Source organism: Hyperoodon ampullatus, assembly GCF_949752795.1.
Source record: "Hyperoodon ampullatus genome assembly, chromosome: X".
Lineage (NCBI taxonomy): Eukaryota > Metazoa > Chordata > Mammalia > Artiodactyla > Ziphiidae > Hyperoodon > Hyperoodon ampullatus.
Window position 1 is genome coordinate 94811352 of NC_136913.1, and position 144179 is coordinate 94955530.

General features: G+C 41.4%; 2 protein-coding genes across 4 annotated transcripts; one reads left to right on the forward strand and one right to left on the reverse strand.

The window, feature by feature from the left end:
* Positions 1 to 31495: 31495 nt before the first annotated feature.
* Positions 31496 to 111724, reverse strand: GUCY2F (guanylate cyclase 2F, retinal; the record flags this gene model as incomplete). Its single annotated transcript, XM_079728097.1, has 19 exons — positions 31496 to 31583; positions 31677 to 31765; positions 36969 to 37063; positions 40263 to 40361; positions 43657 to 43831; positions 47034 to 47226; positions 48026 to 48189; positions 50449 to 50597; positions 54358 to 54507; positions 59685 to 59841; positions 62124 to 62300; positions 73600 to 73689; positions 78973 to 79104; positions 83593 to 83689; positions 88002 to 88086; positions 89473 to 89827; positions 100756 to 101057; positions 110726 to 111476; positions 111659 to 111724. 19 exons carry the CDS (start codon positions 111722 to 111724, stop codon positions 31496 to 31498), a joined length of 3414 nt encoding a protein of 1137 aa, XP_079584223.1.
* Positions 111725 to 139084: 27360 nt separating this feature from the next.
* Positions 139085 to 143344, forward strand: NXT2 (nuclear transport factor 2 like export factor 2). 3 transcript variants are annotated; one of them, XM_079726947.1, is made up of 5 exons: positions 139085 to 139163; positions 139286 to 139370; positions 140342 to 140428; positions 142027 to 142171; positions 143065 to 143344. In XM_079726947.1, exons 2-5 carry the CDS (start codon positions 139356 to 139358, stop codon positions 143244 to 143246), a joined length of 429 nt encoding a protein of 142 aa, XP_079583073.1. In that variant the 5' UTR covers positions 139085 to 139163; positions 139286 to 139355; the 3' UTR covers positions 143247 to 143344. The 3 variants fall into 3 exon arrangements, with proteins under 3 accessions (XP_079583073.1, XP_079583074.1, XP_079583075.1); XM_079726948.1 differs by lacking the exon at positions 139085 to 139163 and having other exon boundaries at positions 139233 to 139370; XM_079726949.1 differs by lacking the exons at positions 139085 to 139163; positions 139286 to 139370 and adding an exon at positions 139541 to 139618.
* Positions 143345 to 144179: the final 835 nt, after the last annotated feature.

A 144179-nucleotide genomic window follows, 5' to 3' on the forward strand; every position in this document is an offset into this window, starting at 1 on the left:
TGCCTGTCTGTCTCTCTGTGTCTCTGTCTCTCTCTGTGTCTCTGTCTCTGTCTCTGTCTCTGTCTCTCTCTCTCTCTCTCTCTCTCTCTCTCGTGTTGGGGGAAATGCTCTTTAAAAAAAATATAGCTAGAACAAGAAGGGAGTAAGTGGGAGTGCTGGAAGCTTGGGAGAGAGCCAGAAAATGTAAGTTTGGGCTGATGAGGTCAAAACTACCAACTCTGGGAAGGGCTGGCTCAGAGCTTGTTTGCTTGCTCTCTGTACTCAGTGTGAGGGCTTAGGACAGGGAGCATCTATCAAACCCAAGGAGGCATAGAACCACAAATGCCTTTATATTCGTCTCTTCAGGATGAAGTTGAAAATTTGTTGAGCAGGAAACAGCTTGGTGCATAGAAAAGTAATTTGGGACTCCTCTTACAGAAGAAGAAAAGACCTGGGTAAGCTATGGGCTCCTGCTGGCCTGAACTGCAAGTATCTTTGGGCTTTTAGCACTGTGAAAGGGGGGAGCTCCTGGCAGGGGAGTGAGGGAAAGGAGTGGAGATCATATGTTGTTAATTAGAAAAGAAGGAATGAGAAGAATGCCACGCTTTAGCTTAAGCTCTCCTTGTAGGTTGATGACAAGCCACATATAAAGTTCAAGATGGGTATTTTTGAACTCATCCTTCTGCCCCACTGGAGCAGCTCCAGCTGTATGGTAAAGAAACAGATGTGGCAAAAGAACAGGATGTTTCAGGCTTTGGGTTTCGAAGGGCCAAATAGAAGTGGAGATCTGGTCCTTTGGTCTTCTGAACACTGAAGATTGAAGGGTTTGTGGCTCTCTGGGGCTGTAATTCTCAGCCTGAGTAAGGGCCCTGTTTTTTCAGGTGTGACTATAGGACAGGGAAAAAAAAAAAAGAGAGAAATCAGGTGGAGAAGGCCCTGTGAAGAGACAATATGGGCTTTCTCAGGTACAAAGGCAGAGATAAGTGGCCATTCCTGGGTCTGCCAAGAATCCTTGGGTAGCTCACTGAAATTGTCACTCAAGATTCCCAAATGGGACAATCTGCAAGTCTCCAAACAGAGAGAAGGTATTTCCCTGTATTGAAGGCTGCTAGATTCCTAGATCTCCTCTGGATAGAAGGAAGAGGGAAGACGCTTGACTGGGTATGCCTTTGCCTGGGGAGAATATAAGGAATTTTAATGACTTCCTGTGTAAAGTCTTCAGGGGCCTTGTGTAGCCAGTATAAACAGGAGGCATTTCAGTTGATTGGATTTATGTTTCTGAAATCAGGAAACAGGCCAACATGGGCCTCCGTTTAACTCCGTTCCATGGGATTTTAAGTTGGAATGCAAGGAGATGCCGCCTCAGATTTCATCCTATAATCAGTGGCTACTCTGTCTACTTGGTTTTTATCTCAGCTACTTAAAAATATGTATGTGTGTGGGTGTGTGGGTACGTATGTGTATATGTATATGTATTTACAAACTACCTATCAATCTATATAGTTGCCTCCATTCTCAGAGAGGTTGGGGACTGTAAGAGGGTCTGGCTTCCATGGTTGGAATGACTGAGTCACAAAAGGATCTCCTTCAAGCCTGATATAATATTTCTGTAAGGTGCAGGCATTGGACCAAATGGTCTTGAACATCCATTTCAGAAGATCCCTTGTGTAAGAAGCACAAAGGGCATTCAGGAGATTCTGTACTCCATTTGCTGGCCACATCTCTAGAGTTTAGGCCACTTTATCTCACACTCATTTCTACCTTGTCTTGTGCAAAGAATTTGACACTTAAAGTTAGCTCTGGATTCCATGTCAGGCTTTGCCACCAGCTAGCTGTATAAACTAAACAATTCACTAAATAATGAATTGATTGATTGAATGCTTACTTACTATGTCAGCCCTATGCTAAGTGCCTTACATAGATGATCACATTTCATCCTCACAATAACCCTAGAAGGTAGAAACTATTATTATCCTCAGTTGAGGAGGATATTTTTCCTCTGTAGAGAAAACTGAAGTTTAGCGATTAACTCAAGGTCAATAGCTATACAGCGGAACGTCCAAATTGGAACCCAGAACTATCTCCAAAGCCCATGTTCCTGAATACTATGGTAGACTTCTTCCACCCCCACACACACTGTACTCTTTGTGTCCTGGGTCCTTGTAAAGTAGGAGTAATACCTTGATTAATACCTTGTCTGCCTTTTTACAAGGATGTTTCAAGGATAAAATGAGAGGTTAGCTATTCCATTCCATGAACATTTATTGAGTGTTATGGGTGAGGCGTTGTTCTAGGGTTTGGGTATTCAAAAAGTAAATAAGATGGGGTTCCTTCACTCCAGGAGATTATTATCTGATATGAAACTGCCTTGAAAAACATAAAGCATTATACAAGTGCCAGTTTCCTATGGTATAGTTTTATTGCATGTACAAGGAAGGGAAACTAATAGACATAGGTACAGAACAAGCTAGGGTAAAAATTCCACATGGCTTTCAGCTGCTCCCTACAAAACTTGGCAACTAGCTGTTGCCAATCCCCATTGAGAACGAAAGGAGAGGAAGCAGGCAATAATTTGAAATATGACCATAATGTAATTTGACTGCTGCTTTTTCACAAGCATATTAGGACGTGCACATCCAAAAGAGTGGTGTTCCCTTCAGACTAGCACCTTGGGAGGCTAAATCCCTGTACATTTAGTGCAATGATGTTGCCATTGCTCAAAACGTTCTTTGGAACTCCTCTTTAGTAATTGAGTTCAGAGCCTGCGGCACATTCTTTTGAATATCCTCAGTGGTGATAAATCTTCGTCCTTTGAGGGTGGATTTGATTTTAGCGAACAGCCAAAAGTCACACAGAGCCAAGTCTAGAGAATAAGGTGGGTGATCAAGCTCAGTGATAGAGTTTTTAATTAAAAAACAACCCACTCCTTCTCTTCGCCATTCCGTTCCCCAACTTACTTCACTCTACCTGCCCCTCTCTCCTGCCCTTCCTTCCAAGTATAACTGTGAACCATTAAGACCATTTTTCTTGCGTGGTTCATAACCTAGTGTAAACCGAGATTAAATGACTTCTGCCAAGGTCACAAGTTTAGGTAAGAAGTGAGCTAGGACTAAACCCTATGTCTCCTGCAAATCATAGCATGAAAAACTTCAGCTAACAGAGAAATTTGATGATGACAAAGGGGTCTAATTAACGGAAATGGATGAGCACAGGACCATAGGCTCTCCATTGCTAAAGGTCTTTCCAAATCCCTCACAGAGAACATAAATATAATGCTGCTGGATGGCAGCAGGAATGCCCTGTGATTTGGTGCTTCTCTTCATGCAAATCCAACTGGGGATAAGCCAACATCTCTGAAAACTGACTTTCCAAATAAGGTATAATTAAAAGGAGGTAAGAACTCTCTACTTCCTTATCCACTCTGGAAACAAAACAACAACAAGAAGACTAGAAAATCCAGGGCTGTCCCCAAGTAAGGTTGTAAGGCAGGAAAATATGCATCCTTGGCAACCACTTTTCCAAATCTGTACCCTTCCCCCATCACTTTCTCCCTATTTCTCTATCCTCCAGTTAGGGAGAAATATGTCTGATTAGTGCATTCACGCAAAGGGGTTACATAGATCATCTGTGTTTTAGAAAATGACATTGGAGCTGCGACTATCCCAAAGGGAGGGAGACCAGACTAAGCAGAGGCTCTTGATGCATCAATGAGGGGATACTTTTAGGCAAGGCAAGGGTATGCCAAATCACCCCAGTGAAACAATATCCACTACTCTTGTGCATGAAGTTATCCCTGGAGTGAGCTTTCTCATAGGCTGCTTTCCCTCAAGTGCTGGCCACTGCCTAAAGAGCTGGACTTTGAATCACAGAATTTCAGAGCTGCCAAAGCCCTTAGAGAGGAGGCTCTTCCCTCATTTTGAAAATTGGGGCCCAAGGTAGATGGGAACAAAGAAACAGGGGGAAGAGTAGCCTGCTCCCAGATCACACAAGGAATTCATGGCTCCGCTGGGGCTAGAGCCCAGGTCTCTAGCTTCCCACCACACCAGAGGTCTCTTCAGTAAACGCCTGACCTTTCCCGGGCCTCCTCTGGCCAGCAGTTGTTGGCAGAAATACCCAGCTTCTCATTCAGTGTACCCTGAAGGCTTTTTGAAGTAGATCATGGTTCCCATGCTAGCTTCCCCTTGCTATTGATACAAGAAGCTTTTGTGTTTCTCAGGGGAGGAGGGAGTGAGAGAAACATCAGAATCCTGTGCCCTTTCCAGAGGTGCAACAAGCTTCTCTCTTTTGAGGACAAGCAATCCCCTTGGGAACCCAGGTGACTTGCTTTTGAGCCCAGGCAGTCAGCAGCCCTTCCTCAGCACCTTGAGTTTGTATTTGCTGTTGAATCCCCAAGCTGAACTATTGGAGAAAGTATTCCACCAATTATGTTTCCATGGGGCCCAGAGCACATGGTCTTGATTAGAATGAGCAAGAGCACAGCAGATTTCCCCCTGTGATGGTCTGAAAGCAACTTGAAATCCAGCCAATGTTGTTTGAGCAGCCAATGCCTGGCTTCCAGCTGCTGCTTGGTGAATTTTCCAAGCTCAAGGAGATGATACCTGGAGGGGTAGCTGGAGGTGCAGAAGGCCAAGCTAGGGAGGAAGAGAACCACAGGAGGACTGCAGTTAGAAGAGTTCTAGGTTATGGCTCCCCCCACCCCACCCCTCTGTCCCAACTCCAAACCCCAATACACCCAGGCGGAGCTGATCGCCAACCCATCGCAGTATGGGGCTCGATGGTGAGTCTCACTGGATACTAGGTCAATTCCCACATCCTATACAAAGTCTTCCCAAGCTCTTCTAGCTCACCCGGAAGCTTCCATGCCCTCTAGGCTCTTTCAGCAAGAAGGAGGTTGCTGGCAATTCTCTCTCCACCACTATATCCAGTTTTTCAGTCTCCAGTGAGTATGTTAGCCTCTTCCTCCTCAGCTCTGTTGTGAGATTCCTGAGCTCAGAACCTGTCTCCTCCTTCTTTGCACAACCCATAGTGCCTCCCTCACTGAAGGCGCCACAGGTGATTGACCGCAGAGGAGAGTCTGGACAGGGCACAGAAGCACGAACAGCCCTCTCAGCTTTTGCTGACCTTTTCCATCCAGGTTGCCACTCTGATCTGCACAGCTATGCTGGCCACGAAGAACTGGAGGAGAGGCCAGCCTCTGCAGGAGCCACCAGACAGAAGGCAGGTGGAGGACAGGTGAGTGCTTTAGTGGGATGTGGCGGTGAGGCCAAGCAAGTTGGGCACAGGGCATGGAGAACATTAAGAAGAGGAACCTAATAGCCCTATTTTTATCTAGGGATGACCTTGCCTGGAGGAACATCTGTGGGAGAGGAGAAGATTCTAATTTCCTTAATCCTGATGTTTGCTATTCCAGATATGAGCCCTATAGCTCTTATTTGGGTACATCCGGGAGGCCAAGCTTTGCTTCCATGGCTGTTTATGTGTGTGTGTATGGGAGGGGTGCTAGGGAGAGGAGGTTAGAAAAGCCCAGAACCTTGTGGATGTGTGGATGTGTATGCATGTGTCTATATATTTGCACTTTCTTTTATTTTTCACACTGTGTCCCAGCTTGGATGCTGCTAGACAAACTAATGCTTCTGTCACCCCTCCTCTGAAACGTCACTGACAGGTCCCAATCCACACAACTTCCACCATCAGTAAGATGGCATGAGAATAATAGTTGACTGCCACATGCTAAGTGGAAACACGTGGCCTATCATTCAAACAAGAATCCATATTTCCTCTGAGATGCAGAGCATTAATAGAAAGGGAGCCCCAAGCTACGTGCAGAGAGCTGAAAATAACCCCTCTACAGACAAGCTGGAGAAAGAAGCTGCTTTCTCGATTGGTTTTCTTTAGTTGTGCCAGGAATCTCTGAAGTACCCAGGAAACAAAGAAGTGCTCTGACTCTTGAGGACTCCTGTAGGACTACTCAGAAATAGCGAGCGCAAAGACGGTTCTGAACATTTCTTGGGCAAGTGTCGCACATCTCAGTGGGATCCCTTTGCTATAGTTCTTGTTCGCCTGGCCTGTCATTCCCTCAGACTGAGGCTCTGAGCTGTCCGAACTGCACCCAGATTCTCTATTAAGCAGAGAGGGTGACCACATCTTGGAAGATTTCCTCCTTTGTATACCGCATAGTGCCTCACCCAGGACAGCCGACTCATTACTACGTACATCATCACCCACAAACCGAGAAGTAAGTAGCACAAGGAATAGAAGTCAACCAAAAGGGAGCACTTACAAACAATAATTAAGGGAATTTGTCAAGAAATTTAAAAAATAAGGGTGCTGTGGCATCTGTCTGGGGTGGTTTAAATGTGACTCTGTTTCTCAAAGTCCCTTCTTATGCTATGACCTTGTCACCTCAATGCCCGCCTTCTTAAAGACCCAGAGGAAAACCAACTTTAATCCAAGAGGAGCAATGCCCTACACCTCATTGCCCGCTTTCCTTCAGGCCATTTTGCTTCCTTGCTTATTTCAGACACCTTTCAGCCCTGATGGCTTTGTTGACAGCGCTTGTAAATGGTGGAAGGCAACATAAAGAGCTATTTCAAGTGTGTGCTGGGGGGTACACTGGCTTCAGGAATCCCTAGAGTTCGAGCCTATCTAAGCGGGTGGGTTGAGGGTGATTGGGATGGGGGACACCTTTAGGTGGGTCTCTATAACTCTTCAGGAATCTTTTGTCTTTGGAAAGAAATAGACACACACTTATAGAGACATGAGCACGTGCACGCACGCACACGTGCACACACACACACACAGCATTCTCAAACAGGCTGACTATTACAGGGAAGCTAAACAGAACTATGCCCTTATCATGGAGGGCAAGAGTTCAAGGAAGCCAAGTTTAAATTTTTCTAAATAAAAGTTTTTAAATGATAGTACTAATTACAGGATTTTGGAACTGAAAGAGATCTAGAAGAAAAAAAAATCACATCTGTTCCAGCACCCCTGCCCTCAGGTCTTCAGAGAATGTGCTTATTTCATCTCTATCCATTGAAGATGTACCTGCTACTTCCTTTCAGTGACACCAGAAACAACACAGTTCCTCATAATGTAGGCCTTAAACTCTCCCCTGCTGTACTGAGTGTAATGGATACTGGGTTGCTGGTGTTTGGTGTTTCTCCAGCAAACTTAATGAGGTATCAGAGCTCCACAAAGCTGCTGCCAGAGGAAGACTATGGCTGGCTCCAAGGTGGAGCCAGGTAGCAGTTTGGGCCGATAGGAAAAACAGTGGGACTTAAGAAATCCAGTGGTCCATGCCTGGGTTGGGGTGCTAAGTTGCATGAGGGAAATTATCTAAGCACTTCTGTACATCCACCTGGACTCTATTACTTCACATCTGCTATGCTTTCTTGGAATTGTCTGAAAGTCCTTTTGGGTATGTTTAGATAGCAGGAGAAGGCACACTAGGGCAGGGAGGGCCTCCTGGTTCTTAAGTTCCCACCATAATTCCAGAGCTCTGAATTTACCAGGCACACACATTCTGGTTGTCTAGCTATGTGCAGATATAATCTCAACATGGCTCATTGTCATGGCCCAGAAACACTCCGAGGCAAGGTTTGCCTCCTTTAATTTCATTTCATTTCTCCTTCCCCCCTTCCTACCTCCCTCTCTCATTCTTTCATCCTTTCTTTATATTTCATTTCAGTACCTCTTTTAGGATCAGAAACTAAAGGCAGTTCTTGGAAGTCTGCACTGCATTCAGCATGGCTGCGTGGAAGCCAGTGTGCTCGCTTGGCTGCAGTGACTCCTGCATGGCACAGAGCTGACTGGCCTGAGGACTGGCCACCTGACTTGTCAGGTCAGGGAAGCCCTGCCGTCCTTGCGCTCTGCCCTCCATTGCTCTGGCTCAGCTCGAGGCAGAGCGCAGTGGCTGGCCTTGTGTACTTTGGCAAGGCAGCACTGTTGTAATAGGCCAGAATGAGGTTTTCCTCAAGCCACTCTACAGTCCCCTGGGAGACTGTGGATGGCCCAACCTAGCTGAGAATCCACTTCCTCTTCAGACTTCATGGAGAAGTTGTAAAATCTTCAATGACTTCCATAGACATTGGAAGGAATACAGCTGCTGTCAGGCTCGGAATACTCACTAAGGGAGGCTTTCCAAAAAGGGAAGTTTTCCTAGGTTAATGAAAGGCAGTTAACTCAGCATCCTAGGGGAGAAGCTAAGCTGGGTGGAGGCAATTAGCCAGAATGGGTAATAGGCATTCCCCATTTCTACTGACAACAGCATGAAAGGAAATGCTCTTAAACTGTAGCATGTGGGCTTTAGGGGAACTTTAAAGCAACAGCCTGGATTGCTGGCAGGCAATGGCCCAGGCTTAGAGGAAGACATGGACAGCTGCTCCAGCGTAGATCTTTGGCAGTTCAGGGGCTAGATGTGCATACCTGACGTGGCATGTAGAGACCACTCTCCAGTGTAACATTTGGGGCCTCTGATCAAGAGGACAACCTGAATGGGTTGGCCCATGGTACCCAGCCAGATGAGACTTCTTTTTGTCTAAGGACATAAAACAGGAAAATTCCTTTCTTCTAAGGAAGATTTAAGGGAAAATACACTAAATGATCTGCAAAATGGCTTTTAGCTCAAGGGGTTGCTGAATATCAGCTTCTGCTCAACCAGGATGTGATTAACATGTGAGCCTAATCTAAGATATTGTGAATGTTCTCTCCCAGCATTGCTCTGTCTTTCTGGATGGGGGAGCAGCTTCAGCAAGAGCTGAAGATAAGGTTTCTTCTTACCTGAAACAAGAAGCTTAGAGGGCTAGGCATCCTCAGGTTGTTTTAATCTTCACAAACCCCCTGCACTGCCTCCCCAACCTGTGTTACTCCCATCCGTGTTGTCATTCGTCTATTCCCCCATGTGTGACAGGCCAAACCATTTCCCCTGTCATCTCTTTCTTTACCTACTCTTTTGAGTATGCATATATTTCTAACTATATATGACTGATATATACATTAGTCAGGATAAGATCAGCTATGCGACAATAACAAATAGACTCTTACATCTCAGTGACTTGGCACAACTAAAGTTTATTTCACATGGACATAAAATCTGATGAGAGTCATCAGGGGCTCTCCTCCAACTTGGGCAACGTGGGGATCCAAGCTCTTTCCATCTCAACATGGAGCTCCAAGCTCTTTGCGGCAGGGGAAGAGAGGGCTGAAGGTTCCTGTGAAATAGTTTAAGGGCCAGCCTAGGGAGTAGTTTACATCACTTCTTCCACATACCACTGACCAAAACACAGTCCCATCTAACTGCAAGGAAGGGTGGGAGATGTAACCTTCCTGTGAGCCCAGAAAGAGGAAAATTAAACAGAACTTGGTGAACACATAAGATTGTCTCCACCCGTGTTTATGTCTGTGGTTTTGTGCCTCCTTTTTCATCGTGGTGTTTGACCCCTAGGGAAGTACCTTACCTCCTAACCCACACACATAGAAGGATGGATGTAACTAGCTAGCTGTGGACATGAACCTTACCTCAAAGCTAACGTAATAGGTAGAGCATGGCATCACCAAGGCCACAGTAACATATGAAACTAATCTGTGCCTCTTTCTCTAATGGTAAAGTGCAGATGTAATGCTTATCTTACAGTGCTGTCAGGATTAAAAATACCATATGCCGTATTTGAAAGTTGCTAAGAGAATAGATCTTAAAAGTTCTCATCACAAGAAAAAGAAAATTCTGTAACTGCGTATGGTGATGGATGGTAACTAGACTTACTGTGGTGATCATTTCAGAATACATACAAATACTGAATCATTATGGTTATGTTGTATACCTGAAACTGACATAATATATATCAATTAAACCTCAATGTAAAATTAATTAATTTTTAAAACACCATATGCCAGACATAGGTAGGAAATAGATACCCTTTCAATCTTCACTTTGCCCTAGTGAAGATTCGTGATCCCCGAAGTGGTTCCAGAAGCGTTCAGTCTGGCTTCCCCAGGATACAGTGAGGCCTAGAGCATCTTACAGTGAGCTCTTCTCTGATACGTAGGCTGAAGATGGCTCCCTGCCTGTCACTGTCAGCCTGGGTGTATATATTTCACCTCTCTGAAGAGACTGGCCTGTTTTCTGATAGGCATGCCTAGCTAGGGAGACTAGCCAGCTCTGCCCAGCAGGGCAGTAAGGGTTTCATTAAATAGCAATAGAGAGCTCCACAGAGCTGCTTTAAGGAATTGCAAGAACTACCATTTATTGAGTGCTACTTTATATGTATATCCTCATCTAATCTGTATAAACATCCTCCCAACTTTACAATTATGGGAAACTGAAGCTCAGAGGGGTTAAGAAAATTGCCCAGAGATCATGCAACTAATAAGTGACAGAGCTGGGGTGAAAATTCAGGTGTGTCAGTGCCCCTTGGTGGGAGTATACAGTGAGGGGGAAAATAATGCTTGGAAGAGTGGACCCTTCTGCTTCAACCACATTTTTTCCTTCCTCTTTCCTCTGTTTGAACTCCCCCTTTCTCTACTTCTTTTGGTCTTGATAGCGCAGCTCCAGCAATATCTAATGGAGGACAGCAATTAGGTTTACAAGCAGCCTCCGGATCATAGAGTCATCCACTCTAAAAGGGTTTCTGGACCAAAGGCAATCTTGTCTATCACAAATGGACAAATTGGCCTATTAGAGAAAAAGCATATAGCCAGAGAGCCATGGACAATTAGTGAAGTGACCTTGGGTTCTCAGCTAATAGACCCCAGCATGAAGCACTCTTTGGTGATATAATGCACAGCAGTAGGGGAAACGCAGCCCTTAGCCGACCTTGCTGAACTGGTAATGGGGCAGGAGAAGAGTAAGAACAGGGTGAGGAAGCCTCCACCACCAATCCAGCAAGGACCAGATAATAAACTTGCTGGTAAAAGAGGGATGAGCTACCAGGAAAGACTCCATCAACCCCAAATGAAGCAGCAGCCATGGAATAAACAGAGACCAGCTTGGGTAAGGGGTGGGGTAGTGTGGGGAGGATGACAGAGTTACATGGGCCTATAGACATGTCTAGTCCAACTCCCTCATTATCCCCGTGAGGAAATCAAGGCTCAGGGAGAGGAGGGAACTTGCCAGAAATCATACAGCTGACTAGTATTAGAACCAGGACTGGAATTTGAGTGTCTGGACTCTAAGTAGAAGGCTCTTTCACCCTATCAATACATAATGCAGTCATCCAGTATTTGGAAAAGCGGGGGCCTCCTAAGTGTGTGTACATTTGGAGGGGTGGGTAAAAGACCATGCTGTGGGAAGTCTGCTTGTGCTACCTTGCTGTATCCAGGAACTATACCAGTTTGTTACTGGAAAACCCTCGATTTGTCTACCCATAGGACATTCCTGCTTTTAGCACACCCTCATGCCCCAGAAGGACAGTGAATAGAACCTTCCATCTTCCTGCCTTTTTCGGTCCAGAACTTTCCTACCCTTCCTCATACCTGTCTATTCTTCTGGAAAACTAACCAGTGTCACTCCAGACCAGTAAGTCGGTGCCTCCATAAGGCCGAGATTGTTGGCTCTCATATAGACCAGAACTGTCCAAAAGCCAATGTATGGACCAGTTCTAGTCTATAACTGTGTTTCTACTGGTCTGTGTTGAAATTAGATGAATCAGGACAATGCAGGGGGTTCTTTTATGAATTAAATTTATCTAAATTTATTCTGTCCTTCCTACCTTTTTGGAGTTAAAGTGTCATTGATTAATGAAGTGGTGGAAAATTTTGCTTATAGAGGTTTTTCTTTTTTAACAAAATAAAAGCTGACCACCCTATGCCATTTCCAAATTAAATGATTTGTACTCTTCTATGAAATTCTAAATTCTGGGGAGCACTGGTGTAAGCTACCCATCCTGTTTCCAGTAATATATCTAGCCCCTCACTCGCCTTATTTTCTCTGCTTTCTGCTTATTTTCTCGACTTTGCTTCCTGCCCTGAAAGGGCAGATGCCAGGAACACAGCCAGTGTCAGGTATTAGTGACTCTAATGCTAATCACTGCTCTATCAAATGCTTAACGAGATGCCTCGGGGAAGGCACACACACCAGGCCTGTTTGTTAATGGAACTGAAGGTAGCCACAGTATTATTAATAAATTAATTGCCTCGTGATGTGAACCTCACACACCCTTAGGCTCATCTTCCTAGCAACTGGCAAGATTAAACGAAATAATATGTTCCACCGGGGACACCCCAAAGGGGAATTTGATGATAGCAAAGGGTGTGGTTAGAAAGTGTCTCAGGGTTTTTACGACCATTATCATCCTCCCACCTCAATGTTCTAGTCTGAATAAAAGTAATTTCTTCTCATGATAGAGCTGGGAAGGAAGACAAATACAAAGCTCCTAGAGGAATGGAAACCTGAAAGCTGCAAGGCAAGAGAAGGACCCTTTCTGATGACTCAAAGCCCTCTGATCTCTGATAGGCCAGTGGTAGCCACAGGAGGGGATGGATGACATGCCTGTGGTCTGATGAGACCATGTGCCTTCGTGTGCCTTGGTGTTCCCAGGTCTAGGGTAAAATTAGGGAGATTATATTATGTTTGGCCCCTTCTAGCTCTGCCGTTCTGTGGATCTATATATTATCAGCTGCAAACTGCAGTGATCTTTAGACCTTCTGATTAGACTAGGACCTACCTGAACAAGGCAACATATTTCTTAAAACAGTGAGTTTTCTAACCTCCTGAGCTTTACACACCCTAAGCCCAACCCTACCGGGCTGCTTGGAGGCTATCCACATTGGAGAAAGAGGCGTCACTTCCCATTGTGCAGCACTATTTTTTTTTTTTTTTTTTTTTTTTTTTTGCGGTACGCGGGCCTCTCGCTGTTGTGGCCTCTCCCGCTGTGGAGCACAGGCTCCGGATGCGCAGGCTCAGCGGCCATGGCTCACGGGCCCAGCCGCTCCGTGGCATGTGGGATCTTCCCGGACCGGGGCACGAACCCGTGCCCCCCTGCATCGGCAGGCGGACTCCCAACCACTGCGCCACCAGGGGAGCCCCTGTGCAGCACTTTTTTTTTTTTTTTTTTTTTTTTTGGCGGTACACGGGCCTCTCACCGTTGCGGCCTGTCCCGCTGCAGAGCACAGGCTCCGGACGCGCAGGCTCAGCGGCCATGGCTCACGGGCCCAGCCGCTCCACGGCATGTGGGATCCTCCCGGACCGGGGCACAAACCCGCGTCCCCTGCATCGGCAGGCAGACTCCCAACCACTGCGCCACCAGGGAAGCCCTGTGCAGCACTTTTAATGTAAGATAGAACAGCTGAGATTCCTAACTTCCTCAGGTCCTTGGTAAAATGAAGTGGGGAGTGAACGAGTGAACACTTACAAGCAGGCTAAAAATCTGACTCTACTGAACACAGTTCTGAGAAGCAGACATCAGGGTGTGCAACTCTTGGCTTCCACTAGTTCTTTCTCCCATTGCTGGGTTTTCTGTAGTCCTTATCACAGGTTAAGTACCTGACCTCCACCCTTTCCTTGCTTCTTCACTGGTGACCCAAAGAGGACAACAGCTTATGACATCTGTGAGGCTGTGAGGAGGTGGCAGGGAAAAGTGCTTAACAGTGAAAGACTGGAGGGTGCTCTGAATGAAGGACTAAATGTAAAGATCTTAGATATTCCAAAAATCTCTGACGCACACATCTTCATCCCTTCCACAGTAAACTGGCTTAGTTAAGCCCTAACCATGAACCCATCGTGTATGTATGTCACTTTTCTTGGTTGCATCTGAGGCTCTTCTACTAAGAGCTTTCCATTGACTAAGTTGACTAAGGCTTTTTGTTTCTGGGAGAGGGGCCAGAGCAGAGCAAGCAGCAGTGTAAGAGGCACCCATTTAAAAAATCAATATTTCATCAATATTTCACCTTCACCAAGAAGACATCTTATCTCTCAGGCTGGCATGGATGTTTGGCTTCAACCACAACCCAGAGTTTGCCGGGTAAGCTAAGAATTCTCAGCCTAGGTTCTAGGCTGCTTCAGTACAGCTTCCTGAGGTATAGGTGTCCCACGTATGTCTCAGCAAGCACCTCATTAATGGACAGCCAACTAGTTATCCAACACATGCATTGCCACCCACCAGCAGGGGTCTCAAAGAGCCATGCCATGCTACCCAGGACTTTTTCACCTTCCCTAATTATCCTGTGGTCTGTAGCATCTGGCATTACCAGAATTCAAAATTGAATTTCCCTGGAAATTTTAATGATCTGCTTGAATTGCCTGAACACAGAGTACATAGAAAATTGTCTGGAACTAAACGTACCAAGCCACTTATGGCATTTACCCCTGGGGTGGAAATTGGGGGATTACAGGGGACCTTTCCCATTCTAGTTTATACACGTTGGTATTGGTTGAAATTTTGTCAACAAGTATGTTTGTCTTTTGTAATTTAAAATATTTAAAGTAACTTAATCTGTGAATGTAATTTTGGTGCCAATTTAAACTGGTTGAAGAAGGAGGGCAGGCACCTGCGAGGGAGAGGTGCCAAGAGTACTTAGATCCCTGAGCCAGGGATGGGTGTGGCCAGCTGGAAGCAAAGCAATGAGGGCCCCTCCCAGGCTGGGCAGGGGCTATGAGTTGCAGTTGAGGGGCACTAATGGACTTGTTTCATCATCACCACCCTACTCCCACCACCCCCGGAAACAAAAGACCAAAGGGATGAGTGGCTGAGGCAGAGCTGGAATGCGGTGGGTTGTGAGCAGGGAAAATAAAGAAGTCTATTTCCTGTCCTCTTTCCCCTATCTCAGAACCTACCCTTAAGTTATCTTAGACTCAGAGGCCTTAGGGACCAGAAAACTCTTTATATGTGCCTTTTTCTCTTTTATTCACAAGGCAACCTCAGCTTTTACCCACTCTGTCCACTCCACCGCCTTCAAAATCTCTTGCAGCATGAAGTAGTAAGTCTCATTTGGGGTATTAGTTAATGGCTGTGCAGTCGATTCATTTGAAACTTTGGGGGAAAGCAGATTTGTTTTCGTTCTTCATCAAAGTAACCATGCCAGCCTGCGATCCCTAAAGGCATGCCCAGGTGATGGATGGAAACTGAATAAGAATCTTTGTACGTACAGACCATAGCACCTTTCACATAAATTTAATTCAGAGACTTCATCAACAGCTTGTTGTTTAGCTGTATTGGATTTGGGCTTGGAGCCGGTGAATACCTGCCAGGACACCAAGGTATCTGGTGACTTCTGATGACTTGTTCAGTGTATGTCCATGGCAAGCCAGAGGAGGGCAGAACAGGACGCCAGGAAAGAAGTCAACTTCTTACTTCCTTGCGCCTGGTTGTCCTAGGCCATTTGAAAGACTGATGATTGACCAAATCCTGAAGGATTAAGGGGCCTCCAGCCTGGCACATGAGGTGGCTGAACCAAATAGGTCATTGCTCTGAGTCCCTGTTTCAAATGTGCAGCTCATTCCCAGGACCAGTGCAAGTTTTGGCAAAGAGAATCAGTTTGGATTCTGGCTTCAGTTAGACTGGCCTTTTGGCCTTTAGGCACACTCTGCCAAGGAGTAAGGCTGGCCAGGCCCACTGACTAGTAGCTTATTTGCTTTTTGTCCCCTGGAACTTACCTTAGTTTAGGAATATAAGAAGACAACATGACAATTGCCAGAGGTTAAAAAAGTGAAAATGGCTTCTTGCAGAAGACCTGACCTCAACAGTCTGAAGGGAAACATACACAAGTCTAGTACCCTCTGCTTTTCCAAGGACTACCATCTATATCATTTCTTTTGAATCTCACAACATCCCCATGAACTAGGTAAAGAAGAATCAAATAGTCCCACTCCACCAGAGAGGAAACATGATTTGTCCCAGACCACAAGTTAATGACAGAGCTTGGACTATATCTGAGGGCTTCTGACTCCCAGAGTTTTGTTCATTGGACTATGCCATATTATCTTTTGTCATATTTTTCTTTTTTCCCCCAATGTTTATTGAACCCCTACCACCTTCTAGGCACTATTGAAAGAACTTGGGATAGGGCAGTGAACAAAACAGTCTTTGTTCTCATGGAGCTTACATTCTAGTGGTGGGAGAGAATAAACAACTAAAAATAAAAGTATAATTTTTCAAGTGGTGTCGGATGCTATAAAAAAAAGATGAAGAAGAAAAGTATGATGGGTGCTATTTTTGATGAGGTAATCATAGAAAGTGTTCTCCATTAAGGTCACATTTGAGTAGAGACCTGAAAAAAAGGAGAGAGCAAAGTATGTGGAGGTAAAGTCTTCCAGGTATGTGCAAAGACCGAGGCAAGAGTATACACGGTGTGTTTAAGAAACAGCCCTGTGTGTTTCATATCTTATAGTGACATTCACATGCATCCTATTGTATTTGAAAGCAGACAATTCCACCTTATTCTATTGCTCATGCTCTCTCAGAACGTGGGTGAGTTTAGGGGTAATGTGACACAGGGGTCTTGACCGAGTTGCTCAGTCAAAGCAGAGCTGAGCTCTCTAAACACAGAGTAGGGCTCTAACTCTAAGATCTCAGTGGCATCATCAGTCAAGGACTGAAACTGACTGGACTAACAGGTATATCAATTAAATTCAGGTTTAATATTAAGATTATGTACTTTGAAGTTCAGTGTTAGTTTGGGTTCAATCACTTCAGAAAATATACAGCATTGGTTCCAGTTTGAATCAATTCACTGTTTGTTAAGAAAAGAAAAACAATAACAACAAACTTTGGTTCAGGTCACAGTTCAGTGAGAATATTTGGCTTCAGTTGGTGAAGTACAGCTTAGCAAATGAGTGTGGCTAGTCCTGGCATTTGGTTCCTGGTTTGGTTTCATCCAAATTCCAGTATTCAGTATCCATCAGAGGCCCCTTCTGTAAGCAAAGGTAGACCGTCTTGAAGCATTGATGGTTTTAGTGATATAAAACTTTTTAAAATTTTTGATTCAGTAGATTGTTTTTCTTCTGACTAATGCTTTAAAACAAAACCTCTCTAACAGGCTGAAATTTCAGTTAAGAGCAACGTGATTTAATGGTTTGTGTTTGCTTATTTTGTTTCGCATTCTGAAGGAACTCATTTCTACCTACCCAGCCAGGCAAAACACAGGGAGCACACACTCTACCTCTGGTTACTGAATATGCTTGCCCCCCACCCCTATGTGTTCTCCAGTAGCTGCCTCATCCATCAAGTATCTGTCGAACCACGCCTCAAAGCTAGGAAACTGTTCCCTCAAGTGGGAAATAAATTCCTAGAATTCAGAATTCCAAAAGTCCACTGCCTTGCAAAGTCTGCCATGAAACGGTTATTTTGGTCTCCTTGGATAATTTTGCCTCATTTGAGTACAGTAGAGTGTGAATCTGGTTTTGATTCCACTTGCCACTTACCACCTTTGTGGCCTTGGGCATTTGCTTACCCCCTCTGAGCCTGTTTCTTCATTTGAAAATTGGAGTTAATTGCACCTGCCTCCCAGGACTGTTGTGAGGATCACGTATGTACAGTTTCTGCCACATAGTAGGTACACAGTGATAGTGCTTTTGATTATGATGAGACTTTCTGCTAAAAGGAATAGATTAGCAATTTTCTGATCTGAAAACGACAGCTTATCTGGCTCTTCAGAAAGCTAATGATGCCTGGAGTTAATAGCCACAGTTGATGTTTTACTCCAAAGATGATGAGCTAAAGCAGAAATATGCATTGGAAATTCCACAGTTACTTGATTGCTCATAAACTGACAATCCAGATCACTTCAGCACCCCTACCACAAACAAAAATCCACTTTGGAGATCATTTATCTGGTTTGGCTGCTTCTGCAGACCTGATGAACAGAGTATTTTCCCAGATCTCTTTGCCATATGTGACATCCTTGCATTGATTCCTTGGCTCAGAGATGGGATTGGAAAAGAAGCAGAAAAGAAACTCCAACTATTGCCCATTTGCCGGTACCTCTTTGACACTATGATAAAAGAAAAAAATGACTGGAGAAACTTCCAAGCACATTCTCAGGGTCACCAGGCTGTATGAATATCCAGCTGATCTCACAGGATGCAGATTAACCAATGAGTCACTTTAACGAGTAACACCTTGGACAGAATCTAGACAAATGCCTATTCCAAATTGTTCTATTGCAGTCAGGTAAGCAAATGGTATATTAGACCTCTGGGTAATAGTCTGTTTACTGGTTAATATTCAATATATTGAATCATGCTTCTGGAAGTTAAGTTTATATTTATAAGGGACAAGAAGGACAGGTCAGGGCTTCCCTGGTGGCGCAGTGGTTGAGAGTCCGCCTGCCGATGCAGGGGACACGGGTTCGTGCCCCAGTCGGGGAAGATCCCACATGCCGCGGAGTGGCTGGGCCCGTGAGCCATGGCCGCTGAGCCTGCACGTCCGGAGCCTGTGCTCCACAACGGGAGAGGCCACAACAGTGAGAGGCCTGCGTACCGCAAAAAAAAAAAAAAAAAAAAAAAAAAAGGACAGGTCCAGAACTGCAGTTCCATTGAAGTTACTGTCGCCATTGCCTACAACTGACTTTGAATACATTCAATTCTGTCTTTCCCAGGATAGGTAATACCACTCTGGTGAGTGTCATAATTAAGTGAATTAGAACTCACTGGCACAAATACAAGGTAGAATTTTAAAATCAGGTAACCTAATATCATGAAGGCATTATTTTAACAAGTTAGTCTGAAAAACTGTTATGTGGGAGATCTGGCAGCTCTTAGCAGATTCTTGTTCTAGTTGTAACCTTTCACAGTCAGAAGATTTGGGTTAGTGGATTTGGAAACTAATTGGTTGACATGTGATCCTAAACTGATCCATAGATTGGCAAATTCAAGCCTCTCTCCCATGGGGGAGGAGAACACTGAATAAATACATTATTCACATAAGTATGATTTACTTCCTTGTAAGGTCTAAAGACTAAGTCCATTTAGAAAGTATAAGTCAGGAAATTCTTAAGAGTGTAGACTAAATAATCAAAAGTTGAGGCCTTTCCTTTCTACTGATGTGATATAACTAACCAACTGAGCTCGTCCAAAAAATAGTTTGTGTAGCTTTTTCAATCGGTGCCAAAGACGAAGGGAGAAAATGCAAGATCATGGAGCAGGCTAGAAATGATAGTGCCATATGAAGACCTAATTAATCACTAATGATTCGTCTGCTTCATAATGGAAAGGGGTCAGAATATATTGAAGTGAAGTGCAGAAGTTATTGAGGACACTTGGTGCCTTTTCAATAGTGGATATTTTGCCGACAGCTAGTGTTTGAATTTAACGGTAACTATGCACCTGAAACAAGGAGAAAGGAAGTACTAGTCCCAGCTCTGCCACTAACCAGCTGTGCAAACTAAGAGGGTACTTTCTTCTCTGGGAATAGTTTACCAGTCTGTGAAATAAGAAGTTGAACTAAATGATCTTTGAGGTCCCTTCCACCTTTGAAGTTATATGAATCTATTTATTGGCACCATAAAGAAAAACAACGCATAAAAACTGAATATTGGCGGGTCTGTAGGCGAGATATTTGGGTAGATGATTAAGGATAGATATCATTTTCATCACCGTTAAGCTTGACCTGCTTTTTCATTCATACATGCCAGAGCCTTTGCTAGGTGCTTTAGACATCGTGCCAATACTGGTATGAAATCAGAATGCATATCCCATCTGGTATCACCATCCCATGACTTACATGAAATAGCAAGGTTAGAGTGACTACTAAAGTGATTTACATTGTTAATCTGGGAAGAATCTTGAAGAAATCTATACATAGTCTATACTTCTTTACCTTTCTAAAATGTACAGAACCTGGCATTTCTTTAACTCTGTAGCCAGTGTTTTAGAGCCATAAATGAGAGGATGAAGAGGTTTTCTCCACACCTTTAAGGTGCTTTCAACTCAATTTTCTTTCTCTTAGCCAGAATCTTTGCCAATAGGGAAGAATGACTGGTGCAATCAGTTACCAAAATATTTACATTTGGCTTTAGAATTTGGGGTTGGAGTTTTGTTTGAAGAGGTGTTCCTAATGCTTGGGGATTTCATACCACAAGTCAAATATTGAAGCTGCACTACCAAGGGAAGACATAGGAAACATGGGGAAGTTTAGCCAACTCCTCCTTGCTCCTTCTACATGCTGAAGATGACATCTCTTAGAATGATGTATACAACCAGTCCAAGAGGAACCCCAGCCTTTCCACGAGGCTTGCTACATTTTCTCACCTCATCCACAAGAAGGTCTTGTGATAATCAACTATTGTTTCCAAAGGTCTTTGTTTCCAACTCTTGTGGGAAAATCTATTCTATAAGTTGGAGTGAAAAACAAGAGAAATTGGGTTAATAACAAAAGAGAGTTAAAGTGAGTTATTCTGATGATCCATCTGTCCATAATGAAGAGCTGACTAAATTTCCATGTCATGGTGTGATGGAGTGAAAAATTATTCATGTGTAGATGTTAACAATCTTCTGCCTCTCCCAGTGCATCAAGGAGAAGTTGAGTTTTATTTTCTCGGATTCTCACCATTCCAACCTCTCCCTCTTATGTTTAGCAAAATTGACCTTTGGCCTTTTGCTATACACAATCAAGAAGAGAGAGCAAGGATATATAAGAGGCAGGGGGAAAGGATTTAGGCTTCATTCTAAACCAATATACATAATAAAGTGCTTGGACAGAGGAAAATACTGAGGAAAGAGAATTGCTCTGCCTAGAGGTCCAGGGAAAGTTGGGAGTGGGGTGGATAAATTGAAGATAGAGACACTGGAGACCTGTGGAATATGATGCAAAAAAAAAAAAGAAAGGGGTATTTAACGAGTTGCTCTGAATCTCCTTCATGGTTTTTGATTAGCACAAGAATTTGAATTGTTTTGAAATTACTTTTGGTTGCTAGACTATGTCTTTGAATAAGACCTACTCTGATACTGGACAACGAGGGTCCTTACTCTATCAAAGCTTCATTAATTTCACAAAATCATCTTTCTGTGAGGTTGAATGCCTTGCCCCTGTCGATATGCAATGACACTTCATAGCAGATCTCACAAATTGGCTTTTCCCAGTAGTTAACTACCAAAGCCCTGCCAGAGGCCTTGGCCCTAGTGAGATGCAGTCTGGTGGCAATAGCACTATCCCTCATCCCTGACATTTGGTTAGATATTGTAACTTTCTCCAGTGCTTTGACATCAATTTTCTCTTCTTCCATCCTCACGGCATCCCTACTGGGTAGGTAGGACCAGGATGCATATCTCTATTGTCCTTTGCCAGCAAGTAATTGGCAAAGACCACAAATCCTTAGGCCCCTAATCTCAATCCTCCTTGAGAGATCCCTCAGAGAATTCAACAATGAATTGTCTGTGATCCAAAGGATCACTTGATACAGGAGACACTTGAGAACAGATAAGGATCGTGTCAACTGTCCATTCTTCTAGGTTCTCTGTTCTGGGTCTCCATATTGAAGCAGATCAACAGAAAGCAACTTACCTTAACCATAATACCTTAGTGTTCCAACAGAAAATGGCTCTTACTGGCTTAAGATTTGACAGTTTACACACATCCCCTTTTTTCGAAGGGGAAGAAAAGACATTTCCATTTGAAGATTATACCTGTATCTTTTGTAAAACCACATTGTCCATTATAATAAACACTACCTATTGTACAAGGAATTACATGATAAATTCCTCTTAGAATTCAGTGGCAGGAAAGAAAACCTGGGCAGATGAACTCACAGGCTTTTTTTTTTTTTTTTCTCGACAGAGAACCATGTGACTCAATTTTGTTGTTTTCTTCCATTTTTACCTTAACTGCCAAGAAACTCAGAGTAAAACTTAGTGGTCAAAGACAGTGATTTATCATAGGGCTGTCTGAACTTTCTAGTTCTATTTCCTGTAACTTTTTCTTCTGTTTTTAATTTGAATTGATCTGTTTTTATATGCTCTTAAAATTTGAAAACCACCTTAGTCTATTTTAAGTAGGCATGTTAGGGAATCATAGACCAAGAGACTCTCAAAGTAGGAAGAGATCTTCAAAGATCATTTATTGCAACCCCCCTACAATCCTAGAAATATCATCTACTCTCTCCCCACCACATGGTCATTCAGCCTCTATCTGAATACCCCTAATAACAGAGAACTCACTATCTTTGAGACTCAAACATTCATTTTTGGACTGCTCTGATTTCTAGGAAATTCTTCCTTATATTGACCTTATGTTTCAAGCTTCCATCATTTGATTCAGATTCTGTCTCCTGAGACCACCTAAAACAAAGTTAAATCCTGCTCTTCATTGTAGCCTTTCACATATATCAAAACAGCTATCATGCCCCCCCCCTTAGTTTTTAGTCTCCACTTTTCTTGGCTAAGTATTATAATTTCTAAAATTGGCTCCTCTCAATGCCTTAAGAGAAAACCATAGTAAACAATAATTGGATTATTTTCAATGCATGAATGGAGACCATTTTTGCTATCAAAAGACAGTGGCTATCAAGATAAAAAACGGTTAAGCAACAATGGCATAATAGAAATGTGACTTAATTTACCTCTTGGAAATTTTATGAAGGGAATATAAAAACAGTACTGCTTTTCAAATGAAAATCAAGATATTTAACCTCAACTTAATAAACACAACAAATACAAAATACATTTTTGTATAATGGCTAACTAAATATATATATATATATATATATATATATATATATATATATATAATTTATACAGAGATACAGATAGAGAAGGGTGGTGAGAGATAGAGAGATGGATGGAAACACCGGAAAAACATTAAATAAAAAAGGAAAAGAGATGAAAATGCACAAAGGAAAGATATACAGAGAGGCATAGAAACATTCATTTATTCATTCACCAAATATTTATTGAGTGCCTTTTATATATGTCAGGCACTGTGCAGAGTACAAAGATGAATTGAACATGGTTCCTGCCATCAAGAAGCTTGTAACATTTATTTTTTTTCTCTCTAGAATGAAGTATAGTAGAGACAACAAGACAAATATACAAATAGCTAGAAAACAAGTTAATATTATATAACCATTAAAGAAGTATAGGTACAATTATTACAGGACTTCAGAAATAGGGACATATCACTAGTGGGAAAAAGGAAGGCTTTTTGGAGAAAGTGATATTTGACTAGACTTTGAAGGATTGGCCTCCTATGGTGGTATTCAGAGGGAATTTCAGGTAGAGGGAAAAGCATGAATAAAGGCATGGAATCAGAAAAGGTCAGGGGAAAGAGCAAGCACTAGGTTTGGGCTAGAGCATAAACTGTAGAAAGAGGATAGAGAAGATTATAAGATCTGAGCTTTAATCCCAGAAAGATACACTGAAATATAGATAGAGATATACCCAGAGAGAGAAAAAATTTACTTCTCTCTGGAGTAACGTAACCATCTTTTGACACCCTTTTGGAACACTGTCACTACAAACCATTAAAATAGTGTTGCACTTTATAGGCATAAATAAGGATATTTCATGTTAATATTTGTCCTTTGAGGACAAGAGACCAAGTCAACCCAAGTCTGACCTATGAGACAGGTTCTGCAGACTCACAACCATCCAACTGAATTTAATCTGACCCTAGATTGCTCCTGGACCAAGGGATACCCAAAAGAACAAGCAAGTCTTGCTTCTTAGTCCCATCAAATATGTCCCAATTAAGGTAATATACTGCCACTTATAAAGAACCTACCTCCATCAGCTAGTCCCCTAGAGGATTCTAAGCATTTGCTTGGAGCAATTGCTTTTCCTTTGATCTCTCATTCCAGAAAAGCATGGTCATGAGAAATTCACCTGGGACTACTTCCCATGCTGGGCTCAATCACCCTGAGGTAGCTGCAGCCAGTGAGTGCAGGGGCAAAGTTCCTCCCTGGCCAGACTATTCCCACTGGGTACAGAACTGTACCCACAACTCAGATTTCATGGCTCTGGAGGAGAAAGGTGTTGTCAACAATATTAATCAGAATTGGTTCTTATCTCGCTTTGAAGTTTGCAGGCTTGGTTCTCCTCTGACTTCCCTCCCCATATACTGGAGCTCTTATTTGGATGATGGGCACAGTGAAAATATTCCTAAGATGTCCTCTGAAGTCAGGCCTCTTCTCAGGTATTTCTGAGACTTTAATTCTATAAATAGGACTAAGACCATGTGCTTTCAAGTAACAAATGAATCCATACGGCTGGGCAGAATTGGAGGATTGTTTTTCATCTGCTCGGGCCAAATCAACTTAGGAACATGTATGGCTCTGGATGAGATCCTGTCTGCATGATAAAGGTGATTTAGTGACCAAGGAATCTGCAATTTTTTTTTCTCTCTCTCTCTGGACTGTGATGTCAATAGTCACCTAGCTCAAAACACCCCAAACCAAAGTATTCCTGCTAAGGTTATGCCCATACGTACACTTAGGGGTCTTTCCCCAGGATCTCTAAGGAGTGTTCCTAAGGGTCAAGGGTTGTCCTTGATAACTCAGATCTCTTTTTGACTTGGTAAGAGCAGTTCCTCTTTTACTAACTAGATAGTGACTTTAAGAAGACAGCTTCTCCTCTCTGGACCTTAATGTACTTTTCCACATTTCAACACGGTTGATGGTCTCCAGGGCCCTGCCAGGTCTATAACTCTATGTGCTCACGTTCATTTGCTTGGAATTAGGTCACCTTTGAAAAATCTTTAGTGGCATCTGGAGCCACTCTAATTTGCAGTGAGCCAAAGTTAGAAAATAGATTAATAGTCACCTCTGTTCTCAGTGCCTCTTTGAAAGAGATCCACTATTGCTTATCCTGCAGCAAATCCAAACTGGAAAGGAGGTAAGATAGCACAGTTTTTACAAACCACTCCAGAGAAACCCAAACAACATACAAATAACAGATGTATTGTAGGTTTTTAAAAGGTACCTTGTGTCTATGTTTGTGGTCTACCTATCAGTCATCTTGAGCTGAGAAGACAGCATGGACTAGAGAAGGGGTAAGAGAGAATCGTATTGCACAGATTCCATTATTTTAATGGGCTAGGAGTAACCAGCCAGGTGGGAAATGTGCTTGATTAAGTCGACTAGCTTTGGCTGAAGAGGAGGCTAAAATAAAAGGGCCAATCCATTGTGGCCTTTTGTCTAATTAATGCTTACTTGATTCAACTGAGTTTTCAAGTTACATCCAATTGTTTGATGTCACATAGATGTGACCACCCAGTGTACGAAGTATTACCATTTGGCCGTTTGCCACCTCCCACTCCTTGCAAGTTGATTCCACTTGGCTTAAGGACAAGAATGTGATGAGATGAGTAGCTTGGTAATAAAGTTGTTTATACTAAGTCTAAGACAAGGTAGGCAGAATGGGAGTCCTTGGAACAACACTTTTTGGTAGAGTAGTTCTGTGTAGTAAACCAAGTTACAGATGAGGTAGATAGCCATCTGCTATCTCCTCCTGCTTAGCTACATCCAGTGAAATAAGGAATAAGTGGATCACTGAAAGCTGCCCACAATCTAAACAGATTCAGCCTCCGCCACCAGACATATGAGTAACACTGCCAGCAATAAAATCAAATAAAAGCAAAGTGGACTAATTTGAGAATCAGGCTGACTTCAGGTATTCTTTGGCTGGCTGGATGTTATAATAACATGCAATAATCTATGAAGTGAGCCCAAACAGGAAGGATAAAATAGAATAAATGATTTAAAGGAATTTTGAGCAATTTCAATTTCCTTTGTGCCTTTCTGTGTTTTCTAAATTTTCTACAATGAACATGTATTGCTGTTGAGATCAGTAAGAAAAAAAATCTAAAGAGATTTAAATAATCCCCCATGGGATGACCATTCTGTTACATTACGTTTGTAGAGTACAGTCCAACCTCAAGTAAGCAGAACCCAACTTGAAGTTCATCAGCATTTGGCTTTCTTTTTCCAATAATCCATTTTGAGTAGAGCCAAATCACAAGAAAACAAACAGATATAAGGGATGTGGTGAAACTGATTTAAATAGCTATTTGAAAACCTTGTTTAAGTTGTTTTCTAAATATTTTGTTTTGCACAAAGAATATAGTTTATTTAGGAGAACATCATTTTGAAAAAATCATTTTGGTCCCTCTTAACCACCAACTCAAGCTCCTGTGTTATTAGTGACAGATGAATAGAGAAATATAAGAATCAGGCTATACTCCACTAAATAAATCAAATGGTACATGAAAGTAGAGAGTGTTTTTCTTCTCCATAAATAATTAAAACACTAAGGCAAATTGAAGAAAGCTTAGTTTTGGTCAATGCAGAAGGCCTTAATGAAAAAGAATCCAAGAAAGGGTGGATGATTTTAGATAGAGGTTCATGATAGAATCAAGCAAAGGGAGATGTGATCATGACCAAGACAGGACTAGCAGGCTAGACAAGGTAGGCTTGGTTGGCATGCTGGACTAGAGAAATACCAAAGGGGGAACTAGGGGGTAGGATTCGATACAGAGCTAGCGATCACACTCAGTGGATCTTATGGCTCACTAAAAGACTTTGGCTGGTCAGTGCTCACTTTACAGGGCCAGCCCAGGGGCTAGACAGTCCCTGGGGTTAAAGCACTACACGATGTCTGGGAGAATCCTGATCCATGGCACCTACAGCTGCATCCTCATTCCCCCTACCTTGCCCCCCAAAATCCTTCCATATTCATATAAGAGGGCGGTACCACATCCCGTAGAAGTAAAGTCATGTTTTAAGTTGGTACCTTTCTTTGAAACTTCCCTCAGGCTTTGCCTCTTTCTAGAAGTCTTAAAAGTTCAGCTTTTGACTGAACCTTGCCACCAGTAGAAGATGATATTTCATGTCTCCTCCTCCACTGCCATGTCTAGAAAAAGGGATTAGAAACTCAGTTCGAGGAGATTGAAAGGCAACTTGAGCCTTTTCTGCGTCCTCTTGAACAGCTTTAGTATAGTAAATAGACCACCCTGAGGCTGAGAGAAGTGAGCTTCTGTGAAGAGAGTAGTCCAAGGGCGCTTTGACTGAAGATTGAGGGAAAAATGCTGGGAAGAGCTTGTGACTCTAAGCTCAGATTCAGGGTGAGTTGATAATGGAAAAATTAAATATTAGTGAGAAAGGTATCAAATTATACCTTAGGCATTTCTTTCTTTAAAAAGGCTTGTTCTAAAAGAATTAACTGCTTTACTGGCTGATATGTTTGGGTTCAGCTGTTTTAATAAAGAGATTATTTTTTATAATAAAAGAGAGGAAAAGCTTGCTTAACTATTTTAAACATGCCTGTGACTTAAGCCTTATTGCTTCGGTCCATGTGACTGTAGCAATCCACTGCCAATAACCCCTTGAAAGTAGGAAAACTAAAAGAATAAAGTAAAAGCAAATGTTCAAAGGGATTTAGTTTAAGGGCAGGGGTAGGGGCTTGAAAGGCAGGGTGGACAGGGGAAGGGAGGGAAAGTACCAAACTGTAAGGGAATTGCTCAAGTCAATCTACGACCGCTATATCTTTTACCCTAACAATATCTCTTACATCCCTTCCGTCATGTTCAGAATGTGACCCTGAGGCCCAGTGAGATACTCACCTAGCAAGGACAATTCAATTGTATTGCCTAGATTCTCCTTACTTAGACAAGAAAAGAGACCATGACAGTCCTGGAAAGATTTTGAGTAATAAGCAATCAGAAAACAAAGGAACTTCTTCTTAGCCCTCAGTTATCCAAACAACACAGTTAACCAGACTCTTCTCCCCCCTCCTCTTCCCTATGCATTCCAGCCAACTGAGGTCACAGCGCACTGGGATTCAGATGTATGTTTGCTGGAAGATGTTTTATCCTGGCACTAGTCTCACAGTACCTGAGTTATAAATTGTGCTCATTAAATACTTTCTAGAGATTCAAACGAAACGAAAAAGAAAACAAAGTGCCTCCTACTTTTTTTCTGTGAAAATAGAGAGCTTCTTATCTTAGTCCAAGTAGGGTCTGCTCTTTTAGAATGACTAAACTTGGAGGTGGTTCTCTGCCCTTCCTTAGGGTTCACATCCATTGTAGTATACATTCAAATGGCCTTTTGGTGATAGCTGTGTAGTGAGTGAAGCTTATTAAAGTTACTTCCCAGGGGCCCCCTTACAGTGGAATTAGGCTTGAATAACCCTAGACATTGGTCATCATCCTCAGAGGTATAGTCGTTCACTAATTTCTTGCCCAGGCAGAACAATTTGTTGAACTGGAGTGAGCTTTTCCATTGCCTCACCAAGAGAAGATGCCAATCTTGGAGCCCTTTGCTCCTGGGTGGGAGAAAGAGAAAACAGTAAGTATACCTTCTCCATCCTAGGCCTTTCACAGGATTTCAATATGAATGATTCCAAGCCCTGCAACATCATGCTACTCCACCAGCAGTTTGCAAATTGCTAAACTTTCCTGGGTCGTTGAACAAATAAACATTATTACATTTGTCAGGATTCCATAATTACAATTGCATAATGTTGCTATTTACAAGGTTTTTACAGATTTAACAAAGAAAGAGAAGGCACATTAATACATAGGTAATTCTCAACTTCCTAATAAGATGTGTCCTAAATATTTATAAGTCAATGACTTGGAGTTTGGAATGCCTTGCTGCATAGAAACTGTGTTACATATGTGGTGGTCAGGTTTCTAGGCCAGTACACAAAGGCTGATTTAACCCACATGAAGCAGAGTTATATTAGCCCTCTGGCTGAGGTCCTAGGTCCTGAGAGCAGAAGGAAAAGCATTCATTCTTCCCATTCTTTGGGTCCAAGGAAAACCCAAAGCAAAAGTTTTAAAGTAGAGGAATCTAAACTGACTTTTCCACCCTCATACTTGTTTCACACATCTCCTAGGGATCCATTGCTCATGTCTTGTCCCAAGTCTTCCACTATAATCCTTCATTCTTCAAAACTGCCAACTTCGGGCTTCCCTGGTGGTGCAGTGGTTGAGAGTCCGCCTGCCGATGCAGGGGACGCGGGTTCGTGCCCCAGTCCCGGAAGATCCTACATGCCGCCGAGCGGCTGGGCCCGTGAGCCATGGCCGCTGAGCCTGCACGTCCGGAGCCTGTGCTCCGCAACGGGAGAGGCCACAACAGTGAGAGGCCCGTGTACTACCAAAAAAAAAAAAAAAAAAAAACTGCCAACTTCTTCATTTCTCCTAGTCCTGGTGAAAATGAAACTTCCCAGTCCTCCTGAGCATCTAGCTCAGTTCACCTTCATTATGATATTAGTGATGAATCGCCTCTTACCCTCCAAAATGTATATCTATGGTTGGAAGAGGAGGCTTGTCAACCCCAAATGAACCCCAGTTGGCGAAATTTAAGGGAAAGTAACAACCTCTAGGAAGTTTTAGGAAGTGGTAGATATTGGAGGACAGGAGGAAGGAGCTACTAGGTAGATAGCAGGGTGCAGCGTGAAAGGCAAGCCCTGCAGTCACTTCGCCAAAGCTATGCCCCCTTTCACAGCATCTTTCCTTCCTCCCTGTCTGACACCACAATGCTCTCTCAAGGTTTCAAGTGTCTCCTCAATGGCTCCCATGGTAGTGGCAGCACGTGTGAGGCATTCCTAGATCTTGTGGGTATTTTATAAGTTGAGTCTATCTCACTAAGAGTCAGCCTGAAAATTCATAGAAAGTTGGAAACATTCTGGAATAGGTGGTGTTAGTCGGTGGCATCAACATAGGACATTTAATGAAAGGTAAGTGAGATGTCTGGGAGCTCTTGGATTTAGGTCAAGCCTTCTGAAATTTGTTAAGGGGGCTCTTTTTTTTTTTTTTTCACGGTACACGGGCCTCTCACTGTTGTGGCCTCTCCCGTTGCAGAGCACAGGCGCCGGATGCGCAGGCTCAGCGGCCATGGCTCACGGGCCTAGCCGCTCTGCAGCATGTGGGATCTTCCCGGACCGGGGCACGAACCCATGTCCCCTGTATCGGCCGGCGGACTCTCAACCACTGCGCCACCAGGGAAGCCCAAGGGGGCTCTTTTTTGAGGACTTTTGTGATTTGTACAGCCTGCCAAGGCCATTGTGGTCAATTAACATGCTACTTAAAGCACAAGTGCTGATGAGGCCAGGATCAGAGGTCAAATCCACTTTGGGGCCAATTGACTTCAATCCGTTCCACAGATGCACAGCCCACCGAATCTTGCCCTCTATCAAGGGGATCCAGATGAGTGAGTGTAAATGGCCTCAGCTACATCCATCTCCAGTGCTGGGAAAGCGCTACCAAGCACACAGCAAACGACGGCGAGTCAGCTGCAGTGTTTTCTGCTGCAAACTCCAACACATTCTTAGGAATGGATAGATTCTTGTGCGGTACCTCCAATGCCTGTGCCACCCTGCCAGAGGGAAAACCCTTCAAGAGCTTCCAAACCCTTTCCTGCTGTGAGAGAGAGACAGAGACAGAGGCAGAGACCGAGACTGACTGTGTGCTGTGTGTCTCGGGTGTTTCCTTCCCCACAGGAAAGAATGTCTTGGAGATTGGATGAATGTGTGTCCCAGTTGATTATCTGCTTGTATTGGTTAGGAGGAAAGAACAGAGCCAGGTCCCAGGTGGCAGGGTGGCAGAGGGTGGTGCAGGGGGCCGCAGGGCAGCCACATGCTCAGTACAGAAGCTTTCTGAAGCATAAATGTTATGACACATAGAGGGTACCTGTGATAGTCACAGAAATGAGGATGCATTGGGTTTTCTTAGAAGAAAAGAGTCATCGAGAGCTGACAGTCAACAAAGGCTAGTGGAAATATAGAAAGAATGTGGATGCCTTTGGTAGCTGCTGTTGGAATTGTGATTATTCTGGAACATGTTAAAAAGACAAGGGAGCAGGAGTGTGTGGAGATGCCCTAATGTTTACTTTAGAACCGTGTGATTTCCAAGGATATGTGGAGAGAGCAATGGGTCTGAGGGTCAGTGTCTCCATGAAAGAGAGAATAAGAAAGCAAGATAAAGAAAAGATACTGACAGGAGCCCAATAAAGCAATGGATTCCTCAGAGATAAATACATGGGGAGAATTCTTGATAATTAGGCTGTTGTTGCTGCTTAGGAATGATACCCTTCTAGTAGGGGAGGAGGGATGAGGGAAATTGTCCTGAATTCGAGCCAGGCAGTCAAGGAGTTGCCAGTCTTATTTTGGTTGGCAATACCAACCTCAGAAGCAATTGGGCAGGGCCTGCAGAGGAAATGACATAAGCATCCCCTCGAAGATGATGTTGCCAATAGATCCTGGGAAAAGGGGGTCGTTGCAATATTGCTGTGTGGCTTAAGTAGAGGCGAGTCTCTAAAGACCGTGAGGCCCAAGTGCTCACAATGAGACAGATGGGTGCACCTGCCTGATAACTGGATAACAAGGCCAGCCTCATTAACATTCAAATACGTTATCAGTGAGGAGGTGAAGATCTCTCTAAGGCCGGGGCAGCTGACCTCCCTCAGATGCAGCTTGCTCTGCAATAGGCCTCCCCACAAGGTTTTTGCGCAACTCAGTGGAGCTTGGAAATTCACCAACTCCATCACACTCTGCCAACGGAATGTAGGCTGAGACTGGCACCCATGCCAAAGGGAGCCCCAGCTTTGAATATCTGGCCAGTTCCTGGGCTCTGTTTTCCTGCTGGCCATTACCTTACGGCTTGTTTCTCACCAGCTGCTTTTCTGCTTTTCTTCTTTGGAAGGCTGCGATCTCCACTGGTTGCAGGCCATGGCCCACTTGTCTTCGGGGCAGGAGAGACACAAAAATAGTTAACGAAGAGAGTGTGGCAGAGAGGGGCATGGGAAGATGTTAACTAAGTGTGATCTCCACTTACCCATCTTTGCCCACTGGTGGAGGCACGGGAAGGGGCTTCGTGAAGCCTTTTTTTCCAACCAGCCAGAAGGTCTCTTCTGTGCCTTTGCCCTTATTATAGAAAATACGGAAAATCTTAAACGTGCTATAACCGATTTTCCTAAAGAAGTCCTTCTGGTCAATAGGGTGCAAACATTCCGTTTGGCTCAGAAACTGCCTCTGCTTTCCCCTTATCACCACTCCCTGGAGTCTTCCTTCCTACACGGCTTCTTTGCCATATATACCTAAGGCTCAGACAAGCTCCATAAGCTGCCACAGCGGCCAGATGAAAAGCAAACAGCATTTCAAGCTGTCATCCAGATGTTTTGTCTACCCGCTGCCACGCAGCTCCATCTTTGGGAATACGTGGATGTTTCGCTTCATAGCAACCAAACATCTGTACGTTCAATCAAAGATTCCATTTGTCATTTTTGCCATGATCTTTTGGAATTAGGCAACCCATTGTCTTTTGTATCTAGAGTACATACGTTCAGAGTCCACCTCCATCCCCAACACTCCACCATCCAATGGCTCTCACAAAACCCAAAAAGGGAATAGAAATGGAAAGCATGCCATGCAACTTTGATCTTAAGCCCAGGGCATCCTGGCTGCTTTGAGAAGTCTGCATTTCTGCAATGTTCTTTTATTCCTGCCAAGGGAGTCTTACAGAGAGAGACCCCAGGGAGGCCTCCACCTACAGCCCCATTAGTTGACTGTCAAGAACCACAGGTCTGAGAAGAGGAAGGGAATGTAAACTCAAGTTCATTGCCCCAGAGCCTGCGTGATGACCTCAGAAGAGCCAAATTTTCTGCCTCTGCCCTGTCCTCCCCTCTTTCCAATCAAACCTCCTCAGCAATGTGGTTCTCTCTCCTGCTTTCAATTCTCTTTTCTCTGTCCTCTCATTTTCCCCAATCCGTAAGGGAAAAATGTGTTTACTAAGACTGAGAAAAGTAATGGGATGTGTTTCCAACTCATTAATCTGAAATATGGTCTCACTCTCGGCAGATCTCATTTGGAACAGTTCTAAATAGTTTAACTTAGAAATTCCAATGAGGTGTGCCCCCTTTAAATATCAAATCCATTATTCCCTATTTTACATCACATATATCCAGCCCTTAACAATCGCAACAACAACCATAATAATAATTAGCACATTTAATTGGAGAATCTCAAAGCATTTTGCAAATATTTGGTTCAAGGCTCTGAACGAGCCCTCCGTGAGGTGAGTAGGAAGAGAATACCATGACAGCCCGACCTCCATGAACAGGCAACCAACCCACCCTAAACCTAAACCTCAAATAATTGGACTGTTTGGGGCCACTCTGTTTTCAGAAGAAGTGAGCAACTTAAAAATATGCTCCCATCACTCATTCTTACATTTATTCCACCCTCGTGGTGTCAGGGCCGGGAATACAGAGATGGCTCTGTCCTTAAGGAGCTCACAGTGTAATTAAATAAAAACAATTATCAGGCCATGTCTTGGGCCCTAAACAGAAGCCCAGCTCTTCTGCTTCCTCAGCTCCTTATTTTCCTCACAGAACCTAGTACAGTGTGTCGTATAGAACAGGTGCTCAGTAAATAGACTGTTCCATTAACTGGCACTCTCATTCCTTGAGTACTTGGAATACTCAAGGTGTCATTGTACCTCATTTTGGTAAAACATACTCTCAGAACTTGACCTCAACCCCCAACCATAGTTGACTATTTTTCTTGAGCTCTAGGGACTATCAGGACAGCATGCCAATCTCCAAGGGAGATTTGCAGATGCCAGGATTGTCTAGATATTTGGGTGAGTCCTGGGACATACTGGCATGCCAAAACCAATGGTTGCAAAATAGGATGGAAGTGTTATGGACTCAGGCAAGCTTCCAAGTCAAAGAGTATGCTGGGGAGCTCCAGGGGCTCTCTGAGGTTTTGGAGCCCATCCAGGAGAATTCTTAGAATCCTAGCCCTCTGTTTACCCACCCTACTTTCAAAAGTCTGCTGAAGGGAGGTGGGGGGGGAAACAAGTATGCAACAACTGAAGCCTAAAGTGAACTCTCTGACTCAGTATCAATCCCTAGGCAGTCCCAGAGACCTCCCAAATAATAGCACCTTACTTTGGCCTGACACTTTTAAGATACTTTGGCACCTCCTGTCTTATTTAATCCTCACAAAAACTGTGGAAAGTAGGTTTATTATTAACCTCATTCTGCAAATGGGGTCCCTGAGGTTTATGGTGATAAAATGACTCGTCAATAAGTAGGCATAGCTGGGACTTGAACCCAACCCTACTAGACTACAAATTTTATTTATTTATTTTTTACTATGACTTTGCTATATTTTATTGAGGTATAATTGACATAAAACATTATATTAGTTTCATGTGTACAACATAATGAATCGATATTTGTATATATTGTGAAATGATCACAACAAGAAGTCTAGTTAACACCTTAGACTCCAAATTTTAAGTGTTCTTCCCTCTACACCATATAACTTTTCCAACACACTGGAGTCAAGGGGCAGGTCTAGAGGCCAAAAAGCAACTGCGGGGAATTTTAAAGCTTGTGATTAATGATCTGCCTGATAATCACAGGTCAGAAGAGGCCTCCATGTTGAGAAATGGAAGCACAGAGAAGATGAAGTTACTTGTCCAATGTCACACATTGAGTCACTGATGGGACAAGAATTATGGACCAGACCTTCTGACCTTCATGACTCTGTCAATACAACCTCATTACTTCTTAGCTCAGTTGCTGGTGTGTAAATGTCCACCTCTGGCAAGGACAACAGAAACCAACTAAGAACAACCATTTGGGGAAAGTTTTTCAGAATGTAAACCTACCTAAGAGGCCCTGGCAAATATATGTGATAAGCCTAGATATATACAAAGTCTCAGCAAGGAGCTTCAAACTTGTTAGGAAAACAGTAACTGAAACAGGACTCATTCATGTAAGAGAAGAGGTAATAAGATGACTTATCGCCAGGCCATTAGGAGAAAAATATTGAAAAAAGCAGAAATGGCCAGTTAAGCACTGATGATTCTGTGCCAGTATAGTACAAGAAGAGGTTGGAGTGGGCAGGGGAACAGCTTCCCAGAGAGTATGAGCTTCTTGTCTCTAAATGTGTCTGCCTCTAAGCTTCCTCATTTTGGTCTCTTTCTTTGTATCCCCCTCCCACTCAATGACTCAACTTCTCTGTGTTCTCCTCTCTCAGCCAATCCAATCCACATCTTTGATCCCACTAAAAGAAACAACTTAAAGCGTCATCACTCCAGTGAAGGAAATGGGATGGGGGGTAGAGGGGAGAAGAGTGTTGTTGTTACTGGATCCAAGCCTTGAGCTGAAGAGAAGAGGCTCTGATGGAGGAATTTTAAGCGTCAGCCAGCTGGAAGGAGAGGATGTTTTTGGCCATCGGCTTTGAAATCACACCTGGCTGGCCATCAAATGTGGTCCTTCTGACCCAGGCACTACAGCGGTTCTTGCTTTCCAGCAGCACAGTGTGGATGGGGTGGGGGGCGGGTGGTGGTGGAAATGTTAAATCAGAATTTCTAAAGTGTGCTGGTGATGTGGTCTTATTGGGGATATATTGCATGCCCTCAAGGGACAAGGAATCTTCTGTCCCCAAGTCCCTACTAGGTAATAGCCAATACCTGCCTCTGGTGGGGAGGTAGAGGTACAGAGACAGAAAAGATCTCCCCTCCTCTCCCTTCCTTTCCCCTGGGGTACCCTCTCTTCTTCCCTCTCAGTATCTCCCCGTCAATCTCTCTTCCTCAGGAGGCCCCTGCCACCCCAATAACCAAGGCCTGACATGGCCTTTGGGGAAGCCTCTCCCAGCCTCTTCCCCCAAATTCCCTGGGGTAAGGGAAACTGTGAAGTTGCAAAGGGGGCTTTTAAAGTAGTCCTGCTTTTGTATGTGAACTACCCAAAGATGTGATTGCTCCTGACTGGTATTTGGGGGGTAATAAAAACCATGGGGATGGGGGTATATTTTTCCTTTTCAGTTTCAAAAGTGGCAACTCTTCAGCTCTTAAATCCTCTCTTAAATGAGGGAATCTGTGTCTAGTAATACAGGCAGGCAAGTGCTTCAGGAAACCAAGCCACCTTTGTCCTCTTCTGCTGAGAAATGACCAAATATATAGAGGGATCACAAACGCCTTGGGTGATTTGATTCATTGCCTAAGTAATATCGTCACCCACATCCTATCTTTGCGTTCTCTGCAGAGGTGGGAAAGAAACCTCTGTCCCCTAATAAGTGACCCATACCCACTGCTAGACGATATTAAGGATCTATTGGAAGGGACAACCTAAGACTAGCCATAAAGGGAATTAATTGATCAACTAGAAACAGGCCTTCCAATCTTTGACTTCTGAAATCCTTTTATATGTAAATTGCCACTATTTGGGGTAGGCATGCAAATGACAGAGACAAATTGTGCATCACTCACTGCCCGGATTTTGCTTTGCCCAAGAATAATCACTGGGGAAATAATTTTCATGGACAATGGTATCATAGAAAGACTACTGAATGGGAAGTCAGGCTTCCTGGGTTATGGCTTGACTCTGCTATCAACTGACTATATGACCCTGATCAAATTACTTCACCTTTTTGGGCCTTGGCTCTTCATCTGAAAATGGAGTTAAATTATCAAATCTCTAGAGTCTCTTACAGTTGGGATGACCAGGGGCCCTGGGGTACCCAGAGGAAGATGAAAAGAATCCAGTGGAAATGGTGAAAAAAGAAAAAGGAATATTACTATAATCCTGAATCCCAGATCAAGTGATAGTCCTAACAGAGAAAAGGCACTATAAAATGTTTGTCTTTCATCAGAACTGACTGGTCCTTGGGGAAAGACATAAAGCCTCTCCGTAAATAGGGGGTCAATGTTGTGGATGAAAAATCAGAAAGGAGAGCCACCAAGCAGATGGACAGAAAACCCAAACTCCCCAACACTGTAGCACTGCCACATACTAAATTAAATGGAAGTTAGAAAATGTAAATAATAGTGCCGCTCACTGAAATGCAAATTCTGGGCAATTTTTTAAGAGAGAAAAATGCAACTCCTAGTCAGAAAAATGCAGAGGGATTTTAACGACCCTTCTCACTGTAGCCATATTTTAAAGGAATGAAAAGTGAGGCAAAAAGGAACAATCTTTTGGGAACCAGAAATGGAGCTGGAACTTCTGCCCAAATTATAATCAGACACCCAGGTAAACTCTTTCAGCAGACCATGACCTCTCCAGGAGCAGGTGTGTCCAAGTGGTTTGACTCAAAAAACACAAGGACATTATACCTTGAGCTCTGTCCTTCCTCGAAGCTCCACTTCATAGCCTTCACTCAGGGTTCGAAGAATTGTCACCGTGTTGTGACTGACGTGAATGCGATAAGCTGTAAAAGCAAGAGAGGCATGACTTTGGATCTTTTCAGGTAAAATCAGTGAGAAAAATATCAATGTAATAAATGCCCCCACTTCTAAATGAACTAGACCCTAAGCAAAGTCCCTGAGAGAGAGAGAGAGAGAGAGAGAGAGAGAGAGCTTTAGTTAGAGTTTCACAGGAGGAGGAGAGGGAGATGGATGGCCTTCCTCACCAGGCCAAACACCAAATAAAACATTAGCTGTAGCACCTATCAGCCTCCTAGACACTGTCTCAGATGAAAGACCATGCGATAGAAAGGTGTTCATTCAACTTGAGGTTTGAGATGAAGAAAAAAGCAACCACTACTTGGCTCTTAGCTGAAGCGTGACCTCATCTGAGGGAAGTTAAGCTTCAGCAGCCACTCTCACAGGCTGCTGCTGGATCTGAACCCCCAAGGTTTGCACATCCTACTTAAGAGGCAAAAGGGTGTCTCTTCCATATACATCCATCCAACTGTCTTTCAGTATTGCTGAACTTAAAACATCAGAGAGAAATGTACCAAGACCTCTGCCAACATTCTGTGGTGACTACTTCTATAGCTGTCCTTTGGGTGGGTGCCTCTAGCTGTGTACACACATGAATGGATCATTTTCCAACTAATAATCCCAACTGAGGATGAGAGCTTTATATGAGGAACTATGACTAAAACTTCTTTTTAGAAATTAAGTCTAATTCTTTGGTGAAGAACAATCATTTAACTGAGGTAGGATCCTTAACTGTCCTGAAAACTGTCATCCTATGAAGTAAGACCTTGTTCAAGTTGTGTTCAATAAAAGTACAAGACAGTCTCACACACACTTGAGAAAGTAATTCTTTTAGAGTCTGAGTACAATCTGAGTAGCAAGTCATGGCCGAAAAGGACTGCAAGAAATTTCTGATGTGTTCTACAATGACTTTCCTTCTCTTGACAGCTCAGTATTGTTTGTATCTTCCGCACTACCTCATGGTCACCCAAAACCTCTGCTCCAAAACGGTTGTCCCATCCTTAAAATTCACCTAGTGTGTCCCTAGCCAGCCCTACGTGTGACATTCCACTAGCATCTTGTTGTGAGGGCACATTTCAGTAGAATAATCCTACTGACGGGGAACACACAGCTCAATACAGAGAGATGGCTCATTCCAACCACCATCCAGTTGTGTGGCAAGGAAGATCACTCCAGGGCTGGGTTACTAGTCACTGCCACTCCAGAATCAGTAGATTCAACTGAGCATAAAGGAGGTATTGATGAAATTGATTTTTTAAAAAAATAGACCTATGACACGTCCTAGTCTCATATCCAACAATGAAGTTAGTCTACCTCTTTACAGATCTTCATGAAGTTAGTCTACCTCTTTACAGATCTTCACTCAGGAGTGGCGCTTAATGTGGTATTTCAGTCACAGTCATTAGCTTCCAGAAAAGCACTCTAACCAGTTCCTGTAGTGCAGAGACCACATATGTATGCTTCTTTGTATCCCTCATAATGCCTTCCTTGCATAGCCAGTGCTTAATATACACTGCTGTGCATGATTCACTCCATTTTCTCCTTCCTAGCTGATCACTGGACAAGGTGCTGCCTGAATCTGAAAATTCACTTTCTGCTCTCAACTCCGTATTTCCAACGTGAAATGTGTAGAGTGAGTTTCCCTGGTGCAGACCAGAATATGACTTCAGTGTTCTACGAGCTTACATCAGTCCAGAGTACTGTGCCAAATCTGCATTGCGTTTCCATGATCAATTTCACTTCATCTTGGGTTGCACTTCCAGAGCAAAGTTATATGCGTGCAGCAGTTCCTGGATGACTCCTTCCATGGCCTCTGCCATATCTGTGGAGTTCGAAGACTTTCCCAGATGTCAGAAAATTTATTCTGACAACAGCTTCTAAGTTCCATGCTGCCTCCTTAATCATGGCTGCACAGGCTAGATTGACTAAGACTGGACCCATTGTGCAAGGCTGTTTCCACACATGAGTGATGGGGGGGGTCAGACAGGGCACCACCCACTGTGATGTAGGCCACCATCATCAGGGACTTGTTTACGTATATTGCTAAAGTTTGAGAAGAGCTTGTCTTGCTTAGTAGCTGCCAGAGCCAGGGCTGCTAAGTGGTTGTTTTAAATGTAAAATCCATGAAAACTATATATAGAATCTATTGTGGTTCTTGATGCTTGTTTTATACTAGCTTGAACAAATCGCTTTGCTCAACCATAATATAGGTAAAGCACGTTTTGATTCTGACATTGCCTTAATAGTAGCAGGAAATAACCAAGGAAGAGTTGCCAGCAGCACACAAATGACTTAATGGTTTGTACAGTTTTCTTCTCAAAGAAGTAGGGAGAAATGGTATCTTTTATACCATGCCTGATTTGGTAGAAGCTAAGAGTTTTATATACAGGCAAATTGAAATTAATCATTTCAGAATTCCAAGCTCCGTAGATTGAGGGATTATTGCTAGCTAAATTTGAGGGCACTATTTGATGAAGCCAGAACTCCTGGGGTCGTAACGAGTTCAAAAAGAGGACTAGAGCAGCAAACAGCAGCTGGCTGGGAGACAGTTGGCTCTGGGTGTGTCTCCGCACACTAGCTGAAAAACTGAAAAATGTCAGTCCCTTACCTATTTCCTTTTTCAATATGACGTTCCCAAACCCACCGGGTTGGCCAGTTTGTTCCTTTATCCAAAGGATTTTTTTGAGCTGTTTTGATCAAATTGTCTGGCTGTTTCAGCGTCACTTAGCTACAGCTTCGCGTCTAGAACAACATCATGTTCAATCCAACATCACCCCCTGCTGGTTTGCCATTAGAGACCAAAATAATGTGTGTTAAATCTTCATCTCAAGTTATCTTTGATTTTTCTTTGAAACATTAAAACATCTCTCTGCTCTCTTTCCTCTCTTTTTTAAGAAAATATTTATTTATTTATTTTTTACTTGGCTGTGTTGGGTCTTAGTTGTGGCTTGGGTGGTTTTTAGTTGCGGCACATGGGATCTTTAGTTGCGGCACGTGGGACCTTTAGTTGCGGCACGTGGGATCCAGTTCCCTGACCAGGGATCGAACCCGGGCCCCCTGCATTGGGAGCGTGGAGTCTTAATCACTGGACCACCAGGGAAGTCCCTCTTTCTCCTCTCTTGAGGAAGAATCACTTTGTCAGTAGCAGGAGGTTACCATCCCATCCATCCCTCTAGAAGTACTCACGTAACCCTGTTGATTCCATCCGAGAAGCTGTGTTCACAGTGTCTCCAAATAAGCAGTATCTGGGCATGGTGAGGCCCACCACTCCAGCAGCAACCGGCCCTATAGAGTAGCAGGCAATTGGGAGTATAGTCAACAGGTATGCATCCAATGCTAATAGAGGAACACTGCCAAGGCAAGGGATGCAGCTGCATAAAAGAATAAAGTTGCCACTAAATAGCTCTGGGCATCTGAAGGAAGTCTTACAGTGAGTAATGAACTCTTTGCCCTACCAGAAAGCAAATTTATAACGATGAAGAAATGATTACCCTTCTGATTTATACCTTTGTTCCAAGTAACAGTTATACCCAAGATGCTTATATCTGTCAACAGGGACAAATAAGCATTAAACCCAATCAGAAAAGCCCGGGCAGGGATTCAGGATCCAAACATGTTTGTTGCAAGGGAAAAAATGTGACTCTTTCTTGTGCCTTAGGGTTGGAAGGAGGGATCTCATAGGGCTGTCTCCCAAATTGTGTCTATAAAGAGAATTATTGCTAAGACAGTTGGAAAATCTGAAAAGAAGTAGAGTTGACATTCAATCATTTGTGTTAGAGGCATGGAAGAGTAGTATATAAAGATAATCTGAGAATATTTTCTATTTGCCCTTAGAATGGGTTTTGTACTTGCATTTTAATACTATCATGTTAAGTGTCCAGAGAGTGAACATTACTTGAAAAAATCTCAGCAACCATACTGAAAACCTAGTTCAAGATGATCTAGAAATTTCTCCACCTTCACCTTTCTGGTCTCTGTTCTGTTTCTATGTGAAAAGTGTTCAGCATTATCTTTTTGCTGTTTCCTGAATTAAAGAAAATAATTAAGTGTTTTTGCTTCAAAAAGTTCTTTCTGAACATTAATTTTTAAGAATAAAAATTATGTTTCTCATTTTAATTCATTTCTCACCCATTAAGAAGCATTCATTAAGCCCTGAGCTAGGCACCAAGGGGAATAAAAAATGTAGTGCATGGTCTCAGTTCTCCAGGAGTTTATAATCTAATTGAAGAAAAGAGACTACCAAACTGGAAGCAATTAAGCAACAACCCAAGACAATGTATGGCTGAGGCAAGATAAATGGCACAGGCAGAAGTGCTCTAATAGTTTAGAAAATGGGGGAGGGGTTGCTTATTAAGACCTGGTTCAGTCAAAAATGGCCCAATGGAGAAGGTAAGGTAAGGCAAGGTTTGTGGTTGGGACTGAGCATGGAATTTTGGGAAGCTCTTAGAGAAAGCAGTCTGCTTAGTTCAGGTGCCTAAGGAGAAACTAGAGACAAGGTTGGCTATTGGGTTGTACAAGATGGCAGACCTTGAATCATTAGAGAAGTTTGAGCAGGGAATTACATGATGAAAATCATTTTTCTTTTTTTTTCTCAGGTCAGTGTATAGAACGCATCGAAAGGGGAGAAAGTAAAACCAGGGAAAACCGTTAAGTGTAATAGCAGTAATTCAAGCACAAAGTTGTAAGTACTGGAAAGGAGGTGATGATGGACGGAGGGCAAAAAGGAGTGATAAAAGAGAGACATTATCAAAGGAGAAGTATTGACTGTCGTCTGATTGACAACCATGAGGAAATTGGCATGGGCTTATGAGCTTACACTGGTTTGTGGGAAAAGATGACTTGAAGCTTTAGATATGCAGAATTTGAGGTAATAGTGAATCATCCAAGAAGAGATGTGCTGAGGGGGGTTGTTGATGTGAAACTGAAGCACAAATGGGAGATGAAGGCTTTTCTTTAAAAGAAAAATACTGAAAACCTGCTATGTGCTAAGCATTCAGGATACAAAAATGAGTAAGATCTGGTTCCTGCCATAAAGGAGCTTACAGTCTAATGGAAGGACAGGCAAGCAAACACAGATATGGTGATGACCATGAGAAGGATGGATAGAATGAAGCAAGAGTGGAAGCAAGAAGATGCTATTACAGTAATCCAGGCAAGAGATGCTGGTGGCCTAGACTTAAGTAGTGAGAGTCAAGAAGAGAAAGACAGAATCAAGAAATACTGAAAAGGTAAAACGTTTAAGACTTAGTAATTGGTTGAATGGTGAAGGTCAGGGTGAGGGAGGAGTCAAGGAGGATGACTCTCAAGACTAACTGGAATAACTAGGTGAATGGTGGTGACACCAACTGAAATAGAAAATAAGTACAGGAAGAGGAGGCTGTTTATGTGGGAAGAAAATCATTCTGTTTTGGATCTGTTTAGCCTGAGGTCTGTGTGGAACATTCAAGTGGAAATGTCAGTAGCAAGTCTGATATATAGGGCTGAAGCTTAAGGGAGAAGACTGGTGCTGAAGTTGTAGAGTTGGAAGTCATCAGCACACGAGTGGCAGTTAAACTATAGACATGGATGAGATGACCCAGAAGAGCATATAAGGGGAGAGAAACAGTGGATGAAAGACAGAACCCTGAGGCATATCAATATTTAAGGGACAGATAAAGACAGAAGAGATTATCAGACAATGGTAGAAACGAAAGCCAGGTTGGAGTGGGTTGAGAAATGAATTCGAGGTCAGGACATACAGAGAGCAAGGGGATCACAGCTCAGAGCTTTGCAGAAAATGTGGGAGAAGTTAGAGAGCAGGGATTGCTAAGAGAGCCAGTAAATGAAATGGAGAAGAAGAATTCAGAGAGTGAGGAGGAGGTCATAAAAGCCAATTGAGGGAGAATCGTCAAGAATATCAAATGCTGCAGAGATAAGGGCAGACTAGGACTGGGAAAAGTGGTAGGGCTAAAGCCAGATTGCAAAGGGGCTAAAGAGGCAATGGATAGTGAAGAAATGACATGATAAATGTCAATCATTCTTCTACAAAATTTGGTAGGAAAGGGATGAAAATGATGGGAGAAGAAAAGGAACCTGGAAGAACAAAGCAAAGATAAAGAGGAAGGGAGTAAAGAGGGGAGCAAGAGGCTAGTAGGTGAGAGACCTGTGAAGATACCTGTGAATGTGAAGATAGGTGGAAAGGGTACAATGAAGGGGAGTCCTGAAGATGTTCAAGCAAGTGAAGAGGCGTGTGGGAGAAAAATACTCCAGGAGTTGAGATTTTAACGAATTAAAGGAATTATCCTAAATACCACACGTGCAGGTTGGTCTTGTATCATAGTCAAACATGGAACTGTTGACTCTAACAGGAAAGGTAGACTGGAAGGGTTTGGTACCTAGAAGAAGGGTTGCTGCCCACTGGGGTAGGGCAGGTGCTGGGAAGAGAGTAAACTTGGGGAGACATAAAGGAATGATGTAGCACTAGACACCTGGATAATCCAGCTGCCAATAACCAGGGGAGAGCTACCCTCTTCCTCCCATTTCTAGCCTTCCCTTGAGGTGCATGGGAATGTCTTCTCTTGCTTTAGCTGCTGGTTGTTACCTGAGTGCAGGCCTATTCGAATCCGGACTGGCACCTCTGGCATGTGCCGCATCTTGAAGGTACCCACGGAGCTGAGGATATCTAGGGACATGTTTGCAATCTCGGCTGCATGTCTCATGCCATTCCTCTTTGGGAGGCCTGAGGCCACCATGTAAGCATCTCCAATGGTCTCTACCTGGAAATCAGGGGAAACAGAATTAGCAAGTAAATAATGTATGTGTGTGTGTGTGTGTGTGTGTGTGTGTGTGTTTTCACAGAGCTTAAAGGGTATGATGGAGGCCAAGTGTTCTTGTAAAGTGAGGAAGCCAGAGAGAGGCTGTCAGTGCTTCACAGGCCTGCTTGTACATTAGAATCACTTAAGGAGCTTCACTTAAAAAAATACTGATGTCTAGGTCCCATACCTGTAGATTCTGCAGTTACTTCTCAGGTTCCTGTCTGACCCTAGAGAATTATCAGGCTCCAAATAATTCATCCTAGGAGAACGTGCTTTCCCAGCAAGCATTTCTCTAGATGATTTCAGGTCAATAAGCTAGAACAGCCTTAAGGAAAGTATAGGGAAAAGGAAAGGAAGGTGAAAGATTCTGTTCCTTCTGCTTTGCCTCGCTAATATGATGGAGTTAGTTTTGCAGTCTCCTTGGCTGTGAGAACTCAGTCTTTTCCCACCAGCTCCCTCCTCCTGTCCTACTGCTACCTCTCAAAGGAGCAGCAGTACTAGCCCTCAATTGTTTTGCAGGGGCAGTTAGAGCTGGACACCTGTAAATAAAGGCAAATGAATCTGTGCTCGTCTTCCCCACAGAAGTGTACTCACTCTTTCAGGTGATTAGTAAGGTGAAACTTTTCAGGTAAATCCAAAAGATAAGTAAGCTGAAGGGACTTCTATGAAATGTGCCTGTCAGACTCTGCTAGTACAAGTTTGGATCCAGTTAAAATCTATGTTCTCCTAAAGAACTGAACTCACAGATTGCCATAGTTAAGAGCATGAAATTCTGAAGGCATACAGCCTCGTTTAGAATTCCAGATGCACCATTTACAAACTGTGTGGCTATAGTCACGTAATTTAACCTCTCTGTGCTTCAGTATCCTTACCTGTGAAATAGGGATAATGACAGCACCTACCTCCTAGAATTTTCTAAGTACTAAATAATATATGTCAAAGCACTTAAAACCTGTCTGGTGGATAATAAGTGCAAGCCATTAGCACCACCGCCATCATTATCACCACATCATCATCGTCAAACTGACGTGTCTTGAAACAAGTCAAAGGATTGTGCCTATGACTCGGCTCCAGAGGAAATTTCGTAATTGGCAATAGGCCCCTCATCATGACTTCCTATGTAGCCAGTAACAGCGATCCTCTGCACCTATGGTACTTTGTACCTCAGGATGCTTCCATTCAGGGCCTCCTATACCTGGTGCAATTTGAGAAAAGGATCCCTGCTCTCAGATAAGCATGCCTGCCTTCACAGAGGAAGGCAACAGTACAATGCAAATACTATATGGGAGGGAGAAACTCACTGGCTGGCCATTATCATTGACTGGTGGTTGACACTTCAGCTTTAATGAGTCGGTCATCCAGGAGCCCCCAGGAATATGGATGAGAAAGTTAGAAAGGCAGGGAGCACGGGCACTACTTGGCCTTGGTGTGAGACTGCTGTGGGGAACTGTGGGTTCTATAAACCAGCATAAGGACACAGAAAGGGAAGAGGAGGTATAGAAAGGGGTCTGGTTGAGACGGAGTGGTAGTAGGAGAACTGAAACTGAAAACAAATCACTACCTTCATAATTTTGCAGCAGCCTTCTTACTTCCATTTCAGATTGTCAAGTGCCAGGGGAGGTGATTCCAATTTTACAGGTAAGGAAAATGAAAACACAAACGGTTTTGGTAACTCGCTGCTGGTGCAATTTTTATTTCCTTTGCACTGTGTTGCTTTTATTAAAAATGACTGAAAACTTAGATTCCATTTTTGGATTTATATAGCCCTACTCTGTCCTGAAAACAGCCCACTAGCTTCTTACTGCAGCCATGAAGTATCAAAATACCTAACAACCTCATTCCTAAGACCCCCAACAATTGTCTGAACAGTATCAGCTGGATTGATTAAACCAGTGGCTGTGTTACTGCCCACACTGAGTCATCTTTGATTTTAGTTTCAACTGAATTAGCTTTCAGTGATTTGTTTTTCTCTTCAGGCTGCTTGAGTTCAACAAGTTAAGACAGGTAGTCTGATTCCATGGATTTTTCCTCCACCGTGGTTTCCATGTGTGCTTCTTGATTAGTTTGCAGCTCCTGCTGATTGACAGGTATGATGTCTATTTCTGAGCCCTATTTAGGCAGCTTGGCCTAGCCCCGAGGCTCTCTACTTGACCTGAAAGGGCCCTGTCTAATCTGAGATAAACACACTGCCCTGTGTGTGATTTGAGAGTTGGAACATTTCAGACTACTGTGAAGGATCCAATGAATGGAGCTACTCATTCTCCAGCTCTACCTGGGTTCCTGGGACAGAGGAGCTGTCTAAAGTGTGGGATGCCTGGGGCATCTTTCTCCATCAATAAAACAAGTAACCATGTTGCAGACGTGGAAATGTTCCTATGTAGCTATGAGATTTTTAGTCATTTTCTGCCTAGAGACAGGACAACACATACAATCAAGGGCAAAGAAGCATGGCACCGAAATGAGTGAATGTAGTCATCTGTTCTGTACTCATCTTCTGCAACCTTTGAAAGGAAGAGTGGAAATTGACAGGCTGGAGGGGTGGGGGGAAGTGGAAGCAGTGGCTTGCAACCTCACAATTAATCACTTCCCAAGACCTCAGACCACTAGGTGGGCTTTAGGTTACCCTATAGCAATCCCAGAGAGCCTCAGGTCCAATAGCTCTTTGCCATGTATAATGCCAGAGTTCCCTCCTGTATAAAAACGGTACCTAAAGGAGGAAACCAAGTTTTAACAGCATGTATTAGATGTACACAAACTTTACCAGGATGAACTCTGTCATAGTCATCAACTATGGGCCAGGCACCAGTACTTTCTGTATCCCCTTCCGTGTCTGCACTGTGGGTACTTAGAAACTGAAGTGCAATAATGCTTTTTGGCCCCAACCTCTTCTTAGTCCCAGTTCTAGAAAATAGCTCAAAAGAAATCTGACTGACAAGCTCTTGCCGGGTTGAGATTGTTGTTTTAGAAAGTGTGAAATTCTATGCATTCTATTTGACCTTCATTTCCAATGGGAGACCAATGGAAGTAGTGTACTATTTACATTTTAATTCCTAAATAACAGCATTCAATACAATTGCATCCTTCCTTCCATTTTGGAGTACACATAGGCGAGCCTCATATCAAAATTTCTCTCTGGAATATACTGCTCTGCTAAGTAACGTACCTTGTATACATCATGACTGCCAATGATGGCATCAAAGAGTGTGTACAGGTCATTGAGAAGATCCACCACCTCAATGGGCTCACTCATGGCCGAGATGGTGGTGAAGCCCACAATGTCGCTGAAGTACAAGGTGACCAAGTCAAAGCCCTCAGGTTCAACCGTGCAGCCCTTTTTGAGGGATTCAGCAACTGATCTGAAAATAGACACAGCTATTCCTCAGAGGACACAGGTCTCCCTCCAGGCCACACAAAACATCTGCTAGAACACAACTTCTCCAAAAGTCATTACCAAGTAAGTGATAAGGAAGAAAATGTCATCTGGATGCAAACACTCATTCTTTCATCTATTTTACAAATAGATATTGAGCGCTTACAATGTGCCAGGCACTGTGACAGGTGCTAGAATGCAGCATTGAGCAGAGAGCCCTGATCTGTACCTTTGTGGAGTCTTTTTCAACTCTCTATCCTTCCTCAGTTCCCCCCCACCCCAACTCTACCCCACCTGAGGGGGAAATGTTCCCAGGCAGCTGCCTTTGCATGAGACTAGCTTCCCCAATTATCTCCTAGAAGATCATGTTACAACATGATAAGGTGTCTTGGAAATTTTGGAAATTGTAGCAACACATAAGGCTTTCACCTAAGGAAGGAAGAACATAGAAAAACAACCCTGCTACTTTCCTCTAGGAGCTAAACAATCTGCCTCCTTTTAATTGGTCAACTTCCAGGCAAAGTCATGAAGTGACACATGGAAAAACCGAGGCATCAAAAACTTAAATGACTAGCGTGATCCACACGCAGTGGAAAATTAGGAAGTGTGCTCTGCTCCCTTGGCTTTCCAATTCTTCTTTGATTTGAAGGTGTGACTCAAACCTACCGGGAGTAGAGAGTGTACAGGACAGGGGGAGGGAGCAGTTAGTTGATGGGTAATTTTTTTCTATGTTTAATAGAACACATTGTTACAAGCATTCACACTCCTCAGGTGTTCACACATACGGTGGTAGCATCTGTGTTAGAAGCTTTTCCGTTTTCTGTTTTTCAATTTCCAGCTCTTCAGTCCGCTCCCAGATCAAATCTTCCAGGTTGCTAGAATATTGCTCCAGCATCCGAAGCATAGAGTCAATAATATTAGTCTTCTTCCCTTTATTGAAAGTTTTAAACTGGAAGTAAACAGAAAGAGGAGCCAGGGAATTCTTACTTCTTAAACTTAGAGATGATGGAACAGGACCCCCTTATCATAAACCCCTTCCTCTAAAATGAAAAGGCAGGAGAGGTGACCCCAAGTATAAATAGGAAAAGTCACTACCTACCCTTATTGTCACCCTGGCCCACTCACAGGGCTCTTTTTCCCTGAGTAGTTCTTCCCTTACCCTTCTGGTTCTTTCAAGTCTAAGCAAAGGTGCTCTCCAGGCAGGATCCTTCAGTTCTGAGATGCTAGCACATGAATAGTTAGCCACTTCAAAGGCAGCAGGATTTGGTCTTCAGCTCAGGCCAGTTGTGAGTGGGGTCAGGGGAAGAGGGCAGGGAGTACTCTTTTACTCTTCTAGATCATCAACCTATAAAATCATCCTTATCTTCTAATGCTACCATGTCGCCAGTTCTTGGACAGTGGGAGGTTCTTTGACCTCTTAAATATGACCCAAGACCGACATGGTAAGATCTACCCTTATTTCTTACCATGGGGTCCAAGAATAATGGTATCTCCTAGCACTTGGCCTTCATGTCAGTCAGGGTCATGTAAAAATTCAACTGGTCTCGTCCCTGGTCCTTTAGAGGTGGCTGCATGCCACAGATTTTCAATAAGCCCTCCTGGGACCCTGTTCATTTACAGAGACAAGGAGCTTGGCATAGCGTTGGAATCACGAGGGGGTAACCCCTCCTTTTTGCTGTATTCAGCATGCAAAATGCTAGGCTGACAACAAGGGAAGACTGGTGGTAATTTTGCTCAGAACATGCCTAGGAATCTGTCCCAATGAACCCTTTTATACAGCTGAGCCACACGTGCTCTATGTAGCACTCAATGCCCCAAGGCTAACACTAGGAGTTTTCTTCTGAGCCTGGTCCACATCTACGTGTCCACCAAGGTCCTACAGTAGCCAGCTCAGATGCTTTGCCCCCCACCATTGCCTAACCCAGGGAGCCTCCCTCTCTTCCTCTTCCCATTTCAGTTTTATTAGCTGCAGGGAGTTGGGAGGCTACCCTTGTCTTTCAGACAGTCCAAACTTCCACTGAAGCATTTCAGTGAGGGCAGCTCCAAGCAATCTTGTTTGAAGGTCGTATGATGTGCACTCCTTCTATCTATCACCGGCTTCTCTGCTGCCTTCTGAAATAACATCTCTAGCATCAACACCAGGGCAAATGCTTTTTCTCCTGCCTCATGGTAAGTTTTCAGAAATTTGACCTTCATGGTCCTTTGCCTTTTCCATACTATTGAATACCTGTTTGAGTGTCCTCAAAAAACTCAGCCGGGCTAATGGAGGCATTGTTACCTGGGGACACGGATGACTTCATATTCAGGGCCCCTCAGGCTTTCAATCCAAGTCTTTCTTTTTTCCGCCTCAGATACCTGCCACTCACAAAGCATCTCAGTGCTGTACCCTAGCCAGGCTCAAAAGCCTCTCCGCCAGAGCTGACATAGCACTCCCAGAGAGCACCCTCAGCTTCGGTATCCTGTAGTTTGAACAAATCCCTCAACAGCATGCTCCAAAAGAGGAACCACACCCTAGCAGGGCTCCCTTAGCAGGGCTCTCTCTGTCTGCTCCCCATTTTCCCCTTTTAATCCCCAACTCTAGGGAAAGCGTCAACCTCTTTAGAAACTCAGTATCTTAAGGAGAGAGCTTATCACTTTTCGTGCACTCCATTGCCTCAAGTCGTTCCCTAGAAACCTAAGGAATCCCCTGCTTTTGTACTCCACATTTGCACTTCCTTCCATCTGGAACACCACTTCAAACACCCCATATTTTCCCTGACCCTCCAAAACCAATCTGGCTTCATTTAAATGGGATACTAATCAGAGTTCTCTGGAATTTCCAAAGCAAAGGGTGCTCTAAGAGGATCCCCATCTACTCCAGGATATATCTATTCCATCTTCTAATGGTCTCAATGCCATTGTCTTGCAAGTGCCTAGTGGTTCAACTCCATCTTTGAAAGGTTAGTTAGATCGGATTGTGGATGGTCTGGAACAGAGGTTCAGATAAAGAGCACAAAAACCTATCCTTGTGCCCTTGGAGGATGTGCTGGGGATGCTCCAGCACCAAAGGCCTTCAAATAGCCAATTCCATGCTTCTTCCCCAAGACGAATGCCTTTTTCTCTTGCAAGAGGTTCCACAGTATGATGACAACCCAAGGAGTTCATTTTAGGTAGGCTGGTTTCACTATGGCTTCTGGGCTGTGAGCGTTAAGATTCACGGAGTCCTTACCTGGTTAAATATTTCATCGAAAGTTGGTCGCTGTTCTGCAGCCTCAGCCCAGCACTGCTTCATCAGCTGGAGACATTCTGGAGGGGCGTGCTCAGGAGGAACCACTGGTCTGTAGACAGGAGGAGGCTTCTTAAGTCTTTCTATGATTTCTGTCCAGAAGCAAGAAGAAAGAGGTCTACAGATTGTGGGGAAAGCACCAACATTTGGCAAAGATAATTGAGTTTTAGCCAAGAATAGGGTTAGTCAGGAGAAATTATAAAAAGGCAATGTCTTTTGCTTTCTCCTTAGGTGGCCTGAATATAAATTGTATCTGAACAAAGCCTACATCAATCAACTGAGGAAGGACTGAGAAACTAATCAATTGAGCTATTGGTATCATTTAAGCACAGCTTTATTCTGCTTCTGCTAGATATTATTTATGTTTTCATTGAAGTATAGTTGATTTACAATGTGTTAATTTCTGGTGTACTGCAAAATGATTCAGTTTATATATATATATGTGTATATGTGTGTATATATATACACATATATATTCTTTTTCATATTCTTTTTAATTATGGTTTAATACAGGATATTTAATATAGTTCCCTGTGCTATATATTAGGACTTTGTTGTTTATCCACTGTTTCAATGATCTGGCTCCTTTCACCCACCCCCAAATCATCTAAGCCTCTCAATCTCTACGGTAGACCCAATTAGCCCCCACTGAAGGCCCAGGCACAGCCCAGTTCCAGGCTATGGGTCCTGCCTGGCCCCTAAGGTAAGGGAATTAAGAACTCCAGTAAAGGGACTTCCCTGGTGGGGCAGTGGTTAAGAATCCACCTGCCAACACAGGGCACATGGGTTCGATCCCTGGTCCGGGAAGATCCCACATTCCACGGAGCAACTAAGCCCACGTGCCATAACTACTGAAGCCCGTGTGCCTAGAGCCCGTGCTCCGCAACAAGAGAAGCCACCGCAATGAGAAGCCCGTGCACTGCAACGAAGAGTAGCCCCCACTCGCCGCAACTAGAGAAAGCCCGCGCACAGCAATGAAGACCCAACACAGCCAAAAATAAATAAATAAATAATAAATTAAAAAAAAAAAAAAAAACTCCAGTAAATAGTTCAGGGCCTCATTGGGATCCTTCTGGCTGCTGGTACTTGAACCCCACTTTCAGTGGAACATTAACTGTGTATCAGACTATGGGCTGAGCACTTTGCATGGTCTCTCTGCTTCCAGCCTCGCCTTCAACAAAGCATTCTGAAAACATGGATTTGGCCGTGTCACTTTTTTGCTTAAAATCCCTTCATGGATTTTTATTACCCACAGGATAAAATCCAAGCCCCGACTATCTCTTCGGCTTATTTCTTTCTTTCTTTCTTTTTTTTTTTTTTTTGGTTGAAGAAAGATTTTACTGCACATGGAAGTTGGAGCTTCCATTTTCAAATTTAATGTTCCACATTTCTCAGAATAGCTTTATTATTTATTAATTTTTACTGGTGTATAGTTGCTTCAGCTCATTTCTTATCCCTAGTCCCCTCTCCACACCCTTGACTTTAACATCCTCATCATGAACCAAACCTTGCTTGCACCACCAGTGTGTCTTTCCCACCCCTGCCTTGGCTGTAACACTCCAACTGTACTGCTTTATACCATTATAAGTGTCCCCTTGCCTCCATGAAAGAATTTCAGTTATTGCCTCTGACTTCTCAGCTCCTTGTGACACCACACCTTCTGCTCTGTTAACCCAGGTTGGCCCATACCAGTAATGGTTTCTCCATCACATCTCTCACCCTGTCCCCAGTGCAACAGATTCCATGGACGTCGACCCCTTGGAGTGCAACCGCCCCATCCAACTCTCTGGTAGAGGGAGTCCCTTTCTGAGAACACCAACGAGTGAAATAGGTCACCTCTCTGCTTAGGCCCAGCATGATTTATGTCCTCGAGGAGCTCATGGTTCAATTGGGAGGATAAACAATGACCAGCAATATAAGTGCTCTAGCAGATATATGCACAGGAGAACACAGAGGGGACACCTGACCCACACTGAAAAGGTCAGAGAAGGTTTCCCAGTGGAGGTGACATGAGTTGGATGAGGCAAGGTGGGGAGAAGGTAGGGGCAACACGTGTAGAGGCACAGAGGTGGGAGGTGGTGATTTCAGGGCACAGCCAGTCACGTGGCTTAGCTGGAGTATGGGGAGTGACAGAAGATAAGCCTAGAGAGGTGGCTAGGGACCAGATTGTGAAGAGCCTTGTACCTCATGTGAGGAGACTGGGCTTCATTTAACTTGTGATGAGGAACTGTTGGGGGGGTTCTAAGTAGAGGAGTGAACTAAAACTCCGAGTAGGGCAAGAGACAACTAAGTATTTTAGGTTTGGTTTGGTTTGATTTTGCCGTTTTTAAATCTTTTATTTTGAAACAAATTTAGACTTCCAGAAAAGTTGTAAAAATAGTACAATAACTGCCTATATATCCTTCACTTGGTTTCCCCCTAATGTTAGCAACTTATTATTTTTTTTCTTTTTTGGCCATGCCATGCGGCACGTGGGATCTTAATTCCCCGACCAGGGACTGAACCCACGCCCCCCTGCAGTGGAAGCGCGGAGTCTTAACCACTGGACCACCAGGGATGTCCCTGAATGTTAGCAACTTATAAAACTGCAGTACAAAGGAAGTTAATATTGGTACAATACTATTACTAACCTAAAGTCTCTATTTGAATTTCATCAGTTTCCCCCAATGTCCTTTTTCTGTTTCACAATCCAATTCAAGATCCCATATCGTACTTAATTGTTATGTCTCAGTCTCCTCCAATCTGTGATGGTTCCTCATTCCATCCCTGTCTTTCAGGACTCTGACACTTTTGATAAGTACTGGCCAGTTATTTTTCAGAATGCCTCTCAGCTGGGGTGTGTCTGATGTTTTCTCGTGGTTAGATTGAGGTTATGCATTTTGGGGCAAGAATACCATGAGGGTGGTATTGAGCCCTTCTCAGTGCATCATGGCAGGGGTACATGATGTTGATGTACCTTGATCACTTGGTTAAGGTGGTGTCTGCAGGATCCTCCACTAATAAACTTACACTTTTTCCATTTGTAATTAGTAAATATCTAGTGATTTCATACTTTTAGAATACGTAAATATCCTGCTTCCCCTCAAATTGTGCCTGGTAGCTGAAGATTCTTTTTTTTTTTTTTTTTAAGATGTTGGGGGTGGGAGTTTATTAATTAATTAATTAATTTTTGCTGTGTTGGGTCTTCGTTTCTGTGCGAGGGCTTTCTCCAGTTGCGGCAAGCGGGGGCCACTCTTCATCGCGGTGCGCGGGCCTCTCACTCTCGCGGCCTCTCCTATTGCGGAGCACAGGCTCCAGACGCGCAGGCTCAGTAGTTGTGGCTCACGGGCCCAGTCGCTCCGCGGCACGCGGGATCCTCCCAGAGCAGGGCTCGAACCTGTGTCCCCTGCATTAGCAGGCAGACTCCCAACCACTGCGCCACCAGGGAAGCCCTGAAGATTCTGATGGGAGATAAGGATGAAAGACTATGGCGTGTCACAGGGAAAGAATGGGAGGACTTTTGACATCCAGGAGCATCACTGAGGGGGCACTGAAATGTCTGGCAGGGGGTGTCTCAAAGGAGTAGTAGGGGGCTGCTAAAAAAAGGACTAACATAAGTCCTGTAGGCCCTTGGCTTATGTCACAGTTTGGAAAAGGACCAGCTTCTTGGGTGAGGGTTATTTCTTCCAAATTCCTAAAGCTGTCTGGCTCCAAGTCCCACCTGCACACAACAAGGGCTGCTTGCAGACCAGCGGGCAGTTAGCACAAACACGGAATCGTGTTCTCTCTTCTGGCAAATCGCAGCAGCCTGTGTTGGCCTGATGATCTGGGTCATGGTGGGCTCCTGGTACCCTTTTCTCACCTCCCGCTTACCTTTGGCAGGCAGATCCATCATGCAGAATGGGGTGCCCCGGACCATCACTTCTTGCATGATGATGGCAAAGCTATAGACGTCTCCTGCAAAAGAACGTAGCCTGCTGCCCCTCGGGGCTCTCAACAGTTCAGGGGCCATCCACAGCAACTCTGAAAAGAAAGCATTGTGTAATGAATACAGGGCGGATTAACTGACAGCATTTGCAATGCCCTCCAGGGCTCCAAGGGTGCTGTTTCATTGACTGCTTTATATTTTTATTAAGACAGACTGGCATGCTAGTGCCTCCGCGCTCCCCCGCCCACCTCCCACTGGAGTCTGAATTTATGAATCTAAGGAATTACTCTCAGAGAAAGCATACTACTTTCCCCACACCAGGACCATGCAGGCAGACACAGCGGAGGTGTGGGGAAGGGCAGAGAAGCTCGAAATAAAAAAACTATCTGGTGCTGACTTTCTTGCTCTCTTGAGCCTGCAAGTAGCAGTTGGCAGGCTTCCAGGGAAAGGCGAGTGCACTGCCCGACTGGTTGCCATGGATCTGCTGTGTGCTGAGATCTATATGTGTCTGATAATTTGACTATGCTGGGGCTCGAGGAGTCACAAGTTGCTTTCTCCAGGTCTTATCTAAGAGGATTAGAGGAACCCCAACTCTCCTCTGTTCCTTGCAGAGCAAAAGGGTGCAGCAATTCCTTCAACTCAGTTCTGTAAATATTTATTGAGGATTTACTATGTACCAGGCACTGTGCTAGGACAGGGGCAGTGCCAGAGATGAATTAGACCTTGCCTTTGCCCTTGCAGAGTTCACAGACCAGTGGGCAAGACACACATGTGTACCCCTAACTGTAATACAACAGAGATAGTGATGAGGGCCACTATATAGTGTAAGGAAATGAATCTACTAAAAGCCAATATTGAGCACCCACTGTGTGCTCTGCTGCATTTCAGACCCGAACAGGGAAAAAAAGATATTATCTCTGCTTTCAGAGAGTTATGGCAGAGACTCAGAAATTTGGGGCGAGGGCCCCTTAAGCAATATATAAAGAAATACCAGTTAATAATATAAATTGAGTAGTCAAAAGTTGGAGGGAATGCTTCATATTGAACCATATGAAATTCCATTTCTGTAGATCAAAAATGGTTCAATATTGGCAATTCCATGAGGTTCAAGCTAATAAAAAAACTGAGCTGATCAAATTAATCCAGGAAGGCTTCCCGGAAAAGTTAAAGGAGCTTGTTAAGAAGGTCAAGGATGCAGTTTCCTAGAGCCAACGACAGGGTAAGGGCTTTGCAGGGAGAAAGAACAGTATGTGCAAAAGAACAAGAGGTAGAAAGGAGCAAATTGCGGATGGGGGTGCTGGTAAGCAGATTAGCTTGGCTGAAGAGAAGGGCTCTGTTAAGGAATAATGAGAAATGAGAAATGGGGTTGATGAAGTGGGGGAGGGAGGGTGGCTGGAAGAATGAGGGCAGAAGGTGAGAGGCCCTGAGAGCCAAATGAAGGCATTTGGAGTGAATACAAAAGGCAGTAGGGGTGCTGGAGCTGGAGAGGGATTTGATGAAAGCTGTGTTCGGGAAGATTAATCTGGCAACCTGCACAAACTGGATTGAAGAAGGAGAGAGGCTGGAATCAGGGAGACCGGCTAAGAAGCTATTACAGTAAGAGCCAGAGGCGAGGTGAAAGGGGCCTAAATGGGGGCAGGGGCGACAGCAGCAGGATGGGGAACAGAGATACAGAGGTAGGCCACAATGGACAGGGAAGGGACAGGGCTGGGGATAGGCTCAATATGCTCTTCTGAGGGGAGAGAGGTGGAGTAAACAGCAGGTTGATGTCCAGATAGGGAGGCTGGAAAAGAGTGCCTCCTGAGGGTGAAGGTGGCATGGAGAAAGCGCTAGTTAACTTTTCATCTTGTCAAATTTGGGGTATTGGGAAGGGAGCCCAAAGGATAAGGTCCTATGAAGCAGGAAGGAGGATAAAAGGTCAGAGATGATTTTGGTTTGTTAGTGAAACCCAGGAAAGAGAAACTCACCCTGGAAATTCTTACTTTGAGCCAACTCTGATCAAAATGGTGCAACAGGGAATTCTAGCCTCACCCCCAATCACATACTCATCTCTCTTTGCCCTCCAGGTGTCCCCAGCATTTGTCTCCCAACTCGCCTGCCCCACCACCCCTGTGAGAGTCTCTGATACGCTCACTATAGTGGTTTTGCCCTTTTGTCTCCTCGCCTAGGAGAACTGATATTTGCAAATAAAGCCAAAAAGATTGAATAATACTTTAGTCAAAGGAATACATTTCTGACCATGGGATTTCAGGCATATGGTTTTGGGGGGAGGGAAAATGGTATGCAGCTGCTTCTTCCTGGCATCCTCTCTCCCTGCACATTTAAAAGCACAAGAAGGAAAAAAAAAAAGCACAAGAAGGGAAAAGAGGACATGACTCTCTGGTAAAAAGCTGGGTTATTAAATACAATCACTACCAAATAGTATTTTCAGAGAGCACTTACATGTATGTTGTTAATGGCTAAAATGAGGCTTTATCTGCACTATACTTATGTAATTGAGAGTGAGCAGTAATGAATACACTTAAACCTGCCCCCATTTCCCATTCCCACTCCAGAGCCAAGTAAGAGCCACTACCTACCATTAGACTTGAACTCTCAGGAAAAAAAAAAAAAAACTAGAAAAATCACTTTGGCTTGTTTTGTGTTTGCTGGAACTACTACTAACTCTTGAGTCCTGCTATGGTGATAAAATCAACCTTGGAGAGCCAGTGTGGTGTGGTACAGGAGAACACAGGGTGGAAGTCAAGAGACCTGGGTTCACAATCTCAACTTGGTCACTAATCAGCTCACCTTTCTGAACCTCAGTTTCCCCAACCATAAAATGGAAATTGAGCCAGATGATCTCCAAGGGCCTTCCAATGATAAGATTCTATTAGCCCTGTCGTCTAAGGTAGGGAGCGTCAAATTTCTTTATTTTATTTTATTTCATCCATTCATTGATTCAACAAACATTTACTCCACCAAGTATTGTGAAAGGCACCGAGGGAGGCAAACCTGTTTCTCACCTTCACAAAACTTACAGTTTGGGGAGGGAGAGAAAACAGCTAATTAAACATGTAATACCAACAAAATGTGGTATTACAACAAAGTTCAAAGCCTTAAAGGATCATAAAGAGGAGAATTTAGCCAAGCCTAAAGGGTCATGGCAAGTCTCTTGAATCAGTGGTATTTAAGTTGAGCCCTGTGGGAGGAGGAGAATTTAGCCAGACTCAGATGAGTGGGTAACAGATTAGGAAGGGAAGAGTGTCCCAAGCAATGGGCACAGCATGTGTGAAGTTCTGGAAGTAAGAGAGAGCCTGGTGCAAATACACAACTGGAAGGCAGTCAGCATTGCTGGAGCATAGAGACAGAGGAGGGAGTGGTTAAGCACAAGAGGTCCTCATGGCCCAGACCATGAAGGGCTTGTAAGCCACGTAAGAGAGTTAGAACTTTATCCTAAGAGCAATGGGAAGCCATTCAATGAACTTTGGCACAGTTGTAACATGATCAGATTTGCAGTTTAGGAAACTCCCTCTGGCTGCAGTGTGCGAAGAATGGATTGAGCATCCAGATTGCCCTTGCAATTACGAGAATGGAATGAAACGTTAAGAGGGAGAAACAGGGAAAGAGACAGACACAGTCCACCAAAAATAAAATAAAATAAAATAAAAATAAAAAACACCCACTGCAGCTCTCCTTTCCTCACTCTAAAACCAGAGTTTCTTAAGTTTGAAAGTAGCCAACCTGTGAATTCAATGGAATTCTGGGAAGCTGGACATTGTGTTTTATCTTTTATAGATGAGTAATTTTGACAGGAAGCTAAGTACTTCGCACTCTACAGCGGTCGTCCCAACATCCTAGCGCTAACACCAGGCAACTACTCCAAGCTTTCAAATTGGGATTAGCCAAATAATAACCATACGACTAAGTCGTCAACAAGAACAGGCCCACAGAGAGAAATAGAGGAAGAGAGAGACAGAGACGGAGAGAGACAGAGAAACAGAGACACAGAGGAAGACAACAGCACATGTTTCTATTGTGATTACCAGGAGCTTCAAGTCCTTCAAAGCATGGATGGGCAGAGAAAGAGGAAATTGTTATTAAATGTTTTAGTTTAACTGGGTGTAGGAGCTAGTCTTCAGAAGATCTGAACTGAATTCCTGGAACTGCTTGCTGCTAAGTAGCTGCATGATTTGGGCAAATCTTGAGACTCAGGTGTCTCATCTGTTAAATGAGCAAGTTGGACCAGATGACTCCCTAAAATTTCGTATTCCACTAGCTTTGTAAAGCTCAAAGATGATGCCACTGATGACTAGACTGTGTCTCTATCCGTGCATGTGTCTCTCTGTGTCCTCCGCTCTTCATTTCTCCTATAAAGTCAGCAATTTTAAAACTTATAACACCAAAGATCATTTTAAGAATATGAGTATACGTTGTCATTTTGCATCTCTCCCTCTCTGTGACTCTTCTGGGTTGTCTGTTTCTCTGTGTTTTTGTGTCATTATTTCTCTTCTTCCCCCTTGCAATACCGGTTAAAACTTCTAATGTGCAAATTTCCTATATGTATTTAACCCTATTCATTTTCTCTCCTTCTTACTCTTTCTCTATCTTCCTCCCTCCCTTCCATCAATTCATTCCCTCATAGTTCTCAATCACCCACTCCCAAACCCCATCTCAGATTTCTATTTCTTTGATCTGTTATGACCTCTACAGGCATTGTTTGGTGTTGCCACAGGTGCACTAAGTAGAAGACAAAAACACAAAGTGGACATTACAGGCATGCCTACCGATTTACTAGAAGGCCATAGTTCGGTCTGAAGCCATCCCACACAACCCACAGAGCATTTACTTGCTGGCGACCCCCACTCCTTGCTTCTTTCTCTCTGACAGAGACAGTGAGGGTAGGCTCTAGTGACATCCCATTCCAGAATGGGCTTTGTGGGAGTCCAGCTACCAAATTACCTTCCATTCAATCTGACAAGTATTTATTGAGCACCTACTGTGTGCCTAGCGCTCAGCAAGTTCCTCCAGGGACACCTGGGGTCTCCACACAATATAACCTAATCCTGCCACAGCAGGAACTCAACATTATTGCACTGGCTTTGTTCAGAAGGCTTGGCTGCGCTGAGATTACAGCCTGCAGACTTCATTCAACTCCTTTGGCTTGGAAATGAGGCTGCTTTTCAACAAAAGTGGGGAGTTGAATCAGCCTGAGGCTTTAATTCAGGGCATGTTCTCATTTGAACTTTGGAGTTACCTTGTGTGCATCAGAAGGGTACAATACATTGCTTACCTTCCGCAGAAGGTTCCTCTTGGGAGAGTCTTAGCGTTTCCAAGATGTCATTAAAGCCATAATCTGTCACTTTGAGTACAAAACGCCCATCTACCACACAGTTCCGAGACTTCAGCCTCCCATGAGCAAACTCTCTGTGATGTAAGTACTTCATGCCCTGCAGATGATACAAACAGGATTTATTTAGCAACTTATTTAACTATTTTGTGCTTTTAGAGCCACTTTCTGAGATTGTTAATGGCATGAGCTATTATGATCTAGAATTCAGCCTTTTTCTCTTACACACAGGCAAAGCAAAACTTTGACAACAAGAATCGTTTCCAGGTCCCTTCTAGCGTTAAAATTTTACGTTTTGTTGAAGAATCATATCTTGTGGGCATAAAGAACTGTGTGTTATTGGAAGATTTATTGACATTTCAAACACAGGATAGATCTATACATATATAATTGCCAAGAATTTGAAGATTCTGATTTTCCCCCAAAAGGTCTAGCCAAACTCTCATCTACTACTGGCAGGAATGGAAATTGGTACAGCCTTTTGGGTGGGTAATTTGGAAATAGCTATCAAAATTGAAAGTATGCATACCCTGTGACCTAGGGATTCTACTTCTCCAAAGAAATGCTTGCACATGTGCACACACACAAGAATGCTCCTTGCAGCTCTGCTTTATATTATATAATTGGATGTATAATAAATATCAAGAAGGGACATCCAAATTGTGGTACATCCAACCTATGGAATATTCTGCAACAATTAAAAATAATAAGATCAATTTGTATGTACTGATAGGGAACCATATCTAAGCCATAAAGTAAGTGAAAAGGAGTAAGTTGCAGAACTATGTGACAGTATGTATTTTAAACAACAAAATCTATAATGTATGTAAATACACAAAAAAAATGAATTGCAAGGCTAATCACCAAATTGTCAACAGTGATTAATTTGGGGGGAAGATATGAAGGAGGATTGAGTAATTGTCAGTATTTTCCCAATATATTTATATCACCTGATTTCTAAATTTAATTGAATGCATTATTTTTATAATTAGAAATGTCTTATTTTTATAATTTATATAAAATATATACAATTTATTTTTTATATATTTTTAATTAAAAATAGACAATAAAAAAGAAAGCTGAAAGCAAGAAAGCTGATACTGACTGCTACAGTTTGCTTGGCAACCTTATATGACATTCAAATGTGATCTACCAGGACTTTACCACATGGGTTTAATCATTCACATATAAATACATCCATTTTCTACTGCAGTCATCTTGGGACTGTTTATGCTGAGTCCTTTTAAGTATCTGGCTCTATTTTGCCGCCTGACACCCCTTTGTATTTGTATGCTTTACATCTTACACCCTAGGAAATTCTGTTGTCCCCAGTACTTCCAAGCAGAGTCTATAGTGGGGGAGATTTCTCCCTAGATGTCTAATGCTTGGGTTTCATTCATCACGGGTCTGAGAGGACTCATTTAGAGGACTCTCCCTTAACTCATGGGACTTTGCTTACAGAGTGAGTGGAAAGAGTATTAGAATAGGAATTAGGAGATTTAGATTCTATTATTAGCTCTTCCACTTAATAGCCAGCTGGTAAATGTTTATTGAGTATCTACTATGTGTGGTAGACACTATATAACAAAAACCTCATTTAGTTTCTCTGAGCCTCTGTAAAAGGAGGATAATCACACTTCTTTTATGGAAAATTGGAATGAGATAATGTCTATAAAGCTACCTTGAAAAGAGTTAGGCCACAATACAAGGGTCAAGACTGTGATTAATATACAGGAAGCTCAATGACTATTGGCTATCCAAATCAGCCCACTACAAGTGCACATAGACACAATTTTCATATCACTCTAGGGAGTTCATAGACTCCACTGAAGCCCATCCATGGACCCATCTGTGAACCCCGTTGGCTGTTAAGGGTCCTTGCCTCTGAGAATGGAGGTGCTGCCTGATAGAACCGATGGTCTTTTGGCTTTCTGGTTATGCTGAGTTCCACATCTATACCTATGGTATGGACCTATGCAAAGACCCATCACCTAGTTCTAGACTGAACCACCTTTTAGAACGTGAAAGCCAGGAGATGGGGCTAAGCAGAACCAAAGAGCCTGGGAATGAGCACTTTCCCACATCTGGAAGGCAGAGAAATGGGATGGAAGAAAGGATTGCTTAAGGCAGAAGAGTGCTCAATAGCTATAGGGAGTAAACACAAATCTGGCCCTCAAACGGGGGAGCAGGTGAGGAGCAAGCAAATTCTTTCTGTATCAGGACCTTATAACAGATATGGACAAAGGGGCTATGAGAAGAAGTGAGGGCAGACACAGGGAAGGAAGGTGGAGCATCACAATGACCCAAGGAAAGTGAAACATCCCAAAATATTGAAGTTCTAAACTACAGGGAAAATCTTGGATTTTCAGTCTTTCCATTAACCTTGATGAGATCCAGCAGGAGTGATGATTTAAACATCCAATCTAGTTTCACATCCTGATTTGTCAGTATGTCTTCCAGGCTCCTTCGGGAACAGAATTCTGTCACAATGGCAAACATCCCCGAAACATAGAAGAAGCCCACTAAAGGGTTAATATTCTCATGACGTAGGTCCTTCATCTGGAAACAGAGGGAGAGAAGAGAGTCACAGCTGTTCTGTCTCAATTGGAGCTGGGGCCTTCTTCCTGATTCTTTAGGGACACTGTGGAGTAGAGCTCAGTGACCCAGGAATACTAAAGAGGTTAGTACAGTAAGAGGTGGAATAGATTGTCTTTCCGTGAATATTCATCTATGCAGCATCTATTAAAATAAATAGCTTACATAAACATCAGGCCAAAGCTTACAAAATTTGTTTCAGAAGAAACACTTCGAATTTTGACTACATTTTACCTTTGTACCCATTCATTTTTTCCACTAATGTGAGAAGCATTTAGTGTGTATCAACAATGTCCAAGGCATTGGACTGCATGCTAGTGATATAGAGATAAACAAAATGAAATCAATATCCTGAAAGAGCTCACATATAAAGAATGGTGATAGACAAACAAACTGACAGCTGTATTTCCCTGTGAAATGGTTTCTTATGGGAGAACGCGATGCTGGTAGAGTTCAGATGGTAAGTATCTAATTCAGCCTGGGAGATCTGGCTTCCCTGAGGAGGTAATGTCTAGACCATCATGAAGCGCAAGTAAGAGCTGACCATGAGAAGGTCACATGATGGGAGGGGTTGAGAGCGAGAGCATGTTATGCTGAGGAAATTGCAACAGGTTTAGGGTGGCCAGAACACAGTGCAAAGGAAAGAATATGAGACACAAGGCAGGAGAGATAGGCTTCCCTGGTGGCACAGTGGTTAAGAATCCACCTGCCAATGCAGGAGACAAGGGTTCGAGCCCTGGTCCGGGAAGATTCCACATGCCACGGAGCAACTAAGCCCGTGAGCCACAACTACTAAGCCTGCACTCTAGAGTCCATGTGTCACAACTATTGAGCCCATATGCCACAAATACTGAAACCCGTGCACCTAGAGCCCGTGCTCTGCAACAAGAGAAGCCACCGCAATGAGAAGTCTGCACACCACAACAAAGAGTAGTCCCCGCTCAACACAACTAAAGAAAGCCCGTGTGCAGCAACGAAGACCCAATGAAGCCAAAAATAAATAAATAAATAAATAAATAAATTTATAAAAGGCTGGAGAGTTAGACAGGAGACACATCCTGTGCAGCTTTGAGAACCGTGCTATAGAATTCGAAATTAATATTACGGTCACTCAATAATTGTTATCTATTATTGTTACTTTTTAATGGGGGATGAGAGAGAAAAGGGCTCCATTATTGCTTCTAGATTTCTACTTGGATTCCTGGGTACATGGCAGTGATATACATCAATATAAGAAATTCAGGGATGTTTTAGTAGTGGATATATTGGTGCCCCACCTATATCCCCTTTACAGTGCATCCTGTAGCTGCTGTAAATGTTGGCTGGTAACTCACAGTTGCTCCATTCTCTGGAAGATTGTCCTAGAGGCTAAGCCAAAGGGGAGCTATCTTACTTGAAAGGTTGGGGCCCACCCACAGACCTCAGCTAATGATTGACTGACTGGGAAAGGTACAAAAGTTCAACTCCCTCACCTCAAAGTGGAACTCATGGTATAACTTGTGCTCCAGTATTTCTCCCATAAAATCATACTGAAGCTAGTCTCAAGCTGAGATCACATACTTGCCGAGCTTTTACTTCTGCCTTATCCTGCATCCTCACTCCTCTTCTCTTGAGAGCATTCTCTCAATGAGTAATTTGAACAAGAATCTCCATCTCAGGCTCAGCTTTTAGAGAATCTGACCTAAGACAGTGGGAAAGCAAATTTTGGGTGATGGGGACAGCTGATTAATTCAGTTTGAGACACATTAAGAATGAGGTGCCTGTGGAACACCAAGGTGGAACTATTCCAAGGAGATAGTGTGTTCTAGATAAATAGACTTGGGAATTGTGAACATGTAAATGGTAGATGAAATCAGTGGGAGTGAGTGAGATAACCCAAGGGAAGCATATAAAATAAAAAGAAAAGGAGGGGGTGAATATCAACATTTAAAAGATGGGAAAAGGAAGAACTTCCTGCATTAAGACTTAGAAATGAGGCTAGAGAAGTGGAGAAAGGCTTATTTAGAACAACATTATGAACACCACAGGAAGAGTTTCAGGGAAGTGAGGTAAATGCCAGAAGGAATTTCAGGAAAATGTGATAAATACTAGAGAGGTCAGGTAAGATGAAGACAACTACACCTAGACACATCATAATTAAACTCCTAAAATCTAAAGATAAACTTATGCAGGCAGTCAGAGAATATACAAAAACCTCTTCATGATTAAAAAAAAATTCACAGAAAATCAGAAGTCAAAGGGACATGTATGAAAAAACCTTCAGGTAACATCAAACCCAAGAGTAAAACATTAAATTCTTTTCCTCTAGAGTCAAGAGCAAGACAAGGATGTCTTCCTTCACCATTTCTACTCAATATTGTATAATAGCATCAAAACACTGATGAGAAAAGTTAAAGAAAACTTAAATAAATGAAGATCTATACCACATTAATGGACTGAAAGGTTCAGTATTGTTAAGATGTCCATTTTCCCTAAATTGATTTATAAATTCATATAACCCCCTATGAAAAATTCCAGAAGGTTTTATTGAAGTAATGGACAAGTTTATTCAAGAACTTATTGAAAATTAAAATGAACTACCTTATCCAAAACAATCTTGAAAAAGAACAATTTTCAGGAGCTTACACCACTTAACTATAAGAGTTACTATGGAGCTGTGATAATCAAGATAGCGTGATATTGGCAGTAGGGTACACTAATGAGTTAGTGAAATAGAGTACAGAGTCTAAAAATATACCCACACATATATAGTCAGTTAATTTTTCACCAAGTTGAAAAGTTAATTAAGTGGAGAAAGGAAAGCCTTTTTAAAATAATTGTTACTGGAACACTGGATATCACTATGGAAAAAAAAATTAACCATGACCACTATCTCAGTCCATACACAAAAACTAATTCAAAATGGATCATAATCCTAAATCTAAAATCTTGGAACTGGCAAAGATTTTCAAGCCACAAAATAAAATCATAAATTGGATTTCCTCAAAATTAAAAATTTTGCTCACCAAAACCATTAAACAAACAATCCACAGACTGAGAAAAAATATTGTAAAACATATATCTGACCAAAGGAAGGTTATATAAAGAACGTCTACATTTCAACAATTAAAAGGCAAAACTCTCAATTTTTTTTAAATGGGTAAAAACGTGAACAGACAATTCACAAAAGAAGATATACAAATGAATTATATACACATGAAAAGATGCTCAATAACATTAGTCATCAAGAAAATGCAAATTAAAACCACAATAAGATAACATTTTATACACCATAGAAAGGCAAATATCAAAAAGACAAATGTTGCTGAGAATTTAAAGCAACTGGAACTTTTGTACATTTCTGACAGGAGTGTAAAGTATTGTAACCAATTTGGAGACCTGTTTGGATGTTTCATATAAAGTTATACGTACATCTACTCTATGACTCAGTTTGTCTATTCTTAAGAATTTACCAAAGAGAAGTGAAAATATATGTTCACAAAAATATCAATACTTGGACAAAAATGTTTATAGTTGCCTATGAAGAAATACCCAACATACTAATCATCAGAGAAATGCAAATCAAAATTACAATATGATATCATCTCCCACCCATTAGGGTGATTACTATAAATTTAAAAAATAACCAGATAATAACAAGAGTTGGCAAGGATGTGGAGAAATTAGAACTCTTGTGTACTGTTGGTAGGATTGTAAAATGATGCAACTGCTATGGAAAACAGTATGGAGGTTCCTCAAAAAATTAAAAATAGAACTATAATATGATCCAGAAATTCCACTCCTGGGTATATATCCAAAGAATTGAAAGCAGGATCTCAGAGAGATATTTGCACACCCATATTCATAGCAACCCAAATGTCCATCAAGAAATGAATGAATAACATAAAATGGAATACTGTTCAGCCTTTAAAAGGAAAGAAATCTATTCACACTTTACCACATGGATGAACCTTGAAGACACTATGCTAAGTGAAATATGCCAGTCACAAAAAGACAAATACTATATTATTCCATTTATATAAGGTGTCTAAAGTAGTCATATTCATGGAAACAGAAAGTAGAATGGTGGTTAACCCAGAATAGGGGGAGGGGAAAAAAGTGAGCTGCTATTTAATGGGTACAGAGTTTTATGTTTGCAAATTGAAAAAGTTCTGGCGATGTGTTTAACAACAATGCAAGTATATTTAACACTGATGAATTGTACATTTAAAAATAAAGATGGTAAATTTAATGTGTTTTTTCATAATTAAACAAATATTTATAGTTGTCTTATTCATAACGCCAAAAAGCTGGAAACCCAGCCAAATGTTCATCAACAGGAAAATTATAAACAAATTGTGATATATTCATAAAATGAAATACTACTCAGAAATTTTAAAAAATGAATGGCTACTGATACCTGCAAAAACGTGGATTTAATCTTAAAAATACTATGTTGAGAGAAGAAAGTCAGGCACAAAAGAGTATACAGTCTATCATTCCACTTATACGAAATCCAAGAACAGAAAAAATATTAATTCATGATGATAGATATCAGAACAATGATTGCCTCTGGGATATAAGAAATGACTAAGAAGGGAAACAAGATAACTTTCTTGGGTGATAGACATATTCTGTATCTTGTTTTGGGGAGTGGTTACACAGATATATGCAATATATGCAATTATCAAAATTCACTGAACAGATAATTCATTCATCAAATTATACGCAAATAAAAAATGTCTTTTCGAAACACAATGAGACATTATACTAAGTGAAATAAACCAGTGACAAAAAGAGGTATCTAAAGTAGTCAAATTCATAGAAACAGAAAATAGAATGGTGGTTATCAGGCATTGAGGGTGAGTGGGGAAAAGGAGAGTTTTGTTTAATGGGTACAGAGTTTCAGCTTTGCAAGAGAAAAGCTGTGACAATCTATTGCCAAAAAATGTAAATATACTCAACACTGAGAGATGGTAATTTCTGTCATTTTATCATAATTTAAAATTAAAAAAACACAATGAGATACCCACAGAAACCCACTGGAATACTAAAACCAAAAAGACTGACAAGACTACATCATTGGTGATGATGTAAAGGGAGCTCTCATGACTTGCGTGTAGGAAATTAAACTAGGAAAGGTTTGATAGTGTCTTATAAAGTTAAACATATACTATATTTTAACATAGAAATTCTACTCTTAGGTATTTACCCAAGAGAAATTAAAATATGTGTCCATAAAAAGACATAAAAAGCATATTCGTGGGCTTCCCTGGTGGCGCAGTGGTTGAGAGTCCGCCTGCCGATGCAGGGGATGCGGGTTCGTGCCCCGGTCCGGGAAGATCCCACATGCCGCGGAGCAGTTGGGCCTGTGAGCCATGGCTGCTGGGCCTGCGCGTCCAGAGCCTGTGCTCCGCAACGGGAGAGGCCACAACAGTGAGAGGCCCGCGTGCCGCAAAAAAAAAAAAAAAAAAAAAGCATATTCGTATCAGTTTTATTCACAATAGCCAAAATTGGAACCAGCCTAAATGCCCATCAGCAGGAAAATAGATAATTACATTGTGTTATATTCATGCAATTGACTATTACTCAGCAATGAAAAGAACAAGCTATTTATACACATGATAACACGAATGAATCAGTCAGTATGCTGTATGATTCCACTTATATGAGGTTATAGGATAAGCAAAATTAATGCAAGATAGACCAAAAACCCAGAACAGTGGTCTTCTTTGGTTGGGGGGGGACGCAATAATTTACTAATGAACACAAGGGAACTTTCTTGAGAGAAAGAAATGTTTTATATCAGGGGTCAGCAATCCTCTTCTGTACATACAGTAAATATTTTAGGCTTTGCTGATCATGTATAGTTTCTGTTGCATAATCTTTGTTTTCTTTTTTTACAACCCTTAAAAAATGTAAAAAACATTCTTAGCTCCCAGGATGTAAAAAACAGGCCAGGATGTAAAAACTTTGCCAACCCCTATTCTATATCATAATAGAAGTCTAGATTATATGGGCATATCTCTTCATCAAAATTATATATCTATGATATGAGCATTTCAATGCGTGTAATTGTACCTCAGAAATACAGAACTGCAAAATAACAACAACAATAATAACCAAGTTAGAGATGTGAGAAGTGGGTGGAGGTAGAGATGAAATAATAATGGTAGAATGTTGATAATTGTTGAAGTTGGGTGACAGGCATATGGAGTTTGCTTATATCATTCTGTTTATTTTGTATGTGTTTGTTATTTTCTATAATAAAAGTTTTTTAAAAGAAAAGAAAAACTTTCAGATGTAGCTGAAGCAGTACTTAAAGGGAGTTTTCTAGCTTTAAGTGACTGTATTGGAAACTAAGAAAGGTTAAAATCAACTATAAAAACTTCCAGCTCAAAAAACTAGAAAAAGAACAACAAATTAAAAGCAAAGAAACTAGAATGAAAGAAATAACCAGAATACAAATCAATGAAATAGAAAGCAGACATACAATAGAGAAAAATCAACAAAGCCAAAAGTTGATTTCTGGAAAGGATTAATAAAATTGATAATCTTCCAGCAAAACTGATCAAGAAAGAGAAAACACAAATTATCAATATCAGAAATGAAAATGGGAGCATCACTACAGATCCTAAGGCTACTTAAAAGATTGCATGAGCATATTATGTACAACTTTATGCCAGTAAGTTCGACAACATATATGGAATGGACAACTTCCTTTTAAGCCATAACTTATTGAAACAGGTATAAGAAGAAATAGAGTTTGAATAGTCCAATTCAAGAAATTGAATTGAATAGTACAATTCAAGAAATTGAATCTGTAATTTAAAATCTCCACACAAAGAGAAGAACAATAGGAATCTAATTAAAGAGATTCAAGCAGAGAACTGACAAGATCAGGTTTGATTTTGATTCAGATTGCAATGTGGAGAAAAGATTTGACAGTCATAAAAGTGGATATGTGTAAAGACAATTGCCAGTGGTTGCCAGGGTTTAGGGGGAGGAAGGTGTGAATAGGCAGAGCATAGAGGATTTTTAGGGCATTGAAACTATTCTGTATGTTACTATAATGGTAGATACATCATTATGCATTTGTCAAAATGCATAGGATGTACTACCCTCTGAACCCTAATGTAAGCTATGGACTTTGGGTGATAATGATGTGTCAATGTGTGCTCATGGATGATAACAAATGTACCACTCTGGTTCAGGATGTTGATAGTGGGGGAGGCTCAATTTTTCTGTGAACCTAAAACTGCTCTAAAAACTAAACTGTCTCTTTAAAAAAAAAAAAACAGACAATTGCAGTAGCTCTAGTGGGTGATGATGGTGGCTTGGACCAGGATGGTAACAGTAAAAATAGAGGAAGAGAACATTGGACTTTTAAGAAAAATGGAGAAGCTCTGAAATACAGGTTGTAGAAAGTGAATTAACTAATGAAGTATTATAATGGTCTTAAAGGATAATTTTAAGGGACATTTTAAGATGGAAACAATATACCTTGTTGCATGACCTTCTGCCATAATACTCAGCTGTTCAGATGCAGGCACAAAGAAAGTTAAGAGTTAGGGTCATCCTGAATATGAGTTTTATAAGTGTGTCCCAAAAGACAGAAATAAGAATGTGTTCAAACGGTCAACTATGAAATCTAAGGTGGGCATGAAAGAAGATAAAAGAAGGGCTTGTGGGATGGGAGAAAGTAGAGGTCAGTAGACAGGAAGACCCAATGTAAAATATAGGCACAGTTGAAAGAAGAGAAGGCTATAGTCAGAGAGTGTGATGTTTGAATCTATGATTTTGGAAGTGAAGCATTTTCAGTAGCAATTATAGATAATGACAAACCCCAAGGTATAATGATAGTAGTGGATGGCCAAAGTGAAATAGAAGAGAAGATGATTAGAGATTATATGGCAAGGAACTAAATAGCCAAGGTATTAGAAGGTACAAGGAGTATGCCACTCAGTTCCAGATGATGGGAAAGAACATGAGACTGGGAGATAGATACAGCCTGATTTTCCTGCATACATCTTTGCAGAAGTTGGGACCCTAAAAGATGTTGGAAGTCATGAGTCCTTTGGCCTTCTGACTCCAGCTGTTTCCCTTTAAGGAATATCTATCTGACTGTACATGACTCCCTTCTATAGCTGGCTCACCAAGATGTGTTTTCCAGTCTGGGCCCTGATACTCAGTCCCAAAATTTTAAAATCATGAAGGCACATAGTAGGCAAAGCAGTGCTAGACTCACAGTGATAGCATCATCAGATCCACTTCCTGCTTCATAAAAGTACTAGAAAGGAATTAGGGCCTTTCACATGGTAAATTCTGGAAAATTGGCCTTCACCCTAGAATTGAGTTGCTATCTGCACCTGACATAGTAACACAAGTTAGTAAGGGGACACAAAAAGATATCATGAGGATAATGGGAGCCAGTTTTCTAACTGTTGGGAAAAGGAGTTACAAATACAGAAAAGGAAAGGATAGAATGAACTCTGTGGCATTCAATTACAATTGGAGGTATTAGATGGATGATAAATAGATAGATAGATATAAATGATAGACAATTGAATAAAATTAAAACCACTGGTATAAATGTATGAATAAATAAATAAACGGTAGAGAAGGTAAGGCTCTTTCTTACAATACAGAGCCAACAAATAAACATAGAAAGAATGCTAGAGTTAGAGAATCATCAATGGATGCTAAAATTAGTAGGTAAAAATTTGATAAAAAAACAGGATATTTATACAGACTCAAAGTATCTCTCTACAAATTATGTATTAATTACAATGAGGAAAAAATAACAGTAGCTCTACAGTGGCAAAATCTGGTAGACACCACCTAAACCAAGCAATAAGAGTTAATATCACTAATAATGGGACAATCAACATTGCTTCCTAATACAAAGCACTGAAAAGAACACTGCATCACTTCTGTAGCATTCTGGCTGAAGATGCATAACCTAAATCTAACCATGAAGAACATGGAAAAAACCCAAATTGAGGGACCATCTACAAAATAACTCAGCTGAATTCTTCAAAAAATATCAAAATAAAGAAAAACAACAACAACAACAACAAAAAGCTGAGACTCTGTTTCAGATTAAAGGCAACTAAAAAGACATGACAACCAACTACAATGTGTAAACGTGGATTGGAAACTGGCCCAGGGAAAAATTAGCTATAATGTATTATGACTAATGATAAAATTAGAATATGAGCAGTAGTTTAAATAATATTACTGTATCAATGCTAAATTTTCTGATTTTGATGATTATGCCATAGTTATATACAAGAATGTCTTTGTTTTTAGGAAATAAACACTGAAGTATTTAGAGGTAAAATGGCATGATGTCTACACCTTACTCTCAAATGGTTGAGAAAAAAAGAATATATAGTCATCTCTCAGTATCCACTGGGGATTTATTCCAATCCCCTGAGGATACCAAAATCCATGGACGTTGAAGTCCCTTATATAAAATGATACAGCAGTACTTTGAATTCTCCCTTGAAGTGGTTGTAGTAACTTCCTGATTCCCTTATATATTTAATGATTTAAACAAAACCTTTGACATGTATTCATTTGGTATTTGTGCGAGAATCATGATTTTATCCTTTAAAAAATACTATTTAACACATAATATTGGTTGTTATCAAACAATGTAATAAATACTTGTCAACTTAAAAAAAACAAAAATAAAATAAAATAGTACAGTGGGCCCTCCATATCCGTGGTTTCTGCAGCTGCAGATTTAACCAATCTGAAGTTGGTTAAATCAAGGGGTGCGGAACACATGGATTCTGAGGGCCGTCTGTACCTAAATTTATAAATAGAGAATGAAAAGCACTAGGAAAAATGTAAACAATTGCTTAATCTGGGTAGGATATACAGTAGTTCCTTGAATTATTCTTGCAGCTTTGCTGCAAGTTTGAAATCATGTCAGAATTTTAAATTACCCAAAAAAAGGTATCATGGACACACTCTACCTTGGGTCTTCTCATTTCCATACTTCTAGTTTATCAGCTCCCCCAGGTTTGGCATTGTTTGGCTCCATACTTTGGATCTAGCTCTCTGTTTAGCATCCCAGATCATCAAACCAGTGTGGAACTGCTTATTCTAGCTCTGACCTTAGTCCCCACTTCTGGATTCATCTCTCATTATTTTTCCTTCAGCTCCAGGCATCAAAACCACATGTACGGGAAATACCAAATCATAACATCTCACTCTGATCCATGGGGCACATTGGGTCCCTCATGGGCTGCACCTCTTCCATTTCCCCATTTCCCTTGTTTTCTCACTTGTACAGCAGTCTGGATGTAGCAGGTGTCTCATTCAAACCTATTGGATTGATTTGAACTTGCCTGATTCATAAATGTGAAGAAATATATCATTATCTTCTAGAAATCCCACTTTCATGAGTCTGAAGGAACCAGAGACAGTCTCCATAAATCTTTTATGAACTCAAAGTTCAAGGAGGAGTCAATTTTAAATGGTTTGAGAGGAAGCATCATCATCTCTGCCTTATGTACAGACTGCTTCCTTAAACAAACTATCCAAGGACTTTTTTTTTTTTTTGCGGTAGGTGGGCCTCTCACTGTTGTGGCCTCTCCCGTTGAGGAGCACAGGCTCCGGATATGCAGGCTCAGCGGCCATGGCTCATGGGCCCAGTCGCTCCGCGGCATGTGGGATCTTCCCGGACCGGGGCACGAACCCGTGTCCCCTGCATCGGCAGGCAGACTCTCAACCACTGTGCCACCAGGGAAGCCCCCAAGGACTTTTTTAATATAATTGGTGGGATTGGGAAATCACCTTTTTTCTTATGTAAATAAAAATTACCAGATGACTTTTCCAGGCCTGGCAAATGGAGATTTTGAATGATTATGGGATATGTACTTAATAATAATCAGATACCTACCATTTTACAAAGAAGCTATATGTCAGGAAATGTGCGAGATGCTTTACATGTATTATCTCAACCCTGGGAAGCAGACATTAATATACTCCTTTTACAAATAAGGAAAGTAAAGCTCAGGGAGTTTAGGTGACTTTCCCAAGTTAATATATTTCTTAAGTGGTAAAGCTGAGAAGTGAATTCTTCATGTCTTTCTGACTCCAGAGCCCATACTTTTGCCATTGCATCATATGGTCGTAACGAGTCAGTAGCTACCCTATAGTTTCCCTGCACTGATCTCTTAAAGGATCTTCCTAACAGCTGGTATTAGTTACTTTGGAGAAAGGATTGGTGGTTTCAGTGGGAATATATATAAGAGAGGGTTTCTCATACCATTTCAAACATATCACTTGCACTTGATTTGATGGATTTAATGTCTCCAAAATCTCCAGAGGGGAACTTTTTCAGCCACACCCAATCACCCTAGAAAGAAAAGATAAAGACTGTTGGTGAGCCTTAGTTGCCAGCAGCTTTAGAGCAATGTCCCTTCCACATGAAGAGTTTATAGTTAGACCATCAACCTAAACAAGCGTTGTTCCTCCTCTCTCACCCTCCACCCCATGGACATTCTGTATTCGGAGCTAAAAAGGAGGTCACACAGAGAAGTTAAAGTTTAAAATTCCAATTAACTAAAGCAGGGAAACAATTGCAGGGATGCAGATGCCATAAAATGAATGATACTGCTCTCTGCAACGACTTCCTTAACTAACTGCAGAAAGTGCCGGGTCATTTCACTCATTCATAGCTAAGTGATGTAGCACCAGGCTTCCTGTGATTAATGGTGATGGTTAGTGGTTGCAATTCTCACTGCCTTGAGGCGTCTATGTCGAGAGATGTAGGGCAGGAGATGTAGTACAGCAAATGTTTCCTGCATTTACCTTCATCCATTTTTCTCTTGTGGGACAGGCCATTTTGGGGGCCTGTTATGCTTTAATCATAAACTGATTGGCTTAAACATCGATTAAACATTTTTTATTTGGATGTACAAATGTACCACCATAGTAATAGGGTAATCTAGACTCTTTCAGAAGTCTATTTCTGACTTTTTAAGCACAAAACAGCTATTTCTAAGGCTGCTGTCAAGTCAAAAACAACAATTATTTTACTGTCTTCACTTTAACACCAGTGTCTGATAGATAATTTTCTTCTACGTGCATAGCCTCAAGAATTCATCAGTCACCAAGCCCTATTTAGTTTCTGTCCAGCCCAAATCTGAAAAAAGCAATACATAGATTCCTTTTTCTCTGTAATAATAATAATAATGCCTTACATTTGCACAGCGCTCTCTCTCCTCTTCAAAGTGCTTTCACGTCTATTACCTATAGCCCGGAGATTCCATTTCAGGCTGCACCAATTTGTCATCAAGTAGAGATAATAAAGCGGAGAGCTCTGTACAGTCAAATTCCGAGAATAAGAGAGTGTAGCCACTCTCTTATTATGGAATATATCCAGCTGTGGCACTACATCTGGAGACCAGCCGGAGGCAAAGGCTAATAATGGGAGCTGCAGGCATCTGAGTTACTTGCCGTACTGTGTGTTAGAGGGTATGTTCTGGCCAAGGAGCTCAAAACCCTTTAACTAGGAAATAGCTTCTAGAGACCTTCAGCAGCTGAACAAAACTGTGCCAGCCAGGCTCACGCCCACAAAATTCAGAAAGGTGGTCCAGGACCAGTGCCTGCCTGTAGCAGAGTGGTCAAAGTACCAAAGGCAGCTTTCCTGGTCTCTTGCCCAGCAATTCCCTGAGTGTGGCCCTAGACCAGTTACATCATAGTCACTTAGGAACTGGTTAGAAAGGCCCATTGTAAGGCCCCACAAAATCTAAAGGATTTTGCCCTTTAGAGGGATCAAAGGCTGAGGTTTAAGCTGAAAGAATAAACTCTAACTGGGAATTTACAAAGTCAGCCCATGTGTGGGTTATACACTGATGTGTATATAGTAAAGCCTTCCCAGCACCTTTGCAATTATATTACTTGGACCATGGTCACCGCTAGCCTCTATGGCACCTTTGTGCTAATTAGCAAAGGGTGCTTTCCCTCAAGTAAAAAAAATAATGTGAGAATATTATTTTGAAGCCTGTGGCAGCCCTGTGATGTTGGGCAGCAGCCCCAGCTGTATATATCTGTGCATGTACCACACTCTCGTTGACTCACACATACTCCAGACACCAGGGAAAACACTCCACTAGCAGCTTCAGTATTCTGCGTACCACCAAGTCCTGCCTGCCAGGTAAGGCCTCTTTGTCAGGTCCGCCCCCTCATTCCAGAACTAGGCTGAGAGGCCAGAATCTCTTTGCTCACTCCTGCACCACTCTCATATAAGTTACTATAGGTCTACAATGTGAAGAGTACCCTCTTAGAAGTGGTTCCCTTGTGCAGTGTACAGCCTGAATATCAGTACTGGCAGCCCTGATGCTGCCTATAGCCAGTGCCTAATACCTTCTTCCTGGAGTCTGCCCTATTGCAGATATGGGTCCGCTTTCTCTCTTGCTTATTAACTTTTACAAGTAGTTAAGCAGAGCTTTTTTTCCTCCCAAATCACCAAATTTGAGGACATCATATTTAAAGGAATTGAAGCCTGAAGAGATTAAATGACTTGCCCAAGGTCAGAAGGTTAGGTAGTAACAGAACCAAGGTCTTCCATCTCCCACTTTGTTGCTCTTTCCTCCCATGGGCTTTCTTTGGTTTGGGGGATTTGTGTGTGTTTGTTTAAAGATTTAAACAATGCTCATGAACTTTATAAGCAAATGTTTATTAAGTCTGTGTGTATCCTACTTTATGAGTAATGAGGAAAAGGGAGGATATGGGCCGGTTTTATCTTTAGTGCACATGCACTATTTGTTTTGTTTTTTTCTTTTAAGAGAAAGAATGATAAAATACTTCACTCATCATTCACTTTTTAATTAAGAGGAAGAAACATCAAACTCTATCCACTAAAGTTTTTAGAAGTAATTTAAAATCCATCAGTTTTGCACTAAGGCCATGTTGTATTAACTAAGAGTCAAGAGAATTAAGTTCTAGACCTGGCTTTGCCTCAAATTCAGGGGTGGTCTTAGGGTAGCTACCTCATTGGCCTGAGCCTCAGTTTCCTCACTGATAGAGCTGGATGACTTAGATGATTTCTAAGGTCTTTTTCAGCTTTGATGATCCAATTCTGAGATGAGAGAGAAAAGATGGTTGGTGCAAAGGAGAGGAGCGGAGAGAGAGCTATACGGGATATAGAAGGTGGGAAGATAGTAAAAAAAAAAAGGCTCTGGAAAAGAGAGATGAATGGGGAGGGTGTGCGGGGGAGAGACAGAAATGAGACAAAGAGAAAAACACAGGGAGAGGTTGAGGGACAGAAGGAGTCAGAGAATAAAGAGGGAGGATCAGTTCAGTGGGTTCTCTCTGAGTGTGTCAGGCTTGCACTACTGCCCACCTCACCCCCTCTCCCCTAGACTGTGGCTATTAGAACAGATCCTGACATGTCCCCATTGCATCGGCCAGTCATTGCTCTTTCTCCCCAGCAGTCTGCTCAGCTGGCTTTCCTTTTATACCTCACAGAGTATCTCTGAGATAAGGGCTGATTCTCCTGTACAGTTCTGAAGGCTATGCATCTGTGTGTCCCATCAAAGTGTGCATCTGTGTCAATGTATTACAATGTTATGGCATGTCCTAAAGAAGCCTGTCCTCTGTTATTAGGTATCTGCTACTCCAGGCACGTTATCTGGAACTTCCACACCTTCCAGTAAAAATTCTTATGAAAATTCGGTTTATGCTAAACAGAAACTAGATAATGAATCTTTAAAACACTCCTAATAGAGGGCTGTTTCAGAAGGCACACTGGACCTCTTTGTTTGGTCTGTTGATTCGATTGACTACTCCTCTCTCCCGGAGTCCTCTTTAGCTCTAGCTGGGCAGTTTTCTAGCTTCGACTGTCTTCCTTTGCACCCTGCCATCAGCCTAATCTTGACCTCATGGTGTAGTATTATTCTCACTAACACCTTCCGTTTGTGCAGATAAAGTCCTCCTTTGGCCTACACAATTCAGAAACACCCATGATCTGACTGACCAACAGCAGTCATTATGGGAACTAACTCAACTGTCTGCTTCCTTCCAAAATGAGGAAATATCTGACAGATTCTTAAAGTCCAATTACATACAGATGTTTATTTTCTCCCTTCTTAATTCTACACTATCACCTTCCAGCTCCACCAAATAAAACATACCACAATTAAACACATAAATTCTTCCATAGAATCAGAGAATCATAGCATATCCGAGCTAGAAGAGGCCTTACTCTTAGTTCAGCAATTCTCAACCCTGGCTGCACATATAGGGGAACTTTTAAAAGAAATACCAATGCCTGGGCCCACCCCATACCAAATGAATCAGAGTTACTATGCCTGGGCATAGGTATTTTTTTAAGTTTCCCACAGAGATTCTAGTGAACAGCCAAGATTAAGAATTTAGTTCAACCCCTCAATTTACAGATGAAAAACCAAGAGACTGCCATAGGTATTGAGATTTACTTCAGAATCTTAGAGATGTCAATATATTTGTAAAGCCATCAGCCCCATTCCATTTGACATTCAAAAGATTATCTTGAGCTTATCTTGCCTTTGGTCTTTGAGAGAGTAGAGCTGTCAATTCCCCAATACCTCAAGTTTACATTCGAATCAAATCTCCTCTTTGATTAAATTAAGTTCAAGGCAAGATCCAGAGGTTTCCTGCTCCAAATTTAAGTCAACACACTTCAGGTACACTGAGAAAATATATGCCATGCTAACCTTGGCGTTTTTATGTAGCTATAAATTATTTATCCAATGAAGGAGAGCATTCACTTGGAAAATCCAATGGTGGACAACCTAAAAACTCATTCTGGCCTGTTTTGGACTTTCTTTGTAGTTACTATTGAAGTTGAGAGTGTTTGCTGCTTTTGGGAGTATCTTCAAACAAAACAAGGAAACCATACTGGGAAGGCCTTACTTAGGAGGGACAGAAAGGCAGTCTAGTTTCCCTTTTACCCCCTGCTTAACTCTTTCCTGCTGAGAAGAAACAGTTCGTCTCTCTAACTGATGCAAGATTTGTTCTGGTTGCCAAATTCCAGTATCTTAGAACAAGGGGTTGGGCGTGGTCTCTTAAAGCTTGAAAGACAGAAATTTAAGTGAAATAAAAAGGAGTTCTATTTTAGACATCAGAAGGTAACCTTTTACTGCAAGAGGAAGTACAGGCTGAGAAAAGGAAAGAAATGAATAATTTTTTTAAGATTTCAGTAATATCAGAGAATAACAGGTAAAGGAAGAACAAGCAGTATTTGAAGGGAAGAGCTTGCCCCAAGCCTTACTCTATATAAGCATGTCTCTAGACATCCCATCACAAACATTTCACTCAGGAAGTCATTTCTTCTATTATTATATCTATGTCTTCTGGAATGAGTGACATGGTTAGGTGTTTGGGCCTCATGAACTTTTTTCCGCATTCATAGTAAATGCATGGTGTTGAAAGATCAATGAAGTTGGAAGTAAGTAGATTAGTTGCCGAGGAAAATCATCATCAAAAATGTCAACCAAACAAGTCTGTAAGGGAATAATGGACAAAAAAACTTATCAAAAGGAAAGACTTACCAAAAGCCTCAATATTTTGGCACAAAGACTAAGTGAGTCCTACGTCACTGCCTCATTTTAAAACCCAAGAAGGCAGCAGATTAGATAGCTGTTGGATATCCTACCTCATAAATCGCTATGTTGGAGTTTTCATAGGTGGCTGGAGTTAGACTCCCTGAAGAAAAGGAGAGCCTTGGGAACCTTCCACTTTGGACCTCCGATGTGATCTGGAAGCTTACACTGGCACGACTTCCTCTCTGTGAAAGGATTAGAAAAGAAAGTTTATGAACAAAATTATCATGATTAAGGACAGAGCATTGAGCTATGGTATAGACACTATGCTTACATGGTATTTTTTCTTTTTTAATTCCTAAGAGAGTAACTCTATGAGTTGAGCTCTATAAACATGAGATTGATTAACTTTTCCTATCCCCAGCATTTTTTTATCCTAGGATTGGTTCTGTGCTTCACCTCCGTATACCACAATTCACCTCCATATACCACAAAAGAAAGGCAAAGCTTTGCAGATATTTCCATCTCCTAGAGAAGATTAGAAGGCAAAGCTTTGCAGATATTTCCATCTCCTAGAGAAGATTAGAGCCGTGGATTTTGGGGGACAAGAAAGAACACCTGTCATAATTTAATTTGGGACCCTCATTTTATAGACAAAAATGAGAAAAAGATGAGACTCTAACATTTTGAAAAAAATCAATAGAAAAATTAGGACAGAATCCCACTGTTCTGGCTCTTAGGCCTAGCTCTTTATGTTATACCATCTTGAATGGCCTACTTTTTTGTGCAGGCAAGATTAATGACAGAAGATATCTCAGAAAGCTATAAGATTACCATTACCACGGAGAGTGAGAAGATCATCTGCCCATGATTTATAAGTCTGAGGTTTAAATAGGCCAAATTTCTTATTCCTTTATTTGTTAATTAGTACACATATGTCTGATAAGAGAGGGCTAGGAAGTGTACAGCTGAATGACAAAAGGAAGGGTTATCTCCAATCTGTGTTAACTTTTAAAATTGAACATCTTCAACTGAACTTAATATCTTCAACTGAACCAACAGACGTACTTCATATGAAGAAATAATAAGTCAACAAGTTCCTCATATCCTTCTCCATGTCTCTAAATATGCCTTTCTTAAAATTATAGCAATTCAGAGTTAGCAGTTACATTTGGTATTGTCTAGGCCATTCCCTACCACCAACTCCCACACTCTCATTTTACAATGAAGAAACAGAAACCTAGAGAGGGACTCAGGGACTGGAAGAGGAATGTAGATGTTATATTTCCGGTCTTGTGTTCTTTGTACCACATCATGCTTTGTTTCACTCTTGCTTGCCAATAAAAATTAATCTTAAGTAGTTTCACACACTCTGTCCTTAACAGTCTTTGATAAACTGAAGATCACCAGTTGATTTAGCCCTGAGTTCAGTTCATTCTACCAAGACAAGACTATCACAAAGCTCCAAGGCAATAATAAACTATACTTAGCCCCTAATGTGTTGAAGTCCCAACAGCTCAAGATTCAGACAAGGTGGAAAACTTGACTCTTCACATAACCCTTGCATCAACCTGAACTCTCCTCAACAGAGTAAGGCCAGAGAGGAATCCACTTCCCTTTCATTCTTTATTTTCATATCTCAGCAGGAGCACCTAGATCTCTATATTGAGATATAAACCTCTCCATGAAGAGCAAAGGAGAAAGCAAGAGAATCTGCCAAAATCCACATATATTTGAGCTTCAGCTTCACTTTCTTCTAAAAACTTCCTTTCCTGACCTGACTTCTACTGACCTGCCAATTTTTCTAGACTGAATTAAATTTTTATTCACCAAGAGTTTACACTTTCAGACATTCCATTTGGATGGAATTCTTGGCTTGGCTTCTTGACTGATTGGACACAGCCAGCTGCAAGTTTGTGATTACACAGCAGTTAAGGAAAATATATGCTGCCCTTATCTTCTTCCATCAGAACCCATGGTACAAGCCAAGTGCCAAAAAGGATCTGGAGGCCAAGGGCTATGTTCTTCTAGGTAATGCCATCCCTTTCCACCTGGGCCAATGTAGCAAAGAAAAAAGGAGGAGGAGGAGGAGAAGAAGAAGAAGAAGAAGAAGAAGAAGAAGAAGAAGAAGAAGAAGAAGAAGAAGAAGAAGAAGAAGAAGAAGAAGAAGAAGAAGAAGAAGAAGAAGAAGAAGAAGAAGAAGAAGAAGAAGAAGAAGAAGAAGAAGAAGAAAGAAGAAGAAGAAGAAGAGAAGAGGAAGAGGAAGAAGAGGAAGAAGAGGAAGAAGAGGAAGAAGAAGAAGAAGAAGAAGAAGAAGAAGAAGAAGCCCTGTAAGGCTATCTATCCCTGTTGCTATTAATTTTTATCACTCATATGGTGAGAAGTGGTGATGACTATTTTTTTTAACTCACCTTATGTCAGAATTTATGCACAAGTGAAAGAAAAGATCTATTATCATGAACAAGATTTTAAAACCTTAGGCACTTTGCTCATCTGAAGGTAGTACTATTCTGCTATTTATGGTGATTTTGTGAGAACTGGTATGAAACCCAAATATATTTTGTGTCTCAGTAGGAAAGAGAGAAGGCATAGGTGGAAGAGGTTTTATATTTACTGGACTACTGCAAGGCCTATAAAAAGGAGAGGCTAATTCAGTCCAAAACTGAGCTATGTTTATTGTTTTGACACTTTAGACCCAAAACATCTAGTTATATTGAATATGACAAATCCAGACAAATTCCACCACCTGAGTTCCAGTGTCCTCTGGTGGCTTCAAAAATAGAGACTAACATCAATACGTTTTGATGGCATAAGGGCAGAATGTAGCTTTCAGCCACAGTGATCATTTTGGCATTCAGCAACACATTTCCAGGAACATGATATCAACCTTACAAAAGGATCTGGTGATTTAAACAAGTAAGAGTTAGGGTTGTAATTGAGACTTAAAGCAAACAGCTGAACTTTTCATTTGATTCCAAATGCACAGGGTATCATCAGGTAAATCCACTCTCACCCAGCCAACTAGTTAAAGCATACCTTTTAGTGTCACATTTAGGCAAGTGATCAGTTCTGTCACAGAGATAATTAATTCTCAGATCTGGTATGCTGGTGTAGCAAAAGTAAATAGCACATAAGAACAATTTGAGGTGTGGGAATCCTCTCCCTACACCCTGCCACCACCATACAAGAATTTGCAAAGACTAATGTCTTTATTTTGACCACATATACTGGGCACAAAGAGGCACAGTCTCCTACTACTAGCTGCATTGGACAAAACTCTTCCCTAGGGCTTCCCTGGTGGCGCAGTGGTTGAGAGTCTGCCTGCCGATGCAGGGGACATGGGTTCGTGCCCCGGTCCGGGAAGATCCCACATGCCACGGAGCGGCTGGGCCCGTGAGCCACGGCCGATGAGCCTGCGTGTCCGGAGCCTGTGCTCCGCAATGGGAGAGGCCACAGCAGTGAGAGGCCCGCGTACCACAAAAAAACAAAAAAAAACCCTCTTCCCTACACATTTTCTTTTCCAAGCTCTTGTTTGTGCTCTTTTCTCTGCCTAGGAGGCCTATAGGGGCGAGGCAGGTAATATAAATTGATGAAATAAGTTGAGTATAAGACAATAGAGAGTGATGGGAACTGTGTCAAACTGCAGACATCATTTTTGCAAATTCTTCCCAAAATGGCAACTACTGAAGAGTTTCAGCCAGTTGCCACAATGATGCCCAAAGTTGATAGATCTTCCAACCTATAAAGAACACCCAGAAATCCAGGTTTTTATGTATAATCTCACAATTCCAAAATTCTGGCTACAATTTTTTTAAAACCATAAAGGTCAGACAAAAGTGGTTACCAGTTTGTGACCTGGGACCTAGACAAATCCTCTCCCACCTTCTTTAAGACCTAGATTCGGTGCTGGGTCTCTGAGAAGACTTCCTCCACTGATCTATCTCCTCTTAAGTTCTACCATATTTCTAGTGTCCTTTGTGCAATATGGCACCTACTGACTCGTATGGTATGACGTGTCTCTCTGACTTGACTGTAATCTCCATGAAGGCAGGGACTACATGCCATCTCTTACAAAGCCTAGCCCAAGGCCAGGACATAGTGGCAGGCACTCAGTGAAAATAGCCAATTACAACACAATCACAATCAGAAGAGAACACCTGGTGACACTTAACTTTCTTTCACTAGTTGATTCATTCACCACTTTTAAGAGCACCTATTACACTATCAGCACCACATCAGGTGCTATGAGCTAACATTAAAACAAAAAAGATATACCTCCACCGTTGAGGAACTAGCAATCACATGTTGAGTCCAAATGTACAAAAAAGGGCTATATGAAGTCAAAGCTACACTATTGCTCAAAGTCCGCTGCGTCACTTTCTCAAAACTAAGACAGCACTATCCAATAGAAATGTAACATGAGCCACATATGTACTTTTAAGTTTTCTAGTAGTCACATTAAAAAACCTAAAAAGAAACAGATGAGGTTAATTTTAGTAATATACTTTATTTAACCCAATATATCTAAAGTATTAGCATTTTGACATGTCATTAATATATTTTAAAATTTTAATGAGATATTTTACATTTATACTGTCTTCTAAGTCCAACGTGTATTTTACTCTTACAGCACATCTCAGTTCAGGCTAGCTACATGCCAAGTGCCCAATAGTTATTTGTGGCGTGTGGATGCCAGCTTGGGCCGTGCAGTAAGAGAAAGGGATGCTCCTTACCTTACTGCCAAAGTGGGGATTGATAAACGTCACATCCTCCAAAGTCAGTAGAATTCTGTTGGGTCCTTTAATCAACTGGATTTTATTTATACGACGTCTGAAACAAGCATACAATCAGAAGGTCACAGGGGGCTGAATGTTTTGCAAACCAGGGGTAAATTTGCCCTATGATAGAAGTTAAAAAAATATACAAGATAGGGCTTCCCTGGTGGCGCAGTGGTTGAGAGTCCGCCTGCCGATGCAGGGGACACGGGTTCGTGCCCCGGTCCGGGAAGATCCCACATGCCGCGGAGCGGCTAGGCCCGTGAGCCATGGCCGCTGAGCCTGCGCATCCAGAGCCTGTGCTCCACAACGGGAGAGGCCACAACAGTGAGAGGCCCGCGTACCACACACACACACACACACACACACACACAAATATATATATATATATGTGTATATATATATATACACACACAAGATAATTGAGAGAATAACCACACATAGATGTTTACCACAGTATCCACAGCAAAGAGAGAGAACGAGCCTGGTCCTCATAACTTGCAATGTTACAAAGACCAAAAGAGAAAAGTGAAAATGTTTTTAAAGAGGTATCAAAAGGGAAAGTGCTGCATGGGGATGGTATCTCAGACTAATAAAACAGTGATTCCACATCAAGGGTACATTCAAAACACCACCTCTGAATACTTTTAAAGAACTCAACACCTTTTCTCATATGCCATAGTATATATTCTGATAATACCAAGGCCAAGGATCATTAATCTCCATTTTACAAATACAAAAAACACATTAAAGAAACAAAACAAAATTAAGAAAATTATGTGAGATCCCATAGCCTGAGGCAGAGCTGGGACTTGAATCCTTGGGGTCTGGCTGTGGGCCCAGATTTCTGCCCACAAGACCACTTGTCTTGCAAAGTTGCATCTGTACGTTGCCAAAGCAACAGGTTGAAAAGTGGAAAAATTCAATCAGTTGGTTGCTTTGTCTACATGATTCCAAACAAGTGGGCTGACTGAGATTTTTTTCCTTTGACTGAATTGGTCTCTTGTTTAAAGATTCTTGTCTCACAGTTTAAACCTGATTCTCTCCAAACATGCCCATTAATTTGCGGTGAATGCAATTATTTCTTACAAATCAATTACTAGACACATAGGAGTTTATGATGTCTACCCACACAGCCAGGTGGGTCCTCAGTTGAGCTAACTGAGCAACCTGAGGACCTGAAGGGAACCTTGGATTAGTCCGTGTGGTTGTTTTGTTCTGTTTTGGCTTGGGGGCTCTGATAGCTACAGTTTGGCTTCACTTTTTCCATAACCCCTTAATGGTCACCCTGTGGAATGTATTAAAGCCGACAGCCAGAATGGGGAAAACAACCACTGAAAAATGCTTTGTCAACTTGCTCTAAGAAGTCTACAGTGTCACTGTAGCTTTAAGTACCGGCAACCCAGACAGTTTTTCTCAGTGATTCTACTGATTTGTAAACAAACAATTAATGTGTTTCTAATTGTCTGCCAACAAATATGTCCCTTATCACTGTGGGAGCTGTTGCCCTGCAGAGAAAATTAAAAGAGCCCTGTAGTGAATTCTTGGGTAGAGCACATGAATCTTTTGGCAAAGTAAAGCATCACTCCCTAACTTATCTATTTCATATGCACAGTGAATTGTCTTAAAACAAGCACACCTGTAAAAATAATCATGCTACAGAATACACTCTAGTAGAAAAAAAACTGGACTCTCAATCCAGAGACCTGGGGTGTAGTGCAGATTCTGTCATTAATTAGCCAGATTACCTTGGATAAATAATTTAACCTCTTCATGCCCCAGTGTCCTCATCTATCTAGCCAGATAATAGTCCTTGCATTACTCGCATTATAGAGTTGTTTTGAAAATCAAATGAGATAATATATGTGAAAGTGCTCCGAAGAGCGCGAAGCACTATGTAAGTATAAGAGCTCATTATTTTCATTATCATCATTAGTATTACAGAGCACGGGAGAGCTTTATAGAAAGGCGAGGCAATCTGGTTCAGAGTAGGGAGAAAGGAGGAGTTCAAAGAATCCTTTGTTTTGGGGTGGTTGGGTTCTTTGCACGTCTTTCTTTCTGAAGAAAAAAAAACTTAAACAATCAAAACACAGAGAAAAGGAAGGAACAGAGAGCCACTCTCCTGCAAGTAATCACCATCTATTACAGAAACTCATCAGCCGCTCAGCTCTTCTGATTGCAGCCACGGTGGGCAGAGAGAGGGAGGAAGGCATCAGAGACAGGGCATCTTTTGTGCTTTGTTAACTGAAGAACCAAGGCCCAAGTGACTCTGGGAAATGATGTGCCTCTCTCCCATCTCTGAGTTTTCTGTGACCACTTGAAGTACCAATTGTCTCAAACTCATTTTCCTCTCCAATCATTTTCCTCTCCAGTCTTCTTTGCCCTTCAGCCCACAAGATCCAAACAACCCCCCCCCCATGACTTTTTTTTCTTTTTTTCCTTCCCTTCCTGAGAATTGCAGGTTAGGCTCACTCTAAGCCCAAAAAACCAGTCCATTCCATGGGAAAGACCAGTGAGATCAGTCATTTGGGGGAGAGTGTGGGGGGGACTGACAAATAAACAGCTAAGTGACTCCATTTTCCACCTTGCCATGGCATCTTCTGGCATTGGGGAACCAGAGCCTATTACTCTTCAAATCTCCCTAGAGGGGGAAGATTTTGATTTGAGGGCATTTATTTTCACTAAGTATCTCATGATGTTAATTAAATACTTTATTCTTTGGCAGCAGCTAAAGACATTAAATTTCTGTTCTGAGCAGAGATATGTCACAGTCATAGAAATTGAAAGAAAAACTTCCTTTGAACTACACTATTGTCTTTATCAAGTGTGCTTTAACAATGCATAAGCTACCTACTACTTTGTGTGGCTTTATCAAGTTCCTAATACTGGGGAGATGGGTAATAGTGTTTTTTCATAGCGATGCTAACATTCTAACACTAAGAGTAACACCTGTTATAGTTTCAATCCAGGATTTTGCAGACTCATTAGAACATCAGAGCTGGAAGGGCTCTTAAAGATCATCTAATCCAATTCCTTCATTTTACAAATGAGAAAATTCTGGCCAAGAGAGATTTAGTGTCTTGTCCAAATTTACACAGCTACTGGGGCTTCCCTGGTGGCGCAGTGGTTGAGAGTCCACCTGCCGATGCAGGGGACACGAGTCGTGCCCCACTCCGGGAAGATCCCACATGCTGCGGAGCGGCTGGGCCCATGAGCCATGGACACTGAGCCTGCGCGTCTGGAGCCTGTGCTCCGCAACGGGAGAGGCCACAACAGTGAGAGGCCCGTGTACCGCAAAAAAAAAAAAAAAAAAAAATTTACGCAGCTACTTAATACACTCTAGACATTTTTTTTCTTGGAATTTTCCAAAATAGCTCCACTCCATTCCCTCCCAAGTTCTTGTCATATTGTTGTTAGGACCACCCACAAAGAGATAACAAAGGTGTGGTTTGCAGGGTGGAAAGGGTAAAGTGGGAGGGGTATGGCTGATTTCATTTTTCATTTTTCCCAAATCATCCTAATGTGGAGAGGATCCAACTGCTAAAATGCAAAGATTATAAGAAAGAGGTGTCATATTAAGCCATCTTCACCCATTTATCCCTGATCCTGAATTAGTTCATCAGAGTAGTTGCTCATGTATTAAATGATCTGAGGGAGATAAATAAGGACTTGATGATGTTGATGATCAGCTAGGATAGTTTTTGTCCAAGGAAGAAGGACAGTAAAAATCTGGAATATGATACCCTGGGCAAAAGAGATTACTGTCAAAGTGAGGATCCTGGGCTCCCAACAATCAGCAGGAGAGTCCTACGTGCTTGAGAAGGAGATGAGATTTACTGTTTCTTGAGCACCTACTGTGAGTCAGGTATTGTTCTAGGTACAATACTTGCTTCAGTTTATTTAATCCCCACTGCAGTCCTGTGAATTAATACCATTATTCCTAAATCTTAGATTCTAGCCAAAGTCTGCCTAATTCTTGGAATTTGTTAAAATATCCCAGTCCATACCTACCAGTCCATACCATTTGAGGAAGGAAGTGCTTATAGGAGACTCTGCCAGTGGAAAAGGGAGCACAGCTAGAGAGTAGGCAGGCCCTAAGGTACTAGTTCCCTTATTTCACGATAGTGTTGAGAGCCAGATCTACTCACAGGCGACAACACTGACAACACAGCTGAGGAAGTTATTCTTGGCATCATGAAAACACTTCACTCTAAATGGGGCCAGTAGGGATGGTAAATCACTACGGAAAAAAGAAAATCAGTGGGTCATGTAATGAGGCAATTGTACTGAAACATGACTTCCCAGAAATCAATATTAACAAGGCTATAATGGGCTTGTGTTTTATATACAAAAAGAAAAAAATGTACCTTATAAAGTAAGCAAATCCATTAATAGACAGCAGGGCTATAAGCAAGGCAAGGCAGACCATCACAGCAAAGGCAGTGTCTATGCCTGCAGAGAGGAAGAGGAAGAGGACGAATGGCATCAGAAAGAGGCTGTAAATAAAGGGCACCACTGAGCGACTCCTCGTGCTTTCTGGTGACTCTAAAATCAAGCTACATCTACCTAACTTAATTCTATTTTTCTCCAGCACAGTCTGTCTTGTTGACTTTATGGACACAGAAAGCAATTTCACTGTTCTGAAGCAAAACCACTCACCACTCTGACAATAACAAATCACATGAATTAAGGCTGACCTGGGTGTTTCTTTGGAGAAAAAAAAGTCCACGAATGGAAAACTTTGAGTACTTTAATTTAAGTTGGACAGCAATAGAGTTCTTGAGAATAAATATGTTAGCTCACCTGTGAAGGGTATTATGTTGGCTTCATAAAATAAAAGACCTTTTTAGTTCACCTGAGGCCATAGACCTCGTGCGTTATAGATGAAAAACGTAACACTTGTCCTTCAGGGGTAAGTCTGTTTTTGATAATTAATGTTTTCACTAGGATGTAAATTGTCCTCTGTAAAATCTAGGTATCTGGATAGATTACTAAGATTTCAGAGGGAAATATATGATGAGGCAAGTAAAGAGGTAGGTGGGTATGTCATGCTAAAACAAAATAGAAGTTGAAGTCTATTTCAAATAGATGCATTTGGTTTTAGAAGGGTGTGGGGTACACTTGCATAGGAATAGTATAGATCCTTCCAAATTTCCCCTCTGGCTCTCAGAGATTGGATGGAGTTTCCCCTCTTTCACAAACTAGAGGAGTTCCATCAGTCAATCAAATGCAAGTATTCATGGGATGACAACTGTGTTGGGTGGTTGGAGGGTATAAGAATTATTAGCTCTGGTCCCTGCCCTCAAGGAGCAGTCCATTTGGGAGGAAGAGACACAATCAATACACAAGAAACAACTGAAAAGCAATTTTGTGCTAAGCTGTGAGGTACAGACTTTTAGTTCAACAGGAGTTCAGAGAGGAGAGGGTGGAAAATGGTATTTCTGTGGTGGAACCTGATTGAAAGGATTTGGATACATCAAGGGAAGGACAGGTGAATTTTCTAGCAGGGGGAACAGTCACAGATCGCAGCCTACAAAAGACCAAGAAAAAGCATCATGCCTTCCTCTTATTAGAAAAACCTCTTTGGGAGTGGGATCCTTTTAAAAACAGGTGGGGGGGGGGCTTTTAAATTGTGGATGGTTATTCAAGGCTGCAAATCAAATATCATTGTCTTTATTATTTTAAATTAACTATGTAGAGTGCCAAGATGTTTATGTCACCTAAATGCAAATGATTGATTCTATGAGTGTCCCAATATTAAAATATGCCTTCTCCTAAAGAGGTTCCCTGTAACCCAAGCTGAGCCAAATTGACTACCATTGATTTTCCATTCCTTACCTCCTTGGCAGATCTTCCCTTCTGCAAACCAGCATTTTGCATCTGCTTGAGGGGGCCTGCCACCAGGGAAGTGAATTGGGGTTTCTCTGAATCGTAGGAGCTCTGTTTCCATGTCCACAGTGTAAGTACTGTGGAGTTCCCATTCTTTCCAGTTGGTGTCCAGGATTACATATTCTGAAATTCCATTTCCATTTGAATCTGTCCTTATCAACTGGTTGAATCCATAGAACTGCATGTTTCTGGAATGCTGAACCAGGCTGGCAGCACTAGCCCGTCCATTTTCTTTCATAGCATTATTCATGGCTTGTGCGATAAAGTAAATTGAATTGTAGATGGTTCCAAACAACGGTGAAACCTATTTTTAAAAATTACAATTATCTTGAGCCCTAGTCACCCTAGAGCAATCTCAGAGTGTATTCCAAGCCTGTGTTCATTATTAAGGGCTGCATGTCTGAGTGGAGGTGAGCTATGAAGACCCAGAGGGGGGGGAAAAAAAAAACAATTGTTTCTCAGGACTTGCTTGGTTTCTCCCCTGAATTTTTCTGTTTTTCTCCCCCAGGCCTTCACATCTTTAAATATATCAAATATGACAATTTTATGAGCAAATCAAGTCATACACAATATATTTTTATTCTCCTAAACTAAGATAGTGATTTAGAGTTATAACGGGCACTAAAAAAAAATAGTATGAAATAGACAAGAGGCACACAAAGGAAATTGACCAGGTCAATTACTAGGGCATTATGCAGGGTAAAATCATGCGGTATGCGGGCCTCTCACTGTTGTGGCCTCTCCCGTTGCGGAGCAACAGGCTCCGGACACGCAGGCTCAGCGTCCACGGCTCACGGGCCCAGCTGCTCTGTGGCATGTGGGATCTTCGCGGACCAGGGCACGAACCCATGTCCCCTGCATCGGCAGGCGGACTCTCAACCACTGCACCACCAGGGAAGCCCGGTAAAATCATTTGGTTGGCACTACTAGAGTGGTGGGTGTATGTGGTAAGACTATAAATAATGTGCCTCCACAGTCCAGGTCTGTCCCGACTTAGTTCAGAATGGCTATTCTCCTAGACACGTGCTTCCCAGAGAAAGTGAACAAGTTCAAAATGGCTGTTCTCCTAGACACATGCTCCCCAGAGAAAGTGAACACTAGAATACAGTTTTAAACATATACCCCAACTCATACACATGCAGACATGCACACTGACACACACACCCACAAATACAGAGCCAAATGTTGTTGTGTATGGAGAAAGTAGGTTTTAATCAAGAAATCACATATCCTATTGCTGTGCAAAGTGGCAAAGTTTTGGTGAGAAGCCACTGTAAAGCAACAAGGCTGCTACAATGGACAGCATGACTCTTCCTCTCATATAAATATGGTAAAAGCAACAGCATTTGTGTCCTGTGTCTGATACTCTGCTCATTAACCTGGTAAGTTTATTTTTGGAACAAACCTTGTATCCTTTTTCCAAAAAGGTGGGGAAGAAGAGCAAATGATCCCTCCATGCTTCCTTCCACACTGGCCATGGCTTCGTGGCTTTTCAGAACATTTCACTTCTAGGATGGAGTTCAAGAAAGCTATGGTCATGCCATTTTACTGAGCTTCAGGGAAAGCTGATACTTGTTACTTTGGTTTCACAAGGTCTAGAAAGCTATTCTCCTGTAACAATCTGCATCTGAATAAAAGGGTTTAAAATTGAGTGAAACATTTTCTGTGTTAGAAATACAAGTCAAGATGCAGAGTGGTGTAGCAGCTAGCAAAACACTGCCATGCCTTGTAAATGTAGAGCAGAGGGTTTTCAACCCTGGCTTCACATTAGAATTACCTGAGGAATGTCAGAAATACTAATGCCAAACACAACCCAGCCAACAAAATGAGACACTTTAGGTTAGGAACCCAGTAATCAGTATTATGAAAAGCTCCCCAGGGATTCTAATATTCATACAGGGTTCAAGACCAACAGTATAGAAGAAGACACACTGGCCTGGGGTCTTTTCCTAATGCCAGTATGTTGGGTGAGTTACTTATTCCCTCTCTCTGGACTTCAGTTTCTTCCTCTCTAAAATGAGGATAGAGAATCATGAATGTCTAAACCTTGGGAGTCATCTGGTCTAGCTATCTTACTTCCTAGATATGAAAGAGAGACCCAAAGAAGTTAAGTGATTTGTCAAGGTCGATTAGCAAACACTTGGTCCTGTCCAAAATAGTCATAAGATTTTGGTCCATGCCAAAATGTCCTTGAGATTTGGTCAGATTTAGTCTTATCCAAAATGTCCATAAGACATTTGGTCCACACCAAAAGGTCCTGGAAATTTGGTCCTACCCAAAATGTCCATGAGCATATTTGGTCCATGCCAAATGGTTTTGGAGAGGACCAAATATCAAGGAACTTTTGGCATGGACCAAATGTCTTATGGACCAAATGTTGATGGACGTTTTGGTCAAGACCAAATATCAAGGACTTTTTGGTGTGGACCAAATGTCTTATGGATATTTGGGACAGGATCAGATGTCCTGCAGTGGTCATGGTCACTCACCTAGGCATAAAATCAGGACTAGAACCCAAGTCTCTTGGTTCTTAGTTTATTTTAGCATTCTTGATTGAAATAGATGTTCTCTGTGGTCTCCTCTAGTCTAAACTCCTGTGAAACTTCCTAAATCTTGATCTATTCCAGGGACCAAATTGAGCTTGCAGACTTTTTTGTTTGGTTTGTTTATAGTTTCTTCTTAATTTCTCTGATCTTTTAACATTGGCGTGCCATACAGCTCAGCCCTTGGTCCTCCTCTCTATCTACACTCACTCCCTTGGTGATCTCTTCTGCTCTCATGGCTTTAAATACCACTCTATGCCATAAATGTCAGGTTTACACTTCCAGTTATGACCTGTTTCCTAAATTCCAGAGTCATATAGTCAACTGCTTACTTGGTATCTCTACTTAAATATTAAGTTTCAGTGTACCCAGAACCAAACTCCTGATCTTTACCCCAAATCTTCATGCTCCATTTATGAGTCTTTCCCATTTTTGTTAAAAGCTACTCCATTCTTCCAGTTGTTCAGGCCAAAGACCTTGCCCCAGTAACAGAGCATCTAATAGCAGAGCAGAAATCAACATCTCAGTCTCCTGTGTTTTATTCCAATGATCTCCCTTCACCACCCTGCTTTAACACACACTGTAGATATAGGCATGGTGAATGGATGACATGTGCTGCCACCAAGGCATCCACACTTAGTTGCCTAGCACACACTGAGGTCCCTTCAGGGGTTTTTTACTAACTCCCCTTCCTGACATTCTCAGATGATCCATTTAATTGTATTTAGGATTGCTGCAAGAGTCTGCCTGTTTTCTGGGGCTTTGGTAGGTTATGACAATAAGTGAAGGCTGCAAGGTAGAGTATAAAATCAATACTAGTAAAACAAATGAGTAAAAAACCACAGGGCAGCAAGACCCTGAGAGCAGGGAGAATGCTAGTATTCTGTTTTGAAAGGCACAGAGCCTTCTGGGAAAGGGACTGCATCTAACCTACAACAAAAAGCAAAGATTAAAACTCTTAAAAACATCATCCTCACCTCTGAGCTGACCCATCACACAGAGTTTTCAGCTGGCCAGCCTATGCTGCCCTTGGTGCTCTCGGATTGACCCCTGTTAGAGCTGACTGACAGCAACTCCCCAAGATGAATGAAACCTGAAGCTTGTTCTTCAGGATTCTCCAGCCTCCACCACATACCACACACACACGTGTACATACACACACACATGAGTGCGCATGCGTGCATGCACGCAGAGCCACAAAAGTATGGTAGGGGGACTTGAAGCTAGGAAAGAACATAGCTGTAGCAACAGCATTTGGGTACAAAAGAGGGGCTGTCACTATGCCCCACTCTTGCTGTGAGGCCTTAGATTTGTGTTCTAGCTGGTTTGTGTTGCCATTTTACCTGCTGTGCCTTTCAGCAATGGTAATTGCCCCTTCCCATAAGCCAAAGGCATACTCTGTTAGCATTGGTAACAAAAGCTCTGTAGTTGCAACTGCTGCAAATAATGAGAAAAAGAGATAGAGGATGGGACAAGGAAAGTAAGGACACTCTTTACAACCCTCTGTCTTGGCTTCTGACTATAGTCCTAAAGAAGCAAGACAGGGGCTTCCCTGGTGGCGCAGTGGTTGAGAGTCTGCCTGCTGATGCAGGGGACATGGGTTCGTGCCCTGGTCCAGGAAGATCCCACATGCCGTGGAGCGGCTGGGTCCGTGAGCCATGGCCGCTGAGCCTGCGCATCCAGAGCCTGTGGTCCACAACGGGAGAGGCCACAACAGTGAGAGGCCCGTGTATCGTAAAAAAAAAAAAAAAAAAGAAGAAGCAAGACAGGATTGGCAAGACCTTCTGTCAGGTAGATGGCCTTCTTATATCACAGGCCAGAATGGTGAAACCACTGATGACTCAGTCTGTTGGTTTGGAGTGCTCTATAGACCTGAGCCTGAATGAATTGTGAATAAATGAATGATAATTGAAACTTATCTTTCATTGTTATTCAGTGACTTTAGCTAGCTCTACCCTAGGCTTTTTTGGAGCTTGTATCCAAGAGAACAAGGTCTGGGTCAGGAGCAGTGATATTTGAATTTGTTCAGTTTAATGGTTCATGGTGTCATCAAGTTAACTATCATCAGTTCAGATTTACTATGCTTAAAAGACACAAAACGGGTTTCCAAAGAATTTTGTCCTTGGAAGTGTACATTAAAACACCTGGCTTGGAAAGCACCACTTGAAGGACAAAATGGCAACATCACCTTTGAACAAAAAGCCAGGTGCATACAGAGACCAAGAAGCCAAAGGGTAATTGACTTCTTGTTATTAAAGGTGGTACCTCCAATAATGCATGATCTCAACCCTTGGACTTAGCCAAAAAATGTCTAATAGCCTAATTTGTTTGATATGATACTCATGAAGATAACACTCTTATTTTATATAGAATGCAGTACAAAGACAATTGTAGCCACTGTGAGCTGCAGGCAAGCTTTTCTGACAACCTGTCTAGTGGGCCCCATCCTGGAATGTTCCAGTCCTAAGCACATTGCCTTCGGCCTAGCATCCCCCTGCCAAGCACCCATATTTATGGTAATGGAAAACAATAGGTGTAGGAGATTAAGGTCCCCCGGGCTGGCTGAGAAATCCAGAGGATTTATTTTGCTTAGCCAAATAAGGCCACATTTGGAAAAAAATATCCAAAATGTATGTTCTAGCAATATGCATTTGTAGCCAATAGAATTTCATTGAAAACAAGCATTGGGAATACAGTGAAAGAGAAGAATGCAGGAACTAAAACCTTATTTCAGAAGTCTTTTGGTGCCAAAATATAAAGGTACAAAGTGATAATCCTTGCCCAATCATGCTGAGACCAAATTAGGAAGTTTTTCACTGATGTCCCACCCCCCCAATCTCTCCATTCTGGTTTATTTTTCTCTTTTCACAGGTCCTCATAAAGCCCTATCACCTCCTATATCAGAGGAAAACAATCCATTCAAATCAAATACCCATTCAAATCAAAGTAGTAGTCACTTAGCAATGTTACTTTGAGTAAAGCACTAGACATGGGACACGATGTAATTTTGTTTAAAGGTTAATGTGTGGTTAAATGGTCAGGTTGTATTACTTCAGGTAGTAGACTTGGGTTGGAATCCCAGCTCTGCCACTTGCCAGCTGTATGACCTTGGACAAGTTACCTTGAGCCTCAGTTTCATCATCCATAAAATGGAGTTGATAATACCTAATTTGTAGGCTTGGTCTGAGGATTCATTGGAATCATTTATGTAAACTACCTGGTGCAGAATAATCACTGACTACACGATAGCTGCTATTGTTTGCATTTAAGAAGAGGAACACAGGGCTCTGGTAATGTCATCATGGAAGTTAGTGTTCAAGACCCTTGTCTCAGTCTTGAATTTGTCACAAATATGTAATAGAGTGCCAGTTTTGGACCCAGTGTCCTTAGCACCCTGAAATGGTAAAACTGTTCCCCTTCACTGGAGGAAAGATCTTGCTTCTATTTTGTTTTCCATTATATCACCAGCAGAGTGCCAAGGCCATCATAATAATAAAAATAACAACATTAACAATAATAATGAAAAACATTTATTGAGGAATCATTAGGTGCCAGGCAAGCTCTTTATGTGTATTAACTTATTTAATCCTCACAACAAGTCTATGAGGTAGGTACTATTATTATTCCCAATCTAAAAATAATGAAAAGAAGATACACAGAGCTTAAGTAAGTTTACAGCGGTCTGCCTTCAGAGCCCATGCTCTTAACTACCATGTTATATCTGAGTTTAATAAATAAATGCTAAGTTAATTCATGGACTGTCATTAAACCCACCAATAAAAGAATATCATATATACCTTTTGTAACTTCTTTTTTTCCTTTCATGACTTCCCAGTTAAAGATAGCAAAATCAAGATTCTTTTCCTTCACTCTCTTCCTCCTCTCAAACATCACTCCCAAACAACAAGGAGAACAAGAAACAGAAACAATAAACCACCATATCTAATGGCACTAGAAGACAAGTATAATCTTGACACAGAATATGAAGATAGAAAGCTGCTACAGGAGTGGTAACTGATTTAGCAGAGTGGAGGGTGATTAAATCTAAGTATCTGAAGAGGGGAATATTGGTAAGCAACAAGCAGATTTGCTCCCTGTGAATCCTGGAAAGGCTTAGGAATTAGAGGCACTGTGTACAGAAGTGGAGGTTAGGCAGAGCACGAAAAGAGGGATAGCTTTGAATGTCTGTGTAAGGAGCAGTTAGACTTCTGCCATCCCACTTCTACGAAGGAGAACCAGATCTCTGCAGGAAACAGGTTAAACTGATTCAGAGCAGCTCCAGAGCTGGGACACTTGACCCAAATGACAGTGAGAGTGAGGTGGGCCATACTAAAAGAGTGATGAAGTTAAAGTCTTCATACTTAATAATGAGAATCCCAGTCTACTCCCCCCAGCATGGCTCCTAGAATAGTGACAACCAGGATTACAACTCCCAGGAAGGAGATTGAAACATTCTTCTCTGAAGAAAGTGACTAGCTCAAGAGGCAAGATCTACAGGTATTGGGAAAAAGAAAAAAAACCAACAGCTGGCAAGCCAATTGCCCTATACTGAAGCCTACAGGTCAACATAACCACCATGTACATACACCTTCAAATCCTCCTTTTAAAGCTTCACACTTAAAAACATACAGATAGCCAGGATCATCAGACATTTAAGGAAAGCTTCCAAGATTAAATAGAAAGACCAAAACAAAGAAGCATGAAAAATTAGGAACTGAGGAAAACGCAAAGAGCAGAAGAAAACTTCAAAGAAATGATAATGAATATCTTCAGAGAAATATGAGAAAATACCAGATTCAAAACCAGGATGCTATAAAAATAGAATAATCAAACAACTAGAATCAATTCTTGGAACTTAAAAGTATGATAGCAAAAAAAATTTTTTAATCAGTAAAAGAGTCAGAACACAAAATTGAGGAATTCTTCAAGGAAGAAAAGCTAAAAACAAAGATATGGGTGATACAAGAGAACTAATAATACAATTAAAAAATCAACCCAGGCAATCTTATATCCAACTAATAATATTTTCAGAAAGAGCAAAGACAATGTTGTTGAGGAAATTATAAAAAAATAACATAAGAAAATTTTCTAGGCAGAATGAGCTTCTAGATTGAAACATCCCACCAAATATACAGCATAGTACATGTCAAAGACCCAGACATAATCATGAAATTTCATTACTTCAGGAATAAAGAGTTAACCTTAAAAGTTTCCGGGGGAGATAAGGAGGAGTGAAAACAGGTTGTTTCAAAGGATCAGGAATAAGAATGACTTTGGAGTTCTCAACACCTACGGTGGAAATAAGAAGACAATGTGCCATGTCTTCAAAGTGCTAATAGAAAATAATTTTTAACCTAGATTTACATATTTAATCAAACTATCAATCAATAATGAAGCTAGAATAAAGACTCTCAGTGCAAAATTTCAAAAGTTTACCTCCTGTATACCTTTCTCAGAAGCTACTAAAGGATGCGCTCAACGAAAATGAGAGAGTAAACAAGAAAATGGGAGTCATGAGAGTCATGAATAGTGAATCCGGCACAGAAGAAAGAGAAAGCGAATTTCCAGGGTGATGAAAAGACAGATCCTACCATAACAGCTGTACAGCAGCCTTAGGGAACAACAAGTTTAGATTGGAATAGGAGGACAGGAAAAAAAAATGAAATTGATAAGGGATTTAACAGATTTTACTGTGTATAAAATTGTTTTGAGAGGATTCTACAGCTTTATGAGACAGTACAGAAAGACTTAGAAACCCAAATTAAGGTAAACAAATTAAAAAATAAAGCAATTATTAACTCCAGTAAAAATCAAAAGTTATACTTGAAATGAATTATTACCATAGTATACCACATGGATCATCTATGAATGATATTTAGACAGGTATAATGTTAAAAACACAAAATATGAATTTAACTAAAAATTGTGACATAACTATATTGAGGGTCTGAAGGAGGGTAAGGAAGTATATAAGTGCTAACAATCCTCAACTATAATGGGAAGTCAACAAATAATGTCCAAAACTGAGTAATCCCACATGCCGTGGAGCGGTTGGGCCCGTGAGCCATGGCCGCTGAGACTGCACGTCCGGAGCCAGTGCTCCGCAACGGGAGAGGCCACAACAGTGAGAGGCCCGCGTACCTTTTAGCAAGGTAATTTAGGAAAAAAGGGGGTTTTGTTTATCAGAGATGTGAAAATAATTGTCTCACTCTTCTATCATTCTTTGGTTATGAAAGTAAAGCCAAGGCACCTGCAAAGTGGGGGTGGAAATGTATCCAAAAAAGCTTTTTTTTTTTTTAATAAGCTTTAGGGTCTTTGTTTTCACTTTCTCTATTTCCTTGTCTAAAGTAGCGTGCAGGCTGCCTAGCAACCACACTAATGGCGTCTTTTTTTACCTTAATTACCTTATATTTTCCACAAGCTCAAAGAGATTGGATCAAACATTAAGAGTAGAAGGTCTGAAATTTTTGTATCAAAATATCTGCTCATACACATGATACACACACACACACACCTTTCTATTTCCCTCAATCCTGTGATTAAAGTGAAAAGATGACTTAGTCTTGTATCTATGTGATGCCATATCATTGGATAAAAAGTACAAAAATTCACCATATGATTGCTTGCCTATAAATATACCAAACAACTGGTTTGAGCAATCATTCTTAGCAGTCTGAGGGATTCTTGCCTTTCTTGACCAAATCAATGAATTGTTTTCAATTAAACATGTGTGTGTCTCCTAAAAGAAAGGTTTGTTACAAACATATCTGTGGCAATAAAGTTTAAAGCCAGTGCTGTTAATATCTCTGCTGGTCACTTTTTTTTATTAGAACAAGAATCTGCAAAATCTTTGTTATCAATACTCAGGACAGAAAGAGATAAGAAAACCTAAGTTTCATCTGAATCATTTATTCAGATAGAGAGGCAGTGCACAGGATAAAGGAATAAATAGTATACAAAAAGGAGAGGATCATGGAGAATGTGAGTGTTGGGCACAGCCACCAGCCTACCTGATAGCCTTCTTCCTTGCTAATGGAATTTCAATTTTTGCACACTTTTCCAGCAGCCATAGGGTCAGTCACGATGGTCCCACTCCTCTTTCTAAATTATTAGTTTGGGTATGGGTATGGGACACGATTGTGACCAGGAAAGTGTGGGGAGAAGTCTGCTTGAGGAGCATTTGGGCAAGATTTCCTCACTCTTAAAAAGAGACACAAGAGAGGGACATTCCCCATTTTTGTCTGTAGACAGTTGCACTTGGACACGATGTCTGGAACTGTAGCAGTCATCTTGGGATCAGGAGAAGAGCCAGATCAGGAGGGCAATCTAGCATGCTATGATTATAAAGTGGAAAGATGAAAAGAACCTGGTTCACTGATAACATCACTCACTGAGCAGCTGAATTAACTGACCCTAAAGCCCCCATATCTTCCAGTTTTGAAAAAAAAAAAACAATTACTTGGGTCATTTCGTGTTGAGCTGTCTCTTAGTTACAGCCAGAACGTTATAACTAATACATTATAACTAATGTATTAGTTATAACAGAGCATTATAAGTAATACAATATGTTAGCAAATGTTAGAATTTTTAAACTTATTGATGGGCCATTCTGAAAATGACTGCCTTCTACATCTGGCCTCTAACCTATAAAAACCCTCTCTGTATTTTTTCTAATCTATCTTTGGCCTTCCCCTCTTCCTCTCATATTCCTTGTCTCTTTTGTATTTTTCCCTCTTTGTTTTTGTCTTTTGTCCATTTTTTGGTCCATTTTATTCTTGTCCATTCATTTCCTTGCTTTCATCCTGTCCCCACTGCTTTTCCTTCCACTAGCCCTCATATGGCTGTGATTTGATCTGAAATATGTTTATACATATATTCATCTATACATACATAAATATTATTTCTTGTATATTATTAGGGAGGAATTCTTCCCCGTTCCAAATGATTCCTTTCATATAGAGATAGCTCTACTAACAAAAAACACCTGACCTCTTCAACCCCTTACTCATTCCTTCCACAAAGGAGTGACTTAATCTGACTGGTTAGTTTGGAAGGAGAACTAAACATGTGTAGCCCAAGCCTTCCTAACTTCTTTCTCTTGGGAGTAAGCTCCACTATGCTCTTTCAGGCTGGACATTTTACAAAAGGCATGTCCTCACGGGGCAGAAATATAGGGGTCCAGCAATGCTGGTAACTAGATGGAGAAGTCTGATCAACCCCTAGATTCAATACTGGGAAACTCAAATGCATATAGACAGAAGCCACATTCTCCAGCACTAGCTTTATCAATAATAATGGTAATATCTTCCTATATACGAGCTCTCCTATTGAATTGGTTCCAAACTCGGGTGAGAAACAAGATTTCTTTTTACTAGGCCCCCTTGAATGGCACTAGTATATATTAAAGTTTTGTTTCCCTGTTCTTAAACACATTTTATTTCTTCTTCATGGCTGTATATGTTATCATTGCAGGTTGCTTGAAGATAAAAACAAAAAAACAAAAAAAACCCTCCAATAATGTATCTTTGTTTTATAAGTGTTTTCTGCAAACAAAAGGTGTTTTTAATTTGTGTGTGGTTGCCTGCTGTTGACTGTTTCCTATGGAATAGAGGCACTTGATAGGAAAAATATTTACCTTCCTGATTTTTGAGGTTTTCTGTTCATGATTAACTTGTGAACCTGCACTTACTTGATCTGACTCCAGCTTCTCAGGAATTTCACCTCTAGCTGCTGCCTCCATAAAGGCTTGATAGAAGGTCTTTTCTTGGGACTCCACTGTAATGGTCAACACAGCATCATAGGCTTCCCGGAGTTTTTGATTGTTCCTTAGAACCTGGTAGGGGGTATGCTTATAAGGTAAACTGTAGAGCAGGGCATCATAGGGAACAAAGACATAGGTTCCATCAGTCATTTTCAGATCGTGAGCCCATTCCAAGAGATGAGTCTGAGTCTCTCCCCCAATCAAGGTCGAATGCATACACATGATGATTACTGAAACCGACAAAGCAGGGAGGTTATGGTGGCAATATGTTAGTAAAATATGGTACCAAAAACTACAGACTGGGAGAAACAAATAATTGTATTATAACCAATTTGTAAATGATATCTATCTTATGTCTTTAAGATGAGCAAGATGTTGAAACCCTGAGTCGAGGCTGAGGTATTTCAGGAACTCTGATTAGGCAATAGGGAAAAATCAGACACGTCTACAGGCTGCAGAGACTGGTACTAGACTGGAATAAAGAAATATAGCAAGTGGGAGGTAGCATAATGAAGAGGCTTTGGAGTTGGAAAACCTAGGTTTATATCCTAACATCACCAGTTACTAGCTGTATACCCTTAAGTAAATTACTTAACCTCTCTCTGCCTCATTCATAAAATGGAGATAGTAAATATGTACTTCATGGGGTGGTAGTGATGACTGAAGGGGGAATACATACAATGGGCTTAGCACGCAGCGCTCAATAAGTGGTAGCTATTATTATACCTAAGAATAAGAAGGCTAGAGGGAGAAGATGGGTGATATTCCCATAGCCACTGTTGCTTTTTATTGCCTACCTCCTACAGACATACATTTCTAACAGATGTTGACCAACTGTTCCCACCCTTACCAAGCCATTATAGACAATGAATGGTACTAACTCACACTCTGCTATAAATGCTACTAATATTATGGGTGATATGTTCAATTTTTAAAAATCCAACTTCCCTATAATTGGAATTACTTTGCACTCACTTTAATTCTTCCTAGACTTATGAAACTATGTTGTTTGGCAAGGCTATGCTAGAATAGAGTGGATTAGTGGAGGCCACGGTTGAAGAATGGCAGCTAGATCATGAGACTGAAAGTCTTGTATCTAATTTTGCCTTTGGCATGCTAAATGAGTTTAGTTTAAGCCCACTTGTGCTTCAGTGCCCACATCTTTAAAATGTAGATTCCAATGCATTTCACAGGTACATTGAGTAGTTTAATTAGATAATGCCTGGCAAGTATTCTGAGCTCCTTGAGGAAAGGCAAAGACCCTACTGCTTTTGGTAACTATTAATTATACATGCTTACATGGAACCTTTAATCTCAGGAACTGAGTATGCTTAAACTACGTTCAATGACTGGTCTTTGGTATTTACGTATTGCTTCATCTATTTTCAAAAACCTTCTTTGCACTTGTTAGATACCCTCAGAAAATTTCCCCTTTGAGCCAGAGATGGTACCCTTTATTTTTTAAGGCGTACCTAGTAAGTTATGAAGTTGATTTAGATACCAAACACACACACACACACACACACCATAACTTGAATTTTCAAATGACCATTAGCTCCTTCAATATAATTACCCTGAGAGGTTCTACATGTATTGTGATGTGAAAACCTTCCTTTGAATACTCTAGGGATATCTTTGGAGCTAGTTCTTGAGCCACACAAGGAATTCAGCCTCTCTTGTTCATAATCACACATTGTATGATGGGAAAATGGAGTGACAGAGAGGTCCAACAAGGCAATGATTGTATTTAGAAAGAGAAACTAGAACTGAAGGCCCCTAACTCCCTAAGTTTGGCTACACCATTAAACATGAATCACTTTGGTCAAATTAATTCAGTAACATGTCCATTGAGGGGAAAAACTGAGTTTAGTCAGGTGCTTCGGGTAGCTGGTCAGTTCTTCCAACAGTATCCTTGGCAAGTATTGGGATCTTCTACAAAAACAAAGATTAGATTATGAGACCAAGGTTACCCAATAGAGATAAAATTCATTTAATTAACTTAAAGGAATATTAAACTTACTTCCCTGGATGGGAAATGTTAAGTAGAACTAAGTGCTTTGTGTTGGTTGAAATACAGCAAATATTTTAACATATACCACGTGTATTGGGTGCTGCGGTGTGCCAGTCAGATGCAACCCTCAGGAATGAAGCATTCATTCTCCTAGCTGCTGGGAATGTTTGGAGATAATAGCCGATACCTCTCAGGGAATTGCCCTCAGCTGAGGAGAACCACAGTAGTGTGTTGGGAGCTGGCTTGTGCTGGTTCACAAGAGACTATGGTTACATTTTCAGGGATATTATGAACTAGTTAATTTCATGTTGGTAGCTTGAAATTGGCCATGGTGGGTGTTATAACACCATGGAAATTAGCAAATGCTACAAATCAGGGCTTTCCCCTCCTCCCCCGATAAACTGGCTATTAAACAATTATTATCACATTGCACCCCTTTCTCTGTATCTGCCTGTACCCAATGACTGGTCAATATGGAGGCATAAAGGCCAACACTCCTTAATTCTGGACAACACTGAAGGGCCACCCCAGCTCCAGAGTTCCCACTGGGACTGGCTGGGACCTTTGTTGTGACTGCATGACAGTTTAATTTTTCTCTTTTTCCAATCCTACTGCCACCTCTCCTTCACAGGTGTTATCCTTGAAAGCATTCCCCCAATAAGCTTCCTGCACACAGATCTCCATCTGCCATTCTTTTTACTAGGGTACCAACTTGTGACACTGGTTTAGAGCCCCACTGTACCCTGAACTGAACTTCTGTCATGGCAGTTACAAGATTCATTGCCCTTATTTATTTATGTCAGCCTCTACTATGTAACCATGAGTTCCTTGAAGTCAAAAACTGTATTTTATTTCTGTATCCTGGTACACATTATATACCCAATGAACAATGAATGTTTGAAACAACTTCAGAAAGATAAGTTTTGTATCTGGGTATCTTTTGTGGGTTCCTTGAGATGCGAGACATGGGCATTTTGGATTGTTAGTATGGAGGAACAATTCGAAGGGATATTTGCTAGGCAGGTAGATAATAACATGCCTGTGTTTAATGTTTAGTGTCATTAACTGTGCTCAAGACCTTACCCTCCCCTTAATTTTCCTTTCATTGGCCCACACAGAGGACATTTTGGGCAGAGTCAGAATTTTTATTACTGGAAAGACCCTTTGAGACCATCTAGCCTGTCTTACTCCCCCATTATTTTACAGATGATGAAATGGAAGCCTCAAGAGGGAATGATCACAAGCTACTCTATTTTTTGCAAGGTAAGACTTTGCCATCGAACACGATTAAAACAGAAAGCATAAATACTGAATTCAAACAGCACCATCTTAATTTAATAGATTGAGTGCTTTGTCAATAGGGATTTGTAGATGCATCTGTTCTACATGATTATTTTACTAAATAGCTTTATTATCTCAAAATGACATTCATTAAAATGGGATTTTACCTGTAAGTTGTCAGGAAAGGATTAGTGGACAGAAACCTTAAATCCTTGACAAGACCTGGGTCAACAGGTGATCACTGAGTAATATTAATTTGTAAGTTTCCATCCTGATTGTTAACAGTCAAGCCACTCTATAGCCTAAACAAGGACCAGGAGATACATCCTCCTGAGATCCCATCTCACTAGGATATGATATCAGTGCTTTCTCTGAGCCACCTGAGCCCCAGTTGAGTTGTCTAGAAGCTATGTCTTCATACTGTGGTACCCACTATGGCAGGCTGCTCAGGACCCTCTCTTTCACCCTCAATGCTAGCAGCAGGAAATGTCTAACACTAGGAGAAGCCAATTCCCAAGTCACTCCATTCCTACCTCTCTTCCTATATTGAAATACTCTATCCAATACTTCCTCAAGGTGGAGGAACTATGTTTCTCCAAAAGCGAATTTTATTTCTCCCAGATTACTGGCTATGGAGTGCTTGGTGGAAGAACCTGAGCCCAGTCTCACACCTTGAGAGATGAAAATGGTTTCACTAGCTATTGCTGAAGAAGTTCTTAGGAGTCATATTCATATTGTGAGCCCACAATACTGCTCCGAATCCACAGAAACCCTCCATTCTATTGTCCTTAATTTTCATTTTAATCCTTTTGTGACATCTCCTACCACTAACCTTCATTTTAACCTATTTTGTGTTAACAAATGTTGAGAGATGGGAGAGTAAGCAGGCCAGAGGAGGAGGGGGGCATACAGTGTGATTTATCCCAGGTCTCACATTCCCCCAGGATTCAGCCCCATCTGGCCACACTCTGAAACAAGTAGAGTCACACCTTCCTCCCCTCATTTCTCCCCCATGCACTCTATAAAATGGATACATAAAAAGAGGGTGGGAGGCTCTGGAATCTGCCTGTTTCCCAACCACCGGCCCAAAGCGTGATTCAGTGCAGGAGGCCCTCAAACCACACTTCAAGAACACTGTAGTACACGATGTGTGGCTATTTCTATCGACTGAGGACACTGCACACGTTTTTGGCCTTAAGTCCTGAGACCACCACTTACTTACCTGCCACCAGTGTCAAACTGGTCCAAGTAGCTCAGCATGCTGTCACACACATATTACATTCAATGGCCATTCTGTCTGCATCAGATCGTGTTTTTTCATACCCAGTAAAACTGTTATTACAAGTACTTTTATTGCCTTCACATTGCTGCCCAGCTTATGTTTTTAATATTTCTCCATACTTTGCAATGTATGTTTTCTTCAGCTTTTCCTAAACTGCTGTGCAGGTAAGGCCTCTTAAACGCAGGAAGCCTAGATGTTTAGAGATTTCCTCCTGGGCTGGGTCTTCAATAATTATATCATTACTGATAGTGGACCCATTCAAGAGAGCAAGTTGTCCTTTCACCGTTTACATTTACTTACATTTATCTATACCAAACTGTATACCAAATTCCCTATCAGCACTAAGGCTCTTGGCCATAGTATTACAGTATCACTATTCTTACTACTGTAGGAAAACTGGGGTGATACTTGTTACCTTGAGGCACTTAAAAGAATTTCATCAGTGGGCCCAAAAGTTAAGAGAGAAAAATGGAAGGGCTAAATTATACACCATGGAACACAGGATGTCAAGTGAGTAAGCTTTAGGGGCATCCCTCAAGTGGACAGGAGGCAGGAGAGCATAAGTCTTTCATTAAACCAGTGATTCTCAAAGTATGATCCCTGAACCAGCAACATCAGCACCACCTTGATCTGGTTAGAAATGCAGATTCTGCTACCCTATCCCAGCCCTCCTGAGTCAGAAACTCTGGAGGAGGGACGCAAGCCCCCCAGGGGATTCCGGTCACACTTAGGTTTGAGAGGCACTGCTTCAGATCAACCTGAATACGTATCCTAGTTTTCCCACTCACTAGCTGTGTGACATTAAGCAAGTTATTTAACCTCTCTCAGCCTCCAAAGTCTCATTCGTGAAGTGCATTAAATAGTAATTGGCCTTACTTTATAGGGAGGTTGCAAGAATTGAATGAGATGGTCCATATAAAACCCTTGCAAAATGACTAGCATATAATAAATTCTCAATAAATATTAGCTATTATCATTGCTATTATTATTATTGGGTTTTTTTTTATGTCAAGAATCTTCAATAGATGGAAGAGGCCAGCCAGGTCCCTGACAATGAGGTAGTAATAAAGTATCTGACTTTGGAAGAACAAGAGGGAAGAGATATGGGAACATATGTATATGTATAACTGATTCACTTTGTTATGAAGCAGAAACCAACACACCATTGTAAAGCAATTACACTCCAATAAAGATGTTTAAAAAAAAAAGAGAGAAGGACATTCTGACTGTGTCCTAGTTACCGAACATCATACTGTAATGAAGCATTCCCAATTTGGAAGGATTTAAAGGAATCCCCAAATGGTTCAACAAACTTGTAAACCCAAATTGAAAGGATTTCACAATCAGCCAAGCATTGATAGGCAAAAAGGTGAGGAGAAGGGAGGAGGGCTCAAAATAGCCATTTGAAAAGTTCTCTAAAGAGCTTTTTAGTGGGGCCTCCTGCTAGTCTTTGTGAGAATTAGCAAAAGAACTTCTGGGTAATTGCAATCCCTCAGGTGTTCTGCCTGGTGAGTGATGCTCTTTTGTGCCATTGGATCAAAATCTGCAACAGGACTCATGGTTTAAGGAGCAGAGAGTGAACTGAATTTTGGCCCTCATGCCCACTCAGCTAGATTCCCTTGGGCAGGGAAAACCACACACAGCAGCCCTGCCTGTAAGCTGAGACCATTGTCCTTGATTAATATCTGTCCTATATGACTTTGTCAGAAACAAAGTTAATTGGTAATTGCCTCTGAAGCTTAAAAGAAGTGAGCTGACAATCTGGGAGAGGCTGAATCCTGAATCCCCCCTTCTCTGGGACTTCATTTACCCCATTCTTTGGTGTTAATAATGCATACACCTACCTACTTGTTATGTGAGATTCACAGCTGTTGTAAAACTTGGAAGAAAATACTTTGCTCCTGGATAACCCTGAGGATTAAATGACATTATCTATATGCAAATACCTTGTAAACTGTAGAGAGCTGTTCACATGTAAAGTGGTATTATGGTTGCTTTCATTGTCTCAGTGGCAGCCTCTAGTAACACCCCTGCTGTTTCCCTTTCCAAGAGCCCACAACCATTATTATTGTTATGATCATCTTTACTATTAAATTTTATCATTGTCCTGCTGTTGTGTAAGCAAAATTTAGACCAGTTTCTGAGAAACACATTCCTTCTGACTCCAGTAATGTGCCAGTGACAATTGGAAACATAAATTTACAAGGAAGAGAAGTGGCATAGCAGCTCTACCCTCCCTCCCCACCACTATCTCTCACTGCTGCCACCATCGCCACTGCCACATGGGGCTTTGGTCACTGTTATCGTGAGTAGGTCAGACAAAACCAGTCTTCCAGCTATTTCCATTACTTCCAAATATTGCCAGTCCTCTCCAAAGGAAGGGATCCCTTTCCACTATATTTTGTACATCACAAAAGGTCCTTCTCTGAAGGTTTACTTGGGGGTCCACAGTGTTAAGAAGTAGCCTCATAACCAGCAAAATAAGGAAGAGGCCAGGCACTGCCTTCCTCAGCCCTTCTCAGCTGAGGTCACCACAAAAACCTCAGTGCTTTTTCGGTCCCAATAGTCAACAGCTAGGAATACTTTCACAGGCTCAGTCCTACCAGTTGAAAGGGGCTAGAAAATCAGCTAGAGATTTGATCTAGCAGATGCTGGATACGGTGTATTGTAACCGTCCTTACTGCTCAGTTGGCCCAATCCATACTCATTAACTTCTAGCTCAGGTTCTCACCGGATCTCCCACCCTCTGATTGGACTGGAGATGTACCCTGAACCCTAGGCCTCGTGGCTAAAGTCCTGATACTCTATTTATATTCATACTCTGAATCATGCTCCTATTGGCTGGGGCACTAGTCTCAATGGATGATCAAGTGGACAACAAGCTTACCTTACTTTAAGACTCACTCCCCTTCTGCAAGTCCTCCTGTCATATCCCACCCATCACTTGGAGTGCCCTCAGATACCAAAAACTAGCTGTGCCAAGTGTGAGTACCACATACGCTTTTGGACAGTGCACACTCAGGTGCCCGAGGTCCTACTCAGGTCGCAGCTCAGCCAATGGCTCAGTTTCCCTGCATCCACCCCAACCTACCCACGTTCTGATTCATGACGCTGAGTTCCCAGCACGCCTCACCTGAGTCTGCCTATGTTTTGTCAGAAACCCGGGGCAAAATCTTGGAGAGCGGAGCTTTGTCTTCACTCCCTTTTATCTCCCTTTCTGAGTCCCTACTGCGCTTTCTGCTACTTTTCTCCCTACCCAGGGTCTTTCTTTGCTGCATAACCACATACCTCCCTCTCTAGGCTTCCAGCCTCCTACCCCCTTACCCCCATCTTAAAATTTTCATTCCCTTAGCAAGTTGATCCACACTGCTATACAGAAAGCAATCTGATTTAACAAAGTCATATTAAGACAAAAAATTGTCTGGTAACTTAAAATAGGGAACATTTATTTGCATTTTCTTGAACTTGAAGCAATGGTTCTTGACTCTGGCTACATTTTACAAGCACCTGGGAAGCTCTTTAAAATACCTTTGCTGGGGCCTCACCGCAGACCATGAGAATGTCTGGAGGTGGTACTCTGGCCCCAATCATTTTGAAAAGATGTACAGGTATTGCCAGTGTGCGGCCAGAGTAAGAACCATTGACCTAAAGGAATGCATCTCTAATAGTACGGCGATAATATGTACATTTGCTACCTCCCTGCCTCAAAAGAATTGTGGGTGGTAAACACTCAATCCTAACTTCTCTCAGTCTGACAACTCAAAGAGCTTCGGGGCCTGGATTTATTTAACATTTCACGGTAGAGGCCAAAATGTCATTTCAAAGAGTATACTATTTAGAATGGGTGGGATGTGAAACACTCATGGAATGTAAACTTGCAGGAGACACTGGGCTTCATGAAGATTTGTAACATATTATAAAGTTATGATATTAAATATGTTAGCCTGTTTCTGGCATGATTCCTCCCTGGAAATGGTTGTATATCTTTAAAAATAATTCTGTGCTCTGCTTTGAAAGAATCAAGCTCTATTATGAAGTAATCAGAGCCACACTGATTGCTTAACATTTATAGGATCTTGTAGACTGGAGCTGGAAGCAGACTACTATAGTTCCTGGAACTAAAAATTCTTGCCCTCATCCTCCCATAATGATCATAATTAAAGTCCAATACTGGAGACACTTGAAACTTAAAATGGGCTTCTGGGTATAGGCCAGCCCTAAGCTGGACCATTCTCTAACAAGTCCATTGTTGTGTTAAGGAAATGACTGGGACCAGGACTAATCCTAGAAGTAATCAGTTTGACTGTAGTTTCTGAGCTATCTGTCCTAAAGCGATGGAGTGACTGCAATAGAGGATGAGCAGTGTTCCCACAAATCACTGCTACTTTCCAGAAAAAAGGTAAAGTGGAGATTAAAAAATTAGAAGAGAAAAAAAAATCAAAACCAAGTGTCACAAAGGCTTGTAGTATGTATATGTAAAAGATTTCCATCTGATTTAAGAGGACCAGGAAGAGCCCTCCCCTTTCCCAAAATGCACCCAACTCGCCCTGGGTCAATGGGTCAGTCCTTTGCTTTACACTTGGTCCATGATCTCTGCAAGAATCATCTTTGTTTGTTCTTTGTTTGTTTGTTTTTTGTTTTTCTTTTTGTTTCTTTTAAGAATCATCTTTGAACATAAAACTTCTCTTGGGAGGGGAAAGGTTACAATTTAGGCAGGCTTCTCATTTTAATATGCTTTTATTTATCAGCTAGCTCCCTCCATATCGGCTCATTGTGTGCTGCAGAGAGAGAAGCCCTGCTTTCAGGAAGTGGAAAGTGAGAAGGGGTGGGTGTGCATTTTTGATTCCAGAGAAGACAGGCTCTAAATGAGATGTGGTGACACAAGGGCACTGGGCACCTATGAGGGAAAGTATCCAGAAGGGAATCAAAGGTAAATCTCCCTTCAGTGACTAGACCAGGCAAAAATAGAGCTATAAGAACACCGCTTCTTGGCTGATCTGAAACTGCTGGGGTCCTAAGGGCATGGAGGGTGTGTGACCACAGTTGCTCTTGAGGCTAATCTTCCCCACCCAGGTGCTGAGAGCAGGCACTGGCACCCAAGGGCATTGTAACCACAGAGGTCTTTGTACTTTTATTCAGTTCATAAAATAGGCTCTGTTGAAGCAGGATAGTCTTGGGGCCTGAGTGTGATTGAAAGGGAGCAAATGCATGAAGAACTGGAGAGTGATGTGCTATCCTAGGGTGTGAGGATAGGAAAATTTTGGACATTGTCATATCCTTTCACTGAAGCCACATTTAAAGCTGAGCCAGGAGAAAGCACTCACTGAGAATTCTGTCTGTCTGGCGAATCCGCTGTAGAGCTTTCTGGATGCTTTGGCTGTCTTGTCCTGTGGTCAGGACGACCCCTACAGGTAGGCCGCGGCTCCGAAGAGCACTTGCAACTCGATGGGCTGTATGCACCCAAATGTCTTCATCTGAGGAAATGACTCCAGCGTGAGCCCACTGGAAATATTTCATGACGGTTACCAGCACCCGGATGGGAGAAGGGAGTGTCCGAGAAAAGGTCGGGTGGCTATTTTTATTGTCTAATTCATAATTCACACAGGCCCAAGAGAAAATCCCTTTGTCCCAGCTGTTTCCCAGGAGTGAGACTGCCTCGCAGTAGCCAGGGTTGGCAGGTCCAATAAATCCTGAGGCCATCTGGTGGTGGGAAATGAAACTGGATAGAGCCCTGGAAGCCTGGCAGTCTTCGTTGAGAATCACGTATTCAAAAGAGTAACCCAGGTCAAACGATGGGTCCTTGTTGATCCGCTCAATGGCTAACCGAGCGGCAACCTTGGGCAGGGCCTTTGAGAACAACGGATCACAAGTCCAAGGGCCCACCACCCCTATCTTGTAGGGGGGTGCCCATACCCGCTGTGGGAGGGACGTAAGGGCCAGGAGGCACAAACACCACAGGAGCTTGAAGGATGCAAGGCCATGGTGCCCTCGCTGTCTTCCGGGAGCCGCAAACCAGAGCATAAGGTGAGAGAAAGGCCAGGGTCCCAAGAACAGAGCCCTCCTGCTTCCAGCAGGCTAATGAAGAAATACTGGAAGGTGAGTCTGCTGTCCCGAGATGGACACTGTTGTTTCCAAATGCCTGTCAATCAGAAGAAAAGGTATATTACTCACATTATTCCTGAAACTTCCGGAAATAACAGTTATGAAAGAATGGCAAAGGAATGGCAGTCCCTAAACTAAAAGATTCTCTCCCCTACCCTGACCAGAAGTCCTCCTCTTCCTCTGCTTCCTGTAATCCTTATCTCAGGAGATGGTGCCTCCATCTACCCTTCACCTACTTGCTCCGGTCAGAAACCTGGTAGTCAGCTGAGACTCTTCCTTCTTCTCTGCCCCTCATTCAACCCATCACCAAGTACTGTTGATTCAACTTCAGTAATAGTTGCTCATCTCACAGTGTTGTAAGGATTACATGGATTAACATACAGCAAACACATTTAACAGGGTTTAGCAGGTCATTAACTTTATATTAGTGATATTTTTATCATTATTATAGTTTCATATGTCCATTTTTCTCCACCACACTGCCCTCTTGGGGACAGACACAGATGTAAATAGATAATGGCAAAGCAGAGTAAGAAGTGCTATGATTGAGGTAGCCCAGACAGAGGAAACCAGAGAGATCACCCAAACCCAAATTTCAGAGGAGGAGAAGAGGGAGGAGGAAGGACGTCTCTCTGAGTTAAGTATTGAAAGAAAAGTGGTGTTGCAAGGGGGTTGTTGCTAAGAGCCTTCTAGGCAGAAGGAACAATATACAGTAAGGCCCAGAGGTTAAAACAAGGAAAAAGATATATTAGATTCTCACAGTTCCAAGGCATTTGTTCTGCTCAGGTCTGTGATGTCAACCAAGACAGGGGCCAGGTCACCAAGAGTCCCATATGTCGTTCATAAGTTTTTAGATTTAATCCTGTAGATAATAGTTTTAAGCAGAGAAATGATATAATAAGATTTTCATTTTCTAAAGATTACTCAAGTAGCAGTGTGGAGAATGGGTTGGAAGGGGGCAAGACTGGAGGCAGGGAGACCAGTTTGGAGGCTGCTGTAGTAATCCATATGAGAAATGATGGCAGACCAAGAGAATGGTAGTAAAGACATAGAGGAGTGGAGATGAATTCCACCAAGATGAAAAACATCAAAGAGATTAAGAACGTAAAGCCAATAATAACTTAGTGACTGACAAGATGTAGAAGGTAAGGGGGGAAAAGGAGGACTCCAAGATGATTTGGGGCTAAGCAACTTGTTAGAAAATGATATAAGTCTCTGAGATAGGGAACACTAAAGGAAGGGTTGGGAAATATAATGTATTCTATTAGACACGTTGAACTGATGATGCCTGTAGAATATCCAGGTAGCAAGATCCAGTTGATAATTTGGCATACTGGATCTTGTAACAGAAAGCTGAGCCAGAGATATAAATTTGAATGTAATCAATTGATAGAGGGTAATTGAAGACATGGCAGTGTATAAGGTCAACAAAAGAGAGTTGCAAAGTAGAGAAAGAAGTCAGAGGACAAAATCCTGAAAACCCACAACAATTAAAGGTCAGGCAGAGAGAAAGGAGGTTATAATGAAAACTTCCATGAAACGTCCAGAGAAACAGCAAAATCCAGGAGACAGTGATATCTTACAATACAAGGAAGATGACACTTTGAGGATGAAGGTTGTTTATCACATCTCACACTGTTGAGAAGTCAGGTGAGCTAAATATACAAAGGTCTCTGTCCATTAGATTTGGATTCAGAGAGTAAGGCTGCAAGTGGAAGGACCCACAATGAGTCAAAAATGAATGGGGATGAATGAAGTGGAGTCAGTAAATGTGGGGAGCTCTTTCAAGATGATGCATGCAAAGCCTTTCTCCACTTGGCCCTTGTCTTTCCCTATACCCCCCATCTCCCTGTTCTCACCTGATGCTATAGTAAATTTTTTGCAGTTCTATAGACATATGTCACATAGTCTGCCAAGCATAGGATTTGGAAAATGCCATTCCTTCTGCCTGGAATGTCCCCCTCCTTCCTCCCATACTCCACTTCCAGATTCTCCTGATGAACTCTACCTTCAAGACCCAAATAAAGTGTTCCCTCCTCTGTGCAGCCTTAATTAACACCCCCAGGTTGAGTTCATTGTTTTTCCACCTGTGCCTCATACTTATACCCATTAGGAAAGGCATTCCTCTGATTTATAAACTGTCCCTATTTCTGGTCTGTGTTGGGACAAAGCTACCGAACTGTTTGCTATCTCTGTATTTACAGGACCTCATACTTTCAACTACAAGGGGTAGGCAACGAGGACAACTCTCTATGGGGAACAGAGCCCACTGTACTGGGATTTCCTAAGGATCTTCTTCATCGCACTAATGCCTAGCCAACACATAGTAGGTACCAGATAAATGTTTGTGAAATGAATTAATAAAACACTAAAGTTGCTCCAAAGCCAAGAATAACCTCACTAGATATAATAAGAAGAACTAACTGTTTGGGGGAGATAGTAATGAGGAAAATCCTTAGTGAATTTTTAATTCCAACCAAAGATCAAAATAATGGCATGGCTCTCTTCAGGGTTAATAATTGGCTCTTGTGTGACTGGGCTTGCCAGCAATAATTCTGTCTGGGCTGGGTATGTTGGTTATCACCTTGACTTTCACCCCTAATTTTATGAGAAAGCCTGACTCTTCAAGAAACCAGTCAGGGGCACATCTGCTGGATCTTACAGACGTACCACAATAGTATGCCCCATCATTTGTACACAGGTTAAAATGGAGCACTACTCAGCCATAAAAAAAGAACAAAATAATGCCATCTGCAGCAACATGGATGCAACTAGAGGTCGTCATACGAAGCGAAGTTAACTCAGAAAGAAAAAGACAAATACCATATGATATCACTTATATGTGGAATCTAAAATATGGTACAAATGAACCTATCTGCAAAACAGAAACAGACTCACAGACATAGAGAACAGACTTCTGGTTGCCGAGGGGGAGGGGGATGGGGGAGGGAAGGACTGGGAGTTTGGGATTAGCAGATGCAAACTATTATATATAGGATGGATAAACAACAAGGTCCTACTGTATAGCACAGGGAACTATATTCAGTCTCCTATGGTAAACCATAATGGAAAAGAATATTAAAAAAGAATATATGTGTATAACTGAGTCACTTTGCTGTACAGCAGAGATTGGTGCAACACTGTAAATCAACTATACTTCAATAAAAAAAAGAAAAGAAAAGAAACTAATGATAGTAATAACTAAGTAAAATAAATATAAATAAATAAATAAATAAATAAATAAATTTGACTCGTCTCAGCCCTTTGAGGTAGATACTATTATTACCCTCATTTACAGATGATGAAACTGAGGCTCAGAAAGGGTAAGTAATTTGCCTGAGGGCACATAGTAGGAGGATGGGGATTTGTATCCCAGTTGGTCAAGCACTGCCTGCCAACAGCCCCTAATCTATGAAGTCACTGAGACCATCCTTATTATACCTTCTATGCTACCCAGATAGAGCTTGAATGATTCATTGGTGTTTTTTAAAAAATCCCTTTGTTCCCTATGAAATAATAAATTAAGTAATGAGGGGGAGGGATGGAGTAAACTAGGAGGAACAAACAGAAATTTATTATCCAACTAGAAGAAATTTGCCACCAGTGTTCCAGCCAAACCTGGGGACCCCTCACTGAGGGTGCAGTATTGCACAACTGGGGGTGCGGGCCTCCAATCACATTGTACTCTATATGAAGCTAATCCTAGTCTTTGAGAGCAGAAGTCGGGAGTACGACCTTTGGCCCGTTAGTGCTGCTTCTTAACTGCTTCATCTGCAAGATGGAGGCAAATTTAATTTAACGCTTTTGAGGTAAGGGATTAAATAAGATAGAATGCTGAGCACACAGTTGTCCTTCAGTAAATACTAGTTCTTCCTTGCTGTTTGGAAAGAGGACTGCTTTGGGAATCGGAAGGCCTGGATCTTGAACCCAGATCTGCCACTGACTCACCATGTGACACTGAAGATATTGTTCCCCCTTCTAGGTCTCTCTTTTTCTCCCTCAGCTGAACTAGAGGATCTTCAAGTCCCTTTCTTCTCTGATGTACATTGATCCTGGGATTCTGTACTTCCTCCAAGCAGTGACTTTTCTAAACCTCTGCGCTATGAAACTGCTTTCTGAATTCATTCAACATTCCCTAGGCTCTGCTGTTCTAATCAGATTTTGCTGGAGTGGTTTGCACTTACTTCCATCAGGCAGATCCAGTTCCTGATCATTTTAAATTTTGGTCTAGAATCCTCTATCAAGTACCTACAATGTGAAGTGCCACTCCCATGCTGTAGTTATACTATACTGAAAATCTGGATTCCTAAAACCATTCACTATCTTATCATTATGAGCAAGGATACATTGAGAACCTGGTCTGTGCTAGGCCTGTAGCTACAAAATAAAAAGTGGGGGACTATAGGGCCAGGCCAAGAAATCTTATCAGGAAAAGCAACTATGTACATCAGGAGGAAGAGAGCAATAATATCCACCAACATGGCTCATATGTAAGGTCAAACTTGTAAGTTCCCTGGTTGCTTTTGTTCACCATGGTAGCTCCAGGGCCCTGCACAGGGCCTGAAACATAATAGGTACTCAGCAAGTGTTTGTTGAATAAATAGTGAAGAGGAGACATGGAGCACAAGTGAAAGGTTTTATTACTATGTTCTTTTTTTGTTTTGTTCTTGTTTTCGTTTTTTTGTTTGTTTGTTTTTTTGCAGTACGTGGGCCTCTCACTGTTGTGGCCTCTCCCGTTGCAGAGCACAGGCTCTGGACGTGCAGGCTCAGCGGCCATGGCTCACGGGCCCAGCCGCTCCACGGCATGTGGGATCTTCCCGGACCGGGGCACAAACCCGTGTCACCTGCATCGGCAGGCGGACTCTCAACCACTGCGCCACCAGGGAAGCCCTATTACTATGTTCTTGAACAGGCTTTTGTTTTAGGCCTTGCAAACTCTTAATGGGAATGTAAAATGGTGTAGCAGCTATGGAAAACAGTATGGACATTCCTCGAAACCTTAAGAATAGAACTACCATATAATCTAGTAATCCGACTTCTGGATATACATATCTAAAAGAATTGAAATCAGGCTCTCAAAGAGATATCTTCACTCCCATGTTCATTGCAGCATTATTCACGATAGCCAAGATATGGAAACAACATAAATGTCTGTCGATGGATGAATGGAAAAGAAAATGTCGTAAATACATAAAATGGAATATTATTAAGCCTTTGAAAAGAAGAAAATCCTGCCATATGCAATTACATGGATGAACCTGGAGGATATTATGCTAAGTGAAAAAGCCAGGACAAATATTGTGTAATTCTGCTTATATGAGATGTCTAACGTAGTCAAATGCATTGAAGCAGAGAATAGACTAGTGGCTGCTGAGGGCTATGGAGAGAGGGAAATGGCAAGTTCAATGAGCATAGAGTTTTAGCTCAGCAAGCTGAAAAAGATCTTGAGATTTACTGTACAACATAGTGCCTATACTTAACAATATTGTATTTTGCACTTAAAAATTTGTTAAGAGGGCAAATCTCATGTTAAGTGTTCTTATCATAATAAAAAATTCAAATTCAAATTTTGCTCCTTTTGTGTAGCATTTTTCAAGTTTACACATTTACAACATGGGTCCTTCCTCAAGCCACACGTCAGAGAGTACCTCTTGCTATTTGTCTAGGTTGTTGTTGCCCTTTGTTAAACAACTCCCAAGCTGAAGATTTGTCTCTCCATTCTTCCTGGGCTCTATTTCATGCATTGGGTGGTGTTTCTAACTCTGCTAGGACTCCCTTGAGAACCAGAAAGTTCTGTGTTGCTCTAGAATGTAGTCTTGATCCCTGATCCCAGGATTTTGCAGAAGGAAACTTAGTCTGAAAAAAAAAGTAAGGAGACAGAGAAGAGAGGAAGACGAAGGAAGGAAGGGAGGAAGGGAGGAAAGAAGGAAGGAAGGAAGGGAGGAAGGGAGGAAAGAAGGAAGGGAAAAAGGAAGGGAGAGGGAGGGAGGGAGGGAGGGAGGGAGGGGGGAGAGAGGATGCCCTAAGCCTTCTTTTTTCCTGCTGATTTGGGTTTAAAAACAAAATTATAAAGCTCTTGTGTAAAAGACACTGTCTTCGCAGCAAGGCTGCTGAAGCCTTCTTTGGGATTAATGGGAAATGTGGACATAACTAAAAGTTTGAAGGTATGAAATTTTGAAAATAGAATATTACTGACCCACAGCTCTTCTGGGGCCATTGCCTAGGTAACTCAGGTTTGAACACCTGCATGGAATCGGGCTTCCATGGAAAGGAGCATAGGGATGCATCATTTTATTTCAGGTAGCTTTCACAATGTGATGCGAAGCCTGATTTCAAAAGGGAAATGACTGTTCTTTAAACATGTACAAAGAAAGACTATGACAAATAGCTCTGAGGAAAATGGTTCCTCATCCTAGCTTGTCAAGCTGAGGACTTCTATGGATGATAGATCTTTTCAGTTACAGCCTGAATCAAGTTAACAGCTTGTGTAAGACAACATCAGGATGAAATAAAAAAGAATCACGAGAGAAACTAAATGAAAGATTGGATGAGAACCTTTGAGCCCAAATCTTTATTTAAAGTGTCTTGAAAGCTCTTTTTCCGCCTTTCTCTCATTCTTTCTTTCTCTCTTTCTTTTTTTATTTAGTTTCTTTTCTCCCACCACGTATTGCAGTGAAACTGATATATCTCAGTCAGAAGATTGAGCTCCCAAGTGGGCTATGTTTTTTTCCCCTCTACAATCTTTCTAATAAACAAGAGCTGTCAACTACTCACCATGTAATTCACCACTCAAATGTCTTCAATTGACCATCTGTGCATGCAAATCTCTGGCATGGCTACCCCGTGTGTCCATTTCAGGGCATCCTCTATGTGTTCATAATCCTGCCAAGGACTCCAGTCTGTTGATAAATTCCATTAATGGGGTAAATAATTGAGAGGGAGAGTAAACCTTTTTGTAAATCACTCTTCAGCATCCCCAGCCCAAGACCAGGATTAGGATTTAGAGAGACACTTCTAATCCTTTAAATTGATCTTACCTGTAGCAGAGTTCGTGCTGACCTAAATGCATTGACCCAGAGATTAACAGAGTCCTCTGGATAAATGCATCCTCCACGGACTACTGCCTACTTCTACCTTTCAAAGTTGGACTCACATACCCTCGGATTTTGCCTCTGTGTTCTTCCTTTTTCTCTTCTGTCCAATAATCACACATCACCCTTTTCCCAGGACGGCTTTAAATGCCAGAACATTCATCAGTTGTGATTCCAGTCCAGGATATGAAAGATGATCCAGGCTGACTCCCTGCAAAATTCGAAGTAGGTGAAGTGTGTCTCCTTCTGTTCTCCTTAAATGCCTTCACTGCCTTTCCTTCCAAGAGAGACTCCCAACTCCCTCCCCCCAACTCTGCACACACGCCCATACTTTAAATCTATCCCCTTCCCCTTAGCAATCCTCTGTGTCACGAGCATCCTTCATTCAGGGACCTGTTCTGTATTCCTAAGGTAGGAGCTGAGGGGTTGGTCGCTAAAAATGATTTCTGTTAAATTATGGTTACCATATGGCAGACATTTAAAAAGCTAACAGCTTTATTGAGACATAATTTACATACCATAAAATTCACTCTTTTAAAGTGTACAATTTTGTGGGTTTTGATATATGTAATCACAAGGTTGTATAACCATCACTACTATCCAATTCCAGAGCATTTTTATGACCTGCCACAAAGAAATCCTGTATTCAGTTAGCTGTCATTCCCTATTCTTCCCCTCCTCCCAGCCCTTGTCACCCATCAATCTACTTTCTGTCTCTATGGATTTGCCTATTCTGGACATTTCATATAAATGCCCATGTACAGTATGTAGTAATCTGTGACTTAGCACAATGTTTTCAGAGGTCATGTATCTTGTAGCATGCATCACTACTTCATTCCTTTTTATGGCTGAATAATTTTCTGCTTTATTGCATATATCACATTTTGTTCACTCATTTATGAATGGATAGACATTTGGGTAATTTCCACTTTTCAGCTATTATGAATAATGCTTCTATGAACATTGTGTACAAGTTTTTGTGTGGACATACGTTTTCAATTCTTTGGGGTATATACCTAAATGTGGAATTGCTGGGACACGTGATAACTCTATGTTTAGCTTTTTGAGGAACTGTCAAACTGTTTTCCAAAGAGGCTGTACCACTTTACATTCCCACCATCAATATACGAGAGTTCTTGTTTCTCCTCCTGTTCTTGCCAATGGTCATTATTTCGCTGCCGTTTTTTAGTATGGGAGGCATTTTTACATGTACATTATCTCATTTTATATTCACAACAACCATGAAAGTAGCTATTATTCCCCCCATTTTGTAAATGAGGATACCAAGACTCAGATAAGTTAGGCAATAATAATATTTATTGAGTACTGATGATATGGTAGGCATTCTTGGAATCCCTATATCTCCTTTAATCTGCACAATGATCCCATAAGATAGGTACTGTTTGAATTGCAGAAGTAAAGAGAGGTTAAAGTGACTGACCCAAAGTCACACAGCCACTAATCAGTGGAGCCAGAATTTAAGCCCAGACAGTCGGATTCTGAATAAGTGGTGGAGTCAGAATTCAAACCCAAGGCCATTTGTCTCCAACAAAGCCCATTCTTATCCTTGCCACATTCCACTAATGCATCTCTTGTGCTATACGTCCAAGGCTGCTTGCATTTTAACAGGGGGTCCAGGAAATCCTGGCGACTACCCAAAAGAAACAATCCCCAGTTGTGGAATGTTAGGTGACGTGATAGAAATGTTCATGCAAGTGAGGGCCCTCTAGCCTTCTCTACCTACGGGGACAGCAGATTCTTCACAGGAGAGTTCTGATAAGGGCTAAGATGCTCAAGGGGCCACTTTCAAGGAATTCTTCAAAATCCAAAAGAGGCATGAGATCCCAAATTTATAGGTAGGAGTAGCTGAAAATTAACATATAGATAAAACGTCTAAAGTGATATTTTTTAATTGACTTCCACAAACACTTGTCTCTCTCTATGTTAATAATTATAGCTAACAGTTATTGGAGGCTCACTATGTGTTAGTCACTGCTCTATGGGCTTTACATATACTAAATCGTTGAATCATCACAATAGTCCTATAGGGTTTGTGTTATTATCATCCACATTTAATAGATGAGGAAACGGAGGCAGAGAAAAGTCAAGTAACTTGCCCAAGGATATACAACTAGTATGTGGTGGAGCCAGACTGTGAAAACAAATGGTCTAGTTTTAGAGTCAAGGTCCTTAACAACTGCCTCTTCAAAGAAACTGTAGGGCTTCCCTGGTGGTGCAGTGGTTGAGAATCCACCTGCCAATGCCGGCGACACGGGTTCAAGCCCTGCTCCAGGAGGATCCCACGTGCTGCGGAGCAGCTAAGCCCATGCACAACTACTAAGCCTGTGCTCTAGAGCCCACGAGCCACAACTACTGGGCCCAAGTGCTGCAACTGCTGAAGCCTGTGTGCCTGGGCCTGTGCTCCGAGGCAGGAGAGGCCACCGCGGTGAGGGGCCCGCGCACCACGGCTAGGAGTGGCCCCCGCTCACCGCAACTAGAAAGGGCCCACATGCAGCAATGAAGACCCAATGCAGCCAAAAATAAATTAATTAATTAATTTAAAAAAAAAGAAATTGTAGGGTGGGGCCATTGGATTTATCCATAGGCTCAAAAATACTCATTGGATCTCTAGACTTCAGTGACAGTGTAATTAATGATGATAAATGATAATGATTCAAAACCACCAGGGTTCCTTGTGAGTCTAAAAATTTACAAAAACCTTAAGTTCATTCACGAGTACAATCTTAGGGATCATTCCTATGGACCTTTTAGAATCGCTGTGTCAGAGACATCAGCTACACTGTCTGGTTGGAGAATATTAGTGGGATTCTACTGGATTTTATCGAAACTTATATCAGTTCCCATTCTATGTTGCCTATATCAAAGCCTAACAATTTATAGAATTCAAGCATCTCTGGATGATCTTTACTTCCTAAGGAGCCATAGAACAAGGATCCAAAATGGCACCCTCTCTCCCCATAAGACTGATTGTGAAGCCAGACACATGTGTCCAAGTTCCCTCTTAACTTTAGCTGCAAAGACAGAAACACAGCCCTTTAATATTTAATAATTTTTTTCTACTAAATACTACAGGAAACCCCCAATTATATACATCATGGGAAAGTGGGAAAGGATTTCCATGACATTAGCCTGGGATCTATGTATTCTTTTTGAGACTGAGGCACAGGATGAATAATTCTGCAGGGCTGGGGCCTGGGCTATAAAAATAGGTCCAGAATGGTGTGTTCCTAGTTAATCTCCCACCCTCTGTCATCTTCCCCCACCTCCCTTGCTCCCTAGGTTCTCACGTGACTTCCTGACTGCAAACGTCCACATTTTGCCACAAGGGCTGCCATGTCACATATAACCCTGCTGAAGATAAGGAGGAAAATAAAATTTAACAGTTGCTGTGAGCTCTACATGCCAGTCACTGTGCTACAAGCATGAAAGACGCTCTCTCGTTTCAATCATCACAAAAACTCTATGACGCATGTAATATTATTTTCTCCATCTTTGACAAATGAGGCTTAGACAGAGCAGGTACCTTGCAGGCTTAAGCCAGATTCAAAGCCAGATCTGCCTGATTCCAGTGCAAGCTCTGAAGTGCAATTTTCCACCTCTCTTTAAATGTTTCATATAAACCCTAACCCACTGAAAGTTCTTTTGTGAATTCAGTAGCGATAACAAAGTTCTCTCTGCTTATGATGCTCAACAAGATACATATTGGTTCTTAAAGGAAGGATAGCTTTGGGTAGCAGGCAATATAATAATTACTAATTATTAAGCACCCCCCCCAACTAACACTATAAGTGTATTATTTCATTTATTTCTCTCAGAACCCTAAGATGTGGGAGACAATTCTTATCCTCACTTCAGAGATGGAGAAAAAGATAAGTCCAGAGAAGTTATGTGACTTGGCCAAGATCACATAGCTAGGAAATGGTGGAGTCAGGCCTCAAATTCAGGTAGCCTGGCTCCAGGGCTGCGAGCTTAATAACTTTGCTATATTGCTTCAGGATACAGAGAAGCTATTAGAGGGTGTTTCATTTATCTATTTATTTATCCATCTATCTATTTCTTTATGAGTCAGTGGCAGCTCCGCTTCTTGTGGTCTTCTCTCCAGGACCCAGCTGGTGGAGCGGCCTGTCTGGAATATGCCAGATAAAGTCATTAGTGACCTTTTTCCTGCTGTGGACTCCTGGCAATTTTGTGAAGCTTACAGACCCTTCCCAGAATAATATTTTTAAATATAATAAAATTACATTAAACTATATTTAAGTACAATTGCCAAAAAATGACATTATAAATGGGTTTATTTTTCTCCAGTTTTGAGAGGAAAGGTAGAATCCTGACCTAGTTTTCGGCCACATTCAGCCCAGAAATCTTGACCAGAATGAAGCTCAGTGCTGCCCTCTAGTAGTCAGGTCCCAAACTGAAATTAAAACTGAGACTGTAGTGAACCCACACATAGCCACAGGATGTCACTATTATACAAGTATTCTCAAACTCCTCAATTTTTTTTTTTAAATTAAAGTGTTGCATGACTTGTAAACATATTTTAGAAAATACAGAGCAGTAAAAATCAGAAAAATTTTGTTTCTAATGAATACTATATTTTTTTCTAAAAATCACAATCAAACCACATATACAATTTTGTAAGCTTTTTAAAAAAAATTGATACCATAACATATATAAATTTAAGGGCTCAGGATTTGGATTCAAGCCAACCTGTCTTCAAATTCCAGCTCTGACTTTCCTAGCCATGTGACTTTGGGCTACTTGCATAAGTTCCCTAAAGCCTAGGTTTCCTCCTATGAAAGAAACGATGATTAAACAGAGCTACAACTCAGCACTGCTGTGGGGATTAAAGATGATGCATATAAAGTGCCTGGAACACAGTAGGTACTCAAAACATGGCATTTCTTAGGCAGAGCATTTTAAGACCACGCTAAACCCCGTGTACTCTTGCTTTAGGTGGCCTCACCCAAATCTTTCCATTTATACTTTAACATGTACCCACATCCTACATTAAATATATTTTTTGCTAAATTGAAGTAATTTTTTTTTAATTTTGCTTTTGAAATGTATTAGTTATGACTTCTTAGCAGAGATTATATATACTCAGGAACTCTTACAAACTGATGCAATCTAACCAACAATTTTCCCAATGTATTGAAATGTTTCTGAGTACAAAAAGAAGTAATTTATAAAATCGATGCGTTACATTTTTTGACATTTACTTAAACATTTATTGACTTTAATTTTGCAGTTACCTACATATTTTGAAGCCAATAATATTCATCACGCGTCAAACACATTTGCAGGTCTTAGAAAAGTTCATAGACCTTAGACATTGTGCCTATAGTGCTTGATGGATTAAAATAAAAGTTTCTGGCTAACATTATTATCATTACACTTACGCATTATTTTATGGCTGTGGAATACTTAATTTTGTGTACGATCCAAAATTCACTCAACCATTCCCCTATTATTATATATTTAGGTTGTTTCCAATCTTTTTCTATTATAAGTGATATTATAATGAATATCTTATAATATAAACTTCTTTTCAGTATATTAGGATTATTACCTTAGAATAGATTACCGGAAGTGAAATTACTGGGTCAGAGTATATGAATATCAGTAATGATTTTTGACATGTATGGTATTCATTTTCCAAAATATTTGGGCCAATTTATGCTCTTTCTAACAGTGAATAAAATAAAGTGTTCTTTTTATCACTCTGTCATCAGCTCCAGCTTGTCTCAAATTTATACTTGTTAATTCCACAGGCCAAAAAAAAAATCTAGTTTTAATATGCATTTTTGGATTACTGGTGAGTTGTTTAAACATTCTTTTGCCATAATTTTGTAAGTCATATGCATTTCCTGTTTTGTAAAGTGTCTCTTTGTATCTTCCCTCACTTCTAAGGTCCAGTGGTAGACAGAGAATAGCCCAAATTGGTGTCTTGCCCAGCATTATGCAGAATTGGGTAGTTAGTAATGCTGTATAATAACTACAGACTGTGGCTAACAGTATGCATTGGTTTATTCCACTTGCATTCCACCCCAGAGTCCCATCCAGCTAGGGCTTTGCATGTGAATTAGATATCACCCAGTAGATGCACTTATGTGAAAGTCTGGCAGATGGAAATCTGCTGACAAGCTAGAAATTGCAGTCCTGCCTGTAGAAATGATTTTCTGCAGTGTTTCTTCTCCAGCTTCCTGGGTATCAAGAGGAACAGAGGGGTTACCCCCAGCAAAGGCAGTAACAGCAGTTTCTTGATGTGGTTTCTAATCACTGGATCGCAGTTATGGATGCTCTTCGTCAAGCTCCCTGGGTATTCAGAGAGAGCTGCAGCAGCTGCAGAGGTGACAATGGCAGGTCCTTGATTCTGGCAGGGCTCTAGAGGTGACCTCAGAAGTAAGAGCTCCCTTGAGGTTTCAGTTCAGTATTTTTTTGTAACTATTCTTTTAAATCCAGCCTACACCCCACTCCTTTAGACCTTCCATCAATTTTGTAAGTACTCAATTCTCTGTTTTAAATTCATTGCTGTAAGTTGTTATGAACTTTCTGGAATGTAGTCTAACTATCTATTATAGTTTTAAAATATTTGTACCCTTTGACCCGGCAGTCTTATTTGGAAAATTCTATTGTACAGAAATAAGAGCATCAGGGTCCATTGCCACAAAGACATTTATTGCAGTGTTATTTTTAGTGGCAAAAAAAAATCCTGGTGAAAAAAATCCTGAATTTCCATCAATAGGGGAATGGCTAAATTCATACAGTACATCTCACTATGAGATATTTTAGACCAAACTGAAAAAAATGTTGTGTGTGTATTGACATGTGTATGTATGTCATGATATATGATGTATTCAATACAACAGGTTGTATAATTCTATTTTTGTAATAAAGAGGTAGGGACATCACTTCCTGCTTAAACTTAGAGTGGCTTTTATCCCTGCACTAAAATCTGACTGATACACACACTGTAACATTGTCACCATCATTAAACATTACATATTTAAGGTGTTGTAAACATCTGGTTTCCAATTATGGGCCACATAAATGAGATAAATATACAAGAAATTTCTTGGAGGCCCAATACTTATTAAAATATTGTACCATACAAGGGACTTCTGCTTCAAGATGGAGTAACTTGTAGCAGACCAATGTTGTTGCTGAGAGTAACTAGAAAAATCAGGTAAAATTCCAAAAAACAAAATCCTTTTTGAAACTATCAGAGAACCAGGACTTGAGAAGGGAGATTCCAGAAAGAAGGGAAACTCATTCAAAGCAAGCCCAACTTCCTACATGTTGTTTTTTCCTTTAGGATATTTGTCAATTCTTGGACCAGACACTGGGTAGAGGGTGACTCTGAAGAGGCAGAGAGGCCACCAGAGCTTTAGGTAATATCACAGGGCCGAAGCGACAAAAATTGGAGTTTAAGTTCTGCCAAAGCCAACTAGGATTTGAGTGCCCACAATCTGGAGGGAGGAGAAGCACAGAAAAGTGAGCCTGACACTCAGCCCAGGTTTTTCCTTTCAGGAAATTGCCAATTAAGTTGCACAGGGCAAAAAATTAGAAGTCAAGCAGAGTGGCCAAAAAGTAGAGTGGAGTTTGGGGAAGTTTCAGAGAGCTGAGGAAATAAAGGTCGGAGTCCAGGACTTCTCATGGAGGAAGGTCCCTAGGAAACATCCACCCCCTGGCTCTCATTTGGGACCCCGTAAAGAGCTACATCCTTGGAATGGGGCAAACTAGAGGTAGGCTGAGTCTAGCAAACGCCGTAAAACAGCCTCAAGCCACTTCAGTGGCTGATTGGATTAAGGTAATTTGCCCTTCTGCTGCCTCACAGAAAATGGGGTGAAACCTCTTTGGAGGGACACACGATCATCTAGAGCCTGTATACCTTTGCAGGCACAAAGTCTTGCAGTCAGTAAAAAGTTAACTGACATACCAAGAAATGAGCTCAAGAAGAGAAAAAAAAACCAAGCAATAGAAACAGACTCATAGTGATCCAGTTATTGCAGTTGTATGACAGGGACTATAAATACTCAAGAAAATAAATGACAACATAGTGAATTTCACCTGAAAGCTAGAATCTATAAAAAATAATCAAATGAAAAATATGAAATTGAAAAATACAATAAATGAAATGAAGAATTCTCCATGGCCCACATAAAGACTAATGTTTACTGCTACTTTTCAGGACATTACAAGCGCCAGCTATGTTATTCCCTTTGGAAGACTCCCTTCCCCCATTGTGTGTAGCATTTGAAGGACGGCCAACCAATATATCCTGTGCTTCTCTGGTCAAGAGGTGGGCATGAGGTCCAAGCCAAATCAATTGGATCCTCCTAGGAATTTAAATTTTGAGCTGAGCAATGCATAGATGGGAAAGAGTTGGAGCTGATTCATAGTGCCAATGGTGCCTAGAAAAGTGGTCCATTAGTTCCCTCTATCTAGATCCTGCAGGATGCCTTGTTTCTGAGACCTGGTTGTTTACTTTTTCCTTCTGTGAGCTAAATCATTGCCTTCCAGGTATATTCCTTGATTAGCCAGTATATTCATTTGGGTAAGTAATAAACAAACTCCTAAATCTTTGTGGCTTAAAAAAAAATGTCTATTTCTTATTCATATCCAATCCAAAGTGGGTTAGCAGAAGGACTATTCTCCATGCTACTCAGGGACCTAGGCTCCTTCCATTCTTTGGTTCTGCTCTCCTCTAGGTCTTAGGAGTTGCTATGACTGAATTGTTGTGTCTCCCCTAAAAATCATGTGTTGAAGCCCTAATCATCAATGTGATGGTATTTGGAGTTGGAGCCTTTGGGAGGTAATTAGATCATGAAGGCGGAACCCTCATGAATGGGATTGGTGCCCTTATAAGAAGAGACACAAAAGAGATGATCTCTCTCCACCATGTGAGAATACAGCAAGAAGGTGGCCATCTGCAGACCAGGAAGAGGGACATCACCAGGAACTGAATCAGCCAGCACCTTGATCTTGGACTTCCCAGCTCCAGAACTGTGAGAAATAAATTTCTGTTGTTTACATCACTCAGTTTATGGTATTTTGTTATAGCAGCTTGAGTTGACTAAAATAGGCATCCTCTGCATTCAGCTGGCAGGATCAAATATGGGAGGATTTTATGGAAAATAGCACATGTCAATTCTGTTCATATTCCATTGGCCAGAACTCAGTTACATGGCCACACTTCACTGCAAGGTGGGCTGGGAAATGTAACCTAGATGGGCATCCAGAAAGAAAAGAACACTGATATTGATGAGCACCTGCAGTCTATACCATAGCCAAAGCTAGTTCTAATGCTTGCAAAGGACCCTAATCAATACAGATACATAGGGCTTTAACAGACAGAGCTTGAAGAGGGGGGCAATTAAGATATAGGAACTAGTGTAAACAAAGAGAAGAGAGCATCATCTGGTTTGGCTGGAGTGTTAAATGGATGATTGGTGTTGGAGGAGTTCATGGAGAGGATGTGATCACCAGTTGACCTGCAAGCTGGACTCGGGCAACTGGAGGCTCCTCACCCCCGCCCTTATCCTTGGAATGTGCATTCTGCTTGCTTTGCCCACGCTACAAGCTATCCCAAGGACACAGCCTTGAGATAGTAATGTGTTGAGACCATCTGGAGCGTATACGTGACTAAACCCAGTTAAGGCCTGTATAAAAACTTTTTAGATTCTGGAGGATGGATGCAGAGATCTACTCATCTTGCGGACTCCCCCCACCCCACAAAGATAAACCTAGTATGTAAGTTCCCTTGCTCATTAAATCTGTCATCTACCAATCTGGAGTGCTCTGACGCTTTTTTGATGTCTTTTTGCCCTCTGTGTACAGGGGTCAGTCTGTGAACCAACAATTGAGAGCAAGTGGGAGGCAAGGTTGAAAGAGGCAGGTAGGGACCTGAATGCCAAATTAATTCTGTAGGCCAAGGGTTGACAAACTCTGGCCTGTGGGCCAAATCCAGCCCTCCCCAGGCTTGGCTTTGTAAGTAAAGTTTTATTGGAACACATCCACGCACATTGTGTTATGTACTTTCTATGAATGCTTTCACTATAAAATGGCAAGGATAAGTAGTGGCAATGGAGAAGGCATAGCCCACAAAGCCTAAGAATACTTACTATCTGGCCTTTTACATAAAACATTAGCCTACCCCTGCTATAAGTCCAAATACCAGTTTTACCATTTGCTTTCTATATGACCTTGGGCAAGTTACTTAACTTCTCTGTGCCTCAGTTTGCTTTTTAGCAAAATGATGGTGAGATCAAAATGATACCCTCTAGGGTTCTGGCAAGGATTAAATGGATTACTGTACATAATGCACTTAGGACAGTGCCTGGCATTTAGTAAAGAGCATAAACACATTTGCTCTTCTTTTTGCAAACCTCCAAATCTTGGCATGCCCCAGAGCTTAGTCCAAGAGCCTCTTCTATTTTCTAGCCTCACTTCCCTTATGACTCTAAGATTTCTTCCTCCTATGACACTTATTTTCCATTACACTGTTTTGTTTTCATCAGGGTACGATCTGAAATTATCTTTTTTATTGTTTTGTTCATGTAGTTATAATCTGCCTCACACTGGAATGTAAGCTTCAGGAAAGCAGGAGTTAGTCTTGTTCATTGCTGAATCCCTAGAGTCTAGAACAGTACCTGGCACAGAGTCGATGCTCAGTAAATATTTACTGAATGAGGGAATGAACTCATCCAAGAAAGTGGCAGATATAGAATTCAAACCCAGGTCTGACTGAGGCCAATGTCCATGCTCTTCATCACCATGCTGCACACTATAATAGCCAGGAGACTAGAGAGGGGAGAGTGGATGGAAGAAACATTTAAGAGGTAAAATAGACGTAACAGCAACTGATTTGGTAGCAGTGGATGGAGGTAGGAGTGGGACAGAGTTGTGAGTCAGATATGACTTTGAGATTGAGGCCTGGATGACACTGAGCTGTAGATTTAGGTAAAAAGTAAGAGGTTAGAATGTATAATTAAATCCAAATATATCAGTAGCCATAATAAACATAATAGACTAACCTCTTCAGTTGAAGTCAAAAGCTGGCTGGGAAAAAAGACTTCCAATTACAGCAGTAAGGGAGTAGCTTTTAGCAGACTAACTTTCCCACTGGAAATAATTATAAAAATTACACAAAATACATATTTTTAAAAGTGCTTGGAGATGTTGACAAGCAAACAATACAAGCAGGACCTTATATGCTACACTCCTTAAATATGGGATGCACATATGGTTGAAACAAAACATACCAAAACTTATGGGATGCAGCAAAAGCAGAGCTACAACATGGATGAACCTCAAAAACATTATACTGAGTGAAAGAAGTCAGACACAAAAAGTCCTGTATAATATTATATGATTTTATTTATATGAAATATCCAGAATAGGTTAAATCCATAGAGACAGAAAGCAGACTGGTGGTTACTTGGGGCTAGGAACAGGGGGAAATTAGGAGTAACTACTTAATGGGTACAAGGTTTCTTATGGGAGTGATGAAAATGTTTTGAAATCTGATAGAAGTGGTGGTTGCACAACATCGTGAATATACTAAATGCCACTGAATTGTTCACTTTTCCCCTCAGCTTTATTGAGATATATTGACATATTACATTGCATAAGTTTATGGTGTACAATGTGAGGACTCAATACAGGTGTATATTGTGAAATGTTTACCACAATAAGGTTAGCTAACACATCCTTTACTTCATGTAATTACTATTTTGTTGTGGTGGTGCTGGTGGTGAAAACATTAAAGCTCTCCTCTCATAGCAACTTTTAAGAATATAATACAGTATTGTTAACACTAGTGACCGTACTGCTCACTCTTAAATGGTTAATTTTGTGTTAAAAGAATTTCACCTCAATAAAAAAGAGAGATTTTCAAATAAAAGTTGATTTTTTGCCAGCAGATGCACATTACAAGAAATATGAAAGGAGACACTTCAGGTGGAACGAAAATGATCACAGATGGGAGCATGAAACTTCAGGAAGGTGCAAAGAGCACAAACTGTTTAAAACAATGATAATAATGTCCTGTAGGGAGTTTTGTATTGTGATAAAATATACATTACGTAAAAATTAACTCGCATAGGGTTTTTACATACATAGAAATGAAACATGTAACAAAGATAGCACAAAGGCTGAGAGGCCAATAAATGGAGTGAAACTGTTATATGGTTCTTACATGTTCAACAGATGGTAAAAATACTAATTTAAGATGGACTGGAATAAGTCAAGGATGCATATTATAATCTGCAGGGTAACCACGAAAGGAATTATAAAAGAATATACAATTAAAAAGTAATAAAGGATAAAATAGGGTAATAAAAATATTTTAATAATAAAAAGGCAAGAAAGAAAAACTAAATAAAGAATAGACAGAACAAATAAAAAACAAATAGCATGATGGTAGCTATAAGCCCAACTATCTTCAATAATTACTTTAAATGTAAATAGACTAAACACTTCAATTAAAATACAAAGATTATCAGACTGCTTTTTCTTTTATAGAAAAAACACAACTACATGCTGCTTAAAAGAGACTCAGATTAAATAACAGATACAGAAAAGTTAAAAGTATAAAGGGTGGGAATATATACAATGCAAACACCAAAAGAGAAAGCCAAAGCAGTTGTATTTAATGAGGCCAGCAGAACACTGATACCAAAACCTAACAAGGATACAAGAAAGGAAAAATGCAGGCCAATATCTGTCATGAAGATAGATGAAAAAATCCTAAACAAAATATTAACAAAAGGAATCCAGCAATGTATGAAATGAATCATGACTAAGTGAGGTGTATCTCAATAATGAATCTTGCTTAAGTATTTGAAAGTCAACCAATGCAATTTATTATATTAGCTGAATAAAGGAGAAAGCTGCCAATACTTGCAGGACAGGTATTTGATAATACTCAACACCTGATCATTATTTTAAGAAAAAAAAAACATACACACCAAACTAAGAATACAAAAGGACTTCTCTAAATTGGGGCATTTTTTAAAAGCTAGCATATTATTTAATGATGAAATATTGAACTCTTTTCCCCTCAGATCAGTTTACTTGTCCATTCTCCCATTGACTGATATTTGTGTTGTTTCCATTTTGAAGCTCTTATAAATAACGAATGAACTACTGCTAAAATGACAGAACTTGGATGCTCTCACACTAATGTTGAGTGAAAGAAGCCAGATGTTAAAGAGTACATGCTATATAAATCAATTTATATGAAGTTAAATAACTGAAAAAATGATCTATAATCATAAAAGTCATTACAGTGGTTACCTTTGGGGAATACTGACTGAGAGGGGACAGAAAGGAGCCTTCTAGGACACTGGAAATATTCTGTTTTGATGTAGTTAGTGGTTAGTTATATGGGTGGATACTTTTGTAAAATCCATTAAGCAGTACACTTAAACTTTATGAACATTACTGTAGGTAAATTATACATCATTTTATTTTTTTAAATTTATTTATTTTGTTTGTAGATTTTTGTTTAACATCTTTACTGGAGTATAATTGCTTTACAATGGTGTGTTAGTTTCTGCTTTATAACAAAGTGAATCAGTTATACATATACATATATGCCCATATCCCCTCCCTCTGCATCTCCCTCCCACACTCCCTATCCCACCCCTCTAGGTGGTCACAAAGCACCGAGCTGATCTCCCTGTGCTATGCGGCTGCTTCCCACTAGGTATCTATTTTACATTTGGTAGCGGACTTGAGGATACGGGGAGGGGGAAGGGTAAGCTGTGACAAAGTGAGAGAGTGGCATGGACATATACATCATTTTAAAAGACAGATTATCAAGCCAAAAAAAAATATCCAGCCATATGCAATTTACAAAAGACACACCTCAACATAAGGACTCAAAAGGTTGAAAAGAAAATAATGAGAAAAAGTTTTGTCAAGCAAATACTAACAAAAATTTTTGTAGATCTATGTTGATATCAGGAAAACATATACTTAAAGGTAAAATGAATAGAGAAAAATTGAGTGACTGCATTAAGCCCCTAGCAACATTTTCTTTCCTTTCCTTTTTTCTGCGGCAGGGGGAGAACTTTTTGTTTTGTTTATTTTTACTGAATACATGGGAGCAGAAAAAAGGTTGGAACTAGATGGGAGGGAGAAGGTAAGAAAAAAAATATAGGTGTTTAGTATGAAGGAGACTTCTCAGATAGAGCCAAGTAAGATAAGAAAACTCGCAGATCTTAGTTTCTTATCTTGTTAATTAAACATATGCCCCTGTCTGAAGCTTACATTATGATGTCTTGACAATGATAATTCACATTTTTCTAAGAAATTTTCAGACTGGTTGAGCCAGAATGATAGTGGGACTTCCCAAAACCTGAGAGCTCAACCAATACAAAAGCCTTATTGTACGTTTTGCTTCTGAAAATACTTACTTGAAGAAAAAGAAGTTTCCAGCAGAGTTGAAAGACTTGTTCTCTCCTGAAGATAAGACTTGTGAATGTCCCGTAAAGGAGGCAACTGAAAAGTAATGAGATGAAAATGGATTATTCTCTCACTTCTGTCATGACAGGAAGAAAAAGTTCCCTTTATAAGAAATTAGGTCACATCTTCACTTCCTTCAGAATGGATTCAGAATGGGGATAAAAAAGGATGAAAGTTCATTTGGTCATTCACTTTTTACCACCTACTCCATGTAAGGTTTTTACTCAATACCAGTGGTATGAGTGAGTGTTTAATGTATGGAAAACATGTAAGGTTAGCCACAGGAACTTAAAACCTTGTAAAGAATATAAATATATAAATAATAAAAGGCAGACTTTTATTATTTATTTATTTATTATTAATGTCTTCAAAAAGATATGCATAAGGGCTCTCTAGGCTCTCTAGGCAGGGTTTCTGGAATGGCAGCGTGAGGATCTCTGTAAATCCACCCCTCCATAAAAGCAATAAAAACACTAGCAAAAATTGTCAAAATTAATTTTTCAGAACTCTAGAAATTAAGCAAACTCTTGCAAAATCTGAGGAATACTTATTCAAGAAAACCTGCTGAACACCCATAAAGACAGCAGAGTTTGTAGTGTTATAACTTGACCTACTCACCTATTCCCATACCCCTCTCTACAGCTCCACAGTAGTGAAAAGGCAATCCACAGAATGAGAAAAAATACTTGCAAATCATATATATGATCAGGGACTTGTATCTAGAATATATAAAGATATTTAAAACTCAATAATAAAAAGACAAACAACCTAATTTTTAAAATAGACAAAGGATCTGAATGTACAGATACCAAAGAAGATATACTAATGACCAATAAGCTCATGAAAAGATGCTCAGCATCATTAGGCATCAGGGAGATGCAAATCAAAACCACAGTGAGATACCACTTCGAACTCACTAGGATGTCTGTAATTAAAAAGATAGACAATAACAAGTGTTGGTGAGGATGTGGAGAAACTGGAACCCTCATGCATTGCTGGCGGGATTGTAATATGATTCAGCCACTGTGGAAAACAATCTGGCAGTTCCTTAAAATGTTAAACATATGTCTAAAAATGAGACAACAGGACCAAAATGGAGTTGCTTATGCTAAGCCTCATGTCACCAGGCCAAGACTTAATTACAGTTTGGGCTCTCCCAAAAAATGGAATGTTAAGCCAATCAATCAAGAATCACCTGATCATCACTAGTTAGGTAATCTGCCTGATAGACCTCTACCATCCCCTAAAGGAAAGTAACCTTGCAATAACCAACTCGTTTTTTTACCTAGTATAACTTCCTTAATCCTGCTCCCTTCCGACTATAAAAGTCTTTCCTTTCATATAGCTCTTCGGAATTTGTTTCTATCTGCTGGATTGGATGCTGCACAATTCATGAATTGTTGAATAAAGCCAGCAAGATCTTCAAAATTTTACTCAGTTGAATTTAGTTTTCTAACATATAAATTACAGTATGATCCAGAAAGTCCACTCCTAGGTATATACCCAAGAGAATTGAAAACATGTCCACACAAAATGTTTATGGAAGAATTATTCATAATATCCAAAAAATGGAAACCACCCAAATGCCCATCACTGGATTAATGAATAAATAAAATATGTTATAGCCAAACAGTGGAATATTATTCTGCAATTAAAAGGAATGGAGTACTGATACATGCTACAACATGGATGAACTTTGAAAACATTATGCTGCGACACAAAGAACCACATATTGTATGATTCCATTTATACGAAATGTCCAGAATAGGCAAATCTATTGAAGTAAAAAGTACATTGGTGGTGCCAGGAGCTAGGGTGAAAGAGGAATGGGAAATGACTGCTAATGGGAAAGTGATTTCTTTTCAGGGCATTGAAAATGTTCTAAAATTTCATGGTGATGCTTGTACAATTCTGTGAATATACTAAAAACCACCAAATTCTACACCTTAAATGGTCGATACGCATTGTATCTCGATAAAGTTGTTTTTAAAAGCACTATTTAATGTGAACAGGCCAAAGGTACCTGGCTAACTTAGTCGGTAGAGCAGGAGACTTAATGTGAACAGTCTGGTTGCCAGTTAGAGACCTGAGAAGAAGAGACTGACTGCTCAGATCACTTCCCTGATTGGTCTAGACTAGTCCTTCTCAAGTCAAGAGCAAGGCAAGTATACCAGGCACTGACTCATCTAATTCTCACAACAATGTTATGAAATATGTATTAATATTATTATTTCCATTTTATAGATTGGGAGACTGAGGTTAAGTAATTTGGCCAAGGTCACAGAGCTGCTCAGTGGCATGGCCAGGATCTAAACCCAACTGGTGCCAACAACAACTTATTTAACCAAGATGCCATTCTATGTTCCAAAAAAAGCCCTTTCACACCCTTCCTAATCACTCTCCCCACTTTTTGCACATGTGCAGTTATTTAGTGAAGACCAATTCTGTGTCTTATTCACCTGGTTCCCATTTGTCCCCCCAAACATAGTTTTCATATGGTTTAAATTCATTGCTCTGACCAACCAGAGCCCAACAGTGCGTTTTGTGTTTGTTGCCAAACCAAACATGGGTCCATTTGCCCGACATGCAGCAAAGTTAATCTACTGACACTAGGTCATGGTGAAGGAAAGTACAGTGTTTACTGCAGGGTCAAGCAGCAATGGGTAGCTCATGCTCAAAAGGCCCGAACTGCCGGATAGGTTTCAGGGAAGGGTTTTTAAAGGCAAGGTAAGGGAGAGGGTCTCAGGGTGCCTGATGAGCTCATGGACGTTCTTCTGATTGGTTGGTGGTGAGGTAACTCAGTGGTATTTTGGAAGTCAACACCAACATCATCAAACTTCTGGTTCCAACTGGTCTGGGGCCTACATGTTTGTGGTCAGCAGTTAACTTCTTCTACCTTATGGGGGTTTTAGTATCTGCAAAACAACTCAGGATATTATCTATAGCCCCTAAGGAGGAACTAAAGGTCTTTGACTTTGTTTTATGGCTACATTCTTATTATTTTGTCTTACCTGTTTTCCTTTGTTTCTTTACTTCTCTGATTAAATTTGCTCTTTAGAACACAGGGAAGGGAGACTTCCCTGGTGGTCCAGTGGTAAAGAATCCACCTTCCAATGCAGGGGACGCAGATTCGATCCCTGGTCGGGGAACTAAGATCCCACATGCTGCAGGGCAACTAAGCCCATGCGCCACAAATAGTGAGCTCACACGCCTCAGCGAGAGAGCCTGCCTGCCGCAAACTACAGAGCCCATGCGCTCTGGAGCCCATGTGCCACAACTACAGAGCCCACGTGCCCTGGAGCCCGCACGCCACGACTAGAGTGAGAAAACCCACATGCCACAACTAGAGAGAAGCCCACGTGTCGCAACTAAGACCCAATGCGGCCAAATAAATAAATATTTTAAAAAATAACTCAGGGAAGGCCTAGGATGCTAAAGCTGTTCTACAAACAAGAGACAGGAGACATAGGATGTTCTGTCCCCAGGAAAGCCCCTCAGGATCCTGCTTGGTTTCATGTTATCAGTTTACCCAACCTCCCATCCTTGTAGCACATCAAAAAATGTGCACAAAATTCTGTGCAAACATTCAGTGCAAAACTCTAAGCCTTCCCTTTACCTCTAGCTCAGTTGTCCCTTTGCAGTGTTCCCAATGCTCCTCTAGCCCCCAGCACTATTGCCCCACACCAATAGCCACTCCTCATAGCCAAAGAACAGGTCACATCTTCTGGGATTCTGCGGACATGAAATGAGGGAAGGCTTCATGGAGGAGGCTGTACCTGCCCTGGTCCCTGAAAGGCAGTTGTAAATGGAAGGAATAAACATTCCAAAATAAACATAGTATAAGCAAATGCATGAATAGCAAAGTGTCTAAGAACAAAGATTCTGGGGTCAGACAGTTGTGAGTTAAAATCCCAGCTCCACTAGCTGTGTCATCTTGGGCAACTTACTTAACCTCTGTGAACTTCAGTTTAAATTCTTAAAAATGTAGATAATATTTCCCTCTCCAGGGGTTGTGAGGATTGAATGAAATCATAATAAATCCAGACACATTCTAAGCTCTCAATCAAGAAAGGCAATTACCTATAAAGCAATAAACATGAGTCACTTTTGGTAAACAGTAGTTTAACAGCAGTTAGCTTTGCCAGTGTTGGTGAATAATGGGAGAGAAGTCTGTAAGGGTAAACTGAGACCAGACCAAGATAGGTCTTTAGAAGATTAGGAGAATTTTGGAAAAATGAGAATAGAGCAATCAAAGCCAAAGTTTGTGTATAGAGGAGAGAGAGAAAGAGGGGAGTGAGAGAGAGAGAATTTCTTTAAAGAATGGGCAGAGGGCTTCCCTGGTGGCGCAGTGGTTGAGAGTCCGCCTGCCGATGCAGGGGACACGGGTTCGTGCCCTGGTCCGGGAGGATCCCACATGCTGCGGAGCGGCTGGGCCCGTGAGCCATGGCCGCTGAGCCTGCGCGTCCGGAGCCTGTGCTCCGCAATGGGAGAGGCCACAACAGTGAGAGGCCCGTGTACCGCAAAAAAAAAAAAAAAAAAAGAATGGGCAGAATTGGGCAAGTTACTTGGAACTCCTCTGTAATTCATTGTTTTGTTTATTGTCTATGACACCCAATTACATCGTGAGATTCATGAGGGTATAGATCATGTCTATTTTGCTCACCACTGTATATCCAGAACCTTGCACAATGCCTGGCCCATAGTATGTGTTCAATAAATATTTTGTTGAATGAAGGAATGAATTATGATGATGGGGGGTGGGGGACACCAAAAAAATATTCCAAGAATTCTAGCATAGATGACTGAAAGACTACAGAAGATTGGAAGTGCAGAGGAAATAATGCGTTTAAATTTTGGACTCCCCGAGTTTGAGAAGCCTGTAGTGCATTCCGGTGTACATGCTTAGGGTAATTCAACACTTAGAATTGGAGGCCAGAGAAGATGTGGAGGGCGGTGCCGGCGATGCATTGAGACTCAGTAGCAAACAAGTAGCGAGTGAGACCACCTCAGAGGAGTCAGGTTTCAAGCGGAAGACACCACCGGAAGTGACGCAGTAAACGGGGCTCAGAGCAGGGCGCAGGGCATGCTGGGAAGCTGCTGCCTAGAGCCAGAGGAAACAGGAGGAGAGGCCGCTGGAGAAAATTCAGATTCAGGTATGAAACGATCGAGTGACTTGTCTCAAGAAGCCAGAAAAGATCACCAACAAAGTGGTGATGGTCCTAATCGTGAGCAGCCACACACCAGCCACAGGTAGTAGGACTATCGAGATATCGGATTTGTTGGGGACTTTGAGATGAGCGGTTTTGAAGGACGCTGGGGAGTCGAGTCCGGTTGTAGTGGTAGTTAAATTGCTTGAGCTTGAATCCCAGTTTGTGACCCTAAGCAGGTTACTTAATCATTCTGTCTTAACTATATAACAGAGATGATTACCTCATAGCGTAACTGTAAGAAGTGAATATGGGGTTCAAATGCTTAGAAAAGTACCTTGCTTGCGGTCACCACTCGGTACAATTTTAAATATTTTTAGAGGGTGCGTTGCGGAAGGTGGTGAATAGCCCTAGAGACTAATCTTCATTTGAGGTCTGCAAGACCTTTCAGAATAGAACTAAACGAACCTTTTCCACAGAATAGTGCCAAATCAAAATTGCGAATGATTTTAGGACTACGACTGAGATGCTGGGGTTTAATTCGGTGAAGATTGATTTTTCCAGAAGGTTCCAGAACTCTAAGCCCTTTGTCTACCAGGCATGCGCAGTAAGGTTGCACGCTTTTCCTCAAGCTCCACCCTTTTTTCCTGTTAGCTACAGGTCAGGCAGGTCTCCTAGCGTTCCTCGCTGGTGTTCACCTAGCCCTGGCCCCACCTCCTGGAGCAAAGGAGTCTCCCCATTGGACGCCTTAAATAGGCCTTTTTTTTGCTGTCCTTGGGCACGTTGGAGAAATGGATACTTTGTTAAAATTGTCCAGCTACAAAAGCAGAGTGTTTTTTTCTTCCAAACTAAGTTAATAAGTATCAAACGAGTGAATACCTAAAGCGGACGGGAGGGTACGGTCGGAACTGAAGAGAATTGAACTTAAGGTTGGTACATCGGGGTGCTTTTAACAGCGGACCGAGTTGCTTCCGGAAGAGAATGGGCGGGCAGAGAATTCTGTGGGTTTGGCGGGTTTCTCTGTCTTCCTAAGTATTTGATCATCCCGCAGCCAACAGAGCTGTACAGGACAGGACGCTGAGAATCCGTCACTGGGGGAACACGCTGCTTTCAACTACCCGATGGCCACGTCCATGGTGAGTGCCCCGGCCGCGGCAGGGTGCCCGGGCGCGGGCGGCTGAGGGGAGGGGTTCTGGGGCGGGCTGGCTGCTGGTCACGTGGTCAAGCGGCGAATCAGGGTCCGGCCCGCCAGGTGCCGGGGGCGGGGCCCGCTCTCTGCAGCCCCCACTGTCCCCCGACCCCCCACCTCCAGGGCCGTGAAGTCGCTTTTCCGATCCTGGAAAGGAACCTGAGATGGGAACTAGCGAGAGTCCGGAATGTTGGGGTCTGTTGCTTATGGCTTGTAATCTAATCTTTTCTCGATCTAAATAACTTTCAGTTGCCTGAGACAGAAACGAAACTAGTTCTTCATTCAAATAACAGGCTGGGCTGGTAAATGGCTGGGGAAGAAAGTACTTAATCTTCCTGAAGGAGAAAACTGCAACAGCATTTATTTGCTTCGGTTTTAAAATCCTGTACAAACGCCGGTGAATTTTTGCGTAATGTGAGGACGTTTCCTAAGTACCTAGCTTTTCAAACAAGTTCATTGAACTTATTCTATTTTTTTTCCCATTCAACTACTTTTGAATAACTTCTCGCTTGTTTCCTAATTTATTCAGTGGCAATCCGCGCCCGCCCCCCGCCCCGTCTCTCTCTTTTTTTTAAGGTTCAGACCGCATAATTTTTATTAAGGTAAATGTTTTGTAAAATACTGGAAGCCTAAAGTACCAGTTGCCAAGCAAAGATTATAAATTTATATTTAAAGTAAGAAAAAAAGTGAAATTGACTAATCAAGGATGAATATGTCCTAAAGTCACCTCCTTAAAAAGAATGAAAATTGGAAACTTGAGCCCTAACGTTAAAAATGTTCAAATTTATGTGGAAAAATGTGGACTGTGTATGGAGCTACAAAGTGATTGAAATAAATCATCAGCTTTTGTTGGTGATTTTGTGTTTGTGAGGGATTGGAGGGGTGGTAATGTACACTTTAATGAAATTTTTCTTGTAGGAATTTAAAACTTATGTAGATCAGGCATGCAAAACTGCTGAGGAATTTGTCAATATTTACTATGAGACAATGGACAAGAGAAGACAGGTGAGTGTTATAGACTACTACTCTTTATTAAATACCAGTTCTTTCTTTCTTTTTTTTTTCTGATCCAGCCATTCATCTGACTTGCATAAGTGATAGCTGTGTTCTTTAAAAGCACATTGCTTAAGGAAGGGTTGGTATGGCATTATGGAAGTGTGGACTCTGGAATCATACCCCAGCTTTGTGTTTGCCAAGCTCTGTGACCTTGGGAAAGTTGCTAACCTCTCTTAACCTCATTTTTTTTTAGGGTGGTAAATGGGAATTAATTTAACTACTGCACTTATCATGGGACCCAACGTATATTTACTTAAATATGTTACATTTTGTTCCTTTCATTGTATAACAATATGGTTCAAATAGTATTAATGCTAGTGAAGGGGGTCTGCATTACAGGGACTGTTCCCTGATTTGCCCCTTTAAATTCATATATTAATTGATAATTTTCAATTAAAGCTCACAGCTGTAGCTGGCACTCACAAACAGAATCTGCATGGCTTGGATACTTTTAGTCTTCAGCAGAGCAAGTTCTGACTTCATCAGCTTTTTTCATTGTGATTTATCCCTGAGCCATATCTTCTAAGTAACTATTTCAGTATGTGCTCGAGAGCCTTGCCTAGGTCTCTTATCAGAATAGGACTGTGTCTTAGAGAACTTTGTCTACGCTGTAGGCACAGAAGTTAGTATCTCTAAAAACTATTTTGTTAAGGCAGAAGATTAAAAAGTTCTTGATACTGACGTTTGATGACAAGGGACGGGGCAAGCGATGTAACAATGGACGTTTATTGTGCCTTGGTGCCTTCAAAGACAAAGTAGCCCCCCCCCCAAAAAAAAAGGAAACATAGTTCATTTCCAGAGTCCAGCTGTGTGTTGGCCCTTTAATCAAAGTTAAATTTTAGAGCTAAGCAAATGTGTCCTGTGACACACTAAATTCCTGTGACTGACTCCTGGGACTAAAAAGTTAACTCTTGAATTCTGCCTTATTTGAGCTTTAACTTACTTGACTTATCAAAGACTCTGCTTTAGCAAGTACTCCTGATTCTTTTGAACTAAATATGCTATTTCCATAGTGGTAAGAGAAACGAATGCTTCCTAACACATACAACATGAAATGGTTCAAACATTAAATAACTCACATGTATATAAACACTAGGATTGAAGTGTACAGGTAGGGCCTGATTGACAAGTTTGTTAATTCACAGGATTAGAAAAGGGAGGGAGATTAAAACTGGTTCGGGGCTGCATGAGCTTGAAACGTGTGATCATTTAATTTATTTTAATACAGAGAGCAAAACTTTAAAAAAAAACTATCTTCCAGTTTGATACACAGTTTTCTCAGTGTGGCTAAAGTGAAATATGAAAAAAAAGTATTTCGCTAGCTGCCTAGTTTATTAAAAGCAGGATAATGTCTATTTAAGGCCAACGTTATAAGGCACATACCTTGTTGACACTGTCTTCCCATGAGAGGGGGCAAGGGAAGGAGAGATGGAGGAAGAACAATAAAAATGTTTAGATACTACCTGTAACCTTTCAATCCATTTCTATAAAATACTTACCCAGAAACAAAAAAACTTTCCCTTTTTTTCTTTTTTCTTTCTTTTTAGGCACTAAGCAGGCTGTATCTGGACAAGGCCACTTTAGTATGGAATGGAAATGTTGTAACAGGGCTGGAAGCCCTGACTAAGTTTTTTGACTCATTGCCTTCTAGTGAGTTTCAGGTCAATATGCTAGATTGCCAGCCAGTTCATGGTAAGATCATGGTCTTTTAAGATACTTCCTTTGTTTTCCTTTAGTGAGCAGTGAACTTTAACACCAAAAGCAGCTAGCGACTTTCAGTGGTAGAAATAATTATTTTTTTGAGCAAATTAAATATGAAGAATTTAGCTGTCAAATCAAACTTTTGGTCTTCCTTTAGATGTATCTCTCTCCAGAGGACCACTAGTAGGTTTTGGTGGATTGAGTGATTGTGGCTTAGTAAAAGTCATGTGACAAATTGAGCCTTAATATGATTTTTGTTAATGGAGAGGAACGACTATTTTCCCTAAATAAATTGTTGCCTTCTGTACCTTGAAATGTCTCCAGAGAAAAATTATACCTTATCTCTGATTAATGTGTTTTATTATCTTACAACCTATTAAAATTTCATAGAAATTCACTCTGTTATGTGAAAGGATGACTTTTGGCAAGACACAATTTGATTCAAGGTAGTAGATTGATGCAGTTTATAAGATTAACCTCTAGGTGGGGTCCTAAGCATCTTAAGTAGTAGTTGAGTGATTTTTTTTTTTCCTTTATGGTTCTTGAAAAGAAAGCTTAAGAAGCAAAATACGACAAAACTCTTTTAGAAACCCAATGAAATAATTATAAATACAGCAACCAGATGGTCCTATTCTAGATATAAGCTTTTTATTTTTAAACTTTAGAGCACCCAAAATCTTTCTGGACTGAAAATAATGTTAATATCTTTGAAATGATGATTGAGTTTTCTGGCTTTGGGTGCACATGCTCAAGATAATGTGCAAAGTAAAGAAAGTTGATGAAACTTTTTTTAGTGTTAAATTTTAGGCAGTGTAGTTTAAACCTGAAAATCTGCTTACTTAGAGAGAGAACCCAACCTCTTCTCTTTTTTTGTGTGGGTGAAGAGCAAGCTACTCAGGCCCAGGCTACAGTTCTTGTGGTGACCAGTGGAACTGTGAAGTTTGATGGAAACAGACAACACTACTTCAACCAGAACTTCCTGCTGACTGCTCAGTCTACTCCTAACAATACCGTGTGGAAGATTGTAAGCGACTGCTTCCGTTTTCAAGATTGGGCTAGTTGCTAAAGGGCGCAAAAGTCCATTCTCTTTTGGTCCATTAGTTCCAGCAGTAGAAACTTATAAGAAGTAGTTCATTGCATTGTGGAAGCATTAAAAACTAATATGTGCTGAAACTAAATTTCTTTAATATTTTTTATTCCTAGCGGCACCTTTTCTAGCAGCTGCCAGTTTAGATCATTGCCCTTAAGAGCTTTAATGTTAGTTTTCTACATGCCTTATATACGTTTCACTAATGACATTCTTACAGTAACATTAAACCCATGGTCTCTGTACTAATATACTCACTGTGAGCCCAGTGTATTGCAAAAATGAAATCCTTTTATAGTACTGTCTATGGGATATCAGCACAATGTAACTCTCTGCGAGGAAGGTGGAGTGTTTTTTTTTTTTTATTAGGCTAATTTTGTAGTACAACATGTACCTATTTTTGGTAAACACTGGTAATGCAGTTTAAATATGAGGCTTTTTCAAATCAGTTCAATGAACACATTACTAATTTAGGTTTACATAAGTACTCTGACATACTAGAATGGCATGTAGAGATGTTCAGTAGTCTTTTTATGTTAAGTAATGTAGGTGTTTTTTTTTTTATGTTGGCATGTTTTCTTAAGTGAATTAATCTACTAGAGAGGTGTAAAATGTTCTCGATTGATACCTGAGTGTTAGATACAATCAGTGGCTTAAAAGCAAAACTTCTTTTTTTTGTTTTGTTTTTTAATTTTTTATTAGTTTCTGCTTTATAACAAAGAGGATCACTCATACATATACATCTGTTCCCATATCCCTTCCCTCTTGCGTCTCCCTCCCTCCCACCCTCCCTATCCCACCCCTCCAGGCGGTCACAAAGCACCGAGCTAATCTCCCTGTGCTATGCGGCTGCTTCTTAAGAAAGCTTTTTCTTGGCAGCTCCAGGTCTGTCACTTTAGATAGTAAATCGTA

Bases quoted from the DNA above. Each gene is read 5' to 3' on its own strand.
- NXT2 (XM_079726947.1), top strand. The intron at 140,429-142,026 runs GTGAGTGTTATA...CTTTCTTTTTAG, and splicing joins CAATGGACAAGAGAAGACAG to GCACTAAGCAGGCTGTATCT. The intron at 142,172-143,064 runs GTAAGATCATGG...GTGTGGGTGAAG, and splicing joins AGATTGCCAGCCAGTTCATG to AGCAAGCTACTCAGGCCCAG.